The 144,179-nt window shown below is 36.6% G+C and overlaps 1 protein-coding gene across 1 annotated transcript; it reads left to right on the top strand.

The window, feature by feature from the left end:
* Window positions 1–51,330: 51,330 nt before the first annotated feature.
* Window positions 51,331–127,297, top strand: TFEC (transcription factor EC; the record flags this gene model as incomplete). Its single annotated transcript, XM_084286152.1, is given in 10 exon segments — window positions 51,331–51,357; window positions 51,359–51,386; window positions 51,389–51,423; window positions 90,204–90,455; window positions 92,780–92,875; window positions 113,257–113,371; window positions 114,261–114,317; window positions 117,882–117,957; window positions 126,167–126,314; window positions 126,917–127,297. Coding segments are annotated over 10 exon segments (1,215 nt in total).
* Window positions 127,298–144,179: the final 16,882 nt, after the last annotated feature.

Genomic DNA, 144,179 nt, shown 5'->3' with positions numbered 1-144,179 from the left:
TTGTGATCATTCCAGATCTTACTCTCATCTTACTTCTAAAGGTCCATTAAAGCTCAAATTAAGCAAGACTCCTGCTGTTAGCCCAGTCAACTGTGAATGGGTCTGTGGAACTGTTACACATCCTTTGAAAGTATAGAATAACAGAGGGAAAAAAAAAAAAAAAAAAAAAAAAAAAGCAACAAAAAACCTGCTAAGGCTTCCCTTTTGATATATAAGGATTCCTACTGCAAGGATTTTTGTTTGTTTTAAGGCTTTGATTGCTTAAATATTTTTAGAGAGAAAGCATACATGATTCTTAATTGCTCCCTAAATTGGAAAGCTGCTGTATCTCAAGAAGAGAATTAAATTATTATGCTCTTCTTGAGGACCCGTGTCTTACTAATCTTCCAAATAAAATGAACTCTGGAGTGAAAGTCATTAATCATGATATCTTAATAACACACACTTCAAAGTATATACCCTTTCAGATTAAAGATACTGTGAAAGCAAAGCATAGTGTGACATGCTGAGGACATCTAGTGGAGAAAAAGTAAAATAGTAGTAAAAGTACACAGCAGGAATGCTGCCTACTCTACTACAGAAAAATAAAAATCTGAACTCACACGATTTAGCAAGAGTTCTCTCTGTTTTAATCCTAAAGTACATGTTTCCAGAAAAAAAAATAACTATTTTTTTTTCTTTTTTAGAAGAGCCAACTATGCCTTTGTACTTGCCTTAAAAAAATGCATTACATATTATTTCACTTAATTTTAGATGTGGTAGTTTCTTTTTCATTTCTTCCATAATTTTGTTATTTGGCAAATAAATTAACTTACATTCATGTCAGAGTCTATGTCTGTAATAAAGCAAGGATAATACCTACCAAATAATGCTTGCCAGCTAGTTCAGTAATTTTGAGATCTTTGGGTGGAAAATGTTAAAAGCAGTGTGTATAGGTAGCTTGAATATTCCTTATTTGTCAGAGTTACAGCTGGCATTTATCTATCACTAGCTTGAATTCTGAGGCCTTGCAATGAATAATCTGAAATCTCCAGGAAGAGGCATATTAATTTGCAGGAACTCAAATGAGAGTCGTATACTGTCAGGTCAGTCAAGTGAGGGAGCCTGTATGTTTCAGGAACTACCTGGCAGCTGTTACCACAACAAGACTGCCTGAAGAGCTGCTGTATGGTGAGGGAAGAGACAGATCATTTTGTAATAATGCAAAATAACCTCTGTCAACCTAGATAAATGTGGTATTACTAAGTTCAGTATCTGTTCCTCTGTTCCTGGCTTGCTTTGGTGTTGTGTCCACATGCTTGCAGTTGCAGCTTGACCCTGCTGGGCCTGTCACCACTGGCGACAGCTTTGGGCCAAGAAGCTCCCTGGATCTGGAGTTCACAATACGGACTGTTTAGGTTCACCCAGAAGGTCACACCAAGAGAGGTGTTTTGACATTAAACACAAAAATTAGGCTGTTTATAAAACACCCATAGAAAATTACATTTGCTTTAAATGTGGCTTTAGTGGGGTCTCTTATTAGGGCTGCTTGATCAATGCTAACAAAGACCTCTATACAGCGAATAGATTATTTAATAGTTACTCAGTTGTCAATACTACATCAAAACAATTACTGATTTGCCGCTATGATTACAGACAGAACAAAGAATATTTTATACACAATAGCTATTTTCCCCTCTATCTTGCTTCACTTAAATACTCAGTTCACTTTCAAACAAATCCACACAGGTGTGTAATCATGTAAAAAAAAAAAAAAAAAGGAAATAATAATTAAAAGATACAGGCATGTAAGATTCCAAATCACTGCTAATGGAAGAATATTTGGGGGGTGAGCAGCCTCAGTGTCATACCAGTAGCTAAAGCCACTGAGAACCACATTGTCTTGAGCAAGGCTTCCAAATATAAAGGATGGGAGAGAAGGTATATTAAGGTATTATGCGGGACTGTAGCAAAATGAAGCAATGCAAAGGGCCTGCGTGGAAATGGGACACCACAGATACATATGAATTGACAGTTCTACTGGTGAAAGACAGTTAAATTTTTGAGTCAACAGCAGCATAATTTCAGACAGGGACATGGGGCAATGTCTCTGTAAAGAAGCAGAGAAGCACAGCTTGTGTAACAGCCACCTTAAGGAAGAGCTGGGTTACATGGATTTGAAGCCCGAGAAATCCTGTCACCATTGAACCTATTCTAGTCAGGATATATTATATTTTTCTCGATGCATCAAGGAATCTTTGGATAAAGGAAATGGTGCCATGGTTTTATTTTAGCACAGAGTGTTTGAGGTAGTTCTTCAGAATGGCAAAGTCTACAATTACTGCTAATGGGAGAAAATCAAAAGAAATATCCATGTGCCCTGAGTCTTCCCCATTGGGAGTTCTTACAAAAGTCAGGAATCGGACAATATAGGAAAGCAGATAGTTTGGGGAAGAGTTATCCATTCGTAACGGTAGAATTTTCTGTCTTAAAAAGCCCTAAAACATAGGCTTTCCCCTCTCCAGATAAACACCATGATAATCCTCTTTCCCACAAACTGGGTTATACTAGACATGTTCACACCAGTCCTGACTACTGTTCTCCAGAGACTTGTGAGGAAAACATGTTTTCAGGCATGATGGGGTTATTGAGTTCTGCTGTAAGATCAGTAAATAAAGAGAGTCAATATATGAATAAAATTTTCAGATATTGGAATCTATGGGACTGTGATAAATTATTTGCTTATGCAATTGTGGTCAGAACCTTTCCCTTTTGCATCCTGAATTTTATAAGGTCTGAGAGGAAAGTAAAAGCCTCTTCTGAGGAAGAATCTGTAGTGAAAATCTGATAGTTATTTAAGTAAAACTTTTAAGCTTAAAGGAACAGTAAGATTTGCCAAGATTAAACAAGGAATTTCCAACACTGCAATTTTGTTTGTCAGACCTGTTCCTAAAAACCTCCAATGAAGTTTTTGAAGCAGCCTGTTCAAACACTTACCTCTCTTCATCCTTAAAAAGTTCTTACTGGTAGCAAACCTTAATCCTTTTACTTTTTGTCAAATCTGCAGAAGGCATCTGCAGAAGAACAGTGGGTGTCATACTACCTATAAAACCCTTTCATGTATTGAAAGAATGTTCCCAAGTTTCCTCTAAATGATTTTTTCTTTCTTTCTTTTTTTCATCCTTTTTTTTTTTTTTTTTTTTTTGATTAATACAAAATAATTCTTTTAACATTTCTTTGCAGATCGTATTTTCTAAATCTGTTACATTCTTTTTATCACCTGGGCTGTCTTCCAAAGCAGAGGTTATCTTTGTATTATGTTGTAGTGCCCAGAAGTATACACAGCACTCTAGGTGACATCTCTCCTATGCTGAACAACTCTTGTGTCTTGTAGATGATGCTCCTCAAAATACCTCCTGGAATGCCCTTTTGAAATGCTGTCACATTCTTGACTTAAATTAGGTGTCTGATTTGCTGAAAGCCCAGAGACTTTTCTTCAGTATTACTGACTAGTCAGCTATTCTCTTGTTGTATTTATGCATTTGAATTTCCTTTTTTGAGCACTTTACTTAGTATTTATTGAATTCAAACACAGTGATTTCAATCCATGCTTTCTTTTATTGACATTATTGAAAAGTTGACTCCTATGAAGCTGAGTGTTTGCAACCTACTGCAGTTTCAATATGACAAGTATACTCTCTTGTCAGTTGTCCAAGGCATTGAGGAACATATTAAATGCAGCCTACAATGAATCTCTGCACTCTGTTGCTTGACATCTGACAATTGGCCAGATAATTTTTGGTAACTTTCTTGTGAGTGCTTTGTTTTTTTTTCTGGATATTTAAACATCCATCTTATGATGTTTATCTATACCAACTCAGTATTTGTGATTTTGCTAGTGAGAATGGTATTTCAAACAGCATTGGTACTAAGTGTATTGTACATCAAGTATCTGATCAAGTCTTATCCTTTGTGAGTGTTGAAACACAGGTAATACTGCCATTTTAGCCTTTATTGCCTGCTGTTCTCTATTCAACAGACATATTATTTTCCTTGTCATCTTTCCATTTCTAAAATATTTTTCTTGTTGTACTTTATGTTTCTTGTTAGTTGAAACTCACTTTCACTTTTATCTGTTCTGCATCTTATTCCTTTAGAGACAATTACATCTATGCCTGTAGGTCCTTGTTCCTGCTCTTGTACTTAAATTTATACTTTTCTGCTTTCTTTTTTCTTTTCCTGGTCCTTAAAGAGCTTTTTGATGGAGCCATATTGGTGTCTTGCTATGCTCTATATGTTTCCTTTGCATCATGACAGTGTGTCATTGTAACTTTAATATAGTCCCTTTCAGTAAGTGTGAGCTCTCTTGCAGTCCTTTTTTTCCTTAGAATATCTTCCCAAGAGACCCTACCTTCCAGTTCCCTGAGTTTGATGAAGTCTGCTTTTTTGAACTCTATTGTCCTTATTCTGCTGCTCTCATTCCTCCCTTTCTTTAGATTTGTGAACTCTATGGTTTTGTAATCACTTTCACCAAAATTACCTTCTACCTTTAGCTTCTCAACCAGATCCTCCCTATTAGTCAGAATCAGTTCTAAAACAGCTGTAAGCTTCTCAGTAGCTTCTTCTATCTTCTAAAAAGAAGGTTGTTCCCAACATGTTCTGAAAGCTTACTGGACTTTCTACATTCTGACATTATTTCCTACCATGTACCTGTGTTTAACCCAAGTCTCCTATTATTACAAGTAAGGGAGGCACCCTTTGGATGTGTCTGTTAGTTGCAAAAACAAAACAAAACAAAAATGAAAACAAACAAACCCCACCACCTCTTCTAAGTTCTTCTGATGAGGTTATTCTAGCAGGTCACTATAACAATATTGCCTTTATTTTTTGCTCTGTAATTTCCTTGAGGTTCTCAGTGCATCTTTCACCTCTTCTGGAAGTTCTGACCAAAGACCTATGTTTCTGATGTACAGTGTAGCGTCTTCTTCTCTTTCCCCAGGGCCTGTCTTTCATAAACAAAGTTAATTCCTTTATCTCAGTGGTTAGAGGAAACAGTGTGGAAACCTGACCATTGCACAGCAGTCATAGACAGCTGCTTAGTCCAGCTGGGACTGTTTCTGTCTCATAATCAACTGCTTTAGTTCTAGGGAATCAGAAGACTTCAGAAACGTCATCAATTTTGTCATACCCTTATTTATGTTTTTTCATCCAAGTAAAAATTTCAAATAAGAATGAGGCCTAATAAAGTTGGAAAACTAATTTCTTGAGCAAAATGCCTTTCATAATTGGCAACATACACAGTCATGGTGACAATTCCTACCTTAAATCTAGAGCTCATTGTATATAAAATCATGGAATAAAAAGAACTGCAATGTAAACACCATATCTTAGGTTTGGGAGGAAGGGTTATTTTCCAGCAGTTCCAGCAGTTCTATTTACACACTATTCTTGCTACAGTAGTCTCTTGAGCTGCGAGTAAATTTATATTCAAAGCTACAGAAGTCTTCATAAAGTTGATGTACCTCTCCAAGCTAGTTTTTTTGACTTGGATTATGAACAAGGCTTGTCAGTCTACTGACATCAGCCTTCCCAACACTAAAATAACTTTTTTTTATGATGGAAAATATGGCCCCTCCATGCCTGGTGTATACTTTAAAACCAAAGAGCAAATAATGCCAGGTACAAGGCTCACCTGGGATTATTCCATAGTTGCAGAAACTAACTCAGAACATTTATCATTGTACTAGAAGTTGTTCCCGTTTTTGTTTCACCTGCACTGAAAAATCACAGAATCACAGAATGGCTGAAGTTCAGAGGGACCACTGGGTCATTTAGACCAATCTGTTCAAAGCAGGGTCAGCTACAGCATGATGCCCACAAACACATGCGGATGGCTTTTGTATACCTCCAATGATGGAGACTTCACAGCCTCCCCAGGCAACCTGTTCCAGTGTTTGAACAATATATATTTTCTTGTATGTTTCATTTGGATTAAACATTTGAGTTTGTGCCTATTGACTTTTGGCTTCTCCATTGGCACCACTAAGAAGAGTCTGGCTCCATCTTCTTTATACCCCTGTGAGGTATTTATACACATGGAGAAGAGCCTTCTCTTTTCCAGGCTGAACAATTCCATCTCTCTCAGCCTCTCCATGTAGTTCACTTGATCCAAGCCCTTCAGCATCTTCACAGCCCTTTGCTGACTCACTCCAGTACATCCATGTCCTCCTCATACTGTGGAATCCTGGACAGGGCCCAGTCCTCCAGCTGTGGCCTTCTCAGTGCTGAGCAGAGGAGTAGGATAATATCCTTGACCTGCAGGTGATACAATGCTGATCCTGGTGCAGCCTAGGAGAGGCTGTTGGCCTTTTTTGTTATACAGGTTCATTATTTACTCATCCACCAAGACCCCCAGGGCATTCTCTGCATGGGTCCTTCCCATCCAGCCATCCCCCAGCCTGCACCAATGCAAGTGGTTGTTTCTCTTGAGGAACATTTCCCTTTGTTCAACTTCTTGAGATTCTTGTAGGCCCATTTCTATAAGTTGTCAAGGTCCTTCTGAAAGGCAACACAACTACCTGCTGTATTAAACACTCCTTCCAGTTCTGTATCTTCTGTAGACTTGCTGAGGATACACTCTGTCCCATCATCTGAGTCATTAATGAAAACATTACACCAAATTGGACCCAATATTCACCCCACGGGGACAGTGCTAACAACTGGCCTCTGGCTGGACTTTGTGCTGCTTATATTTGTACTGATTATATGCCTCCAGCATATATGAGTCCAGCATGTAAGCCAGTTTCAGTCCATGTCACTGAGCAATTATCCAGTCTGAACACCATTTTGTTTACAGGAGGCAGTTTTGAAATCCTTCATAAAGCTGAGAAGGGATTCTTTACTCTCCTCTTGTTCACCAAACTAGTAGTATCACTGTAGAAGGTTATCAGATTGGTCATGCATGATTTCCTCTTTGTAAATCCATGCTGACTAATAACAGTCACTTTCCTGAGCTCAACATCTTTGTAAATGGCTTCCAGGACGATTTGCTCCATAGCTTTCTCAGCGATCAAGCTGAGGCTGGTTTTCCTGAATTTCCCTGGATCCTCCTTTTTGACATTCCTTCCAGGAAAGATAATGAGGAGTGGCCTTGCAATGACATCTCATTAAGTCACAGGCACTCACATATGTTCCCTATTCTGATCCTGCTCCACCAAGGGAAAGTCTTGTAGCTCCAGAAAAAATGCCATAACAAGAATTGCTAGAGTGTGATGAGGTGACCAGTCTAATGGTATACAGCTCATTTTCCTCTCAGTGGGATAAATGTTCAAAAAACAGCCTCTTTTCTTTTTCTTTTTCTTTTTCTTTTTCTTTTTCTTTTTCTTTTTCTTTTTCTTTTTCTTTTTCTTTTTCTTTTTCTTTTTCTTTTTCTTTTTCTTTTTCTTTTTCTTTTTCTTTTTCTTTTTCTTTTTCTTTTTTCTTTTTCTCTTCCTCTTTCTTTTTCTTTTTCTTTTTCTTTTTCTCTTTCTCTTTCTTTCTCTTTTTTCTCTTTCTCTTTTTTTTTTCTCTTTTTTTTTACCTTTTTTTTCTTTTTTTTCCCTTTTTTTTTTCTTTTTTCCCCCCTTTTTTTTTTCGTTATTCTTTTTTTCTTTATTCTTTTTTTATTATTATTATTATTATTCTGTCTAGAGTTCAATTTACTGTAAGCTATATTATTTATTTGTTTCAGTCTTTATTTTAAAAGTCAAATAGAAAAAACAAACAGACATAAAATCCAACCCAATGATCTTTCTGTTTCTCATTAAAAATGTATATTGACTCAAAGACAAACACATAAATCATATTCTCTAACAAAGCTTGTTTATTCATGCAAATATAGGAGGAGTCATATTAGAATATGAAATTGTCTCCTGAGAAATATGGTAGAAAAACATTAACTGGACTGGATAATGACTGAATAAATGATTGATCATCATGTAGAACTACATAACAAGACATATTAGCAAGAGAAGACTTGATGAACATTCACTGATCATACATATACAGAAGATATTTAAAATAATTAGTGATATTTAGGAAGAAGTTCTTTACGCAGAGGGTGGTGAGGCACTGGAACAGGTGTTCAAGGCCACTCTGGATGGTGCTTTGGGCAACCTGGTCTGGTGGGAGGTGTCCCTGCCCACGGCAGGGGGTTTGGAACTGGGTGGTCTTTGAGGTTCCTTCCAACCCAAACCATTTTTTGATTCTATGCTTCTGTGATACTAAGAATGTTATTCTGCTGGATTATTTAGAGTACAAAATTGTAACTAATATTTACATGTCTGTTACTCTTAGAATGCAAGGTAAAATGTTTTATTATAAATTTAAGATTATTTGTATGTGAAAGATTTACACCAAGGGTAATACAATATTTGGTTGACAACTGAGCAGTTCTTTGTAGCCCAAGAAATAAGAAGATGCAAAAGGAATCTTCTAGACTGTAAAATCATATCCTAGGTCCAGGAATTTCCTTGCTTTGTATAATATGCAGTAGCAACCAGGAATGGTTAACTAGCCATGGTTTCATTTCCTCCATATAATCATTGAATCACAGAATCAGAATCATCTTGGTTGGAAAAGACCTTCAGGATCATTAAGTCCAACTGTCAGTCTACCAAGTCTCATTACTAAACCATGTCCTTTAATGCCATGTGCAGAAGTCTCTTCAGTTCCTCCAGGGATGTGGACTCCCCTACTTCCCTGGGCAACATGTTCCAATGTTTGTGTGGAGTAATTCATATCTCTGGAAATTACTCAGTATAATATTAAAAAAGTAAGTGAAATAATTCCTCACCCTCAGTACTGTTACCTTCTTCTGCAGATTAGTAGGCGTCACTGGGGGCTATAGATACAGAGAATGCTGTTTCTGTGGCATTGCAATATTTTTCCTGGAGCTCAAACACCTTGAAGAATTTGGACTCTGGAGTTTTGGAAGCAGAGATAGCCAGGAGGAGATAGGATGATAGCGGTTTTATAGCAGACTTCCCTCAAGAAAGGTGGATGTCTTTTCAGATGCCCATACATAATGCTCTAACAGCAGCATGGTCACAGTCGCTACACTGAAGGGGGTTTGCTCAAGTGTAGGGTGGCCCCTGTCAGACATATAAACATAGAAGGCACAGGAGAACAGTGAAGCATTTTGCTAGGTGAGGAGTTTCTCATCTTGCTGCTATCCTTGGGCTCATGAGACAGAACACAGCTTTTCTCCCCTTAAAAGGCAAGATTTAGTACTTCTCTCTGTGAAGTCCCTGTCTGCTCTCTCTTCACTAGACATGACAGAGAGAGGGTAAAAGAATTGCTGAGTTGGTTACTTGGTTGGTTACCAAAATCAGTGGGTGCAGAACCAGGCTCCCTGTGGGTTTAAGTTGGTTAAGATATACAAACAGTAACTTGGTACACAAACAGCAAAACTGATAAAAATGTACTGGTTGAAAGTGAAATACTAGTAATAGCATAATTTGTATTCAGTAGCTGTGTGATAAAAACACACTTGGTTGTAATGCAAATAATACCAACCCATATATCCTCCTTTACCAGGTATATGCCTTATGCTTTAAAAGATAATGTCCTTACAGTACCTCCTAACAATTTGCATACACTGAATCCACTATGTAGAGCAAAAAAAAAAAAGACTTGAATTGCACATACAAAAAAAGAAGGTATGCAAAATAAACACATCAACTAGCTGAATACTAATTACCTATAAGCAAAATCTGGAGACACTCAGTATGCAGAACCAATCAGTTATTGCAGTGAACACCTATAACTAATTTCCTCCAGGAAGAAAATTTTCCATTAGCTTTAGTGAATTTATACCCATTATTGAAAGGTTGTAGCTAAATAAATATTATTTTAGTTTAATTGGATTAAAAATTAGAAATGCAAATTTTGATGCACCATGTCTCTAAGTCCTTGTCTCCCTTTTTATGGTAATACCCTTCTAATGGTTTAAGCTTATGAAGAAAAAACACTGAAGATTTTAACTAGCAGCTTTGCAGGGGGGCAGAAAGGAGCAAAGAAGATTTAGTGGTGAAAAGAGCAAATAAACAGGTGCTCCAAGATTAAAAAGAGGGTAGAAGTGCATGCTGAGCTGTTGAAAGACCTCTCTGTGTTTAAAGAAAAATATTGTTTGGTTCTTTCACCAGTGCATGATCAAAATAAGAGGTACAAATTAGTTCATGGCTGCTGAAGCTACAAAACATCATGCAGAGAGCTGTCTTTGGGAACGTTTTAATGAGGAGAAGAGGTCATCAGACTGTGACATTGCTTTTCAGAATTCTTCAAGAACAACACAGACTTCCTGTTCCAAATGTGGTAAAGAATAAAACAACCTTAGTAGTAATCGTACAACTTTTGAACCGTGTTCCTTGGAAATACTGTACCGTGCTCATTTTGTAGCTTTAGTTAGCTATCTCAAAGGAACTCTTCCATATTTTCCATGTGCCCTTATTTCAAAAGTACAGTGAAATGGTAGAGCTTCAACAAGGATTATATTTATAAAATAAAGTTTTATTCAGTCTTCTAAAGAGATTTTAATGTTTTCATTGCTCTAGGTGAAATGGTACACTGTGGCTCTGTTCATTAACATTTAGCATCAGTGCAAAAATCAAGGATTACCACATACAGTTTGAAAGGACATCCAAAATGACTTTGAAATTAAATTCACTACAATCTTAGTTTTTCAGCATTTCAAACGTGATTTTAAAATGTATAAGTTAAGTTAATGGCATTCCAGGTCAAATATCCCCAGCCCAATAACACATAGAATGTCATTATTTAAATTTGTGATATACCATACGTGCTGACTAGGATTGAAGAAGTCCACTGTAAATATAATAAATAAGCTGTATAGTACAGTGTAGTTATTTGAAAAAAGCTTCCTTGAGGATATTTAGAGAAGCCAATAGCAAAGAGAAGGCACTGTTAAATTAAATAATTATTCTAAGTTATGGGCATCATTAGCAGAAACCTCACAACTAGAATAGCTTCAGGATTGCTAATAATTATAAAAATGCCAGTAACTAGCAGCTGATAGTGGTATTTGCTTCTAATAAACAATTGCTCATGTGAAAGAAACAAGGATCAAAATCTTGATTTTTAGACCTCCTATTCAAAGGTTTCCAATGTTAAGAAAGAACACAGATATATGTCAAATAAGGTTCATGAATCAGGTGCTCTAGTTAATAATTTGGCTAAAAAATTGACTTAGTTGTCTGTTCATTAAAATAGAAAGAGCTGTATTATAAACCAGCCCTTCTTCTTTTTTAGAATAGTTGTAATAAAATTTCATTTAGAATAGCTTCAGCAATGATGATACAAAGCTGGTGTAGATGGACTACTGCTTGTACCATAGAAATTCGATTGTAGTTCTTTCATTTCATATTCTTTTAAATTATAATCACTATGTTAAGAGAAGAAATGGTAATATAAAATATACTGTATGCTACCTGTCTCTTTTCCACAAATAAAGGGAGAAAATAAGTTTGGTAACTCTCTTGTATAATCAGAAGGGAAATCTCTGTCAGAGTGGTTTTGCTCAGCTTTTTATTTTATTTTTTTTTCAGATGTGAAAAAGTGCTGGCAACTGTCCACCATCTGAAATATGCAATTGTTACCTGAATACTGAAAGTTTACAAAGGAAACATGCATGTATTTATTATTCATTATTCACTTTCATGAGGCATTTTGAAATATTTTAGTGTCCCGTTTCACCTCTAAAAATTCCCAAAGCAAATTTTTCCCACAAAGACTAATAAGTTTGTTGGTTTTCAGTTTAAACCTTTAATCCTGTTTGAATGGATTGATGTCTTTTTCCTTGATTTACCAGATTCCTCTGACAGTGATTAGGGCCTAGGAGTTTGGGCTAATCTGAGATTTCTCCTCTTCTTGTATTGTCATTCTAGTGCCCATTATTCTTCTCTCTCTTTTTATTTTTTTTCCTTTCCAAGAATACCACTGTATTCTATTCAGTGACCATTGCTCACTGAAAGAAGATGTCTTAGATAGCCAATTAGCTGTTATGCATAGAGTTTTTAGCCAGCATGGTAGCAGTATTTGTTACAGGACTGTAAGCAAAGCATTGAAAAGTAAATGTTAAAAAAGAGAGAGGAAGGAAAAGGAGATTCTGAAATTCTGAATTTTGCTTTCAATTATCCCAAACTACAGCTACAGCCAGTAATGACAAGTGTAAGTTTTGCGAATCAACATGATAGGAGAAAAGAATCTTTGATTGAGTGTATAAGCTGTGATGTAGAAATCCTGGAGCAGTTTTACTAGTAAGTATGCTTTTATAATTACAGTATCAATGATTCTCTGTTTAATGCAAAAGTGTTGTAGGCAGAAAACATGGGCAGTTCTTGGAAACTTTTATATAACTGCCATAAAACAAGACACTACACTATGTTCCTGAATTAAATGCCATTAAATTCAATGAATAACTTTACTGACTGCAACAGATTTGTACTCATATAAAGAAAACAAAACTTGTCCTTTGATAAATAAAAATTTAATTTTTGAAGCAAGCAAACAAACAAACACTATTCTAGACAATCATAAAGTAAACGTATATAAACTAGGAAAAAAATTATATATTTCTTTGCTGTAATCAGAGTTTAAACTGTCAAAAATAGCTGTCAAAATCTTATTTGGATAAAGAAAACAAATAAAACCCATAGCAATATCCAAAAACATTATTGTCATTTTTTTTCATCAGGATCAGGTGATGTTCTTCATTCTGTGGCAAAAAGATGTCCTTAAACTAGAATGATACGTAAACTAAAATCTATGTAAGATTATACATGTCATGGTATGTGCGTATAACTAATATTATGTATTATTATTAGTTGAGTATTTGTATCTCTATTTGCTATCAATTTTCATGCAAATATTTTATCTTTTTAATTGAAACTTTCTACAAACTGCAGTCTGTTTTCAGACTTTTTTTCAAAAATTGAGATTCTTTCATTTGGCAAGTGACTTAAGATATACTTACATAAGCATGTTGCTTAAGATGACTTCTATGAAGATTTTACTCTAAGTGTTTACAGGTACTAAAGAAAATATCCGTTGGTACCAAAGCAACTTTTCCCATGTGTATTAGTATTGCTGGATTAAATCCAGTATACACCACATATTGGATTGCTCCTTAACATTTTAACTTGGTGAAAACAAACCATTCCATTTAAGTACTACTGAGCAGTGCTTGATAAGCAGCCATTTACTTCTATATATACTGCTGTGCATTGTGTAAAATAACATGTTGTGTTATCATGCCATGCACACTTTAGGACCTTGTCAGGACTAATGAAAGGTATTTTATGAATGTAAGTGAGCGATACAGAAATCTAGGTGCTGTAAGCTGGTATGGAAGTGATTTCGCAATGGTAAGTTTGTCATTATGTTAAGAAATTACAGGTGTTACCACAGAGAGTCATGAGACCTTATGTGTTGCTGAGCTATTTTTTGGATGAAACATAAATTTAAGATTGTGTTTCATTGTAATCACCATAGATTGTGTGACAATTTTAGCAGGAGTAGGAATTCTAGGTGCTGTGCCCTAACCAAACTCTAGATGAATTGGTTAGATTTTGCTACTGTAACAAAATATGTGGGGTTTTTCACTTCCTGACCTATTCTATAGTGCTGTGAAATGTTGCTACATATCACATATTGTCTTGTATTAGCATTGTTAAAAATGACTCCCAAATCCATAAATCATTTGCTTAAGTAATTTATTCATAAAACATACTCTGGCTTTGAGTACACACATACAAGTCCCTTAGAAGGAATTGCTTTGTTCATAAATGGTAGAGACCATTTCTACAGTGTATTTCCATAAAGAACCCATTACTGATAGATACCTTTGGGCAGATGAGTGTGGGGAATCTTAAATTACAGCATTCTGTTAAAAAAAAAAAAAGAGCAGCTGTAAATAACACAGAATAAATCTTAAGACCTCAGTGACTAGAAATTCTTCTGTCGTCACCTTGGTGTTTACTTATGGTACAACAGTGTGTGTGTATACAATCACTTAATTAAGTCCAAGGTTTCTCGAGCATCAGGACAGGAGTACTGACCTCCACTTCCCTCAGCAGAGAGCAGCTGGGTGTCATTTGGTCTTATCTCCAGGGTAGTTCTGCTTGTCCTCAGGGCCCCTCTGCACATTGCTTCAATGCAGCCCTGATGGTTCATTCTCAAAGGCTGAAAGGTGAAAGAGGATAAAATCTTTCAGAAATCTGATAGAAGCAACCTAATAGACAGTCAAAGTGCAATGAAGCAAGGGCAGCACAGTGCTTAAAGGGGCCCTGGTACGTGAAGGTAAATGGCCTTCTACTCTGTCATAAGACCAAGTAATTTAGTAGGCCAAACTTCCGTTTTGTGGCAGTTATGAGAAACTAAACGGTATCCCAAAAGGAGAACAAAAGGGAAACTGAGTAGAAAGTATTGGCCTGTTATCCTTACCAGTCCAGCATGGAAATAATACTATTCAGGGAGAATAAAATGAGAAGAGAGAGACCCAGAGGGAAAGCAAATAATGAAACATGTAAAGAATGTACCAGATCCTCATTACTAGCACTATTATCCTGATGCTACCAATTTCGTACTCAAACTGGTAGATTAAACATAGCAACTATGCATCAGTGGTGGCATTTATTAACGTCTCATCACTACAATTTTACGTCCTGGTCTTTGGACTCATTTAAATGGTTTTAGCCGTCTGTAAGCAGCAAGTTTGATCCTCTTCTTTGGAACTTTGAATCTGTGGCTGATTGTAAGAAAGTTTTGCCTGTTGCCACACATATACCACATCAACATCATCTGATGTGAGGAGATAAGTGGCGTTTGTTTGTATACCCTTCCAATCTACTGCAGAAAACTTGTCCAACCTATATTAAAGAAAAAGTTTCAGACATTTTTCTGTTTCTCTTTTTGTCACATTTGCAGTCACACATCCAAGTTTTAAAACCAGGATGTGTGCCCTGCATGTAAACCCTTGTTCACCATCTGAGCTCTGAATATGAGTAATGAGTAACTGTGTATAGTAGCCACAATCCCAAAGTCTTTTCAGCTACCTGGGGAGACACTTTTCTCTACATATGCCATGACTCTTCGGAGTTGAGAAGGCAAAAATGAAGCCTGTATAACTAAAGGAAGGTAAAAACATCAGGTTTTTATTCCTCTAAAGTGGCTTGCTGTATTCACAAAGTGATATTTATAATTTTGTCCGGGTTAAAGTTTGACACTTTTTGCAGATGTTATAACTTTCTTGTAAGGAAGCAGCAAAATAGCATATATCATTTTTACAACATCATAGATCAGAGTAGAATTATGAGAGATCAAGTATCCTGAGAAGTAAGCTCTGTATGCAGAAGTATATATCAGCATTCACTGCTGTGAAACTCAGCACTGAGTTTATCCATGTACCTCCCTATATCAGCACCTACTGTGAGGGAAAAGAGATCTAAGGCCAGCAGAAAGACATCACAAATAAATAAATTTGTCAGGATAGGGCACACTTAAAGGGTGATGTTATGCTGAGTGCCTAAAGTTGTTAAATTAGAATACAAATTATTGTGAAATATTTAGGTGGAAATATTTGGGCTGCACTGAAACTTTTAAAAATATCTATATACTCTGCCAATAAATATTGTTTAGATTATCTGAAAATTTTAACTTGTCTGATTGTTTCTGAACTAACAACATTTTCTGTCTCATTCCTGGACATGGTACAAGCTAATTTTTGTATATATGTGAAAATTTCTGTAGAAGTAGCATCATCATTTTTCAGAGCAAGGTTATGGGAAAATATATTAAGTCAGTGTTAAAGCTTTGTATAGCTCTTTACTTGAAAAGTAAGCGTGCTACCATGACGTGGAGGTGGTACTTTACATTTGCCCAGCAGACTATTGGGGATCAGAAGGCTCTTATTATTATTTATTTTGAATTCCAGATTATTAGAATAAATAGTTGTATATTGTGTATAATCTCTTGAGGTTTGTTAAACTGTAATGACAAACCTATTGTATCCCTTTGAACATTGCTCCAGCATATATTTGCAGAGACTAAGGAACAATTTTTGTGCAGCTGATCTTTTGCCTGCTGGAGGTCACAAAAACAAGATCAAAGAGAAGATTCAGCTTCATTTCCAGGGCTCCCCTTGGTACAGAGACAGGGAAATAGAGAAGAACTCAGAAGCAGGAAAGCCAACTATTGAAAAGTTGGAAAATGTCAAGAACTTAAAACTGGCCAGCAGGTATTCACACTGTGTAGTTTAGGCTGACTGCTGGAGGAATTTTTATGCTCTTCATCTTGTTTAATATGTAGCAACTGTGCTTCTGGTAGCTGGTCTGCTGCACACCTTATTACAGGGTTTTCAGTAAAAAGGTGAGGATGACAGGATTCTGCCTTGCTCTCAGTACCTGTGCTGGGCTGCTGCCAGGCTATCACATGGTCTAGAGAATGATGACCTGTTATTTTTTCATATACAAAGATCACTTTTAATGTATCAGAGTTCAAGGCCTCTTTAGGGCATAGATATCAGGGCATAGATATTCATGTAATTGGCAGCCTTTATCAACCATATTTGCTCATTTATTTTTATTTTTTTTTTTTTGCATTGTTTCCTCTTCCCCTCCTCCCTCAACATTTGGCATTGACAAGTTTAATATTTGGAGTAAAATACAACCATATGTATCCTTTGGAGATACAGCTACTAGCAAGTATTGTGACTTGTTGCAAACAATTAAGGTATTTTTGTTTGTAATTTTTTTTTTTTTTTTTTTTTTTACATAATACTCTATTCCCTCAAGTTATATGGATACAGTACAATCTGACTTATTCTCTCTTCCAAAAATATTTTTTTAATTAAAAAAAATTAAACTCAAGTCATGCTTTTTTGTTTGTTTGTTTTATGAAATAACATGATTTGTTGTTTTGTAACATTCAAATTGCTGGTGAAATTTGCTTCCTTCAAATAGCCTTGAGGAGCCCTCTCCTGAAGGCAGAACTGCACAGTGGCGTGGGATCATTTTGTCCCCTGGCAGCCATCACACAGGAGAGTTGCCATTGAACTGATAAATACCAGATCTGGTTTTGGCTTCATGAGCTTGAAACCTAAACTTCAGCATATAAACAGATCCCTCCCAAGCTGAAAAGAAAATTCAAAATCAAATTCAATGTCAATATCCAGTCTAATCATTTACAACAATTACAAAATGTTTAAAGAGATGCCTATATATCATATTCATATTCCCTAATGTTTTCATTAACAAAAATGACAGTATTAATGATCATTTTCATACACTAATTGGTCATACACCATCTTCATTTCCACTCTGAGTGCTGTAAGGCAATGTTTCTCAGTTATGAGCTGTGTTGCTACTGTATAAGATATCAGGAAGTGATTCATGAAATGATTACAAAAATCCCAAATAGAATTTACAGATACATTTCCATATATGTAGATAGAAAATATAGAAAAGAAGAAAATGTAGGAAGATGTTTTCTATGGGAAGAAATACAAGGAAGAAGAAAATATAGGAAAAGAAAAAGAATGTTGAAAATTTAACATGAATTTAGACTAACAGGTAGATGGTCTTTGATTTAAGATAATGGAAAAAAAAATGTATTTGAGTAGGATAGAGAATGGATTAATATGGATTAATATCAAGGACTGAGGGACAAACACTCTGAGGAACTAAAACTCCTGGGAGGTTCTGAACAGCCTCCACCCTGGTAAATACAGTGACAGATGAGGGCATTCAGAGCTGGTGTCCATTAATTATATTAGTGACAGCTAAAATTTCTGCTGTCTGTTACCCTGATAAAATGTTCCTTCAGATATGTTCTCTGTCCTGTAATCCTGAATCTGCTATTGATTCTGAAGGTAGGAAGAGGCACTGAGGTGGAATTTTCAAAACCTTTTATTGACTGAGGTGCTCATGCCCTACTGAAAAGCAGAGCAGAGTTCTGCTATGGAAACAAGCTATTTGGAATTATACAAGATTATGTTAGCTAATAAATGTAGTTTACATTGTAAACCACTGGTGGCTCTAATGCATTTTAGCTTGGGGGAGAAAGTGTACAGGTTTTTTCATGAACGTGCATGTACACATTCAAATAACACAACAGAAGTTGAAAAGAACATTGCTATATAAAACCAAAGCAGTGGGGGCTTATTAAGATAATACTAGTGATATGAGAATTTTCTAGTTATACATAGGAAAATAGAAAAAAATAACTCTTGACTTGCAGAAGACTTTGTGACTATCCTTAGAGCGTCTTTCCACGTTCAGCCCAAGCTGCCACATCTTTGTCTCTGCAAAGTTGGGGTTGGCCAGAAAAATGCCCTAGAGGTTACTCTGCAGGTTCACAAATATGCACTAGTAAGAACTAGTACACAACTAGCACACAGCTTTAAGCACTAGCTTAGGGAAAAAAAAAAAAAAAAAAAAAAAAAAAAAAGGTTCTGGAAACCTAATACATGCTGTAACATAACAATTTATCTGCTGCTTTGTTGTTTTGTGTTACCTCTTCCTGACATGCTGTTTCCGTGGTGTTATGCTGTTACTGAATACCATTAGCAGTGACATGGAGAACAGGAGAAGATTTCAGTGGAGTTACTAAGTTCTGATGGGGTTGGATCACATTATCCTCAACAAAAAAGCTAATCGTACTAAATCTTCCCCCAATATAATTTTGAAAACATTTAAAGACTCCTTCTTGAAATGCAATGTCTATTAGTCTTCTGATGTGTTTCCTGTTTGATGATTTCTTTCCAAAAAAGCATTAGTTTTAAGAGGAAATATGAGGCTGAGACATTTAATACTTTTATAATGACAAAACCAAAGTTTTATCCTTTGTTTTATCTGAGAATGTTCATGGAACTTCAATTAAGACATGAAGAATTTGATTTCATGAGATTATGCATACTGAAGCGGAGCTCCTGATGTTGCCATTGATTCCATGTGGGACTCTGGACATTATCTTCATCCCCAAACCACACAATGGCCTTAGTCACTCTACCCATCAATAGCTAAAGCAGTCATCCTTCCTCCTAGGATTAGAATGAGGTTTAAATATACTAATGTAAACCTCGCACTAGGGTGACTGTGCCACTAAAAACCTCACATCCAAAGAAGAACAATAAACAAGCAAACAAACAAATAAATAAATAAACGGGCCCTAAGTTTCTCTGCTACTAGGAAAATGTATCTTTTAAGGAATAATGTGTTTTATACTACCTATACTCTGAACTTAGCATGCATCTTCATTTCCTAAAAAAACGCAAGAAACACTTTTATTTTTAATCTCTCTTTGTTTTAGTGACTCCTGTACAACACTTTTTTCTGGTTTTTGAAAACTACGTCAAGGCCAATTCATTCCTGGTTTGTGCTCTCTTTATGGCACAGAGAAAGCAGGAGCTGTATGGCTTGTTAAGGATCTTCAGATATGACACAAAAGTTCATTCTGGAAGAGAAACCAAATTATTTTCCTGGCCTAGTGTTAACACTAAAACTTGATGAAATTTCTGACAGCTGGTTACCTCCGGGATTTTCAGCAGTTATTAATATATACATGTATATACATGTATATGCACATATATATATATATATATATATACCTATATGCATATCTTTGGTAAGGCTAGTATTGCTCTGATGCAGTTGAGCCAGATCAATAAATTAGTTTAATTACAGATATTAATGATGTACATTGCAAGGGAAACAACACCATCTCCCCAGAGATGCTCTTTTCGTGTTTATCATAAGATGTAGTAATTTGCTGTAGTGAATCGCACCAGGTATTTTTCTGGCTCAGTACCCTGTCTCCAACAGCTAGCAGTAGTAGAAGCCTAGAAAAGAGTCAAAAGATATCTCCAGAAAGTGATCATACTTCTCCAGGAAACAATCCCAACTTCAAGCAATATGTGGCTCAGCTAATTCCTGAGCCAGACATGTGGTGTCTTTGCAATTAATAGTCTTTGATGTTTCTCCATTAATTATGCCAATGACTTTTCAACCTATGTAACTTTTTCCTCTCACTATAATGCTCTGACAAAAAGTACCACAGTTTAGATATCATTGACATGTTTTTCCTTTTGTTCTGATCTTGCCCTGTGATCATTTCATCATGGACATGATGGTTCTATTTTTTAACTAACAACAAGTACAAAGTGTTTTTTTTTCACCTTGTCTGTGCCATGTAGGTTTTGTACATATCTTTAACATGTCTCCCCTGAGATGCCTTTCCCTCAGGATGGAGGACCTTTCTGTTAACTTGATTCTCATGAAGTCATGGTATATTTTCAACTACCTACATTTATCTTTTTAACACCTTTTCTGTTGCTGCTGTGCTGTTTCTACATGGATAGAGAAGAATGACAGAATTTGAGGCACACATACACTGTGAATTTAGGCCATGACATTGCCTTGTTTTCTGTGTTGTTTCTAATACCCTGTCTCTTTGTTTGATTGCTACTGATCATTGCACTTAGAGATTTATAGAATTATCTTTTTGCTTCAAAATCCTTTCCTAAATGGTAGCAGATAGTTTTATAAAAGTGTATGCCAATAATGTACCCAGTTAGAGATGTGTTCCCCTAAGTACATCACTAAATTTTTGCTGACATCAAATTTCATCTGCCATTTTTAAACTGTTCAGTCAGTGTCACGAAACCCTTCACTTATACCACTTTCAATAACCAGCAAATTGTATTACTTCCCACTCTACAGTTTTGACAGACTATTTCTCAACATTTGGTGCATCCAGTGATAACCTCTGGGATTTTGCTAATGACATTCATTTAGAAAACTGACCATTTACCACTACTTTTTGCTACCTATTTTTCAATGTGATATTAATACTGCAGCATGACATTAATACACATATCTTTTTGTCCTAATGCTTTTGGCTGGCCACTTCTACACAAGGTCAGCAAGACCACACATTAATGGTAGTGAAGGCAGTAACATTGAGTTGGCCCAGTCACTGATTGTTAGAGTCATAGTCGTAGAATCATTTCGGTTGGAAAAGACCATCTAAGATCATCTAGTCCAACCCTTAACCTCACACAAAATGTTGACACCCAAAGCATTTTAACACCATGTTGATACAGAGGGGAAGTAGGAAGCCCTAAGTGAAATCTAGGTCTGATGGTCAGACTGGGGTCACAACAGACCCAGGCGTTACAGACTTGTATACCAGTAGCTACTATCCTGTTTCACCACTTCCTGCATTCATAACAACAACAAAAAGAAGTTTTTTTGATTTCCATCAAGGCACTGAATTTTTCTGAATACCTTCAAATGTTACAGATTTCTTTGGGTCTAAGTTATTTCTCAAGCATTATTTTCTAATGCTGACAATAATTAAGAAAAGACTGGAACTAGCCAGACAACAGTGAGGCTTTTGGTAGGATCTTTGTTTCTATCTGAAAAACAATCAAGAAAAAAACATGTTTATGCATGGAATCCTGCTACTGCTGTACATTTGAGACCTGCATTTTCAAGAAGTCAATGGCAGGGGACTGTACATTTCCTTTGGCTGCTACTCCAGCCTGATTCGTCTGCTGTAGTGACCTCTACACTTACTTTGCCTTTCACTGTCTTAAAATTTAGTTTTCTGTGCAGACATTCATACTGAATGCTGAAAAGAAGATACGTATATATTTATAACAATAAAAGGGAAAGAATTTCTTAACTTATGGGCTTCTGATATTTTATTAGCCAAGCCTACACTCACCCTCACCCTTACAGGTCTCTCTGTGGTAGCTCTGAGCTCTGCAGATCTTGTAGACAAATGAAGGAAGCATCTGACTGCTCTGAAGCATCTTTTAGAATCAAAGAAGTATGAGAGGGAAAAGACCTGCTAGGTCATTTTGTCCATCCCCTGCCAATACAGGTTCATGACCTACTGTACGATAACTTCACTAATATTTTGCCAACTCTCAATTTAAGTGAATCAAATGAGGGGGGTTATACCACTTTCTCTGGGACAGTATATCCTCGATGCTTCATATTGTCTAGAGAGAACTTGTGCGATCTTCTACTTAATATTCTTAATATAACCATACTGACAAGGGTAACTTATTTTTTCTTGTAATAATTTCTCTCCTGGTGTTCGTATTTTTCACATACATGTACATCATGTCAAAGGCCCTGTATTTGTCATGTAATTCTTTCCAGCTCACTTTGTAACTCAGTCCCTTAGTCTCTTACTGAAGTTTGCTGTTCAACTTTATTCTTTTTTTTCTGGTATAGGCTGCTCAAAACTATGCATAATACTCATTAGATTATTCTAGGCATGATATGATAGTCAGCTGTTAATGTTCTACAGCAAGGCTTTTGCCTGAGTCATAATGTGATGCATCTGGATATGTAATTCCAAATCTCATGGGCATCCCCTTTATAGCTTAATGCAGTTCTTTGGCCAGTTCTCATTTTTGTCTTTTATTGCACCAATATACCTTTTACACACTGCTGAAATTCTGTTTTACTGAATCAACCTTCCAATTCTCAAGTAAGCCTGCTTGTTCATTATCTTCATCATTTCATATTCTAACTCATCCTACTTATTTTCCCATACCCTTTTGTAAAATGTAAAACTTTTTTTTCAGGATTTCTGTATCTTATATTTTACTTAAACTAGAAATAATAATAATAATAATAATAATAATAATAATAATAATAATAACAACAACAATAATAATAAACCAAACACCTGACTTTGAGTTACATAAATGGTATTGAAATTTTTAAAATCAATTTAATCTTTTCTTTCACAAAAACTGAACTGCCTTCAACATAAATATGCATTTTTTTTTTTCAGTTGCATTGCTACAGATCAGAGTCAAGGTCAAAGTATATGCTGACTGGATATTTCAAAACCAATCTATGTTTAGCTTTAATTTAAGCATAATCTTCACACAAAATGCTTATGAGAGGTTTTTACCTTTAAATATACATATTTTTAATTCTAACCCTTCAATATATATATGTAAATATATATATATATATTGTTTCCATTGGAATTCTATTTGTAAAGTATTGTACAAATGATGCAAGTTAAGTTGAATTTTATTTTGAAAGTACTGTTTAACTTGATTTTTACTTTTTTAATTGCAAAAAGTGCTGGGATAAATGAAACTTTTATAAAGGGGAATATACTTGAAATGTCTTGATGTCTTTTCTAAATTGGATTTTTGTGTAACTATCCTCCAACCAGCATAATTAAGGGATCATAAGTGTTCATTCCTTTATAAACACAAATTTCTTCACTGTCAAATGTTGCTCTAAGCAAAAAATTGGCAAACAAAGAGTTTAAAAAAGTCAATGATTTGTGAAGAAAAATGATCCTCGATGTGTACAAAAATATTATCTATGGTTTTAGATGTCTTTTATGTTTTTATTGCTCAAAAATAGATTTTTTTTTTTTTTTTTTTTTTAATTATTGAACATTTTCAGCCTTCCATTGACTGAAATAGATGACTGCCTTAGGGCATTTTTGAAAGGGATATCTAAAAGAAAAATGGCTAAACTCCTTTGTTCAGAATCGCTGCTCTGCATATCCAGTAAATTTTATAATACAAAGACATACCAGTCAATGGGGAGTTTTGTTTGTGAAAGGACTATAAGAGTAGGTTCTTAGTATGCAAGTGTGCCAACCAAACAGGCATGATAAGACTGCAGTGGCCAGGAAGGGGTAATCACAGCCATCTTCTCAATTTTCATATTTGAAAACATCTCAGGATTCCACACTGGAGTAGTTTGGATTAAACAGTAGGGAAGGCCAGTGAGGAAAGGAAGAGAAATTGTTCACACTACAGAACAGCTAGGAAGTCCTGCTAGCTAGTCGCATGGTTTAGGCAGTCTCATGCTCAGACACAACAACAAGGTGACCTTCCTCAAACATGGGAAGACTTTGGTTTTTGCCAAGCTTTAATATGAAGCTGACTATGCACTTGCCTACAGAGCAGGTCTTTGATCCAGGCACAGTGGATCAAAGGCTCTGAGTCACCCTCACACTACCCTGCTTTTACACAGTGTCCACACTGCCAAGCCACGGCACAAACAGTCCACAAGATGCTGAATGTCCACCTATAAAAGAGCCAGCCATGATAACAGGGCTTTTGTCTGAATTATGGGCTTGGCTTCTAACAGAAACAGAGAAGAATATTGACAAAATCTGATGTCCTGCCATCTTTTGCATTGTATAGGGAACGTATTGGAGCAGAATCGATACAGAGTCCTGCTTCTGCTTCTGCTGAAGCTGGAGGGGATTACACCAGGTATAAGTGCAAGTGGTACTCCCTAATTCAGTTTTCTTTGACAGAAAAAGAAGAGCACAAGATAAATATGCTCAGGTTGAGAACAACTCTTAATAAAGAATCCCTCATTATCTTTCCTGTAGGTGTCATTTAAGTACTGGAGCCTTCTCTTCTCGAGGCTAAATACCCTCAATGTTCTCAGCCTGTCTTCGTAGGAGAGGTGGTGCAGCCTTTGATCATCTTCATGGCCCTCCTCTGGACTTGTTCTTAGTAGTACTTCCTTGTCATTCTTGTGCTGGGGGCCCCAGAGCTGCACACAGTGCTCCAGATGGGGTCTCACAGGAGCAGAGCAGAGGTGCAGAATCCCCTGTCTCACCCTGCTGGCCATACTGCTTGTGATGCAGCCCAGGACACGGTTGGCTTTCTGGGCTGCAAGAGCACATTCCTAGCTCATGTTGAACTTTTCATCCACCAGCACCACAAGGGCTGGGCTGTGTACAAAAGACCTAACCATTTACTCTTGGAGGCTAAGAAGTTTCATTAGCAGTTAGGATATATAGGAAGTTTCTGTTCTTTATTCCTGAATCAGCACAGATGACTTAGTTAAACTGTTTATCACCTTTCTTTCTTTGCTTGTATCTACTAGAAGAGACTGCTTTGTGAAGCAGTGATGTAGTCTTTGTGATGTATTTACATCAGTCTCAGCAGATCTGAAAGAATAAAGCCAGGTCCTTGTCCTGACATTTATTCTGGACACTCAGACATTGCTCAGTGCAGAATTACAGAGGTCAACATTGCTGGAATAAATTTTAGAAGTGATGTTTATTAGTGCATATTAGCCAGTAAGAAATGCATTGGCAAAGCCTTGATCAGAAGAAAAGATCGTAAAGACTTTGTTCTTCTCCACTGGTGCTGCAGTTACCACCAAAAACATTCTATATAATGCTTTATTTTTTTTGCTGTGTATTTGGATATGTATTGACATGCTAGATTATAATAGATGCTTAATGGCTATTATGGTTTAACAGGTTTGTTAAATTCATTTAAAAAACAAAACAAAAAACACTAAGCAGGCATTTTCATAATAGGAGAAAAAAAATCTAAGCATCAGAAAGACAATGCAAACAATAATAAAAAAAAAAACTCTGCTGATATACTCTGAAATATTGGCTAAGTTCGTAAGCTCCATTTTACATTGAATCTGGAGAGGAACATGAACAGCATGAAGAGTTTCTACAAGTAGAAGAACAGGAAAATGCAAAATCATGCTGAACCAACACAATAACCTGATAGTGACATGACAAGCTTGGTGAACAAGAAAAGAACAGTGGATGTTTTTTAGTTTTACTTTAATAAGATCTTTGAGCTGCTTCCAGAATATCTGTGTAGACAAACTGAAGTATGGACTATGCATTCAAAACTAACAGAAATGCTCAGCTCAAAGGGCTATGATCAGTGGCACAAAATCCACCTGGATGCCAGTATCTAATAGTGACCCCTATGAGTCAATACTGGATTCAGTGTTGCTTAAAATCTCAGTTAATGGCTCAGATGATGGGACAGAATGCAAGCTTGCAGACAACAGAGAACTGGGATGAGTGGTCATTATACCAGATGGTTGTGCTGACCTTCAGAGTGAGAATCTGGAAAAACAGGTTGACAGATATATCAAGAAGTTCAACAAAAAGTCAATGGCAACCCTGGGGATGAATAAGTATATGTGCATTAGTGCAGGCTGGGGGACAACTGGCTGGGAAGGAGCCCTGCAGAAAACGTCCTGGTGGTCCTGGTGGAGGATAGTGGGTGAGCAATGAACCTGTACAGCGCGGCAGGCCAGCAGCCTCTCCTGGACTGCACCAGGAACGGCATCGTATCACCCACAGTTTGAGGGTGTGATCCTACCCCTCTGCTCAGCACTGAGAAGGCCACAGCTGGAGGACTGGGCTCTGTCCAGGGTTCCGCAGTATGAGGAGGACGTGGATGTACTGGAGTGAGTCAGCAAAGGGCTATGAAGATGCTGAAGGGCTTGGAGCAAGTAAGCTACGGGGAAAAGCTGTGATCCAGACTCTTCCTGGTGGTGCCTGGGGACAGGCCATGAGTCAATGGGCACAAACTGAAATGGGGGAAATATTAATCTGACAATTGACCAAGAAAAAGCTATTGTGAGGGTGTCTGGGAAGGCTCTGAGGTCTCCATCCTTAGAAGTCCCTTACAGCTTTGTCCATTCTGTGACTCTGCTTTTCAGATAGTTCATTGTAACATACACTGCAGTCAGTAGAGGTTTTTTTTTCCTTCTTTTTCTCCCCTCCCCCCCTGAGAAAATCATGTAGCAGTTAATAAACAAAAGGTCAGCTCACATCTTTGTGTACCACTTCCCTCATTTTTCTTTCTGTTTATCTGATAGTGCTTTCTCCCAGCATGTGGACCAGGAATGGGAGATCTCCTGTCTCATGTTGTTCATGTTGCATAAATGCTCATACTGCAGTGAATTAGTGATAGTTCTCAAGCCTTATTTTGTTTCCTGAGGGCAAAGGCAGTACACACCAGTTTAAACGTGCTATTATTTTAAATGGTTGGAGGCTGATCCTACAAACACTTTCTAGGATGAGTAATTCCGATATGAAGTTTTCTTCCCCTGAGCTATTCATTTTTTGAAAGGGTTACTCTTTGCAGGAACCAATCCTTGTGTTATACGTGAGTGTTTAGAAACTGGACTGTGAAAATATTTCTAAACATAGAATGATAATGTGGATGGTTGTTAGCAAGGCAATTCCTCCAGCAAACAGGAATGGTTACTGCATACGGAATCAGTTTTACCTTCATTACTTTTCAAGAGGTTACTTAAATATATTTCATATCTGCTATAGAACAAGTAGGAAACAGAATGTGGAAGAATGAAGGTTTCTCATATCAATTGTGGTCTTTTTTTTTTTTTTTTAACTGGCAGTTGTTCCTGTTTTCAAGTGTTTGTTTCTACTTTAATGAGGATACCAACTTTCATCCAGTGAGAAGTGTGGGTCACTTTGTTAGCGCACTTGCACACACCAAGGCAATATACCAGCTGGAAATTTTGACTTTTAGCTGAATTATTTTTCTCCAGCAAATGGCTTTCCTTTTGACATATTTTAATGTACTTGCACACTGAGAGGAAGAGTGGGTGAACAGAAAACAGACTGTTTTATTAACCCAGCAGTCACCTTTGAGATTCATACATGTCCACTTTTTTCTCGCCTTTGTACCTAATCCCAAGAGACTGGTACCTGGCTTCCCTTGGAATAACAAAGTCAGCCACAAACCTCCAAACATGATTGTTAACTGAATGCCAACAGTTTCTTCTCATCTTTTTTTTTTTTTTTTTTTTTTTTTTTTTAGTGGTATGCTAGGGATTGTGTCCTTATGTCCTTATGGGTGCCCTATAACCATAACATTAATTTGGTATTATATTTAAGGATTTTTTTTTCTCTTGCAGTAGTAGAGGTACATTGTGCAAGAAATTAAATTGCTGCTTCTATTTTTTTTTGTGTGTGTTTTATAGTGATTTTTTCAGCTCTGCTAATAGTGGAAAGGGAAGAAATAAAGCAATGCTGCAGGCACTGACTGGACTACAGTTTCAGCTCAGAGGAAAGCTACGGGATCAAGAGTGGACAGACAAATACCCTCAAGAAGAAGTGCATGCACGTTATTCACAGTGCCATATGCCAGTTTCACAGTATCCTGGGTTCAATGGCTTTTTTCCACTGGGAACACATTTTTCATCAGACAAAGCTCCAGCAATCTCTGAGGTACCTATATTATCAACAGACAGTTACAAAACCTATTTCTGAATGTTGTGTTATCTGCACAAAGCTATACTTGTAACATAATTATCTCATTTTTAAGTGCACCTAAATGAAATCCAGGAGGGAGATGAGGGGTAGAACTGTTGGGGTTAACATTTTCTAAAAATTATGTAGGGCAAGCAAATGATGGGGTATTAACTAACTAGGTCTTGTACACTCCTTGAATCATTTGATTTCAGGATCAGCTCTCTAATGATCTAAGGCTGACAACACACTCCATCCTCCCCTTGGATATTGGAATGGCTCTGGAGGTTTCTTTCAGCATGCCACAGTGTTTCCAGGCAGCAGCTAGGGAACAGGAATGGGGCTGAGTACTCCCTTGTCCCATGGCAGGGCAGGCAGCTTCTTGTGACATGCAGAGAGGGAGAATGCTGTCTCCTGGTAGAACTATGTCTGGCAGATGTTTTTAGCATCAGCTGTTCAGGAATATACGTTTTCAAGTGCTGCTGTTGACAGCCTGGCATGGTCCAGGGTTGAGGTTTGGAGTTCCATGTCCAAGAAAGATCTGAGGTGAAGTGGCTTGGTACAGTGGTTGTGGTTCTGTACATAGGTGTTAGGGCAGCATCGCATGGGCTGCTCGCTCCTAAGCCTCAGCAGGGCACATGTAGGGTTGCAGAGCAGCAGCTCATCAACCACACCATCTCTTGTGAGCTGTGCATGTGCACTACAGAACTGATGTTTAAAAAACATTCCTGAACAGGTCAGGTGATGCCACCATACTTCTGTCTGTCGAAATTGGAAGTAACTGTGCTATTCCAGAAACCACATGGTGGCAGCTGTTGATAAAGGCTGGTACTAGTTTGTTTTTAATTTTTCAAACTGAGGAATACTAAACTGCGTCGAGTGGAGCTGCCAAGTAGTCATTTCATAGCTGTTACATCAGGAATGTTCTGATAGATGGATATCTGATGCATTGACCCTTTCTTTCTCATTTCGCACTGGGAAGGAAAATAATAAGTAGAGAGCCAGCTACTATCCAACCTCTGAATCCAACAATGAATATTTTAAGCCTTTGTCTGACTGCTAATAAACTTTCCCTTCAGTTCTTGCCACTCCCTCTCTCTTCTGGACTCCCTCCACTCTCCTGTTCCTCCAGTATTCCTCAATGTAGCCTGGGGAAAAAGAAGTTTAAGAAAAATAATAAAGTTTTTATTTATTCCTTACAGACTTTTTCTGCCCCTGTGGGCATTTGTCTGCCTGTCTGGCTAATGTGCTGTAATGAATCTGCTCTCTGCCATACACACATGTATCGTCCTATCAATCAGTGAGAAGAAATGCTGAGTATGGTGAGTGCTAATAAGCACTCGGAGGGGTCAGTACACCAGTGCACTATGCTGGCATGCTACTTTCCCTACAGGCTGTTTTAATTGGGAGAAAATAAATCAGGCAACGTGTCTGGCACCATGTCTTCTCGCCAGCCTGCCCACTTTGGCAAAATGACCCTCCCCTGCTTCAACTTTCAGGGCAGTGCTAACCCTCACCTGGCTCCTGCTGGAAGTCAATTTCCTCCTAGGGCCTTTGGAGTCCTTGAGTTGGCTGAGGCAGGTTGTGCTGCCAGAGGAGCCTGCTTGCAGAGGCTAGTGTAGACCAAAGGGTGCTCAAGAACCTGTGGGGATAGCACTTTACAGGTTGGAAATCACATGGAAAAAAGATGGGAAAAGGTGAAGGAGAAGTAAGGAAGGGACTGTGGGGAAAGGAAAGCAAGGAGGAATGGGAAAGAAAATAAGGAGAGGGAAAGGATGAAAGAACCGGGAGAGAGAGCAACTGGAAGGATTGATGAAATAAACAAATAAGAGGGGAGGGAAAAAGGTGAAGAACTAATAATGAAAAAGATGTGGAAAATTGTATAGTGCTGGAGAGAAATACCAGAAATAGAAAAAAAAAAAAAGTAGAAAAAAATAAAAATATTCCTGTGCACAAGTCAGGGTAGACAGAAAGCAACAACTCCAAAAGAACTTGAAGAAGATCAGGTCATCAGAGGAATTTTTCAAAGACAGGTTTCAGAATTTAGAAAAGGAATTATGCACTATCCATAATTAAGTAGAAGTATTTAAGTTATATTCCTAAAGACATGCTGAGTTCTACACGTGATTTCTTCTCATGCATTTATGGCAAGACAACATGCCATTGTGGACAGACTGTCATCACTCTACAGAAGAGTTATGTGTGAGTAAATTTTCTACCAGAGGCTTTACAGCAAAGCCAATCTGTCCTTTGTTGGCTGTCTAGAAGGTGAAAAGGGATTTGTTAGGAAGAACAGAAGAATTATAGATCTCTGAGGAGTTATAAAGTCCAAGATAGGAACTCAGGGTTAACAGCATGTAAGGGCAGACCTTTCTGAAAGTCCCCCATTTTCTTTGCATGCACAGAAGTTCTGGTGTTGATAAGTGTAGCATGTTTGCATGGCAGTAAAATGATAAAAAATCTTAATGCTGTTTTTCACAGCCCAGAGCCAGCACTAACGAGGAATCCAGATTGGGTGAAGAGATACCATTAAATACCATTGAGATCATTGACATACATTACTGAGATCAAGGATTCAGAAATATAGTAGGAAAGGGTGACCTCAGTATTTTAGAAAAACAGTGCCAAAGGCCTAAGACAGTTCAGAATTTGATTCAGAGGCCTCTTCTTGTGACACAAAACCAGCATCCTGATTAATTTCTGTTTTGATAAAGGACGGTTACTCATACTATCCAGAAATGTGACTCAACCTCTAGAAGTGTCAGGGGTAGTTAAAGATGTCAGATTTTCTCCTGCAGTACCTACAAGCCATATAAACAAAGCAACGTTGGCTTTAGCAAACATCTGGACTAAAGATTGTGTAAGAAAATCCAGAGGAACGTAGGATGGCATTTGTGAGTCAAAAAGTGTGACTTCTGCTCTTGAATTAATGACAGATGAGGTGAAGGGCAACATGTGGTGAGAAAAGCCATCCTTCAGTCAGTAGGAAAAGGCCAGGTTCCCACTGTTCATGATTACACCCTGCTGCCCTTTTCTGAAGAGTGTTCCAATATCCTAGTCAAAGTTCAGCTTAGATAATGACTAGCAACACCTTTTAAATGAAAAATGATTTTCTTTAGGAATGGCTTTTATCAAATATTAGTTTTGGTGGAAACTTTAGTGTCCTTTCTTCTTGAAGCAATCAGACAAAGCAAGCTAATTTTGCAGTGTCTTCAATCACTTACCTTGCTCCCTCCCACATCCTTTAATGGATACTTTTAAATGGAGGTTACATTATATATATATATAATGTATGCATTATATATGTAATATATATATTTTATGTACACACAATGCATACATGCATATATGTATTAATGTATATATACCAGTGTATATATACATTATAATGTGTATAGTTTGTGTGTATACATATATATATACATATATATATAAAAACTTTCTCCAGCCTCTTCCTTCTCCATGGCATGCCTCTGTTTAAAGTGATATACTGTGTGGGTGGAGGATTGTGTATGTCCTTTGTAAAGACTACTGGCATCTTTTAGGTAAAAAGAGCGATAATATATATTGTGATTATCATTGTTAAAAAACAGAAGTAATCATTAACATATAAACATTCAATACAGATATTCACTAGTGATAAGATGTTGTGACTGGAAGAACTCTATTGTCATGGTAGTATTTTATAAGAATTAACAAGTTATTCATCATAAATAGCACAGGAATGGTTGACATGCTTAAGAAAGAATGAAAGAAAGGTAAAGTGGCTTATGGAAAATTGATCTCATCAATCTAACTTTTGATCTGGTTTGATCAGATTTCAGGTTTGTTTGATTGAAGTAAGATTATTAATATAATATAATCAGGGTTCTTCAAGGTGTTTGATTAGTACCTGTGGCAAATAACATTATCTTGTCATGAAATAATTGGATTAATAAAATGAATAACTGACAGTTGTGAAAATGGATTTGGAAAGGTGGGATCATTGCTTGTTTGGATATAGTCCTTTGTAATAGCACAAGAATGAGTTGTTGGCCTACTGCTACATAAATACATTATCAACTAAAGAACACAGTTTACATTTGTAAGTGACTTCATTTCTGGAGGACTGGAAAAGAGTGCAGAAAAACACCACTGGTGTAGAGTAGTATGGGTCTTTACAGACTGCAAGCACAACTAAATAGTGTGTAATGAGAAGTGAATGGAACTGCACCTCCAGAAAATGAAAATCTCTATCGGTCTATAACAAGGTGGTGAACTTTGTCCTGGGAACCTCTAATTTCATTAAGGACCTGGAAGTCAGGATCCTTGATCAACTAACAATGAGTTGTTAGCACAGCATTGCAGCCAAAAAAAAATTCTTAATGAATTACTTAAACTGGTATATAATATATATATATAAATAATTTGAATAGGACCATGGTTACTGTTTTACCTGCTTATTAGATGGTCAGATCATTACTAGATCATTACTAGATGCTGTGTCAATTCAATTCAGTAGGAAACTGAAAAAGTAGGAAATTCTTTACTGTGAGGGTGATGAGGCACTGGCACAGGCTGCCCAGAGACGCTGTGGATGGCCCATCCACCCGGCTGGGTGAGGCTTTGGGCAACCTGGTCTGGCGGGAGGTGTCCCTGCCCATGGCAGGGGGGTTGGAACTGGGTGGTCTTTAAGGTCCTTCCATCCCACAGCATTCAGTGGTGAGAAAGTAAGATCTAGAAAAAGAATCCAGAAGGTTTTTTACAGCATAAAAAGATCTACATTATCCTGAAAGGTTTTGGGACCACCATCTGTTTACGTAGTGTAAATTGAAGTTTAAAGGAGACTTGCTGAAAATCTGCAAACACATGCAGAGACACCAAAACATTGAGAACAGACATTCTAGTATACACAGCAAATGTTCATAGTGGTTAGACACAGGGGTTAGAAGCTGAAGCTGGAGTCTCTGGTTAAGAATATTTTCACCTGTTTTCTGACATCTACAAGGTGTGTATTGAATAGATATTTTCCTGCAGTTTTCAGTGAGGCCAAACTGATGTTTGCCTGCATATGCTGGAAAAAAAAATTGTCTAAGGGTCTGTCTGTTTACCAGTTTAAAGTACCCACCCTATTGTGAACTTCAGTATGGTCTGCTAGAGAGAATAATACTATTTCAGTGACCTGGGAGACTGAGGAGTCTGGGAGGTAAGCTTCTCATGAACAGATCTGTAAATGGGTACATTTCTGTCTGAAATAGTTGTTTTAAAGCTGCTTGGGCTTAATTTTAATACTCTTAGAAATTTTATGTAGGCAAACTTTTGCGTTTAAAAAATCAGGTCTAGTTCAGATACTTCTAGGAGAGAAATCATGGCTTTTTTTACAGTATTCTAGGAGTCAAAAATCTCTGTTATACTTAAAAGTCCTGTGCTGCCCATGTTATATAACCTCTGTAGAGAATCTCATTTACCCATTATCTGCTATACTGACAGCTTTCCAGCTCCTCTTCTGAAGTTCTCTGTTGGTTGCAGTGACTCCCCACATTTCACATAAAAATATATACAATTCCTAAAGCTGACTTTTTTTTTTTTTTTTTTTTTTTTTGAAAAGCTACATGGTTTGATAGATTTTTAGTAGATTAGGAGACTGTCTGAAAAGGAGAACAGAATGACGGTATCTTACCACTCCCACACATATAGATAATTTGGAAGCATGAAGATGCTTTGTACATCCAAGAACATCCTTTTCAGATCCAAGTATATATCTCACCTGTCTCTAGGCTTTGTAATATCATGGTAGGTCTTTGCTGTAGGCCACAACTCCTGTTAAAATGAAATATTATCTGCACACAGCAACATAAGGATACTTAAGTTAGTATAGACCACCTGTCCATATACTCCAAAATGCCTTCCTTGGGATCTCGCCTACACCTAATACAAGTGTCTAAATGTGAACTAGATTCCTGAGTAACTTTTTGTGGGCAGTGGGACAAGCAGACCTTTTAAGACCCAATTTATCTACTTTATTTTAGGCATTTACTTTCAAGTAAGACGGATTGCACAATCAAAGTGCTTTTTTGCCCCTGTTGACTGAAAAAAAGTCTAGATAATTAGCTTGGATTTGGGCATCTTCATTTTCTCATACACGTGAAGTCAAATGAATTCCACCTCTATATGTTTTGCTTCAGAGAAAGGATAGAAATCTTGAGCCTTCTTGATTCCACTTTAAAATTAGCTTATGAGCTGATGCTTGAGGGTTAAAATTTAATTTTATGTCAAATTACTGCAAGTAAAGTAATTGATGTTATTATGCTTTTTAAGTCTTCCTTAACTGTTTGCTGAAACAGTATGTAGCAGCACAGATGCCTGTATTTTCACTAAATGCACATAGATTTTTTCATGGCAGTCATTTGAAATATATTAGTTTTTAGTTTTATGTACTATAGTTTTATTATTTTTAATTCATTATATTTATTATCGATATTAATAAAACCTTTTGTTTACTATTGATATTTATATCATGAGAAAGAGTAAATAGAGATGAGTAAAGGTGGAAATGAGGTGAAGGGGGTCAGAAATAAGAGGGAAAATGGAAATGGGAAGGAAAGCAAAACACATTTTGGATGATCTAGTAAGAGGAGTAGAGCAGATAGCAAAAGACACTGGTAAGTGTGAAATAAATATATCTGTGTAGGATCCTCAGGCTCACTCATTATTTTGTAGACTTTTACAGTCTCCCTTCTTTTCTTCTCCTTTTCAAACTTCACAGACTTCATCTTTTTAACCTTACAGTGTGTAAAGTCCACAGTCTCCATTCTTCCTCCCATATACCTCATCATTTTTGTCATTTTTGTAGACCTTTTTATTTTCGCGATGTCTATTCTTGCACACACCTCTTCACATCTGAGCACAGCTGTTGACCTACTTCTGTGTGATAATTCCCATCACATGGAAATCACTGATGTATCTGCTACTGAGAGAGTAAGTTCAGCGGGTCCATCACCTTCATCAGTCGAAGAAAGCATTAATGCTGGATCACTTTGGCTCAAAATTAGAAACAGAGGTAACAATTCTCTAAGGACTTGAAGCTGTCTACTGTTAGGATGGTTCAGTCTGAAGAGTATTGTGATTCTTTGTATGAAGGAGGACAAGAACTGTGGAAGACAGGTCTAAGAAGCAAAATAGTCATGCTTTAATCACAGGCTCTCTTGATTCCTTCCCATGTATTCTCAGCACAGAGCCTTGAGCAGCAGTGAGATGTCTGTCCACACTTGTACATTTATGTCCATATGTCCAGGACATTTCAAGTCACTGAAGTCATCCTCACAGCAACTCTTAGAAGAGTTCTTGGCATAGCTTTGGCCTATGCCAACCTGTGTTTTTCCTCAACAAAGTTTTGAATTTATAAAGTCCTGGGACAGTTCATAATTGACATTTCACAAATAGTTGTGTTTTTGTAGAGGGTAAACTATTTACTGACATACATACAGGCTCTTCCATGACTTCTGGGCTCAGTGCCCACAACCATTCCCAGGCATATCAATTTTATGAATAAAGTTATATCTTCCCCAAAGAGAGAAAATGAATCAGCTTCACTAGCTTGCAAAGCAGATTAACATTTGCTGGCCCAGGACTAACAGGAATCCCAGCTTGCTGTTTACTTCAGCGGAAAAGTAGGAATCATGACTGGAGCTAGGAGTTCAGTAAGTCTTTACTTGACAGTTATGCTAGTCCTGAACTGACAAATGGCAGCCTAGCAAAAAGTAGTCAAACTGAAGGGTTACCAGGAGAAAAAGTGCTTTGAAACAGACATGCTAGTCTCTATGACAAGGGCTATAGTAATTGAATTTTGAAGACCTTACTGTTGAGATAGTAAGTATTATTCACTGCATTAGTAATTATATAATAGATGATATTAATGGTCTTATGCAAGTGTTTGTTAAACCTGTAATTCAGATTTAATGAATAACCAATGGCCTTTGTTGTAAAGAGACGGAAACCCACACTTCATTTGTGAGATTAATCTTATTTAAAGCAAAAATTCTCTCTGAATAGCTGGCGATACTCAGCCTAAATTAGCATCTGCTGAAGTGAGCAGTTGAGCTTCATCTGACATTTATTAGGACAAATGCATAAAGGCTATGCTGTGGCAATACCATTTAATTGTCAGGGCAATTAGTTGCCACTTTGGATATCAGAATAGCTGCTGAGTTAAAAAGAGGGAGGGAGGGGTGAAGAAACTGTTGGTTGTTATGAAGACCCAGCAGAAATGGTTTCATTTTTAACTGGAAATTGTGTCTGAATTTTATATTGCTCATAAAAGTGAGAATCTGATGACATAGACTAGACCCAGGCATAACAGAGAAAAAGTAATCACTTTAACAGTGGTTGGTCTTCTTTTTGCGACTTCAAACCAACGCCGACTTTTATAAAAAAAAAAAATGTAAATCACTGAATGCTAGGGGCAGTCCCTCTAGTATTTATGGTTCCCTTAGAAAAATCAGGAGTATTTATTTTCTTTTCTACTGTATTAATATATTAAAAATAAAAAGCCTTGTGTCCTCATGCATTATTCTGTAAGCCTTAGCTCATTTGCTCAGTTTGTGTAGATCTCCTTAAGCAAATCAGATGTGCAAGTTGTCCAACAGTTTGACTCTTATCTCTTACTATACAAGCTTTCTTATTTTGAAAACTACTCTTATGGTTATACTTTTCTAATATACAAATAAACTGACCGTTGCACAAGAGACTCTTTAACTGCCCTCATTTATTGCTCTTTTCTTTCACTAATGATTTCTGAAGATCTTTGCAATCAAATGTTACTTATCTGCCATATAGAGTATGGCAGATAACAGAGCCAGAAAAAATCCTTCATGGAAATGAGAGTCTGTTTAGGTCAAGACTCTGATCACAAGTGCAGTGTCTGGAAGCCTGTACTCTGGCAGCTTGTACAATGGCTGGCTTTTGGATTAATACAGGAATGCAGGACTACAAGTCCTTTAATCTTCATGACGAGTGACAACTATCTCTAAATGGCTGGAGTCTCTGTGTTGTGTGTTCATCCTTCTTCTCCCCTCCTCACCAAAGTGGGATTTGTTGGTTCCAAATCTATCCAGATCAACTTCTGTAGCCCAACTTTTTCATGTGTTGGTCAATTCTGTATATGGACAAATCTGAGAAGGTGATTAAGTGTTTGTCTGTTTTATAAAGGGGGCATTTAAAATGAAATTCAAGGAAGAAAGTAGTGAGGTTTTATTTTGAATGTGCTGGAGACCTCTGAGCTATGTTGTCATTCAGTTGTGTTGAGGGAGGGTTTTGCTTTCTCAGCTACCATCCCTGGAATGGTGGTAATGCATCTCACACCTACATTTAAAGCTATTTCTAACTATCCCCAAAAGCTTTGTATGTTTTTACCATGACAGGTGATTCTGTCTACCTAAACGGCCTGTCTACTTTCTGAGCACTGCTAGACAGGGTTAGGTTCATTTAGATCTATATTGTAAGTGAATTAGCTTCTGTACATTATAGGAATATCTTGACCTTTGGAGGCCAGCACTTCTTGGGAAAAAAAATACTGTTTCATAGGTAGGACATTAAAAATATCTTCTATGAAAAAAAAAAAAAAAAAAAAAGAAAAACAAACCAGATCAAATGTATATATTTTTGCAATTTATAGATCAATTCATTTCAGATTCATTTCTTTTGTTGGAGTGAGGGGCAAAGAGGTTAAGATGAGTGGAATCTCTGGATAGTCTCTACAGGTAGTTGAAAATCAGACTGAAATACAAATGAAATAGCGTCAAAATGTCATGGTTTGTTTATGATTACCCTTACCTAGTCCAACAGAACAAGGTACTCTGATGTGCTGCCATGGGTAGCCTATACGAGTTATCTATCTCTAAGTCCATTACAGTGCTGCAGCTCCTTTTATTTTTATATACTGCCAGCCCTTGTTCTTCTAAACTTTTGCTGATCTTTGGGATATTGTGACCTGGATTACACAGTCTTTCCTCTTATTTGGTGTTATTATATCCACCTCCATTTTTTTTAAGTTCAGCAATCTTAATTAAAAACAAGTTATTAATAACCTGGGTAATCAGATTTACTTTTGGAAGTATTATAGTTTTTCTTTTTGGGAGTTCTTATCTGTTATAATATTAGGGCTGGATTTTGGAAATATACAGCCACTTATACTCATTCACAAATTTTCTTCCTGGGTCTATACTGTTTCAAAAAGGTGCATTTAGTGATATTCAGGTATTTCCTGAAGTGCATTCTTCCAGAAATGAAGAATATCATTGTTGTCTACAAAGACTTATGGCCAGTATTTGGCTTGATATCTCCACTAGCTAGGAGGAAATAAAAATATGTGGGTCACTACAACCTGTCCTGGTTCAGAGCTGGTTCTGGATCTATGTAACTGTACTTCAAAAGTGCTCCTATACAAGTTTCTGATAAGGAAAACAAGATATAAATGTTTCATAGTTGCCTCTGAGAAAGCATACAGAAAGCAATTTTTGACTTGACAGAAGGAATTTTTAGGACATTTCAATTTTCTCTCAGAAGTCAAATGTACTCCCTATGAACTGAAAATATCTTCAGTTTGGGCAAATGTATCACAAGCTGTAGAGGCAGATAACCAAAATACAGTGAAAACAAAGTGATTCATCGCCCACAAAAATCAGATACAAAATAAACAACAAACAACATGGCATGGATAATGAATACAAGAATTCTCTAGTGCAAATTCAATCACCTGCTGTTCAAAACTGTAGTCTAGAAACATAGCTTTAGTCTCCATGGCACTTTCCACCTGCAAATGGGTATATTTATCCTTTCTCAAGAGACAGCTATTCGAATGCAATAATTTGGATCTGTGGGATTGCTGATTTCAAAGAGCTGAGAACCATGAAAAGTCAGTAATGGAGAAAAATATAATGGACAGAAATAGCTTTGGTGCTCTTCAAAGGAGAATACCTATTGTGAATAGCAGCAACTTTTTCAATTGTCCATAAAACTAAAGGAAGAAAAATTTACTGTTATTCTCCAGCCACGATAGTTTTCAAAGCAATGCAACCAGTAGAGGTTGTCAAGAAAGCAAACAAAACAACAACAACAAACAAAGCAAAACCAAACCAAACCAAACCAAACCAAACCAAACCAAACCAAACCAAACCACAATGACCCTCACATCTCTAACATTCCACATCCACTTATTTCACCCAGGACTGCATATTTATTTTGAGATTAATTTGTACATGTAGTGTACATTTGCCAAGCTCTTTTTTTCCTATTTAAATCTTCAGTTCCAAAGCTATGTTTTAATCCTATTACTGCTAATTGAGTGAAGTCTGCAGTCTTTTTGAGTTAGGTGAAGTTCAAGTTGTAATTGGTATCAAAGAAAGGCACAATGCAAGAACTGAATATTAATATTTAACTCTTGCCATTTTATTATTTCCACTTGAAAATCACAGCAGTGGTTAAAAGACCTTTTTATGAGTTCATGAGGGTAGTGAATTGGAGAGTATGGGATGAGATTTTCCATTCATGCATCAAGATTAACAAAAATTGCTTTGTAAGATGTGTAAATGAAATATTTTACTGGTGCCCAGTAGTACTGGTTATGGCTACAGGTCTCTTGGTATTCCCATTATGAAATTTTGCGTGTAGGTTAAGTAGCTGCACTGCAAAATTTTGCTCAAGGCTAATACAGCATACAAGATTCTAAGCTAGGAGCTATTTCGTTTTATGTCTTCCATTTAGTCCTTTGCCCCTGGAAAGTGTACCGATTTTGGATAATGTTTTGGACTTCAGTACTTTAAAAATGACTGTAGTTTTAAAGCAGAACATCTGATAAGATATACATGCAATGATGGATTAATTGCTTATGACTGAAAATAAGGACAAAGACCACCCAAGACAAAGACAACCCCTTTGATTTCAGACCCATTAACAAGTTCATTTGTTTGCTAAAAAGAGTTGTTCAAAGAAATGAATGGTTAATTTATCCAGAGATCATAGAAATTAAAATAAAAATGGCCACTGACTTGGTGACTTTGGAAATAATTTTTATCCTTAATGAAAAGAATATTTGGAAAATTGGTTAAATAGGAAGCTCTGTAAGTTTTATTTTCTCCATTATTCTGACTTTTTTTAAGAACTGGGATTCACAGGTTCTTGCTTTTATCATATCCACTGTGCATATTTGACGTTGTACTCTTTGAATCAATAGCTATGATTTGAAATCAAACTGGATAGACACCACAGCAGAGGATTCATTTCGGCAGCATGGTAGCAGCAACTACAGTTCTTAGAACTATATCTTCCTGAAATATCACTAATATCAGAAAAAAAACAGTGATTGAAAGAAAGAAAAATGATAAAAAGCAATGCTGGAAGCCAGAGTAAACAAGCAAGAGATCAAAAGAGAAAGGGAGAAAAGAAAAAGAGATGAAAAATTAGGCAGAGAGAAAAAAATTGAAAACAACAGACGAAAAAGAACACAGCTGGAAATACTGCATCTCCATCATCTACTTCACATTAGGTGGGACAAAATGTGATAATTGTTCATTTTTTTCTACTGAAATTGTTGTCCATCATATGAACTCTGCAGACAGTCTAAGCAAATCATTTGGCCAGAATGTGTAACTTGCAATGACAGCAAAGCTGATTGTGGAGTGAGATATTTGATTCTAAACACTCTGTGCCTTGTGATTTTGGATCAATGTACAGATAATTAAAGCTGTTTTTTTTTTTTTTTATTATTATTATTTATATGTTAATTTTTCATTAATATTTTATGTGATTTTCCTGCAGAGTTTGTTGCATTGAAAAACCCTGTGAGGTCAGACCAAAATTCTGGTCCATTCAGATCTGATCTCCAGAACAAATCTCAATGGCTTTCTAAAACAAATTAGAGCTTTTTTGACTTTTTTTTTTTTTTTTTGACAAAACAAACTGAAACTAAAACTGATTATATATATATATATATACATATATAAAATCTTTTAACATTCATTTGTGCTTTTACATATTATAGGAATATTTCTAAAGAATAACAGACTCCTCATTTTGATCATATCTTAATCATAAATAATTGAAATGTGTCCTCCTTTTCACTGGAAAAAAAAAATGTTGTAAGAGTCAAATTGCAGTTACAGGCCAAAGGATGTGAATAATTAGAAGTAAGTTTCACTATATCTTGAGACAATCTATGGTGTTTAAAACGTAAAGAATGAATAAAATGGAATTTACCACAACCATTTCCAGCTGACTTAGTGAGAATCTAGTCTACAAACAAAAACAAAAGCAAAACATCCACTTTATGCTACTGAAATTGTGGATTTTGTGGTTTAAATGTTAAGATTAATATTTTTAAGAGATTTCACATAGAGTGCCTGAAGTATGATCCAGTTCATCTGAACTCCAAACGTTATTCACTGAATTTTTGCTTTAGTTAACAATAGTCAATAGTGAAAACAATAGTGAATTATTTTTATTTTAGAATAAAAATAATTCAGTTCATACCTTTTGGGATTTGGGCTCATTGTCTCCAGAATCCTTTCCTATCTAGTTAACTTAAGTAATTGTCTGGCCCCCACTGACATTCTGACGACATCAGATAAATTTTAAAGTCTCACTCCTCTCTGTCTCACCGTAAGGAAGGTGTCACATTTTACAGGCGAAAATTTGAGATAAAGAAACACAGATTCGGTTTCTCAAAGTATAAGGCTTAGCCTCCACTAATACCTGAATGGATCCAGATTTTTAGCATGTAAATATTAGACATCTAATTAAAGTTAGTTGCCCAAATCCCTCTCTGTGATCAATGGCAAGAAATAAGTACTTCCAGAGGAAAACCAATAATTTCCTGCCTTTATAAAATGTGTCTCAGGGTGTCAAAAGGTGAATCACACTCTGGAGGTCTTTTCTCTTGCCATTGTCCAAAAGATAGACTTTTCTGAACTTAGACGATATATCTGTCTCTTAAAGATGAATGTCACTTACGATGAATGCTCAAAATTATCCAAGGACCCATGTTCAGGGAGAAAATTGAACAAGACTCTTCGACGTCTTTGTGTAACAGGTAACCATTGAGTTATTCTTGCAACCCAGGTGATCATCCTCCATACAGTCAGTCCTCTTCTCTTATATCCAGGTAAAGCAGCAAGTTTCTTCTACCCTTAATGTCAGCAATACTTCATTTTTCACAGTAGGCTCAGCACGTACTACAATACTGCTCCACAAATGACTATGGGATGCTAAAAGTTACAGTTTAGGAAAGTAATACAGGCAAATATGTGATCTGCCTGACAGTAAGCTAATCTTCAGTAAGCTTTCTGCTTCTCTCACTGGTAGAAGTAGGGCATGACTGAAGGCAGATGTGATTCCTTTCCATATATAATATAAATTATTTCATGTTAGTTGGTGTGTGTTAATTATTTGGAATATTCATGATTTAAAATGTTTTCTACAGTAGTTCAGCAGTAAAACAAATGTAGCTTCCCTGCAGTCTGACTAAGAACTGCCATCCACAAACTGAAAGACCTAAGACCAGTTCCAAAACCCACTGAAAACAATGTGACTTTTCTGCGGTTTACTTTGGGTCAACAAAAGCAGCATTTTTTTTTTGTGTGTGTGTGTGTGTGTGTTAAAATAAAAAGAATAATTCTGTGTTCAAAAAGAAAAATAACTCTGAAAATGTTTTGTAGACATCCTATCCAGTGATTCTTCCCGGAGACCTGGTATGATTAACATACTGTGCTGATTTGTATTTTGAAAATTTTTATTTAAAATAATAAAAAATTCTATGGAAAATAGTATTTTGGATGATAGATAATAAAGCATCTTTATGAGTATCTTTCTGACTTCTTTAGAATAGAGTATGTAAGAGAATAGAATAGAATAGAATAGAATAGAATAGAATATAGAATAAAGAATAGAGTATCTTTATGACATCTTTAAAGCCCCGTGTCTTTGTGAATAAAGTGAACACACATAAAAGGAAAAAACTAAACAAACAAAAATGCATACAAAACTTTTTTCTGTATTTTTATTTGAAATCTTTATACCAAGTCAGGTTTCCATGTGTACAAGGCTATTTTAAGCCTTGTACTTTCTACCAAAAGAGGTGCTGATGACATTTCAGAAGTGATTCCCTCACTGCTGTGCTACGGTTAATTGGTCACTCTTGTGATAACAGCAGTTTTCCTTTAAAAATGTGATGATCCTCCACAGATAGAAACATCTTTCTTTGCATTATGCCTATTGATTAAAAACAAACAAACAAACAAAACCCCACAACAATACTAAAGCACTTCTCCATGGAACATAGACTTGGAAGAAATGAGGTGTAACTGGAATTTATTCTCAAAAATGAAAAAAGAGAGAAATAAAATAAAATAAAATAAAATAGAAACTGTATTAGAAGAGATATCCTAGCCTCTTGCCAGTCGTTTTTCTCCTTATTATTCAGTATTACAAAATATATAAAACTACATATCACCCCCTCCACATGAATACATACCTGTTTATAATATATTTTATTTGTAAATCTGTGGAAATCTACATAGAAGTCAAAAGCTGTGAGGAGTGTCCCATTGCATAAGACATTATAAATGTGCATGTGAGCAGTCAGCTAGGGCATCATCAACATCATCAACAATTTCACCACAGACATAAAGATTCCCCCACACTTAGTATCTAGCAGTCAGACAAACGACTAACATGTTTGCTGTTAAGGTGGTTTTGATACAGGATTCACTACATTTGCACTTTCATTTAAGAAAGGGAAAGCTAGAATTGACCTGTTTGTTATTGTTAAAGAAGAGAGACATTCAAAATAAAACTCCCAGACCAGGTCCTCAGGCACGGAAACCAAGTTTCTCAAAAGTGTCTAGATGACTTAGAAATGCAGTCTCCATGACTTCAACTAATCAATGAGTCCCAAATTATGCAGCAAATTGGTGAATCTCTGTATTTTTTTTCATTCAGCCGTAATACCTAAATCTCTCTCATCTGTCAACAACATTAATGTATTTAATCTGAACTATACTACCAATTATTGTTTTCTGCAGTGATTTCTTTCACAGCTGGAAGATGAAAGTGGATTTTCTTTACAGCTTTATTAAGTTCCTCTGAACATAAGCATATTCTTAGACTGTTACACAGTTTCCAGTTTCCCTGCTACCATTGTTGTCTGCATGCAACCATTCAGTTCATTGGCTTTCTTTATAGCTCTGAAGTTCATCGTGCATGTTAATTCTTTCAGAAATACCCATTCACAGAAAAAAGAATTTTCCCAGGTGAAGTTTTAATGGTACTCTTCAAGACTTAAACAAATATAATATACATCTTTCATGAAATATATTTCATTAATGAGGCTCTAAAATTTCTATTGCTTGGTGCTAGTCAGCAATTAGATCACAAAAGACATTTACAGTATGTTTGAACAATTCCTAATACTTCAGAAACTTAATGGTTAATAAGATTTGAACTTGAAAATCCATTTTAGTTTTAATATCTGATTTTCATTTTTTTTCCTCCGGTATTTTTAATATCAGTGTTTTACTGCATCTTCAAGAAACACCCCTTGCCTAAAACCTTTTCTAACCTTCCTGACTATTTTCTACATATTAAAACCACTGAATTTATATTCATAATCATAAGTATTCTTACCTTTCAGTTAATGTTAACATTAGAGAGTCGTTCCACAAGAATTCTGCACATTATGAGAAAAGTCAATGTTTTTTCAGAATGATGAGTTTTGCTTATTACTTCTGTATTGTCTCACCTTCACATCCTTGCAGATATGTGCACTTGTAGCTTGTAGCTTTTCTGGGATTCAAAGGACATCATGGTGACTCCTTAACTCCTCTGAAATCAGTTGAGAATTTTGTATTTTTGGTACAGCCCTCAAAATTCTTTAAAATCAAATTAAATAAATATATTTTGTTTTCATTCTTGTAAAGGAGTATACCATGGAATTCCATTTTCTCTGCTGTGATCTCCCAAGGGGAAAAACTCAGTGGAGCTTTTTTAGCTTGTGTTGTATTAAATAAATGAGAGCCTATTGAATAAGCTTCATAGTGAAGTAGTGTTCCAGGGGGTTCTGTTTCAATGTGGCATCCATCACTTTTCCAAGGGCAGAAACATTTGATCATCTTTAGTACAGCTTCCTAAAAATTGTGTCATTTTATGATGGCAGTTGCCACCTGTTTGCTCAACATCAACCTTTCTTTCCTGCCATCTCAATAGCTCTTGAGCCTGCAGGCCAATTTCAACAGAAGTGCCTTCAGGTGTTATGAAAATCCATGAGTGGGTAATGGAAAAAAGCATAAATTGTATCTGGGAGAGGGAAGGCCCTTAATGACTCCACTAGGAGTCATTAAGAGACATGAATGTGGGCAGTCGTCGTGTGTGGGACCATGGGGCTGCCGCTGAGAAGCCCAGGTGCTGCCAGCTCCCTTCCCAGGGAGCAAATGTGCACATTGGAAGGTGCTATGTGGTGGCTGTAAGAAACAGTCCAAAATGGGGGACCTGGGAAAGAAAGCTTTCAAAGGAAGTATAACAGATATCTGCAAGAAGCAGTACTATATTGTTTTCACTACACATAGAACAGCTTGTTAATATGCAACATTCAAATTATACTGTGTATATATAACTCTGTCATGAGATAAGGGGTGACTGCTATATTTTATTTGTATTTCTTTAGCTCTTGCTCATTTTGAGGCTGATTGTCTGTGTCTATTTCTGTACTGCAGGTTGTTAAGGCAGTGTAACAAATCAATGCTTTTGACTTGTGTGTTGAATTTTGAGCTAGGCTTTGTATTTAGTTGCTATGCTTACAATGTTCCCCACATGAAGATAGACATCCTTTTCCTCTAAAAACTTGAAGTGCCTCATTCAGTTCATCAGAGTGCTGTGCAGTGCAAAAAGTTCATTGAAAATGTCATTATCTCCTCTAATGCAGAGAAGTAATTAAAAATAATAATAACAATAAATTCCTGTAATTATGGTTCAGGCCAAATTCATAACAAATGGTGATATTTTAAAAGCAGAAGAGTAGGCTTTTGCCACTGTTAAAATAAGATATCCTGGTTATTAGCTAAGAGAAAGGATCTGAAAACAAGATGCAATTGCCAGGTAAAAAGCTCAGTTTCTGAATCACTTTACTGAAAAAAGAAAGATGCATCAATGTGACTTGTTTCCGAATCATATAATGTCCTTGCTGTATTCAGCAGACATCTAACTATGGACTGCAAGATTTCAAATGAATTTAATAAGTTTGTTATAATTCTTACTATATCTCCTTTAATGTATTACTGAGCAGATATTTAATTTGTTACCACTTTGGAAAATGAGGCAATATTAGCATAATAATGCACAGCTTATACAGGGGTCAGAAATTCAGGCTTAAGTCCAGTAGGGTGCATAATCAATATCTGCAAGCAGTTAGGAATCTAGTTGAACATAACTTGGATTTTTTTTTTTTTTCCAAGCAGTTTTGCTTCTGCTTGTGCTTTGCTTCCATTTCAAAGCAATTGCTCTTGTAAGTATCAACCCTTATTTCTGTTCTTTGCTGTACTGAATGTCTAGTGCAAATTCAGCTTATATCATTGCTCTTGGAGGCCCCTTATTAAAGTGTTATGAATTAGGAGTTAAATATTAATCTGTAAGCTGCAATAAACCTATTCACATATGAATATCTATTCTTCCATACTGCTTTATTTGAAGAGGAAGGAGTCTAGGAGACTTACAAACTTACCTGCCACACATCAGATGAGATCTCTTAAAGACCTCTGCATTGGTCTGCTCCTATTGAAGTTATCACGAATTGCTATTGACCTCAGCAGCACAGCACTTTCAAAAGCCTCAGCCATGACTGAAAGAGGTTGTTGTCAGAAGTTATTGGCTAACTCTGGTTTCTTCAACCAGATCAGGGCCCCAGGATGCAAAGCAATATACAGATATAAGTGAATCACTTCCTTAAGGGCTGTATAGCTGAAAAAGACTTTACTGACAGAAAGCAAATCTTGAACTTTTAAAGACTCAATGTCAAATCCAGAAATACAGAAGAAAAAAAAATATATAACTCTAGAGTGGAGAAGATAGCAGTAATTATTCAATACAGATATCTAAGTAGTATGTTTAATTGTTGTTGGCAATATCTTGCTTCTCAAATTAAGAAAGTAGTTTAATCTATGCTCCCTGAAATAAAGAGCTGTTCCCAGCTCTAGGGTTCACTTTAAAGATTATTATCTGCTGTTAGTGTGCATCTGACTGGGGTTGTATCCAACTCCAAAGGCAGCAGCATGTGAACCAACCTCTCCATTATGCTCACGTATCAGACTCTTCCATTACTTTTAGGGCTTTTCTGATAAGGCCTACAGCAGGTTGGGCTTAGAAGTGCCTCTTTGCAGGCATACTGGTGGTTCTGGAGAGTCCTGAAATCTCTCTGTAATGATCACGTCTTCCTAGTAAAACCAAACTTAGTGCAAAGTATTTGGGATGGGATCTTTCAGTATAGAAAACTGATATTCAGAGATTCATAAAAACAGATATCAAGAAATTATTTGGTGCAGAGAACCTGTTTGTTCTCTGTCATCTTGCCCCAGAAGTAATTTCATCCATGCTTTAAATGCTTTGATGTAGTTCAGAAGTGGAGCATAAACAGGTGTGGTTGGACACCCCTTCAGCTGGGGATTGTGTGATACTGCTTTACTTTAGTAGCAGTGCAGGTACTCATGCCAGCTGCATTCTTCAAGTGAGAGTGGAGAAACCAATGGAAGAAAGCAGCTGCATGCAAATCTGTGGACAGTTTCTTTTTAGTGAGCAGCTCTCTGAAGTTAGATCCTAGAAGACCAGAGCTTCTGTTAGCCCCCTCTACGTCATGAAGATGTTCCTCTGCACAGCTGCTGAGGAACAGTATAGGGTGACTCCCCCTCTTATTTGATATATGCAGCGACATGAAGGGATTAAGAGGCTTTTTTTTTCCAAAATTAGTTTTCTAATTTATGGATTTGACATAAATCTTTATCTCTTTTAAGGAATAATTCTTTGGGAATATTTCAGCCTTTTGAACTTTTATCTCTACAGTATCACAAACCCAAGTCTGCACCACTGTCTCAAAGTGCTTTTCTGATTGAGCATTAGATAACATTCTCTTATTTCTATAATCTGCTTTCATTTTCAGATATTAAAAAAATACTGTTCTTTGAAGAAAATACTGTTCTTTGAAGATAAATAATTCTATATCTTGATTGCCTAAATAAGTTATTAATGACGAAGAAACCTTATGTTCGGTCTGTTTCATGAGAAAAAGTCTAGTCATGGAGTGTGTAAGATTCATATTTTATGCTTGGACACAAGTATGTCAAACTAAGTTACTTCACAGAACTCTTTGTTATCATTTTAGTTTTGATGCTAATGTAGCTTATGAAACCAAGTTTGAGAGCAAATGCTTAATAAGTATGTATTAGTCCAGTCAACAGGTCAGAGTAAAAAGTGAGGTCAAAGATAGCATTTTGTTTAGACTAATAAAGATCTTTTGCACAGCTTCCACCGGAAGATGGAGCTTGAGTGGTTCTGAATATACATGCAAAATATGACTCATTTCACAGAACTGTTATTAATAACTTTCCATTTGGACTTGCTGTATAGGCAAAAAAAGAAACACACTATCTTAAGCTTATTTAGATTCTTGTGGCAGAAAAATGAAATCTATAAACAAACTTTCTTTAATCTTCTTCAGCTGGCTTATGCTCCTGGGTGTTTTACAGATTCTTATATAAGACTCCTGTAATTATTGAACTGTTCTTTTGACCCGGTTGCTTGAAGGATATTGGATTTCTGTTATCTGCAAATGGAGATTAGCAGTTAGATCACCTGAAGTGCTAAAACACTGCTTATTTTTTTTAACCAGATTTATTACAAAATCACTTTTTTTTTTTTTTCTAACTTTGACTTCACCATTTCACATTTAACTCATTGTAATATCTGTTCGGTATAATTCAAGGAAGACATTCCCTGGGTAATGTTTTATTAAGCACTCTTATGACTGCAATATGATATTATAAACAATCTAGTTTCTCTGAAAAACAATAATTAAATAGCTGGATAATTACTTAGGTACTTAATACTCTGGTTTAAAATAATCCAAGCATGCTCTCTATGACTGCTGCTTCCTGTTAATCTCATTGAAGACTTTCTTAAAGAACCTCTTGTTCTGTGCATACCGAACCTCAAAGTATGCTCTGAGGACCCAGTTTTGCCACATTTCTTTAGCTTCCTGCTTTTGAGATAAAGTCCTTGATTTTACGGTTTCCAGCCACATGGTAGTCACTGAGGGGCTAAAAATACTGAAATTGCCTGTAGTGGAAGTACTTAAAAAGTGGGGTGTACAGAATCACAGAATCATCTAGGTTGTAAGAGACCTCCAAGATCACTGAGTTCAACCTCTGACCTAAACGTCTACATCTAAATGTTTAGATGTAGCGCTTAGTGATATGGTATAGTGGAAGACTTGTAGTGTTAGGTCAGAGGTTGGACTCAGTGATCTTGTTGGTCTCTTCCAACCTAGACAATTCTGTGATTCTGTAAACGTCTTTTAAAGACCTCCAGGGATGGTGACTCAACCACTTCCCTGGGCAGCCCATTCCTATGCCTAACAACCCTTTCAGTAAAGAAGTTTTTCCTAATATCCAACCTAAACCTCCCTGGTGCAACTTTAGCCCATTCCCCCTCGTCCCATCACCAAGCACACGGAAGAACCCCCACCCCAACCCCCAACCCTCACCTCGCTACAGCCTCCTTTAAGGTACCTGTAGAGAGTGACAAGGTTGCCCCTGAGCCTCCTCCAGGCTGAAAAATCCCAGCTCTCTTAGGTGCTCCTCATAAGACTTGTTCTCCGAACCTCTCAGCAGCTTCGTTGCCCTTCTGTGGACTCCCTCAAGCACCTCAATCTCCTTCTTGTAGTGAGGGGCCCAAAACTGAACACAGTACTCAAGGCGCGGCCTCACCAGGGCCGAGTACAGGGGGACGATCAATTCCCTAGTCCTGCTGGCCACAGTAAATGTGCCTAAATGTGAATTGGCTTATGCCTCTTCTGTTTTGTGCCCTCACATTCTTGTCCCAGACTACTACGTTCCTAGGGGTGTAGGAGTAAGAAGTGTGGGTATCTGTGGCAGCAAAATAACAAGTATAGAATTAGTGGCCAAACTTAGGAAATGGACATCTTCTTTCTAATTTTGGATGAAAATGAAGAGATTGCTGTTTGTGCATTTTTTGGAATTAGAGGTCCCTGAACTGAGATTGCAGACAGAAGCCTGTGCTTTGACCTCACAGAACAGAAAGTTTTCAATTTTTTGTATTCTCATGATTTCTTTTTTCTTATGAAATTGTGGACATGGAAATATTGCAAGCATTAAAATCAGCTAAGGAATATGATTTTTTCTTTTTGTTAACTACAAGACTATTTCTAGAAATTCTCTGTTAAGATATGAAGAGATCTGTACTTCACAGTTTAACAAAGGTCCTTTCTGACAGAGCCAGAATGGGGATGTGCAGAGAGAAGACGAATGACATATTCTAAAATAATTCTAATTTCTACATATGCAATAAAAGTCCTAGACACGATGCTTGTAAATAAAGAGACAAGCATGTAGGGAAGGAAAACAGGTTCACTAAGGCCAGTGGCCTCCACAGAGAAAGAAGAAGACAATTGTAAAGCATTATCTATCCAGTTCTTAAATCTTCTTCAGCCTCTGTTTTGCAAGCCTGAGTGAAAACATTTTAGGCAAAGCTTTAAAAGAACCTGGAAAACTGTACAAAAATGCCAAGAATTGGATTAATTGGCATAATATAAGGTGGCTGGGCACAGTTGGGGAAAGTGTCAGTGTAGGGAGAATCCCCACCAAGTAAGACTGTCTGTGCAATTAGCTATCTGAACTCTAACCCTTCCAGAATAATTAATGAATAACAGAGGGGATCAAGACAAAGACACAAAGTGATTTGGTGGGTGCTAGCAAGTAATACATCAAAGAATGCTGGTAATTGGCCCTGTGGCTTTCATTCTTTGCCCTATTTCTTTCAATTCATTGACTCAAAATAATGGGTTCAGGTTCATTATCAACAGGTTTTAGCTGCAAGAGCACAACACTTCAACAAAGCTATGATTGTAGCGGCACTGGTGGTTAAGTAAAAAGTTGTAGACTGTAGCACACTCCCTTGAAAGGGAAAGAAGCAACATAGTCATAAGCTTTGTCTTACATGAAACAGTTGGCATTCACGAATTTGCTCTGAGTTTTCTAAGACTTGGTTGTCACTGAGGTTACAATGCTGGAGTACAGTTGGTATGGACAGGTATGTATAATTCCACTTTGAACCATATTTATAGCAGCTGCATCTATATTCTGTTCCTTCACCTGTAAGAAATGAAAGATTTCTTGACATCATGTGTCACATGTACATGACATTATTTGAATACTAATGGAGACAGTTTAGAGGTGTTTTAGAGTTGTGGGTTTTTTTTGTTTTGTTTGTTTGTTTGTTTGTTTGTTTTTCCCCACACTATTTTTGGAAGCATTGCAGTAAATGGAAAGTTAATTATTTCTAATCCCTAAAAATATCTTCCCATCTACAAAAAATTGCTGGGGGGGGGAGGGGTTGGGGGTGGGGGGTGGGGAAAATAGGGGAAGAATAAGGGGAATTGAAGATATTTGGGCCAAAATCAGAAAGAGAATCTCCACTATTATATTTTGTTTCTAATGTAAATGCTGTTGTAAGATGTTGATTTAACTGATGAGGATGTATTTAATTAATTAGAATAAATTTTCATTAAGAATAGAAGAAACTGCAGAATATTTATAGCAGCTTCTTTAGCAGTCATCACCAGTGAATGCATGTTGTGTACTTTTGCTCTGCTGTTTCATTTTGCTGTCATTATTTCTCCCTATTTACAGGCTGTAACATATATTGTTTATTATTTTTGTTACCATCACACTAAATACAATTGCATGTATACTATGTACCAATGGTTAAAAACTGCCCTTTTCGTTCATTATTTGAGAAACATTAGAAGTGATTTAAGTACTAGAAGCATGATTTTGAGAGCAAATGGATGTAAAAAATATTTTTTCTTTAAGTTAAAAGACACTATTTTGAATGTGGGTTCACAGAAAACATGTAAAATGTCATACATACTTAAATCATCAAATTGTGCCTCATAGTTGTATGGGCACCTATCTAGAATCTTCCCATTACTTCTGATAAGTCAGTTAGAAGGCATCTGCTGGTATAATTATCGTCTGTCCAAGTGTTACAGGTCAGATTTTGATCTCCATTATATCACTGTTTTTTTTATTGAAATATCTTGAACAAAATTAATCCAGAATTTCATTTCAGGAGCACCATATATTGTAGCTGTGAAATCACAAACTAAAATCTTGAATAATAATAAAGTTAAAGTTTCGGATAAAATTTATGGCATTTCATTTTGATTTCAGACATATTTCTGAGATTAACAATGATATATAAAATATTCAGACCACTGTTTAAAATAATGTCATCACAGGTCTGTATGTATTTAATTTTATGCTATTATCTTCTGTCATACAGATCCATTCATTCGAATCTATAACTATCTATAACTTTGCTCATGCCATGAACAGAAATGTTTTGGTTTTGGAAAAGCAAAACTTCATGAACACATCTTCTAAATTGAATAGTTGCTGTTGATGAATTCTAAGTAACATTTCTTCATATATATATTTTTTGTAAAGTTTTAATATTTATAGTAAGATACTGCTCAGCACTGATATTACAAGTATAGTATGAAAAAGAATGCTAGAATGTTTGCTCTTCCCCTTCCCTAATTGCAGCTGATTTTGGTAGACGTTTCTTGTCTAAACCTCCGCATGGCTTAGCGAGTATAAGAAACACTCTGAGACAATTTTAGGATTCTTGTTTTTTTTAAGCTCAAATCCTAGCTCTTATGGAGGCTTTTTTTAATGGCAGAGGAAGACTTTTCCATCTGCTCACCTGGGAACACGGGTGCATTAAATATATCTTCACAAAAAATGTTAAAATGGCCATCAAGCAATTTGTAAACAAGTATCTATTTTAGTCTTGCCTCTGTTATATGTTGCTAAAATAAACAATTTTTAAAATATTTCTATTATGAAGAGTAATAAAGTGTCTTCTATCACACATATAATTCAAGATCCTGTGTTGGCAAAATACTGGTTGATCTTGTCCCAGAGGTTATTACATTTTTTCATAAAGTTTCTCCTTTTGTATAATTTTACCTTCAAGTGAATAACAAGACTTTAGGAGAGAAGGAAAATCGTTATTAAAAATACACACAGACTTGATCAAAATAACTTTGATGGCTAGGATGATGAGAACAGTCATTCTTTTCCTTTGACAGGTATTTTTTGGTCTGAGATTTGAGGGCACTGATATTGATTTAGAAAGCTATGTGGCTCAATTTTAAATGAAATGTAAAACTTTTACATTTTCTCACCTATCAACCTCCATAAAAGAGCAGCTGCTCTCGCAGGCACAAGCACTATTCTCACTTTGGGTATCACAAAGCACTTATTAGGTGAGGCTTAACTAAACATCACTTATGTGAACAGGAAAGAAGGTCTGTCTGTTTAGTGTAAGAAATCTAATTTTAGCTTCTGGATGCAAGTCTGGATCCCAGGCAGGGATTTAGGTTCTGGTCCCATTTGAGGCCATCCTTTCACGTGGGTCCCCACTGTTTTTCTCTTCTCTCATGGAAGTGGCAGAAGGATACTCCTCACTCCTCCTTCCCCCTATCCTGCAAGCAGCTCTACCCTTGGTCCTGACATCTACTCCTCCTCTCCAGAGAAACAGCAGCAAGCTGAATATGCCTGGGCAGTTGCTTGGACCCTTGCTATCCCAAAGAAAGTGTTCCAAGAATACACAGGGTGCTCATACTTTCTGCCACTGATGATCAAAATTGCTCTCACACACTGAAAATGGATTAGGTTTGATGGCAGAACTACCCATTATGGGAAAGGCAGAGGAGGAGGAGCTAGAAGACGATCCTGTCTCTCAAACTTGCTCAGTTCCTGTCTTTCAGTGAGAACAAGAACAACTCTAGGCTTTTAAGGACATTTAGAAGATGAGAATGAGAACATAACCCATGTCTTGCTTTCTAAAAAAAAAAATCCACAAAGGCTGCAAAAGACTTGGAAGAGAGTCTTGGCTGGTTAAGGTCACTTCCTGTTTCATATGCTGACCTCCCTGAAAAAGAGGTCTCTATGCCTAGTGTTCCCATAGCAAGGGGCCATGGGCTGGTTCCAGGCTGGCCTGCAGTCAGGGAAGTCCTGAACTTCTGTGCAAGTCCCTATTCCTTTAAAAACAGACATTTCAGCATTCTCTTAGGTGTCTTTGACTAAAAAAGGGATGTTTTCTAGAGTACGGTCTTCATTTGGCTGGTATTTACATGTATGTGCTTGAATATCTCAAAGGTTGTAAAATTAGCAAAATCCAGACACTTCTAGGATGCAATTGCATTATCTCTGGTTGATATGGTTTCATTTGGCCCATTTTCCATTGCACAGTGTCTTACCAGGACTATGAGCAAAACATTGTCTAAATGTTGTTTGCAACAAAACTTTTCTTTTTTTTTTTTTCCAGATTCTTAAGTACATGTTCTAGAATAGATCAGAGAGAGAAAAACATAGAATGGTAGGGAGTGTAATCTGGATTTCTGGGTTTTATCCTAAACTGTGTTATATACTAGCGTTATCACCAGATCTCTTAGAGGTGTCCTTCTCAAAGGACAAAGCCTTTTGAGATTGCTAGATGAAAGGTTTTGTGTAGCAGCAAAATATTACAATAATGCCATTTTAATTTAAACATTTCTATAATAGTGAAAAAAGGAATTGTTCATAGCTTGGGGAGGGAAGGAGATGATCTCTTGTTATTCATCAAAAGAATGAGTCACCTCTGGACTTCAGCGAAGGTGGTAGCAGGATGCTGTCTGGCACCAAGATGTCAAAGAAGAGTCCTGATTATCCATTTCTTATGGAAATCAGTGAGGTGGAAGCCAAAATCGACACACAATGTGTCAAAGATCATATCAGATATTGTATCTGCTAACAACATGTCAGTGGCCAACCAAGAAGAGACTTATCTGTCTCTCCTCTCTCACCTAAGGTCAGACCTTCCATCTCTGTCCCCATTGCCACTGTGATCACCTCAATAATGGTTATGTCATCCAGAAATATATTCTCATGAAAACAAACAAACAAACAAACAAACCAACCAACCAACCAACCAACCAAACAAACAAACCAAAAAACAGTTCTGTGAAGGATGTCTGTTTTTAGAGCTTTGAATTCTTCTTAGCTTTTCAAGTGCCCAGAGGGGAGATAGACTGTCCCAGCCCAGATCAGATCTCGGGGGAAGGCAAGCATAGGTCCCATGAATTTTAATCACAGAATCATAGAATCATTAAGGTTGGAAAAGATCTCCAAGATCATCTGGTCCAACCATCCCTCTGCCACCAATGTCACCCACTAAACCACGTCCTCCTCAAGCACCACTTGCAACCTTTCCTTAAACACCCCCAGGGATGGTGATGCCACCACCTCCCTGGGCAACCCATTCCAATGTCTGACTGCTCTTTCTGAGAAGAAATACCTCCTAATTTCCAAGCTAAACCTTCCCTAGTGCAACTAGTTGTTTCACTAATAACCTGTGAGAAGAGGCTGACCTCCAGCTCCCAGCAAATTCAGTTCAGGTACCTGTAGAGAGCAATAAGGTCTCTCCTGAGCCTCCTCTTCTCCGGACTAAACAACCCCAGTTCCCTCAGATGTTCCTCACAGGACTTGTGTTCCAGGCCCCTCATCAGCTTCATAGCCCTTCTCTGGACACACTCCAGGGCCTTGATGTCCTTCTTGTACTGAAAGGCCCAAAGCTGAACACAGTACTTGAGGTGTGGCCTCACCAGAGCAGAGTACAAGGGGATGATCACCTCCCTGGTCCTGCTGACTACACTATTCCTGATATGAGCCAGGATGCAGTTGGCCTTCTTGGCCACCTGGGCACACTGCCGCCTCATGTTCAGGCAAGCATCGACCGACACCCCCAGATCCTTTTCCTCTGCACAGTTTTCAAGCCACTCTCCCCGAGGCCTTTAGCAGTGCATGGGGTTGTTGTGACCAAAGTGCAGGATCCGGCACTTAGCCATGTTGAACCTCATCCCATTGGCCTCTGCCCATCAACCCATCCTGTCCAGATCCCTCTGCAGGGCCTTCCTACCCTCTGTCAGATTGACAGTTCCCCTCAACTTGGTGTCATCTGCAAACTTACTGAGGGTGCACTCAATTCCTTCATCCAAATCATCAGTAAAGAGGATGGGCCATTAAAGAGCATGGGCCCCAACACTGACCCCTGGGGAACACCACTGGTGACCAGTCGCCAGCTGGATTTCACTCTGTTCACCACCACTCTCTGGGCCCAGCTATCTAGCCAGTTTTTAACCCAGCAAAGAGTGTACCTGTCCAAGCCATGGGCTGCCAGCTTCTGCAGAATGCTGTGGAAGATCATGGTTTTTGTTTTTGTTTTTGAATGGAGGCCTCTTTGTGATGAGATCAGAGGCACTGTTAACTTCTTTCAGTATTATTACTATAAATTGTGAGCTGCTGTTTGAACCTGAACTGCATTGCTCTTGTTTTGTTCAATACACCCTAAACTTGACCGTGACTGTAAGAACTTTCAGAGAATTTTATCATCTTTCAAGTAAAGATAATTAAAAGAGGAAAATAAGTCACTAGTTGCAGCTCGCTGTCTATCATTTCTTGTGTATCCCAGTTCTCACCTCTTACAAAGGCTTAGTTGAATCCTTTACTCATGTTACATGGGGAGTAATGCAGTGTGAGAAAGAATGGGTGCTACCCAAAGGTGACTCAGGGATAAGTCCATGTTTGAAAGTATTCCCTCATAGAAGTTACAGCAGTTATAAAAACTGCTTAAAAAGAGACAAAATTGACTCCCTCAAGGCTTTAGCATATAGGCACTATTAAAAAAATAAAAAAAAATTAAAAAGGCTCAGGCTATGTGGTATGATTTCAAGTTATTCATAATTTGGAGGAAATTATTGCATTACAAGACCCTATCCTGATTACAGAATTTTTCAATCTCAATCCAAGATAAATATGTCTTCAAAACCACATACACCTGAGTTGCCCTTTTAAATACCCAAAACCTTGATCCATATTCAGGGCTTTTTTTCCTTGAGTCTGCCTGCTGTGATGAAAGAGTCATCTCATCTCATATTAATTTTGTCTTGGTACATGGAATATTATTATGTTATAGCTTTTGGGGCTGGTTTTCAAATATGTTTCTGAGAATTTTAAATCTGTTAAAGTAATAGCTAAATTTTCCAGCTTGCTTCTAAACAAAATGCTTTGTTTGTGAGATGAAGGTGATATTACACAACTTAGCTGTGAGCAATTTCTTTAGCAGTTGTAGAAAGTCAAATATAGAACTGAATTTCTTGTAGTTCCTTAAGAAGCAAAACTTGTCCCCACCCTTCATAGGGAGGGAAGCAGGATCTGTAAAGCCCTGGGTGGTTTCTCCTCTCTGCCTTACTGACCTTCTTACATCCAGCCACTTCTATCACCCACAGTATGGGTAAGGAACTAGGGTGAGTAAGGAAAGTACCTGGCTTTGGGAATTGTTTTGCTACTCAGAAGCAGGGAAGACTAGCTGGCAGGGTCCAGCCTGGTTTCAGAAACTACATGAACAAGAGCAGGGCATTGCAGAGGTAGTGGCAGCCCTGGGGAGAGTGTGTGCACCCAGCCCCACGTTTGGGCTGAGAGAGCAGTAACTGCACAACAGGGAATAACTGTATAGACATTAATAATCAATTTTAATGCTCGTATTTTAGCTTTCATTGAACTTGCAGGCTTGCGCTGTGGTTTATTTATTTATTTATTTATTTATTTTTGACAGGAACTGGTTGGTTAATGTGATATTTTTCAATGCCATCTGTATTTAGACTGCATTACAATCCAACTATTGTACTTCTATAACCGTAGCATTGCACCATAGCTAACTGGGTTTAAGTTGGACCATTGACTTAATATACTGCTTTCTGAAGAGACACTAAGATTCCATTTCCCCATTTTCTAAAATTAAATTTGTTGTAGTGCATGAAACAGTACATGCTTTTTACTGCTTATTTACACAAAGCTTCTGTTGAGTTCATTGGAAGTTTGGCTGACAAGTTTGGAACAAGATCATATTCAAATACAATTTACAGCACACTGCACTTTCCCATTATGTACTACCCACCCCCACTCCTCCTTTTTATGTTTAATTATGAAATAATTGTAGCACCATAGGGATTTTAACAATCATGTATGTACAAATATTAAGTCCATGTGTATAGATATAAGGACTGCTATATTCATTCTTACTTAAAGTCTATACCATAAACACTTTCTTCTACATATAGACAATTTGTCCGCAATGGAAAGGAATGTAAAACCCACTGATCTAAGGAAAAATAAATAATAACACTCCTCTCTCCCCCAAACCTATAATTACTACTTGGTATCTAGGATTTTAATTATAGATGGTCTTTTTGACTCCATGATCATGGACAAATGTCTCTAATTCAGATGTCCAAAATAAAGATGAATTTTCAAAGGCTGAAAGTGATTTAAGAGCATGGTCTATAGTAACATCAGTGGGGCATTCTTGAATCACTGGTGTGAAGAATATTTCAAATGTATAATTTGTCATCAAAGTAAATATCTGTACTTTTAGAGCTATACAGCTATAAATATTCTGGCACTTCTGTGGCAACTGGCAGAACTGAATGCTAACTTAGTTTTCTAATTTTAAATCAAGGTAAGTTTTTTTTAAAAAAAAAAGAAAAGAAAAGTTTTATCCCAAGCCGTGCCTTAAAAGCTGTTCCTAGTTATCTTATCTGAGCCATTCTAAAAAGTTTAACATCAGGGCTAAGCCTGTGGTGAGTGTGGAGAAAAAAGATCTAAACACAGAACAATCCCATCTGTTTTAGACGTAAACTAGGACACAAGTCCAAAGGACATTAAGTCCAAAATTAATATTCTGGAATCTGCATGCATTTTTATAGAAAAATATAGCAAAAAAAATGGTAACAAGGTTGGTCTGAGCCATTCTTTTCTATTCTTATTGACACACTTTGTGCTCCCAAACCTCAAGAATGCTCAGCACCTTTGCTGGGTGGGAGAAGACATCCATGACCATAAGTTTTAGGGAATAACACTTGTGTACTAGAGAAACACTTATGCGCTCTGCTCTCAAGTAACTGCCCATGTTGGGGGAATGCAGACATGATAGTGTGCACAACTCTAAACACAAATGCATTTAAGAAAATGAGGATGCTCATTGCAAGTGACTAAGCCAGGTCAGTAAAAAGCAAGGCTGTCCTTGAACTGTGTTTTGCCCTTGTATGTTTTATTATAAATCACCGCTCTAAGTTGCTTCACCTTTCCAGAGTTGCACTGACAAGACACAAGACTGCAAATTTTGCCTCACCATTGTTATCCGTTCACTGAAAAAGAAAGGGAATGTCCCTAGGAGAGTTGTGTCACTGGAATGTTGCAGAGCTGCCTTGAAGCAGTATAAGTGGCCAGCACGTAGGCAGAGGTCCGGGATTATGTTTCATGGTCATTCTGTTACTTTTGGCAGCTTCTTGTGACTTTATGAATATGTTGCCCATTCACATGGCAAATTATCTGGGTTCAGCAACGTTGTGGTCACATCCACCTGTGACTGGCCTTGATCTGATGGGATAGTTTTTGCTGAGTTGTGATGGCTGGGGAAGCAGCATGTGGCTGCAGACTGTTTTCAGCAGTAGGCTAGGAACTGAACAATCTCTGTCATACAAGCAATAATTATACCATGTATAAGTAAAGGAGCACTTGCAAAACAAGGCACAGCCATGAAAAAAGACCCTTGCTGATCAAGCAGCCAGACACATTGAGATCTATTAGCATTGCATCTTGGCTATGACTATATAGGTCAACCCAACAAGACATGTTGGGTTGCTGTTTCTTCAGGAAATAAAAAAAGGTGTAGGCTAAGGAGCAGCCACCTCTCAAGTTTCAGGTTATACATGCTGTAGGAAGTACTTGTCATTTTACTAATTTTCACAAGATGTTTCGAAGCCTGACTTCTTCAGAGGGTGTTCGGTCCAGCTGCACCACTGTGCATAAGCGGAATCCCCCTCTTCACTGCCTACATGGCTGCAAAGGCTGCAGGGAATGAGACAAGATGTTGCAGCACAAAATCATTTTCCCCCTTTTGGGTGTTTAATGAATTGTAACTTTGAAATGAATAGCAAATCTGTTCAACTAAAGCAAATTCAAACAAATTCAAATAAAACTTTTCTTTGAGTTCTATTATTTGTTCAAACAGCCTCACTGGCTACTATATTAATGAGACTTCATCTGCTCTCATGTACATGTCCAGAAGTCAGAAGTGTTAGCCTGAGTTTCTAATGTCAGGTTGCCTGTATAACAACTGGTGTAGAGGAAAAAACTCAGGAGACCTCTGTGCTATCTCCAGGTAGCTGTCTTTGGCTGGTCAAACAAATCATCTCCTGGAGATTTCTCTCCAGTAAGATGATCATCTTAGGTGGAAATGCCTAAATTAGAAGTCTCTAAATTTTAGCAAGATGAATCCTATCAGGTTTGCAAGAAATAGGCCTTGCTCTGAAGAATCTACTGGTTATCTAGGAATGGCAAACAAAATACTTGCAGAAGAAAGATGCCACAAAGAGGAGGCAAGAACCACTCCCAGATGACCCAGCAACTCACTCACTGCATAGGAATACACCCTAATCCTGAGACAAAGTTCATCATTTATGTTGGATTCATTTTAATCTAAAGTCTATTATTCGTTTTGGCATGCTCCTCCAAACTTCCTGGTTCAGCTTATTTTAAGCAATAGCTGAAAGTTTGGGGGTGGGGATGGGGAGAAGGAAGGAGAAGAGATGTCTCACACTTTACAGATAATCTAAAAAAGGAAGTGCTTGAAGTGTTGCAAGATAATCAGACCCTCAAAAAAAGTACAGCCTGTTTTGCAGCCAGTCTGGCAGCCAGTTTCACGGATGCAGAGAGATAAATGTAGGTACGCTACTAAACAGTTCAGTCACTGCTTTTACTGCAGCTGCTCTCATTTGTACAAATTTGAAAATGGCCACAGGAGTACAAGGATATGTATGACAACAAAGATATCTTTATTTTTTCTTCTTATTTAAACTAATGATGACAGAACCATAAGGGGAAATTTACAATCTGTAGCTAATGGGTTGTGGATTGGAAATGTGTAAAGACCTTTCAGATCACTTTGAACTCTTTCTCTTCTCAATTTCTATTGGCTAGATACAATCAGTATGCTTGATAAATAGGAAATATTCTTCTACTTTGGTTTGGTTTTCAGAGGTGCACTTTTGAAAATAAAAGTAAAAGGAGAGAAAACAAACAAACTGGAAATAATTCCAAACCCTGGCAACTCACCACCCAACAGAAACATGAATGGCAGACCCAAAACATGATAATTAGGAATGATTTATAAAATGAAATGAAATGAAAAGAAAGATGTTGATAAAATTTAGTAAACATCAGTATTCTGGATCCTCACTTAAACCAAATCTAATCTGTGAATCAAGTAAATTTTGCTTCTCTGTTCTAAAATAATTATTCTAATTAAAAGCTTATTTTTTTATTCTTCTTCTTATTATTGTGTGCTAACTTTCACCAAAATTCAGTCTCTGGGCTTGGCATCTATGAAAAAATAATCTAAACTTATGATAGCAGAAAATAATGACTGTGAGCAACAATGGCATGACTGAGACTATTGTTTCTTAGAGTCCAGTATCAACTCAAACAAAGGGTGGCTTCTGTTTGGTTTCACTGGCTAATGTTAGGCTATGTTTCTTGCAGAATTTTAGTAAAGGCAGATGAAATTTTTGTATAAATTATGATGCCATATAAACTTTAATTGAAGGGATCCAGATATTCAGCTACAGTGTCTCAGGATTCAATGAAACAATGAGTTACAGCAAGTCATGATCTCAGCTAATGTGACCAGTGTGCAAAGATGGGTGGTCATTTACCTTACTTATTTAAGATAATTTCAAGACCATATAATTGATAGCATCTTTAGCTCATTGGCAGTAATATATTTAATGATGATAAAGCAAGGCCTTTCCTCTGCAGTGGGGAAATTTTCAAGCTCTCTCTCTGTAAATGTTGAAGAACCTTTAGGTTCATAATTCCCACTGCTATTCTCCATGTGATTACCCACTGTTGGTATCTGAGTGGGTGGTAGACAGATGTGAAGCCAGTACCATACAAAGAGGAGCTGCTTCCTGGTCCATCAGAGCAACCATGGGCAGCTGGTATTGATTTTGTTAAAAGTGTGCCAAAGCATGTGGGAGAGTTTTCTGATTCTCAAAGTGGATGATGTTGGGCTTCTTCAGAGTACTCATGAGCTGTCTGGCACATCCAAAGGCTTAAGGTTTGAAGTCACTCTTTCTTAAATGAATCCCTGAGGGATGCCAGAAACTAAATATTGACTATCTCCCCTGAGGAATAAATTGTTATGGGAGTGCCTGGATCTCCTAGAGTTAAAGGGACTCTGTATGTTACCCTAGAGCCTTCAGATGTTTGATTGACTCTGCAGATTCTTGTGCTTTACACAAAAGTACTTGAAAAAAGATGTCCAACCAATTATAAACACCAACAGGAATTTTAGTTTATCTTTATAGTTACTAACATGATAGCAACTTGAAATATTCCTGCTTTCTAACCAAACTGAATTAATCAAATTTATCTCTTACTTTGATGCTCACAACTCATGTTCATTCTGCAAAATGCTCAAAGGGTTAAATTAAAGATGAAATAGCACACAGTCATGTGCAGGAGTGCCTCTGTCTCCTCCAAATCATATTTAAATGATAAAAAGCCTTTCTACAGAGTTAGATCCAAACTGTGGAGTTCCTGTTACATTTAATAATGTAACCTCATACATAATGATAAAACTTAATTCTTGTAAATTCAATTTTTAGAATTACCAGAATTATTTATGTCAGAAAATAATTGAAACATTTTATTTTGTTTGTTTGAATATTGTTTAAAAATGACTATTTTTATGCACAAGCATTATTTTTTCCCCCGCATAGGACTTAAATTTTAAAGATCCTTCATGTTAATTCTGTTGGCTTCATTATTTTTCTCCACATTGCTATTTCTGAATTCATATCATTGCAATTAGATTTGATTTTAAATTTTAGCTGAGGAGAATTTGTTACATTTGTATGTTAGGGAACAGTGCTCAGAGCTTGTGACAATGAGGACAATCATGGTTTCATATTTGGAAAATGTCAACAACTTTATTAAATGAAATTAAATAAGATATCTTCAAAGACATACATATTCAGCAGCTACTGAAACTCTGGGAGTACCACTGCTTTTTATCTCCTTTTCATCAAGCAGGTGCAAGGAGAACTGTCAAGAAAATTAAAAATATCATATAAGCTTTGTTATTTAAGATTTGTGAACATAACTATATACACCTATGGAATTCGTCACTGCAGATGGGCAGACTTTGTATGAGTGAGGAATATTCATAAGTGAATGTCATGGAACATTAAAGTAAAACATTTTCAGAGAGCTCCTGTTCAGAGCTTCCCGTTTCACAGTCACTGACTTTCATCTGGGAGTTGCTAGTCACTCACTCTGAGCTCAGTGAATCCCTTCATTTGGATTGGCTGTACAGTTGTTCAAGTGATATATAACTTCCCTTCTTTTTTCTGAATACCTGAAAACGGTCACTGTTTGAGACAAGCATATGCTGGAATACATGTTAGCATATGTTACATGTTAGGCAGCTTAACTGCCTAAATTGAGCCTAATTTCTCAGAAAACCTGTAGGAACTTCAGGTTAATTCAACAAACCAAACTTTGATTAGAGACATATATATTTAATTCATGAGACAGGATTAAGACACAGATCCACAAAGATGCTTAGGGTATATTTAGGAATCTATTTCTACTGGCCAACGTAAGATTTGGGCATCTAAAGATGAGTGATCCAGCCTGGGCATAGAATACAGATTTCTTGTTCTGATGATGGGATATGACAAACCATTCTTCAAATTATATAAATGCCTTTAGAAAATACCAATATAATTGATGGAAGTGATACTTCAACTGTTCTCACAAAGACCAGGATAACATAATGCTATAAGAACTCCTAACAAACTGCTTAACTATTGCAATCCTCAAACCAAGGGATTGAGAATATGCACAAGACTGTGACAAAGCCAGGTAGATGCTACAGATAGCATCAAAGGATTTCTAGTCAGTCAGCATCAGTCACACTTCTTTTTAATTATCAACACCTGACTCCTCTTTCTACCAACTCACATTTCGTTTAACTACTTGCATCTGTACAGAACATGATGTTGCAATCAGCAGCCAGGATACAGGAGATCTTAACTTGGGGCACTGATCTTAACTTAGTTTTCCTTTAATAACCTTTGTTTCCCTACTATATATATCAATGTTATATTAAAACAAAACAAAAATGTAAATTTTTAGATTTAAAAATATTAAACAAACAAAAATAACCTAATGACTTTCATTTAAATGTGTGAAAGCATGATAATTAGTATAGTTTTGATTAAGAAATTCCAATCAGAAACTCCCCATGTAACTAGAGGTCTAGGAAAGCAGAAGCCTGTATTTAATGTTAGCTTCATGTGCTATGTCTACTATGACCTTTAATGTCTGAGCTAAGATTTATTAATTTCCTAACTTCCTCCTTTAAGCTTACATTTAGAAACCTAGATAGAGGTGTTCCCAAGAGCTACCACTTTCTATGGTGCTTGGTAGCCTCTATACCCATCCATGGTGGTGTCTTTCTATGCTTACAAGAAGCAGTTCATTTACACTGAAGGTCTTAAAGGAAAAAAGGAAGCATACCTCTTTATGGGCATGAGTCTTAATATATTGCTCCACTGCATTTGTGTGAAGTGCACTGACTCACTACTGATATCAGGATTGTTATTTCCATGTGTCAGCCAGTGTATAACAAATACTGAACACTAACAGTGTGCTTGCTACACAAGAGAGAAGAAAATCTCCTTCCTATTGTGGTCTGTTCAGTCTGTTTATTAGGGGTACCAAAATAGCCTATGAAGTTTTTACATTTTATTTTCACTGGGTAAGAATGATGAATTTAAAATGTTCTTTGTAGTGCCTGACCCACCTCAAAGTTTCAATTGCACGAGGAGCTGGTGGTTCTGTGCATTCACTTCAGGTATTCATGTGTGTTTTATTTAGGTATGTCTTATGCTCATTAATGTTGTGTTTTGATGTTCTCTTAATTGCATTCATGGGCTGATCAGTAGGGCTGGTTCCTCCTGCCCCGCTTTTGTTGTTTACAGAGTTCTTCTGATAGAAAAGTGGTAAGAGTGAGCAGGGAACTAAGTTTGTAATTTGAAGCACACAAAAAAAGCAGACCTTTTTGTTATTTTGAAGGAAAAAAATAGTTTAGAAATGTCAGTAATCATAACAGAACCCACTTTTTCATTTAAGGATGTAAAAATACATGTGAAAACCAATAAGACTGATTAATATAATGAGATAAGAAACTCAAGTATACAGAGAGTTTTGAGATAAACTGCAAGATTTTTTTTTTCTTTTTTTTCTTTTTTCCTGCTTTAAAAGTTATGTGTGTGTGTTTGCCCATCTATACAAAGGTATACGTGAGAAAGAAGGCAAATTTCTTACATATGTATTTGTCTATTATATATATATTGCCTATAAGATGCCATCCAAGGTTATCATTTCAGTTACTTAGTCTTTACTCGACAGGAGGATGGGAAGGATATTTTGTCCTTTACAGCTGAGTAAAGGCCTGTCCTACAGCCTCATTATCTCCTGTTAAAGGATGTAAAGGTAGTGCTGGATCTGAAAAGAGGGCCTGTACAGGAATGGCATTTGTGCAAAAAGGTCAGAATAAGAGAAAAAAACATCAATAATAATAGATACTTTGATTTATACAGAATTGTTTATTAGATTTTTGGTATGAAAGATGACTGCATAATTTTGTTGTTGCAGGTTAATTCAGTTTGGTCAGTCATAAGGAGTAATTCTGATCACTGTGTAAGATCCATTGAGAAAATTCTGAATCTCATGAATGCTCTAAATGTCTGTCTGCCCTTGCTTTATGCTCAGGGAAAGAGTTCTCATTTGGAAGGCACAAAGGTGTAGCAGATGTCAAGTTAGGCACTGACTCCTCAGCTGTATGATGTCTTAAATTCCTTTATGGACCTGAATTCAGACTTCCCTCACCTGAAAATGAAAAACACCATCATTCATTTGCAGGGCAATTGAGGTTGCTAGACAGCCTCCCCCCCTCCTTCTTTCCCCCCCCCCCTTCCCCCCCCCAGGCAGGAGCTCATGTACTCTGCTTTCTACAGAAGAATAGGAGCCACAGCTTGTTCCTTTCTATGTTTACCATACTTTTTAGAAAATGTATCCATTTTGATGTATTCATTACAAGAATATGAAACTTTACATGACATTTTGGATCCAAACTAACCTATAAATGGATGCAAATATATGTATATTTTTGTCCTAATCTATTTGAATCATAGAATCATTAAGGTTGGAAAAGACCTTTAAGTTCATCTGGTCCAACCATCCCCCTACTACCAATGTCACTCACTAAACCATGACCCTAAGTGCCAGGTCCAACCTTTAAAGAGTGCTATTGTTTCAGAATTCCTACATTGAAAGATGCAGGTCTACAAACCTGCTGTGATTTGGAAAAGCTGTCTGAGTATACTAACTGGTTCTTAGACTCTGCTATTGTGCAAATGCTGCATAAGGTGGTGTGGACTGTAAAGCCCCACTAATTGAGAAACTGTGATGTTCCAGGTAGAGCCTGAGATGGGATGCAAATGTTGCAGTGTCTGCCTCCCTTCTTCTATCTGTCTCACTTTCATGAGCAGTACAATTCACACACGATTATTTTTTTCTTTTAGAACAGTTGAACAGTTGGTGCCAGCCTACATAATGGCTAGCTATTCTAATGCCTTTTTTTTTTTATTATTATTAACAAAAGCACTCTGAATATTCATAAAAAGTTGACATTATTTCTTTAGCGTTTGCAGGTGTATGTGTAAGCCTACTGAAAAGAGTATCATGCTCTCTGCTGGATATCTGCATGAATGTTTCTAAAACATGACTTCCCACAAGCACAGAGGACCATACAGCAAGGCAATTAATCAGTACTGAATGTGTATTCCCGGTCTCTCGCTTCTGCTCTCTTTCTTGTTAGTTCAGAGCTGTATTTATTATTACTTCTTTCATAAATCTGTGAGATCCTAATCTAGCTCTCCAATAGATAGACAAAAATGGGTGTTTGTCAAATTTCTCAGCCCTTTTGACCTCATTTTTTACAAAGAGGTTTTTATATATTGGATTTTTATCTGTATTACAGAAACAAGACTTTCAGAGTTTATTTCAAAATCAGAGTTGCACTCCAGGAGCTCAAAATTTTCCAGTCATGTTCAAAAAGCAGGAAATCTGACACATTATATAGCTGGTAATTATAACTATTGGTTGATTGTGCCTCCTGAGCAACTAGCGACATGGGGCAGAGACTAAAATTTTGTTCTGAATTTGTGAAATGCATACCATGAGGAATTTGTAGTACATCACAGGCCCCTAGGAGCAACATGGTTACTGAATGTGTGTGTAGTGCAGCTGCATGGATCAAGAGGGTTGCAGGTGCTGGTCTGCCAAGACGGAAGAGAGAAGTGATAGTGATGGGCTGGGACCCAACTTCATTCTTCGCTCGTGCTCTGCCACTGCTGCTATAATGCAATAAATAAATAGTAATAAGGTTAATAGACAGCTTTGGCCTGCTGATATTTTGAAGTAGAAGAAATGGATGGAGAGCTTGGAGAGCTTTTTGATGAAAAAGTTAGGATGGACAAAAATCATCTTGTGTTGGGCTCACTGAAGAGCTATTAAAAAGAAAGCCATAACTCTCTGCTGTAGTGAACATTAATCAGCCTGGGGACCTTATCCAAGCAAATGTCCTGGGTTTCCCATGAGCTCCAAAGTTATGCTTTCCAAAGTTATGCTTTCAAGAATAATAACTACTCCGTGAATTTTGGCCTCCTGCCACAAGATATTCTTCTGCTCTCTGGTGACGTGGGCCAGCTTCTGCCAGCCTCAAACACACCCTTACTCACGTCCCAACCTGACAAGGAGAATGTCCATTTTCAAAAGAAAATAGAAACAATGCAGTGAAGACAAATTGACAGATTTTCTTCTACATTCAGCACTTTCCAGTAAAACTCCAGCAGCTGAGATTTGTGATTCTATCTATTATCTTCAGGTCTTATGCTAATTTTTACCCATCGCTTTTCACCTCCACATGGATTAGCAGCTGCCTATGAACTTTCAGCCTGCAGATCCACATAACATGTTGTAAGAGCTGCAAATCAATAGAAATTATCTGAAATCCATACATCATCTTACACCTCTTACACAGTGACTGGGAGGTGAAGCAGACCTACAGAGGGAGGAGAGTGATGCTGAACATTTATTTGTTCTCTCTTCCTTGTCCTGCCTGTCCAGCGTTTAGTGGCTCCAGAAAATGTAATTATTGTAATAATGATCCAGAAGGAAAAAATTACAAGAACTAGACCCAGAACATTATTTATTTATTTATTTATTTTTAGCATGTACTCTTCTCATTGACTGTGGTGTTTTTTCTGTGCTAGGTAGCTAAACACCAAAACCGCTCTCTCACTCCCCCTCCTTAGATGAGGAGGGGAAGAAGTAAAGCAAAGAACAACTCATGGGTTGAGATAAGGATAATTTAATTAAAGGAAAATAATAATAATAATAATAATAATAATAATAATAATAATAATAATAATAATAATAATAATAATAATAATAAAAAGAAAGATTTTTATGAACTAAACAATTTAACTAAAGGGGAAAAAAAAAAGGGAAAGGGGAAAGGGAGGGGAAAAGGAAAAAAAAGGGAGGAAAACAAACAAACAAAACAAATAAAGACTATGTGGAAGTGTAGAGGAAATAAACTACTCTCTACTTCCCACAAATGAGCGATGCTTGACCACGTCCTTGAAGCAGGGCCTCAACGCGCGTAGCTGATGTTCGGGAGGAGGACCGACGTTTTCCCGATGAGAACCCACCCCGCCCCTCTTCTTCCTTTTTCTACCTTTTATTGCTGAGTGTGACATCACATGGTATGGAATATCCCTTTGGTTGGTCAGCTGCCCTGGTGAAGTTTCTCTTCTCACTTTTTGCCCACCCCCTAAGAGGGTTATAGAGAGTCCCGATGCTGTGCCAGCACTGCTTAGCAGTGGACACAACACTGGTGTGATAACACTGCTATTCCAGCTACAAGATCAGAGCACAGCACTGTATGGGCTGCTGCAGGGAAAGTTAACATTCCAGCCAGACCCAGTACATTGACTAAATAGTCAGATCATTTATTATGGAAATTCCATATGCATATTCCCAAGCATTTCTGTATGTTGTCTATCTGCTACAAGGGGCTGGCTTCCTTCTAAATCTCAGTGTGACAATGTGGCTCAGACTAGGCTTTTAAAATAGATGTGTGTACAGAACTGGGTTTTAATCCCAGCTACACCTGAATTGGCTTTGTATGGACTCTCAGGTACCTTAGCTGTACAACTGGTGAATAGTTGTGACTCCCCAGTGCATGAAGACTTTTTGCATATTAACAACAGTGAGCAGTAGCAAAAAATTAGGAGCAGTTGGTTCTCTAGCAGGGATTAGAAGTCACGGTGTCTAGGTTTGGATTTAGCTGTAACTCGTAGCTGACTACTACTGCAAGAAGTGGGAAAGAGGCTGTCTTCCAGGGGTAATTTCATAATCCATATTTTTTCTTATAGCAGACTGCAAAAGCCATAAATTTAATCAGAACAGGCAGCTGTGTTCCACACAGGGGTTGGGGTTAGGGTTGAGGTGTGACTGGGTATGATTCATTTAGATCTGTAGTTTATCACATGGTGTTGGCTGTGTTACTTCTACAAACAGAGCTCTTAAAATGAAAGCTTTAGGGATAAATATGAAACAACAAATAACAGTTTCCTGATAAGTAAAGCCAAGTTAGAGATTCCTGAAATGTATTTGGGAAGTAGGATTGACAAAAAGATATTTTGTGGATACACTACAATAGTTCATAACAGACTTGCTCTGAGCTACTAGAGCTAGGGTTATACTTTATTAGTCCAGATTCTGGTGCTCTGTCCCCCAGATCTCAGACAATCATAAAAGTAGAAAGGAATAAAATGACCTGTATATTTTTATTTATATTAAAGATACTGACTTTAAAATTTAGAAAATTCCAACTTAACATCACATGTAAATGGGCTTAGCTGTCTTCGACTCCACAGCAGCTGCATTGATTGACACCTCCTAAAGACCTGTCTAACCTCCTAAAGATCTGTCTATTTTATTTTATTTTATTTTATTTTATTTTATTTTATTTTATTTTATTTTATTTTATTTTATTTTATTTTATTTTATTATTTTATTTTATTTTATTTTATTTTATTATTTATTTTATTTTTCTCTTACAGTTTTGAAAGCAAAACCACTGTTGAGTTTTTATTTTAAAACAAAGAATACATGTAAATTATGTCCTCTATGTTCATCAGACATGCTGTTGAGTTTGATAGTCCTATCATTTGTAAGCTATATATATTGTTGCTTTAATGCATTCCCTCACTACTTTGATAAAAGCCTTAAGATGTTGCCACTAGTCCTTTGATGTTTCCTTCTGATGTTACAGTACCTCTTTTTTCTTCTCTTCCAAAAATTCTGTTTTGCATAAACATGAGGAGGCAAGACATTTCTAGTTAAGGATAGAAACATCAAGTTTTATCAATAAAAGGACAAAAAAAAAAAGGTAATTCAGACTTTTATATACTCTAGTCAAGTAGTAATAGATGAAAAAAATACCCTGCAAGGGTGTTTACATTACACTTGGAGCAAACATTATTTCACTAGTTCTAAATAAAACAACCAGGCTACTGTGAATTTTCATATGATGCAATCATTTATTTCTTCATAGATTGTTATGGGAACTCCAGAAAAATGAACCTTATGGTTTAAATAAACCTCCTAGTATACTAGTAAGAAAACACTTTCATGTCAAGTCTTGTCCATAAACTATCATGCTACTAACAGGGATTAACTGATTATCATAGTAGAAAAAAGACTTTTTATTTTTAGCTTCAAAACCATATGTCTTATCTTGAAGCAAAAATGCTTAGTCTTCCCCCACCCCACCCCCCCCACCCCCCCAGGAATAGCTAAGGGATTATTATTCCTATTGTTATATTGTTATAGTTATTTATTGTTATTATCTAAAAGTCTGTAGGAAGAAGAGGTCCCATTATCCCAATGGACTGAAATAATCCCTGTCCCAAAGATTTTCCAAAACAAGAAAAAAATATTAAAAGAGTGAAGAATAAATGTTATTATTCCATTTTTAACAAGGAAATTCAAGCCAAAGATCAAATGTTCTGCTCAAGGCTATATAGGGAAAATGTAGCAAGGTCAGGGACTGAATACACACAGCTCCTGAGTGCCAGTTCAGTGTAATTTAAATTACTGGCAAATGTTGTGGAAAGTGATTTTCTTATGAATGGCAGGACTGTTTCATTGCATTCAGGAAGAACCCAATGTAGCGGAGCCACAACATAGTCTGGTGATTAAAGAATGTTAACTCAAGCCAAGAAATGCTAGTTTGTAATCTTGCTTCTTCCAAGACACATGTCCTTTGGCTAACCAAAATTTTTACTGCTTTCTAGACAAGAAGACAAAATCTCATACTGCATTATAGCTATAACCTGAAAACTTCAAATCCTTTTCAAAGGTTTTTATGATAAATTCTCAGTAACATAAATAGGCATAAAATATGGCAGCTTTATCTCACAACTGAAGAGTGGTACGTGTCTTAAGGACTTGTTTCACAGCTCACTAATGCACAATGCCCTTGACAATTACTACTCAAAGCTTCAGTCCTAAGAGCAGTTGTCCATGTGAGTATTTCCCCAAAATCAGTGAAACCACTTGGTAGGAAAAAATGGGAAAAGTGTAGGTAATTGCAGGATCAGAGCCTAGGAAGGTATTAGCGAGGATAAAGACATTCCTGTAGCAATAAGCAGAGATTTGGCAAAAGCAAATAATCACCCCTCTCTCCATTCCCCCTCCTCAAACCTCTTTCCCTCCCAAGTAAGATGGAAGTGAGTAGAGACAAAGTAATCAGCTAGGGTGAAATTTGGGAACTGGAAATAAGAATTAAGCAAAAACTACTTGACCTTGGAATCAAAAACTATGTGACCACAAAAAGTTCTAGAAGAACAGAAAAATTGAAGGAACCAAATGATTGTTGTGAATTAATATCTGCTAAGTGCATTTATTTATTCGCCTTACCTCAAGGTAACTATAACTTTTGTGTCTACCTTTGGTCTTCCCTGTGTTGTTGCAGCTGCTCAGTTCAGGCACAGTAGGCTGGAGAGATGGCCTTCAACTTTTGCTGCTTGCAAGTAGAGAAGGGTGACTTTATTTTTTTTTTCTCCCCTAAACTTCAATACTCTATAACTCTATTTTAATATTTATTGATTTTACTGTCCAGTTGTAAAACAAAATCTGAATTTATGCCATTGATCAGAGAATGATCCCTATAAAGAATGATCTCTATAGATGCATAGACTTATATTTCCCATTGCTGTGAAGACCACTTCTTGCTGCAATCATAGAATGGTTTGGGTTAGAAGGGACCTTTAAAAATCATCTAGTCCACCACCCTGCCATGGGAAGCAATGTCTTATACCAGATCAGGTTGCCCAAAGCCCCATATAACCTAATTTTGAACACTTCTAAGGATGGGGCATCCACAGTCTCTTTGAGGAACCTCTTCCAGTGCCTAATCACCCTTTTGGTAAAACAAATCACTAAATCTAGTCTATTTAGTGAGATCATTATCCCTTGTCCTGTCACCACAGGTCTTGGTGAAAAGTCTTTCGCTGTCTTTTCTATAAGCTCCCTTTCAGTATTGGGCGGTCACAGTAAGGTCTCCTGTAGCTGTCTCTTCTCCAGGCTAAGAAAACCCAACACTCTCAGCCTCTCTTCATAGCAGAGATATCCAGCTCTCAGATAATTTTCCTCTGTTTCAATCTCCTTCTTCCCACCTTTGCTCTCTTGTTTACTCTTCTCACACTTTCTTCAGAATAGGTGTCCATACTTGAAGCCTACAGTAAAAAGACATAGAATTTTACCATACACTGTTACCATGAATCATTTTAAATTGCCTTGCTTCTATGCAAAGACTTTATTTTGGTTTCTGTTACAAGAGAGTCCCAGAATGATTGATATCAGACCTCCCAGAAGGTGGGCTTTAAAGGTATGTTTATAAAACTACTATCCATGTTCATCTCTCTTATAACATTAGCTTTTTATTGTCGAAGTCTAAATCCTAGGACAACTGGACACCAAGTACACTGAAATTGAGATCTGTGTATTTGGTCTGAGGGAAAAGTTGTTTACTACAGAGTTTTATGTGGGTTTTACTGAATCCTTACCCATAAAATATGTCTCTCACTTCCATGTATTTGAATTGATTAGTCACCCAGGGCTGCTCTTCCATGAAAGATCTTTCCCCTCCCATCCATGGCAGGTTTTGCACACTGACATAAAACTGAAATCAGATAAGTCTCTGGGTATATCCTCGAAACAGTGACATTGTACTGTTGGCATGGACTTCTTATCTGTGAGGGAGGATGCAATGGAATTTGCTTTAATGAAACAGAGCTTTAAATTATTCATCAGCCAATTGACTGCCTGGTCCCAAACTAACCATCTTGAAGGAAATGCTAGCAACAAAACAACCAGACCTAATTTTGATCCATAAGAAAATTAAAAGCTCTGCTGGAAGTTAGTTGTTGTTGTTGTTGTTTTGTTTTGCTTTGCTTTGCTTTGCTTTGCTTTGCTTTGTTTGTTTTGTTTTGTATTGTTTTGCTGGCAATCTTTTGTGTGATCTGCAGCCTATTCTGGCAAAGGACTTTCTAACTGATGCTCTGGCCTATTCACCTACAGGTGAATCAGCGTCAGGACCCTTTTGTTCAGTGCAAACACAGAAAGTGAGCTAACCAGGATTTTCTGCATCCAAGCTTGTTTTTATGTTGAATATTTTGTTTCCTTGTTTTGCTTGAAAGTTAAGCATTGATTATACATAATTACACAGAATATTTTTTTTTATTGCATACTGGGACATTAGTGCTTTACATTTATTATGGCAGACCTACTTTATGATGCCTGGTACTAGGGCAAGTATTAGACTTGGCACCTAGGTAAGCTGTCCAGTAGAAAAATGGAATAGGGTCCAAATTTCTGTTTCTTATGTTCCAACATTCTCTGTTATTGTTTTGTCTACTTCCTAGTTTGTATAATTGCAATATCTTGGTTTTCCTTCTATTCTTTTAAGGTTATTTATTATGATGACATAATCATCTTTCTTTTCCATCCCATTTTTATTCTTCCTGTATTCTTGGTGATGGGCTTTATTTTTCAAGTGTTCTGTCTAGGAATACAGGGATATCCAAAATGCCTTCTAAGTAGAAAAATGAAATTTATGTTCCTTCTGTTGTTCAGTATTCTGACAGCTCTTTAGCCAGCCCTATTTTTTCATACTTACGTTGTCAGCTTAATCTAGCCAGCTGGTTTAACTTTCCTAATTTTCCTTAGTCATAGTGTTTTCCTCTTTCATAATCGTATTAAACCCTGTTCTTGTTTGGCACCTATTGATCCTAAATCAAAATTTCCTGCTCTTGCTACTATACTGAACACCGCTTCAGAGCTTTCCAGCAAATAGGATAATGCCATCTGCAAACTAAAGGTGACTTGAGTATTCTCCCTCAGTACAGTTATGTTCTTCTGGGGTTGGTGAGATAGTTCAGCAAGACTTTTTCACTTGCCTTGCCACATGCAAATTTTAACTCAACTGCACTATAAATGTTTTTGAAGACACAAAATCTACAATAATGTAAACTGTACCTTTGGAAGGGAAAATTAAACAGCTATCATTGACATGAAAGTATTGCTTCAGAAATCAAAAATGTGTCTTAAATTTAGCTGGGCTGGAGATGCACAGATTAATGTGGCAACCTAAATTCTTCTGTTGGAGATCTAGCCTCGGAGACCTTGGAGACAGCAGGAAACCTACATCTCAAGTAGTGGGATTTCATAATCTTTAGGGAAGGATAATCTTGCTCATTACAGAGACCACCCTCACTGTTAGCAGTGAGCTGTGCACTAGTACAGCTGTCATCAAAGGAGAGACAAGGCATGTGTACAGCTCAGAGACCAGCACAACTAAAGTCTGAGGCCAAATTTATGTATGCTGTACATTCCATCAGTTTTCAGTGTGAAAACCTTCCTCACTCTGGCAAGCTTTTATGCATCCTTTGATTCAGTGGGATGGTCCTGAGGGCCAACAACATACCGATAAAATCTGGACTTGACTGAGGGTTTTACCAAAATGCAAGTCTTGCCAGAATGCTTTGCAGAAGAATGCTTTGCATCCAGCAATGTAAAATGTAACGAGCCCAAAATAATCTCAGTAAATTGTACTGTTAAATTACTTTGAAACTGTGCTGAATATACTGAGAGTGTGAACTGGATTGAGAATAATCCTGGTGTTTGAAGTTAAAGCAAAGAAAATTAGTTTATTCTAGATGGTAGTAAGAGATTGTATGAGAGTTCTTCCTCTGTGTTTAGATATTGTGGCTTTTTGAATGCAAGTGGTGATGACAGACTAACAAAATGATCGAAGGAAACTGCTAACATGGCCATACTATTATGTTACTGATTTCTTTCAGCATCTATTATTCATTTAATACTGCATTTAACACCCACATAGGAAGTTTCTTTCCTTAAAAGTGCTGTATCATTTCTTCTTCCTTAACTGAAATTCCAGACAGAGTTAAGGAAATACCCTCATGAGCCACTTCTCCTTTCTCTCCCTAGAACCAACTGGATACACACAAGCAGTGACATACATTATTCATGGTCAGAATGTACTGGTCTTTTCTTGTTTGCCCTGCTGTGTTCGTGTCCCTGGGCTCTGGGGTGTTGCTGTTTTGTAGAGGTGATAGAACTGATAGCAGTCCAGCCTCAGCCGGTAGGTAAAGACACTGGAAAACCAATGCTTCTGCATGTTAACTGTGTGATGAAAATCAGCCTAATCAATTCTTGCTTTATTTTGCATGCATGACAGAAACATAGTTTTAGCTTCCATCTTCCTAAAGCAGGCCAAAGGAACTAAGTTAGCCTTCTTTCCATAATGTAGCCTATTGCTTATGCTGATAACTGCTAATGAACTCACTTGATAATTAAAAAAAAATGCTAATACTAATAAACTCACATATTAATTTTTACTCTTTAACATTCACAGCACACCACACTTTTGCAATACAAATAATGTGATATATTTTCCTACTGAAAGTTCTGTGGAAACATGCTGAAGGCTTTCAAATACTGTTATCATTATTAAATAATGAGAAGAAAATAAGAAAATCCATTGGCACTAGCATATATAAACTTAATATTCCATATTGTTTCTTATTTTAACAATATATAATTTTATAAACATATATATATAAACTTTTCACGATCTTTTTTTTCCACCAGTTTCGTTACAAAAAAAAGCAGGATTCTTACTTTTCAACCAAAAAAATATCAATTTTGGTGGCAGAAAGATTTCACATAGATACATAACTACATCAGTCATTTCCTAGGCAATTCTAACTTCACTTATTTTTAACTTGTACATTCCTTCCAGAATTAAGACTATTGTATTTGAATTTCTTGTTCTGTGCTGCTTATAATTAATACTGCTTATAATTAATACTCTTAAAAATGACTTACCAGTAGTAATTTTTAATTCTATATTGACACAGAAATTTCATTTAAACTAAGTAGGAGTTTCTCTTGATTAATCCCAGTAAAATCAATCATCTTTTGTTACTCAACATGTTTTCATTTAGTGAATATAAGCTGTAGACTAGTTTGAGTTTACCTTAATATCACTCTTTCAGCTCCTACTCTGCAGTGTTAACCATGTATGCATATGTTTGTTGAACCTAAACTGAACTGTAAATGCAGTTCAGTTAACCCTAACACTGAAGGACACGTACCTGTTTCAAGAGGCCAGGCTTCCTCTTGATTCTATTTATGATGTTTTTACAGTAGTTCTCATTGTAAAGATTTTAAAAGACTGATATCAGAATTCAAGTAATTAGAAAAAGAAATGAATTTTGATCTGTTATACATTAGAAATTGTATTAATTATTTATTTTTTATTTTTATTTTTCCTCTGGCTAATTGTGTTACTGCTGAATGGAACATGTGGTGACCTAAGATTAAGTTAAGTTCATGTCAAAAGGCAAGACTGCTTGCTCAGTTCAGTACTGAAAGCACCAGTTAATGCTATCTTTGTGAGATTTCCAGTCAACTGTAGAATATAGCAAAAACATAAGTATTTGGGAACTTGCACTTTCTAAATGTTCACTGAAGGAATTTTTGGCATCCCTTTTCCTCTTTAGCAGCGTTAGGCTGAAAAGTATCTTTTCAGGCTCAAAATGAAAACCTATAGTTCCAAAAAGACTCCCCAAAATGAATTATGCATTTTTAAGTAAAAAGTTAAATCTTATTCTTTATAACATCTGCTCATGCTAGTGCTTTATTAATTAATTTATTTGTTTGTTTATTTATTTGTTTTCCACTAATACCTAGGCTCCTTATTAAACTTTTATTTTCTAAGAATAATGACAAAAATGTGAAATTATTGAAACATTTCAAGGACAACATAATTACTGCACTGTAAACCCAGTTATTACTCTAGGTAGAAATGTATTGCCAGAAGGATATACTGATTTATAGGTAGTGTTACAGTAGAATCACAGAATGGTTTGGGTTGGAAGGGACCTTAAATATCATGTTTCTGCTCGACCTTGCCACACGCAGGGACACCTCCCACCAGAGGTTGCTCAAAGCCCCATCCAGTCTGGCCTTGAACACTTTCATTGATGAGGCAACCCGTTCCAGTGCCTCACCATCTTCAGAGTAAATAATTTATTTTTCATATCTGCCCTTTTTTAGTTTAAAACTATTATCCTTGTCTTGTCACTACACCCCCTGACAAAGAGTCCCACCCCAGCTTTCCTGTAGGCCCCCTTAAGGTACCAGAAGGCTGCTCTAAGGTCTCTCCAGAGCCTTCTCTTCTCCAGGTTGAACAACCCCAACTCTCTCAGCCTGTCCTCAAAGGAGAGGTGTTCCACCTCCTTGACCATCTTTGTGATCCTCCTCTAGACTTGTTCTAATACGTCCATGACATTCTTGTGCTCGGGGCCCCAGAGCTGATTGCAGTGCTCCAGGTGGTGTCTCACAAGAGCAGAGCAGAGGGGGACAATCACCTCCCTTGCCCTGCTGGCCACACTTCTTGTGATGCAGTCCAGGATATGGTTGGTATTCTGGGCTGCAAGTGCATTCTCATCAACCAGCACCCCCAGGTCCTTCTCAGGGCTGCTCTCAATCTATTTTCTGCCCAGCCTGTGTTTGTGCCAGAGATTGTCCCAGCTCAGATCCCAGACCTTGCACTTAGCCTTGTTGAACCCCATGAGGTTCACACCTGTCTACCTCTCAAACCTGTCCATGTCCCTCTGGATGTCATCTCTTCCTTCCAGCATGTCGATTGCACCACACAGCTTGATGTCATGAGCAAACTTGCTGAGGGTGCCCTCAATCCTACTGTCCATGTCATTGACATAGATGTGAAAGAGACACTGAATTGACAGTAATTTTTGCTATTTTCATGTATAGCAGGACAATAGCATGCTAAAGCATGAACATGGTCAGACTCATCGCCGCTTGCAGCCATAAAACATATTTGAATACAAAATGTAACAGCTGATTTTTATTTTTATTTTTATTTATTTTTTTTTATTTTTATTTTTTTTAATGTCCATTATGTCCATATCCTTACATACCAGGAAAATACACTTTACAGGTCTAGAATTGTTTTGTTGTCTGTAAATGAACAGGAGGGATGTTACTGCCATCAGTACATCTCAAATGATACGGCATCTGCTCTCCTTGGAAGACACAAAAAAAGTGCAGCAAACACTGAGTAATCTATTACTTCATGTTCTGTCTTCCTATGTATTGAGGTTGACTTCTCTCTGAGTTCTCCAAGTGAGATGCAAATGAGATGCTCATGGTTGTGGTCAAATAAAAATAAGTATAATTTAAAGAAAGAACAAGAGCCTTTTAAAACTAATCAGGAATATACTAAATTAGATGTCACACCAATGATCTGTTTTTCTTTTGTTTCTTGCTATTTGAAGTTCAGACTTTCTCAGATACAGATAAATGTAGTATACGTATGTGTTGGTTCTCTCCTGTTAGACCTTTCTTTACTTATGGATATATATACGTATATATATACCTTATATATAGGCTATATATATATATACTTTAACAGTATAGACATCTTTGGACTTTTCTGTGTTTCCGTCTCCATTTAAATAGTTAAAAATGCTGACATTAAAATGTAATTTTTATGATTGAAAGCATTATCACTATTCCTGGCATCTGCATCAGCCAGTGTTGTATAAATCCCAACTTTTGGAGCAGATTTGGTTTTGACATATGATATTTTTCAGAAAATTTTGAATATCTGAATTAGATGCCTTGTTCTAGTTATGGATTTCTCACACTGCAAGAACTGTGCATTTACAGATCTGTGCTAGCTGTTCCAGTTGACAAATAAAGAACTCTTAATGCTGTTATTTTGTTTCTTCTGTTAGGACTGAACAAACTGCACTGGTGTAAGATCATTAGCACAGGTTTTTTAACTAAAAAAGTTTATACTTTTCATATTGAAAACTGATGTTCCTAGAATATTTATTTAATACACTCTTCTCCATTTGATAGCATCATATTGACTGACCTAATTAGAATGACTTCTGGAAACAGAGTATTCTGCAAGTAGTTAAGTAAAGGTATCAGGATCCAGCTCTTTAAACATAGCTGGACATACAAAAAGATTCTTTCCATTCTTCAAATGCAAGAGTCACGTTCACTGTCCTTTAATAAAATCAACAATAAAGAGGAACTGGAACAGTACAGATTTATTATATTCACAGATGTCATGAATCAATGAGAGCATGGACAGGGTCATTGTGCAGAGTCAAAGTAAGGATATTAGCTGGGGTTTTATAATTTGATTGTGGTCTATTGTTATGCTTGTGTGACCTATTAACTGTAGTGGTTGGTTTTATTCGCAGTTTAGATTTTCAGCTTAAATTCTAACTTAAATCAAAGGGATAGTTTTGTAAAAATACTTCCTGTAGTTTGCTTTGCTTAACTTTATAGGCTGTTTTTATACTGTAATGTTAAAATCTTGAGTCTTTGCCAGTGAAGACCACAAAGTCATCGAGACTCATTGTTATTTTAAAACATGACAAGCTGGCCTTAAGACCTTGGGGGTCCTTTCTTCAGAAGTCAAGCTGGTGATGGATAAGGAGCCATGAGAGCCATGTGTATCTTAACTGCAGGAGTTCAATTAAGAAGCCAAGAGTGTCTCAGGTATATCAGTGCAAATGGAAGTGCTTGCTTTGATAATGTCTCTGTAGCTGCTCAGTACAGGTAGTTGGCTTCCCCCAACTCATTTCTGATTGCACAAGGAGGTTAGCACAGAGGAATACCTGAAAGGACTGAGCTCCATCAATGCTCAGTGAGTGCTAGGGAATGCCACAATGGTGAAATGCTATCAAAATCACTGCATCTACACAGGGATTTGTTAGGAAATTGCTAGCTGTATAATCTAGCCCCTAACAGCTACAGCCATCAGAGCTCTTCTGCCTCTCTCTCCATGAGAGACGTTCTTCTGCTATATGTATTGTACAGAAAGTTTTCTCATTCGGCACTGGTTTCTACAAAGTCTCTTTTGCAGCTCTTTTGCCCCCACATTCATCTTGGTTATATTTTTCAACTGTTAATTTGCTGAACTACATAGATTTCCAGCTCTTTCGGCACATATTTGGCCATGTCCCTTCATCTATTTACTCTGGCACACAAGTGGATTTGCTTGAAAAAGTAAGGCTGAAGTAGATTCAAGAAGGTTCACCACTTTTGCCTATTCCTGTCATTCCTAGCATGCTTCGATGGAAGGCTTTTGATTTTAGGAATCTCTGTATTATCCTCATTTCTACCTCAGTAGTCTTATCCGGAGAAATCTGTTCCTAGTTTCAGCCACATTCACTTTTGTTGCTACTTAATGCCATGACACTGACTGTCATGGCATTCACTTCATACTGAAATCTGTTGCTTGGCCACAGTCTTTTAAAGACATGAAGACTTTTATTTGTTTCCTCTCAGCCTTCTCTTCTAAAACTAAATACTCCCTCTCCTTTCAATCACTGATCATTTTTGTTGCTTTTTTTTGGACCTACTCATGCACTTCTCATCTTCAAAGTCAGTATTTCCACTGTAAACACTTTGTAAAGAATACATCCTATTTTCAACTTCTGATGTTGTGAGATGCTTGATGTCAGCAAAGCCCTGTGGAAAACTGCTTCATAAAACTTTCTAAAAATCAGCAGAGCCGTGCTTGGAAAGATCATTCACATAGCACATTACAAGAACGCTGCCCAATTTTTGTCTTCTGTTTCCAAATGCCTTGTGTTGTTAAAATATAAAAGACTTACACCCCTTTCTATTTTTCCAACTGGAGTAAAACATTGGACTTTAATATTATTTAGGAAGACAAGTTTATTAAGACATCTTTTCCAAAGTAGAGCATCTCACTCCATTTTAAATTAGAATTTTGCCTGGAATTAGAATGCATTTGCTGAAAATACCGTATTTAGAGGGTTGCTTTCTTTATGAAATTCTTTAGAAATAGAACACCGAAAAGCAAGTCTCTAATTCTAGCAAATGTTTTACTGTGTGTTTATATCTGACCTTATTAAAGGAAACATTAGGCTTTGTTTTTCAGAGTACACATTAAGTTACTGTGACTTCAGTGACAGTGAATAACATAATTAATTGTTTTCCTAAATTCACATTTAAATTACAAGGACTCTTTCCTATGCTCCATCTTACAACCAGATACTCTATTTTAGCACTGTGTTAGTGCTGATGATTTCTTTAACTTGAAGTACATATTATGTAGATAGCAATTTTTAAAGTAAAAAAAAATAAAAGTAATTCTCTGAAGTATTGTAATAATTGAAAATGTACATATAAGTAACTCTGTCTCAGAATAGAACTGTGCAATTAATAAATTTTTGCAGTTTTTATTCTAGATACAATAGAAAATATATTTGTTTTCATAATGGTTGTCAGTGTGATGGGTAATACTCCCATGCTACCCAACCTTTATAATTATCAGCTGTTTTCGGCTATTGAGATAACAAAATAAAGAAGCAGTAGTCATTGTTGAAGACAAGGCCTTTGTCAAAGAACTTTAAAATGTTTCTTCTTCGGTCTCTTCACCCTTGAAAGAACATTCACAAGTTCCTGATGAATATGATGTCAAAGGTTAAACAAGATGAAAAATAGCGCATTAGAGTCACATGAGATTTTTTTTTTTTTTTTTTTAAACTTGAAAGCTACTGTAAGGCATCAACTAAACACAGCTCTGAATTGCCAGACTGGATGTCTTTTGCTTTGTATTCTCTTCATGCATATTAATGGAGAAGGTCTCATCTAGTCAGATCAAAGTTCCAATAAGAAAAATATATTCACATTTAAAAATTAATTACTGTGTTTAGCTTAAGCAATTAATTGACATAATCACAAATGCTTTTATAAACTAAACATTAAAGTGAACGGCTATGTTATTTGGTGATAGGTTTTAAGATAGAACAGAAGTGTATAATTACTAAGATGAAATTTCATTTTATTATGAAATAATTTCACAAATGTGCTTTTCTCAAAAAGTTTAATAGAAAGAACAGGATAAACAAACAGTTGATGTTCATTTATAATAGAAGTTAGAAAGGAAAAAAGATTATTTCATCACTATTTTTTTTCCTAACTCTTAAAATCCAGCTGAAAGTCCTCAGAAATAGAACTGAAACAGTCTGTGTTATGTCTATGTTTCTTATCTTAAAATGGAATTAGATTTTTTGGGTACTTGCAGAGCATTTTAATAATTAAAAAGCTCATAATTAGATGCTTATTTTCTTGTACAGTGACTGAAAAGAACATGAAGCCCCATAACTCAAATAGATTCAGAGAGGTGTTGTGTTCAGGACTAATGATAAATGATGTGATCCCATCAGTGTGAGAAATTTGACTTCAGGAACTTTTAAAAACATTGGAACAGATTAACATCCAGCATAAATGGCAAAGTAATGAAGTCTACTGCTCAGTCCAGCATATTATGACTATATTTATACATATTACATTGTTGCAGCAATTTGAACATTTATTAAATTCAGAGTGAATTTTCACTGAAGAAAAAGTTACTATTATGATAGTGAGTTCTCAGATCCAAAAGTCCATAAAATCTAAACAAAGAAAGGGCTACTCATTGTAATAGACCACTCATTGTAATTCCTTTAATATCACTGGCTACTGTACTTTATTCAGTTATTATCCTAGTACTCAGCTTTGAGTCAAGAAAGTGTTTGATAAAAGTTTATCTTGGATTTTGCTAATGCATCTCTTCCAGAAAGTCATCAACCCTCAGTCTGAAGAAAACAGTAGTTAGAGTTCCTGAACTATTCCTTCTGAATATTTCAGTGTCTATTCACAGAATTTCTGATACGAGCTTACCTAGCATCAGCCTGTGGGCAGTAGCTCATACTTTCTATGTGTTAGTTTAACATAGACCTTTCACATTTAGCATCCCTCACAAATTTCACAAATTTCAATTTGACAGCAAGAAAGTAGTGGAGTTTCTTAAAGTGTTCATTGAAACACATTTTTTTTCACTCTTTATTTGCTTCTGTGGTTCTTTTCTATGTCATTTCAAATTTTCAACTATGTTTTAAACATGTTTAGGGTCCACTGAACCGTTAATAAGAGCAGAGTAAAGCTAGGTTCTTACCTGCTTCCTTTATACCATTTTCTCTGTCTTACTGTAGCATTACCTGGACACCCCTGCCAAATCGCTGGTTTGTTGTTACCCCAGATCTTTTGCTTACAGAGTATTCTTCAATCAGTTTTCTACAGTGTTGCATCCTGTATTTCTTTTCCAGAAGATATGTTATTTGGCTGACTTGGAACACATTTTGTTTCAAAGGAGTCACTACTCTATAAAAATATTTTTCCTTTCAGTAGCTTTTATTTTTCTCTAGTCCCAAATCATTGATAGAAATGTTGAATAGTACAATATTGTGAAGAGCCTTTCTTTCTGATGCCAAACCTTTGCTGATTACTTTCTTATGCATATTCGTTAGCCAACTGTTAATCCAGTTAAAACACACTTTGTTGATATTGTGTAGTGCTATATTTTTAATTAGAATATTGAACGATGCTAAGTCAAAAGGCACACAAAAGTTGAAGTATATTATACCTACATCGTTACCTTTGGCAACCTAACTTAAAATCTCATCAAAGAACAGAAGTGGATTTGTTTGACCAGGCTTATTTTCCACAGAGCTATATTGACTAGCATTAATTATATTCCTATCTTTTAATAATTTATTAATTGAATCTCTCTTCAGTTTTTCCATTATTTTTCCCAGAACTGATGTTGGGCTAAGCCGCCTGGGAGTTAATGTATCATCTGCTTGCCCATAGTGGAATATCGGTATGATACATGGCAGTGCTACTGGTATATCGTTGACATTGATCATGCCTCATTTATGTTGCCTAAATATGCCCTCTTTCTTACTTTTGGTATGCTAGGTATTTTTTACTAGTGGAAAAATCTCATTGGCAAATGTGGAAGTGAAATATTTTGTGTAAATAGATTACTGAAGACCTAGTTATGCCATTGTGCAACATATTAGAAATGAAAAAAGAATAGTGTGAGTGTGGGAAAAAATGTTACACAACTCTACCACAGTTTTGCAACACGAGGACATTTGCTCAAATTAGAAAGAGCAATTGAAGAAGTTTGACTATGTGTCTGTAATTCTGAAAGGCAGTTATGTTCTTGTTCTCAGAACAGGCCTCTCAGTGAGATATAAAATAGAAGTAGGTACAGTTGGTTACGTGTGAATTGAGATTTGCTCTGGATTACAAAATCCATCCCAAAATGTTCACTTCTGTTCTAGCTTTGTTCAGGTTGAATTATACAATTTGAGTCTGGTCTAGATTCTTTTGGTCCACACAAGCTTGATGTTTCTGGTTCTATAGTTTTAATTGCACAGGAAAGCCAGATAATAGACAAAAGCAGTGCCTAGGAGGGAGTAGATAATCTCTCCACTGTTAAATTTTATGCTGTCCTTCACTCCTCAAAAAATCTTTAATAATTAGCATTTAAAGTACACGGCCAAGTACATGGCCAGTGCATTTAAAGTACATGGCCACTGTAAGAGAATGCCTGGGATTTATCTACCAGCATTTATCTACATAGATTCACTGCCTTGTTACACCTCGCACACGAAATAGTCAAAACAGTCTGTAAAACTTCAGGAGCACTTTGCAGAAACGTTCAGGCCACTGACTTTACTGAGAGCTAAGCAGGTATGCTGGCAGATAGTTCTAAATCTTGGGCTGGGTCTGAGGCTTTTCTCTCCCTGGAATCTGTATCTGATTCATCGGGTGGTCACTGGGTGACTACTACCGCTAGAGATTCCCAGAAATTAGGCATGTCAAAGAGCAAGGTCATCCATTTCACAAAAATTAGAAAGGCAGAGAGATGTTTAAAAGAGAATGACCTTCTGAGTGCCAGAAGATAGACTTTTTTCAAATCCCACTGCTCCCACATTTCTGTGCCAGGAATGAGAACCCAGGTTACATGGAGCCACCAGTCCCGTGGATTCTCTAACCTAAAAAATATCCTAGCATCTTTTAGGGTCTTCCTTTAAGGTGTCCAACATTAAACAACCAATTAAATATTCATTGTACTAAGAAAAAAATAATAAAGTAACTCTATATTGAAACTGCTGTGGTTGTAAAGGATGTGTCATCTTCAACAACGCAGGTACCTGCTCCAAAGAAGTTTCAATGATTTTATATACAGGAGGAATCCTAAACTGAAGAGATTCAGAGATCTTTGCCTTGAAATTTCATATAGTCTGTAACGAAATATTATTGCTGACTATGGGAACTCCTTGAATTAAAAGGAATTAGAAAATTAATTTCCCAGTACTGCTGGAGGATATACCTCTGGAATTGTTATGTATTTTTTCCCAGTTTTCTGTATCGGGGAAATAATCTGATGGATCTAACGTATTCCCATTATAACTGTCTCAAAGCAGCTTAGTACATGTATGTGTGGGCTGTTTTGCTTGTGGGACTATTTATATGTGGGAGCAATTTTTCTTCTTTTTTTTCCTTCCTTTTTTTATTTTTTTTTTTAAATTTATTTAACTGATCCCCTAATCTGAATATTTAAATAGCATTTTTTTTCCCAGACTTAAAAATTATTATTCGGAGTTTCAATATTTAGATTACCATTGCAAATTTCTTTGGTTATTTCTTTATTTATTTTACCTTCTCAGGGGCTCAGGGCCTTCTCCAGCCATGTATTGAAAATCTCCAAAGATGGAGATTCCACAACCACTCTGGAAAACCTATGCCAGTGCTTAACCACTCTTTAACATCGCTAAAATGAAGCTCAAAATAAAAACAAAGTTTATAGTTTATAATTATTGTAATGGTTATTGTAAAGAGCTTATGTTACTACAAAAAAATAAATAAATAAATCAGAAAACCTAAACTAAGCTTAACAGTACTGATATAATAAAAACCATCCAGCAAACCAGTAGAGAGTAAACTGATCATACTTAGTAATTGACACTTCACTAACAGACTTCATAAAATTATTAAATTTTGATTTTCCTCTCCTATTTCACACATGTTGCATGGACAGCTTTAACTGTCACTTCTAATTTTCAGAGAGCTTGAGTTTGTATTCTTAGTATTCCTTTAGCATAACATGACTTTTTCTCCCCATTTATTATTACTAGCAATATGATTATAAAAATATATTATCAGTTCAGTTCTACTTTATCTCTACGTAGTGGTTTGACTTTCAAAGCTCGACTTCCTATCATTGACATTGACTTCTAAGATTTATTTAGATATATAGGGATAATTAAGTATTGCAACTTCATCTACTTTTGAAAATCAGGGCATAGATCCCTTTTTAACACCAACAGTACTGCTTTACAATGACTGCAATTTGCACAGTAAACGGAATAGGGAGGTTTGCAAAACCACAGAAACAGATCCCATCAGAGGAGATTTAGTTTTTTACCTCTGTGAAAATTGAGGACAGTACAGGCAGGATCTAAGCACTGAAAAAATGTCATACTAGAGGAGCATTCCAATAAACTTGATTTTTTTACTTGATTTTCTTTCCCAGAGCACACAGAAATGGTCCTGTGGCAGTTCACCAGCCAACTGGGCTGGACAGGGATTTCAATTTACCACCAGCAATCTGAAGGCGAGAGAAAGCAAAAAGCAAGCCACTGACTTTTCAGCAATATTCTTGTGGCAGAATCCACTTCCTGATTAAAATTCTGCCCATATGCAAAATCAAACCAAACCAAACTAACCAACCAACAACAGCAAACTCTTAAACATAGTACACACACAGGACACTGCAAATTTCTTGTTTCCCATTTAATTTGAAGATATTCAACATTCATGTGGATTTTGTGTTTCAGGTAGGCCTGTAGAATTTCTAAGAAAACACTTCATTGCTCATTTAAGAGAATAAAGCAGAATAAAGCAGCTGGGTGAGATGCAGTAACTGGATTTGTAACCCATTGATTTGTAACGCTGATCCCACTCCCAGTTGTTCCATCCAAAGAAGCTGTCCATTCAAAGCTGTTGATTGTAGTGTTCTGCACTGCTGGAAAGAGATCTTCATCAATTTAGGCAGTGCAAGATCTAGATACTAGTCACATTCATTGACCCTAGAGTTCAGTACAAACACCAAGTATCTGTGGGTGCTTCTGAAACAGCAACAGAAAACAAGGGTGGACAGCAAATCCCTGCTTTGGCTGTACAGCGGGACATATTTTCTTTCCCTCGGCACATTTCATTTCACCCAACCTGTTACTTTTGTTAAATTGGTATGCAGTAGAATTCATATTTAGATTCTAATTTAGAAAGCTGCATGGGTGTCTAACTTTCAGTATGAGCACAAGCCTTATTGAAGGTGAAGAAGCTATCATCCTTACACAATGATAAATCAGAGCCTAAATTAACCTTACATTATACACTTACTAAAACTAACACAAAGATCTCAGTTAAGATAAATAATATTGTAATTTAAGTAAATCCCAAATACACATTTAGTTCTTAAAATCTTACAAAAGATGCATACCTTCCTAACATAAAACAAGGGAATATCAAAACAATGTACTTAAGATTTGATATCAATATTTTGGTGGAATATTATTTAATAACTTTAAGGCTTACATCAAAATAATTAATATTATATTCATTACTGCATGGCTTAATCTTTTTTATATGACTAGAAAATTAGTTTAAAGAAACATAATTAAAATAATTCTAGACATGCCACTGTAACATGATTAAAAATAAAATAACCACTGCAATGTTGTACAAAAATATAGTTAATTTAAATGCAAACCCCTTTTATGGGCTATTTATCTCTGCTTATGTATGTTAGGGGAATTAAAAAGAAGTTTGTTTAAATGACTGAATTTTTTCAGAGAAAATAAGGGCTGCAGAGCAAGTCTTGCTATTATTTAACAAATATTAATCATGCTTGCACAGAGGCCACTTGAGAAAAATTTATTACGCGAAATTTGTGACCAGTCATGCCATAGCAAAAGGAGAAAGCCACAGGGCTGAAATGACAGTGAGGTTTGTGTATGCAGTGCTCCTCTGGTAGTTAAATTGCAGGAATGTGACATTGATCTGAGATGAGAGCTGTTTGAAGTAGCAATTGTCAATCTTTGTAATCAAAGGATTGCCCAAAGTCCTACTCAATTAGCCATTTTGGCATGACCGCTTGGTTTATAAAGTCCTACCAACTCAAAAAGTGATCTGTCCTCAAGAGGCACTTCACAAAGACTGCATGGTTTGAGGACAGTGAACGGTCATCTAGGACTGTAACTTTGGGCCATTTTTTTAAATTATTTTTATTAGATTTTTATTTTAATTTTTGCAAAAGTGCAACAATGCCTCATTTGACTGACTGTACTTATTACAAGGTGAGCCAAATTTGGGTTTAGATATAAATGAATGTCTGATGCTCTTGAAGTTGGTTGGATTATGTTTTTCTTTATACATTTCTTTGCTGTTTCAAGTACAAAAATGTAATTACATTGTGATACTAATTTTAATACATATATGCTTATAGATTTGATTATAATTATTAGTGATTCAGTAAAGACCAGTCTTGACTGAGAAAAGAGAAATGTGTAGCACACTTCTGGCCTTTTCTCAGGATCATGTTTATGATCAGGCAGTTGGACTTGATATTTTCAAGTCTCTTTCAACTGAACTATTCTGTTCTGTTCTGTTCTGTTCTATTCTATTCTATTCTATTCTATTCTATTCTATTCTATTCTATTCTATTCTATTCTATTCTACTCTACTCTGCTCTACTCTACTCTACTCTACTCTTCTTCTTTGATAATTATTCAGAGGGTTTATTCACCTGCGTAGGGGAATATAGTACACAAAAAAGAAGTGTGTGTGTAAAATTTTAAAAAGATTTGTGGTTAATAATAATTCTATGCAATGGTATAAAAACTGAATGTATTGTTCTAAAGTTCACTAAGGGAGCATATTGGCAAATGGTGATACGAACAGCTTGAAACTTTAGCAATCATTTCCATTTCTCCCCAGGTACAAACACACTTGGAAAATCAGTCTAGATACCATATCCAGCAAAGCCAGAGGCACCAGGTGAAGCAGTATCTGACCCTTGACACCAAGCTGTCCAGCCAGACCCTCTCCCTGTCCCACTCCCACACAATCCAGCCTGCAGGAGTGACCTCCATTTTAAGAAACGGACACATGCCTCCCGTCAGTGATATTGGCACACCAGAGAGCCCTGTTAGCAAGCTGCTGGCCCTTGGAGGAGACCATGAAAATGCGGTAGGGCAGGGCTGGCAAAAAGATTGGGGAATTAGGCATTGCTTACTGCTGTGAAAATGTTGCAAGACATATCTTGTATACATTGTGGGCAAGAGATGACTTTCTCATGACTTTCTCTTCATGGGGCATCCAGCTGCAATGCATGTGCCCTGAATCCTTTCAGATTATATGAGCATTCCCTTGAATGCTGTGTGAACAGCTTATTGCATGATCAGGCTTCTAAATTTCTGCCAGTTTAAATGTACTGTTCTATCTTCTTATCTTTGTGGCATACATTGCTGTACTTTTTTTAAATATGTACTTGGCAATGCAAACTTTTTTTTTTTTTTTTCTCCAGATAAGAGTTATTTCTGTCTAAAAGTATTATCCTAGCTGCATAACAAACTTATATGCTGATTACTTCAAAGAATCACTCATTCATTTTTATATTTGACATATTTGACATTTTTTTTTTGACATATTTATATAAGGATTATCTTGGGTAAATTGGCTTAGATTTCCTAACTTTCATGCCACCATTGATTTTAATAAAGATACAGCTGTTATACAATGCCAGTGTAAGATGTAGAACATTATGGCCTTTAATACTTCAATAGATTTCAAGAGATAGTGCTTATTGGGTAAAAGGGGAATTCCTACAGAAATAAAAAGTGGAGGTGCCATATAATATCTTGGGCACTAACAGAAAAGTCTTACAAATATATTGCAATCTATCTCAGCACACTTGGATGCTACGCAGCTAAGCATGAGGAACTGAAAATAATAAAACCAATGCTTGTCTGAGTGCTCATTTGAGGCCCCTCTATTTCTTCTGCGTTGACAACTGACATTTTCTGTCAGGTTTATGGATTATTGGAGTCTACTCTGCAAAGATCGTTTAAAATGACCTTTGTGGTGGTCTCTGTGATCACCTCTGTTCTGGCAATTGCAGCATGCTGGAACCATTCTTAAATACTTTGCATATCTGACCAAGAACAACCATTTCCTTCACTAGTACAACTTTATCCTCTAGAGCAAGACAGCTGCTTGTAAAGCACCTGCTGTGCCTCTTGAAATATGCCTGTTTGTGATTGAGAGGGTGATTGTTGGCACAAGCCCAAATCCCTGTAGGATCATTCAAGTAATTTGAATAATCCCATCCCAGAGCCGCGGGAAGATCTCTGGCACAGTGTGATTTCCTAGTACAGATGTATCCTGTGGTTCAGTGAAAGCTATGGGTATACTGGTAAATAATAGAGTCCCAATGCACAGGTTGGTGTACTGGGAAGGAGTCATTCATATTGCATAATTGCTGATATTCCCTGGCCTCCTTTGGCCCAAACTACATTTTTCTAGATAAGCCTGTGCATAACTCATGGGACCGCACATGCCTGGCTTTTGGAGGGGGAGAGGAGTGAGCATATCAGCTGTGCTGTGCCATATGGCCTAAAAAATAAATGTACATGTATTTAAAGGTCCCTGGCCTATGAGTGGTCCTGGGTTGTGTTATGTATTGATATTTCCAGTCATTGTGTAATGCTTCCTCTATTTCCTTCAGCTACAGCTCTTGAGACCACTACTGAATGCTGCTTGAAAGCCCTCAGAGCATGAGTGAACTGCTCTGGCAGACAGCAAAGTTAACTGTGACAGATTCATTATGGGCATTCCTACATAGTTACTTTTTAAAGGGAACCAGACCAAAATTATCACTGAAAACTCATACTGTGTCTTGTCCAAATCTGTATATGTCTATATGTCTGCAAAGTATTTACTGTTTTACCTCAAATAGCTAATTAGCTACCTCATCTTCTTAAGCAGTTTTAGATTCAGACTTGAACACATGTGGAACTAGAAAGCTGGCTGGAGAAGTATCCAGCACGCTGTCAATCACAACACAAACCTCTGTCTGCTGAACCCTGAGAGCAGTGTGTGGTACCAAATCTTGAGTGACTCATGCTCTTGCAGAACCACAGGTTCCTTTCAGTCTTCATGCACCAATGGAAAAATACACTGTGGATATGAGACATTTGATGGTGATAGATCGTAGTTATAGCTTAGCAATGTGCTCTGGTCATCTGATCTTGGTATTGCAATACGAGGTTAAGAAAGTTGAATGGATTGGTGGTTGGGAGGAAAGAAGTAATCGCTAAACCATAAAATAGTTTTCAAGAAGTAAAAATTGTGATGTTGTGTAAAGGTACTTGAATTATTTGAGTTTTAAGATATAAACTTCTGAAATTCAGTTTTATTGAAGCAATAAATATGATTGTTTCCTCTGTATTTTCAGAATAATATTGTCTTCACTAATACTACTAATGATTGGTCTTAAAATATTATTTTACTAGATGGAAGAGGTTATTGAAGATATAATCAATATGGAATCAAGCTTTAATGATGAAGGGATAGGTTGCTCTGAAACTCCTCTATTAATGCAAAGAACTGTAAGTATTTTGTGGAATTTGGTCTTGCTATTTATAATAGAGAATTTCACTGAGTGATTATAGATTGCACATTACACTTCAGAGACCAAAGCAGTGCTATCATAGAATTATTCTAATTTCTCTTCAGTTATCTGTCTTTTTATGAAGAAACATTACAGGAAAATGTTCCAGTGTGGTGGGACACAACTGCTTTATATGGTCTGAATAGCTAATTAAATATTTGTGGTTTTTCGCCTCCACCAGCTCCAGTGCATAGCCCTTTACACATGCTGGACTATGGATATGCAGATTCCCTGGACCACAGAAGGCTTTTAAAGTCCTGTTTTAAGATCCTTCTACTTTGTCTAAAAAAAGTCAAAGCTTGGCTATGTGTTAGTATCTGTTGTAAAGTATTTTTCTTTAGTGTCTTGTATTGAACCAAGGTGGGTTCTATTTGTTGGCTTTCATAGAGGCAAGTTGCACTAACGTTGAATAATTTAAGAAAAAAGATGAGAAATATCACCTTTCAGATGAAATGCTTTATAGGAATAATCCTAACAAAGTGTTATAATTTTCTTTTTTGTAAAAAAGTGACAGCAGATTGACGATGCCTACTTAAATTTTCATATATGTTACACATTTAAAGAGGAGAGATGGGCCTTTTCTGGACGCAAATGCTCGTTATTATTGGGGAAGTAAAATCTATCAAAAATGTAATGCAATACACTCTATAGAAGGGATGTCCTCTTCTCTCAATCTAGATTTATCTTGGGAACCTTTTTCCAAGATTTTGTCCTAGAAGGAATACTGGTAAAGACAAACTCCTCCCTGGTGAAAGCAGAAGAATTTTCACAGGCTTTGATAATCTACAAAGTTCATTTCAGAATACCGAGTCAGGTGCTTGCACTTAATCATCCACTGGAGGAACATCTTTTTCCGGCTACAGAGCATCACTGTCTATAAAAAATATGTTAGGAGATGAGATCTCTACATCTTTGTGTTGCCAACCACGCAATCCAATATTAATGGCAATTAATGGTTCCATGAATACCTGGCATTTGTATGCCAGTTACAGAGCTAATACAGTCAGTCAGTCTGATTTATACATATCTCAGTACAGAACATAGCAAAGAAATGCTCCTTGGGGAGTGAATTAATATTTTGGCTGAAATTAACGTGGGACAGGGAAGGATCCTTTCAGGTGTTGTACCATGGGACGATGATGGGAAGCATGAATTCTGGGTTTTGTATTGGACTTGCACTCCCTCAACACCTTTTAAAACTGGATGTTAATCTATGCTAATTCCAGCCTCATTAGCCTTTATGAAGGACATATGTCCTTGAAGGACATATCCCCATGAAATATGTTGAATACCCTATTCTTGAAGAACAAGGAAAGATGTAACGACTTTTAGGTCTAAGTAACATTACTTGCAAAGATTTAGAGTCTTGCAATGTCTGTGGGGTCAGGTAAGGATATTTACATTTCTGTTTGTGCTGAGGAAATCACCAGGCTGCTAGGTAGCTGGAGAATATTGTGTGTTTCCAAATATCTTTCTATAATGATGTGGCAAAATGAAGCCTGCCTTCACCAGTGCATGCAAACTGTGCCAGTGTTGGAGGAATCAAGCAACGCATCTGCCTCTTCTGTTTTCTCTTTTGTCAGTGTGCACTTTTGCAGTACAACACTATAGTATTTTTAGGATTGCACCTTAGATTTTACCTTCTTTGGCATTGTCTGAGATTAGTGGTGTGAAACAGTCTGTCTAAAATTGTGAAAAAAATCTGACTCCCTTGGTTTTCTGAATACAGTAAGGCTTTTGGCTTTTTTTTTTTTTTTTTTTTTTTTTTTTTTTTTTCCCTTTTCTTTTCAGAAATCTCTTAGGTTGACCCAGAAAAATTCATGAAGCCATTTGTTTTTCTCATTTTTCTCAGTAGACAGTGGTTGAGATGAAGGATTTCACAGTGTTACACAGCATGTGTTGCTATGAACTGATGTTTGCTTTAGTTAGATGCACCCATGTACCATTTTAATGGCACATTAAATGAGGACATTGAATTCTATGAGACCACTCATGTGAGTAATTGCTCAGAGACTTGTTGTCTGACCCTGAATTAATGAATTACAATCATGTATTAGTAGAACCAGAGAAGTGAAAATAAGAACATCCTTCCATCTCTTATTAGAATTATAGCGTCCAAAGAGCAGTTTCTCTTGCTTTTATTGTGTTTGGCCCCAAATTCATAATTTCATAAAACTCTCTTTTTGCACAGCAACTTAAGAATTTGCTGTTCAAAACAGGGGGTACTCTGGCTGGATTCTCTTTCTCCTAAATTCACCCTACTGCTATAAACTTACCTTTTAAAATTACTTTTAGAAATTGAGTTACAAGACAAGATCAGATCCTCCCTGTAATGCAAGAGATCTTAATTCTTCCAAAAGTACTTGTAAACCCAGTTATATCGTTGTCCAGAAAACATAGCTGAAATCAGATTGTAGCTACTCTCATCATCTATTACTTGATAAAAATTGTTCATAATGGAGAGGATAGTTAAAGAGTAATAAAGCTGTATAACAACATTTAGTACAACTTTAAGTGGGAAACAGAATTGTATTTTCTCTGCTGAAAATATCTAGAATTTAATAAAGAATCTCCTGTGAAGACAGGCTGAGTGAATTGGGGTTGTTCAGCCTGGAGAACACAAAGTCTGGGGAGACCTTAGAGCGGCATTCCACTGCCTAAAGGAGGCTACAGGAAAGCTGGGAAGGGGTAATGGTTTTAAACTAAAAGGTGGTAGATTTAGATTAGATATAAGAAGGAAAGACTTTACTCAGAGAGTGGTGAGGCACTGGAACAGATTGCCTAGAGAAGCTGTGGATGCCCCATCCCTGGAGGCGTTCAAGGCCAGGCTGGATGGGGCTTTAAGCAACCTGGTCTGGTGGGAGGTGCCCCTGCCCATGGCAGGGGCATTGGATCTAGATGATCTTTAGGGTTCCTTCCAACCCAATCTGTTCTTTAATTCTATGATTCTATGAAGAAAACTTGAAAATGAAAGTGAACACAGTCATTTTCTTTGTTAGAATAATTTAGTCTTATGAAATTGTTTACAGCAACATATTTAATTATATTATAAGAAATCCATTCCTGTCCTTATTAGTATATTAGGAATGACAGGTATCTTCCTAACCTCATTGACATCACTGCAAAGTTTCCGTTTGAAATGAAGCAAAGTATATATGAGTGAGTTTTAAAAAGTAAATAATATCATGTATATCTACTGTGGTGACAGACATTTGAAAAGTAAACATTTTTCAATTTTATCAATCTTTCATTTGCATTCAAAATCCTCACAGTATCTTCAACATTCTGTAGTGAATTTAAAGTTTATTAACTTCCAAATACTCAGGACATATTAAATGTATCTACATTTCAGCTGTAGGTCTGTTAATATAAAGCAAATATGACATCATCATTGAAAGTGTAAAGAAAGTTCTAAAAAGCTGTGGTTTACATCCATTTTAATATCTAAAGAAGGGAAGTGTAAGAAACATACTGTATCAAGGGAGATATGGAGAGCATTAGTCAGAGTGCAGATTAAAAAAAAAAAAAAGAGTTGAAAAATAGGATCTTTGTGCATTGTAGTGTTCAATTTGACAGTGTGTGACCCAGTGAAACCTTTTCTTGTTACTAAATGCTGTTTTGTTTTGCTAATATGTGTATACAACCCTGGGACTCACCAGAAAACCTGGTAATTCAGCAGGCACAACAGTCATCTCTATGAAAAAGTTTGGCATTTTACCAGCAGTTTCTTTCAGAAATAATTGATGTATCCCAGATAATCACTGTACAGCTACTGAGATAATGTCCTCTACTTGACATGGAGTCCAATAAAACTTACATCAAAGGCATTGGGAGATTTACTGGTTTGAGATGAGAATAAGATGAGAAGATACTAGTGTTATGAAAGACACAGGCTTCTCCCACACAGCGCTGGGTGGGACAGGATGTAAAATAATTTAATTTTGTGAGCATATCCAAGGATTCTAAGTTGCCTTTTGTTACTCAAGAAAACAAGACCTTTCAGAAGTATTCTTGAAAGGAAAGAGGCTCTGTAGCAATTAGGTGGCTGGTGGTAAGAATGAAGGAATAGTGGAGAGTACTGCTTGAGGCAGAACACTACCATAAAACAGGCCTTCAAATAATCCCCAGCAATGACCCAGCTAGTGATCTGCTGAATCAAGTGGGCTCACTGTTGCTGGAGTAGTAGGTTTTGAATAGCTAAACAAAATGGAACAGCTCCTTTCAGATTGCTTGGGAGAAAAAGGAAAACCTTTTTTTTTTTTTTTTTTTTTTTTTTTTTTCCATGTCAGTACTAAATAGAGTTGAGAACAATGCTTCTGTCTTGATTTATTCTTAATATTTAAAAAATGTTTTCTTCTCTAATTATGTCCCCCTGAATGAGTTTACAAACAGAAGTGTTTCCTGAAAGCAGAAGTTCCTAACCAATGAGAAGCACAAAAAATATTTCTATATATGAATATACCACACCACAAATCACAGGTGTGATTTGAAGAATTATCTCACTCAGAGAATAGAATAGCCTTGGTGGTCTTAGACTAGGCTGAAACAAATAGCTTTAAAGTTACTTTAAAAAAATCTGCAAAATATTTTATTTTACTTTATTTTATTTTATTTTAGTAGGAATATTTAAAGATTTGAAACAGCACTAATTTCTCCAACAAGTCTTGCTCTAACTATGTACTGATTGTACAAACTATGTTATGGTTTCATTGGTGGTTTGAGGTTCACATCACTTTGGAGATTTAAAACTGTCACAAGCAATGAATCTGTTGCTGGAAACTTTGTCTATCTGTGAATTTAACCAAATTTCTTCAGTTCTCCTTGGAATCTGAGTTGATGTATGTGGTATTTATATAGTGGGAAAAGAATTAAACAAAAAAATTTATTTTTGTTTGTATGATTTTAATGAAATAATATTGTACCTCAGTTGAAACTTGGTTTAGTTATTGGATCCTTAGACAATATTACATAATATAATATTGGATTAAAGCTTATTATTATTTGTTATGATTAGAACAGTTAAAGGACAGCAGATGCCACAGATCCCATGGCTAGTTATCTAGTTGGGTAATGTGGGATGAAATAAAGAACTGTACAGATTTGAGGCCTCCGGCTTATCTGGTACTTCTGGTTTTGATTAAGGGCAGAAAGAAAGAATGAACTGCTCATCATGCCTTGTTCATTTGCTGAGCCATCTCTGCACAAATCTGAACCAAAGACAGAGGCTCTGTTTCTCTGTACCCTAAAGTCCTCTGTTTTGCACAACCATAAAAGGGGCAGTTACAGTTTGTCTATAACCAGATTCTTCCCAGCTTCCACATCTACTTTACCCCTTTTCCAAGAACTCATGGCAGTCTATAAGATAAAGGGGTCCTTTTGAATAATTAAAAGACTTCTGTGTCGTTCAGAGGAAAGCAGAGAGAAAGTTAAGCTCAGCCTTATGGGATCAGCCATCTCTCAGGGGTACACCTTCCATTCGCAGGCCTGTGCTTGTAAACAAGTGGCCTCATCGCTGCTTTCCTAACTCACTTTCTGCTTTTGTATTTGTTCACCCATAACTGAGGATTCACTGACTGCGAGGGGAAGCAAAAGCACTTAGGCATTCTGAAAGACATTTTTTTTTCCCCTAGTTGTTAGGTGGCAGGGCTGGGCCAGCATACTCAGGGAGTGACAACACAGTGGGGAACACAGTGCTGTGCTTGTGAAAGGACATATCTTGAAAGGTCCTGCAAGATTTTGTGTCTCCATTTGCGCTACTTCATTTTGTACATTCACAGTGCACTCTTTCAGTAAGACGGAGAGCTGTGGTCTGCTTCCTCTCTGCTTTGGAGTCAAGTCAGTTGAGATTGTTCTACTTCTGTTACTCTTGCAGGCAAACAGTTTATGGAGAAAATTCTCAACTGTCCTGTGGCTCACTTGCTTTTTGTCACCTCCTTTGACATTTGATAAAATACTTGGATTGTATGACATGGGCTAGAGATTAGATCAGGACAGAATAGTTTGGATGTTTTCTTTCTCCAATTTTTATGATTTGGTTAACTACAGCCAGTATAAGGTTCTCATTATATCTGTTAACTCTGCACTTGATAGGAGACACTATTTTTTGATAAAAGTACAACGGAGTCTGTCTGCAAGATCTCACTTTCATTACAAGGTCTTTGAGGTCACAGTTTCTTGTCATGGCATTACTAAATTTTGTTGTTTGTCAAATATGGATGGCTACCATTTGTATGGATTACCCAAACTGTCTGTCCCATTCTCAGAAATCATACAGAAAATAGAAATTCAAGCAGGTATCCTCCAAATTATTCAGTAATTGCTGGTATTCTTCAATCATGAAATAAAATCAGTTTTACTTTAGCGGTGTATATGGCATTGATGATTTAGGAAGCCCTATGCTGTACAATCACAAGTATTTCAAGTTGGACTCAATGATCCTTGTTGGTCCCTTCCAACACGGGATATTCCATGATTCTATTTTTTAGTTTAGGGAACGCTGATGCCATTTGACAATTGTTGTAAGTTTATAAAATCTGCTAAAGTTCAAAACCATTTTAGAGAAAGGGCCAGAGTAAACATTAACAACTTCATTTGCTTAGGTTGGGTAACCTGAAAAGCTGCATAACATCAATGAAAATGCTTTGTCAATCACATTCTACACTAGATTAGTCTTAAAGTCCAAGGAAAAATCAAAGTTCACCTTCATATATAAGCTTCTGTCTAGCACTCCTGGTATCGTTTACAAGTTTAAAGAAGAAAAATGAAGGAGAAAGAACAGTCTGTAGCTATTGTGGAAATAATAGACTCCTCAAAAATAAAACTGGTGAGCAAATAATTTCTTTGCCTTTCTTCAATTGTATAAAGGTACCAGATAGGGAATTGTGTCTTTCAGCTGCAGAGTTGAGCAATGAAATGCACAAACTGAGAACTCAGAACTGTTTTCTGGAGCTGAAGACTATTTTTTTCCACTTTGTTTTTCTCTTTCATAAATGTAAGTAGGCATAAGGAGAAGTATTATTCTTAAATATTCAATTTATTATATATAAGTTCCTCTTACAATGGTAAACTGAAATATGGTCTTCATATGCTAAACATGTTGAATAGGGGTAAGAGAAAGGGATATATAAAACAGGTTTATATTTCTCCTAATATGCTCATAACATTTATTTTTATTAAGAATATGCCTTGATATCATAACCTGATCTTTCAGTTAAACTGCATATATCTGAAAGTCTTTGCAAACTCTGCCTATTGGAAACAACCCACAAAGTTTAATGCATTGTACTAACTTCTACATCAATATCAGTTTATTAGTTCCTTCATTGAGGGAGCTAGCTGGGCCCAAGGAAACATGCTAATGATAATTTATCATAGAAATACAAAAATAGAAACAGGATCTGTTACTCTTAAAAACAAACAAACAAACAACAACAACAACAAAAAAAACAGACAAACAAACAAACAAAAAACACCCACAATTCTTTATCTACATTTGATGAACCTCAACTCAGTATTAACTGGTAGTCCAACAAATAGAGTTGAATTTATCACACCTAATTTTAGACTACTCACATTTAGCTTCCTAATCTGCAGCATAACTCTTCAATTTTTATTTACTTATTTATTTATTTTGGTCTGTACCTATTATAAAGAGGCAACCGTAGCCTGTGATTTGCCACACTGATTTTAGGTTTAACATTTAGTATGAAATGAGCTGCACTGAAGAAGTATCTGTTTCCCTCCTTAAGTATTAGGGGAATCTAAAGAACTAACTCAAATACTCATGTTCATACTGTAGATACCTGTACTGAGTTGTATTCCCAGCCCTTGGGGGCAGGAAAAGAAAAGAAACATATTAAAACTATAAAAACAGATATTTATCTCTTCCTCACTGTAGGTAAACCCAATTCCTTCAAGAAATCACAGTGTCTAAGAATTAGCAGTTTGGAGATCCTGAACTAGTGGACAATGGAATGAATTTTGAACATGTGTTGTCATCTTGTAGTTTGCTTTTGCTGGTGGGTAATATGTTTTTTCTGCTCTTTGAGGCCATCAGGCAAATTCCATCTTCTCCCAAAGCCCTGATGTCAAGCCACTGCTGCATGTCTCAGGAGTTCTTGTCTGTATATAGTAACACAGAAACCGAAGTCCTTATTACATGCCACATAGTCTCTACTTCTCTAAGGCTATGTTAAGCTCCTTTGAGTCTGTAATGCATTGACTATGGCTGCTTCTCACACTATACTTGATGAATTTTTGTGAATGACATTTATACAGATTGTATAAAAGTCTTGTGGGCTCAGAGACAGCAATAGTGGCTGCTTTGTTCTCCAGGCACAGGCAAGCTTCTTACTGCAAGCTAAAGCTAATTTGTAGAAAACACAGATTTCTTGAAAGGTCTTTTTGAGAAGCAAACTCCTGAAAGATATTGTTGCTTTTCTTAGCACCTCCTTCTCTATCTGTCAAGGTCTTCTTCCATATACTGCTATATATAGTATTTTATAGTAGTAATATAAAGTAGTTGCATAAAGTAGTTTAGTGTGCATTTATATTTACACTATAATTTATTACTTGTGAATGTATTTGAAATCAGTCACTACAGGAAGGAATTCCAAACAAAACAAAAATGCATGTTACATGATCACACATTGAAAACAATAGATCATAAAGGTCATTAAATACCTTACTACGCAGTATTCAGATACTTAGATGATATGTGAAATATATATATGTATCTTACATACATATCTAAGATAAATAAAGAAATATATAGGTGCAAGGTGCTGCACCTGGATCATATAGACTGGGAGAATAACTCACTGAGAGCAGCCCTGCAGAGAAGCGCTCGGGGGTTCTGGTGGATGAAAAGCTCAACATGAGACGACAGTGTGTGCCTGCAGCCCAGAAGGCCAACTGCATCCTGGGCTGTATCAACAGAGGAGTGGCCAGCAGGTCGAGGGAGGTGGTTGCCCCCCTCTGCTCTGCCCTTATGAGGCCTTACTTGGAGTGCTGCATCCAGGTCTGGAGTCCCCAGCACAAGAAAGATATGGGGCTGTTAGAGCAAGTCCAGTGGAGAGCTACAAAGATGATCAAAGGGCTGGAGCACCTCTTCTACTGGGAAAGGCTGAGAGAACTGGGGATGTTCTGTCTGGAGGTTCAGAAGGCTCCTGGGTGACCTCATTGTGGCCATTTTAGGGGCAATTAAAGGGGTCTTATAAAAAAGACAGAGAAGAACTCTTTACTTGGCTAGGTAATGACGGGATAAGGGGGAATGGCCTTAAACTAAAAGAGGATAAATTTAGACTAGACATTAGAAGGAAATTCTTCACTGTAAGGGTAGTGAGGCACTGGAATAGGTTTCCAAAAGAAGCTTTGGATGCCCCATGCCTGGATGTATTCAAGGCCAGGTTGTATGGGGCCTTGGCTAACCTGATCTAGTGGGTGATGGCAGGAGGGTTAGAGTTAGATGATCTTTAAGGTCCCTTCCAATCTGAGCCATTCTATGATTCTGTGATATGATTCTATGAAATGTAAGATATATATAAAGTATGTAATATAAATACTGGTAATAAAAATTTTAGCTTTTATATTCAAGAGGAAGTGGCCAGCATTCACATCCCAAAAAAGTCTAGTTTTCACTTGTCCCTCAGCCTCATTTTTTTCTGATGTTTTTGTGCCATTCTTTGTCTCCAGAGCAAGACTTTGAATGATTTGATATTAGCATTTATAGATGGTAGTCAGAGAAACGGAAGAAGCTGCAAGGAAGTAGGGCATTAGCTGGTGTTACTAGTGAAATAATCTTAGTAAAAAACTAACAGTGCTATCACTGTCATTTTGGGGTTTCAGACCCTGGAGATTAGTGAGACAGTACTCCCATAGCGTCTTATTTCCAGATGTCAGTTGGCTGATGACATGTCACACCACCACTTCACTTTTGGTCCTTGCCTGTTAATTTAGTTTTGTAACCAGAAAAGACAAGAACAGATAAAAATGTGTCATTAAGAGATGATAACTGAAAGAACAGAACTCTACAGTAAAAGGCTGATTCTCCAGTAAATTCTCTTGCTTGGTCATATTTGACCAGACATTTATCTAGACAAAGTACTTCTATGTATATGATCAGGGCAGGAAAGTACTGTAACTGGGAAAATGAACAGAGTTCATTTTTCTCCGATGAATAATGAAGCAGCTTGATGATCATTATTTGAAGATAAAAAATGAACCAGTTTTCATACATTATATATAATATGTAATATAATATATCTGAACATTAAGTCTCTGGTTGAGGAGTGTGCAATTATGAACCATGTTAAAGATAAATATAGAAGGAGATACAATTTGTTCTAAAAAAAAAAACAAGTCTGAAAAGGGATGAATTTGCTTTTCTGCTGTTCTCTGCAGATAATAAAAGTAGGAACTGAAAAATTTGGATAGTAGTTGTCCCCGAAGACCATCTATTTTCAAATATGTCATAAACATTTTGTATTTCAATTGAAAAAGACCTAAAATATTTAGCTGTAGAGGAATCTTCTTGTTCTAGACTAAATATGTTACAAATTTTTTATAGTTTACAATGTAAACACATCTCTTCAGAAAAAAAAAAAAAAAAAAGATAAAAAGAAAAAAAGAAAAAAAAAAAAGATGTCAGTTTGTGTACACCTTTCTTCAAGCAACCTAGAAACTGAAAAACAATGCAAGGGGTTGAACTCCAGTATTCTGAGTACAGGTCTTTTACTGAACCACACAATCATTCCTCCTGTCTGTAATGCTTTTGAATTAGAAGAAAAGTCACAATTCACTAAAACACACATTGAAGATAGAAGAATAGCCCCAGTTTTCCCGTCATCAAAAATTAGAAGCACTTGTTATACCAGATACCACTGTTCTGAAAATAGAGTTGTAATGACTGGGTTATTGTACATTTATTGACCAATTCACTCTTTGACCAAATTCAGTGCACATTGTGAAGTTCATCTGTGGACTTCAAAAATTAACAATATTTGAGTTTGTGTATCATGACTAAACAGGTCAAGACTGACAAGAAATATGTCTTTTTATATTTTGTATTCCAGTAACATAAATAGTGCACAAACCGAATTTTACTTAGTATGTAAAATGAAATGTGGACACTGTTCCAAATTTAGATTCCTACATTTGGGATGCATATGAAATTAGTATAAAATCTGTGTAAAATATCTGCTTTGATTTTTTAATTAAAATGAATAAGCAAGGACCACACTGAGATAGATGAATGGGTGCTAACATATATTTTATATCTAAGAAGAAATAGCTTCATTTTACAAAACTGTTCTTTGAAGTGATGCTATCAATTAGGTTCCAATGATAACATGATTTAAGCAGGATATATTTAGGGGTGGGCAACTATAAAGTATTGTAGTAATATTTCACATGTGAACACTTAATCTAGATGAAGTCTGAGGAAGTATTATTTTTTATCAAGCACAAAAAGACCTTTTTTTTCCAGATACAATACCCAAGCCCTCAAGTTAGGCAGATACGTAGCTTCTTCTTGTGACAAGTAAAGTGCATGTACTTTGCTTCCCTGTTCCTAGAGATTGCCAAGTCTGTACATGCAGTACAGGCAATGTGACCAGGTCTAGTAGGGCCAATGGTTTTCTGAACTATCTGTATTGTATACATCAGCTTCTCTGGATGTATACCCTATTTCTGTTACTGCAGGATATACAGGCACGCAACATGTAGGCACACTCATCACGTTGCATGTCTGCAGTTATTAACCCTAGAAAAAAGGGTAACTTAAGGATGTTTCTGCTAGCAAGACAATTCCTGCAGTTTGCTTCCCACTTGTCCTGTTTTCCATGGGCTCTTCTGACATGAGTAGAATGAAAATCTCAGAGGCAGTCAGGTTTATGAACTCTTTCTTTTCTGGGGTCATCTTTAAGCCCTCTGATCATATACCTGGGCTTTATGACCTTTACATGACCATGGAGAACTGAGAAGACTATAGAAGAAGTGGTACCTAGAAATGAGCTTCCACAAACTGGATAGTCCATCTTGCTTTCTGCTCCCAGATTCCTCAAGAGAACTCAGGTTAGCTGATGAATTGATCCGACCTGTCAGGACAGTCCTGATAACATCAGTGAAAAGCCCTTGCTATCCTAAGAATTAGCCATTTTAGGTAACAAGAACATAAAAGGTATTTGCTCTTTAAAAATGTGCATACCTGCATCACTTCCATGACTAGTGACATCCTTTTGGATGTATCTGTTTGCTACTGGAATTATCCTTTCTAGCTAGCCTTGCATATTCAGGATTTAGTGTTTGTATCCTCCTTTCTATGAATGACTATTAGTAAAATGCAATACAGATTACAGAGAAAGGAAACTGAGCAGGATTGTATTCAGGTTTAGGGGTAGGCTAGAAAGATGACAAAGATTTTGTTAAAACATATTAATGAAGCACTCCAAGAATTGGTCTTGAGCTTCTGTTTATTTAATAATTTTGTTAATGACTCTGGTAGAAAAATATATGGTTTTGCTGATGAAATTCATTGAGGTAGCAAAAATAGAAAGCATTGCCAATACAAAGAAGGGTCAAGATATTGTAGAGGAATAGTTAAATGACTGAGATGACAAAATAGTATAAATGGAAGCGATGTAACAGGACTGAGTGCAAGGTCATTCATTTAAATACTAATAACAGGAATGTCTGCAGTAAGCTGAGAGTTCATTAGCTGGAGATGACAGAGAAAAATCTGATTATATTAGTTGCTTACAGAATGACTATAAGCCATCAAAATGATGAGACTGGAAAAAAAAAGGGGGGGGGGGGGGGAGGGGAGGGAAGATAAATATGATCTTAGAATACATCAAGAGAGGGACGAGAGAGATTTCCAGAGACACAGAGGAATATCCACTGTGGAATTCACTGGGTAGAAACCTTTTAGAATACTGTAGACAAATGTAAGTGTACATCCTTCAGAAAGACTTATTCAAAGCAGAAAGCAGGAAAGGTAGAGAGAGGACTGTTAGGACAAATCATAGCATGGGAAATTTGGCTAAAAATGCATGGCCTGATCAGTTTAACAAAACAAAGGTTTATAGGATCTATGGCTACTCACATTGGGAAGTTAATTAATTACATAAGTTAAACAATTAATTACATAAGTTAAAGGAAAACATAAATGAAATAATATTTGTCTGGAGGTGGAGATAAAGCTTTTTAACAGCAGTCTGTAATCACTCAACTTCTGCAACACACTCCAAATCAAAATACTGGAGACAGGAAACCTAACTGATTTTAAGAAAGAGTATGGTTGGTTTATGTGATGTTATGATAATTCAACCCAATGTCCTCGGCACTTTCTAGCCCAGGGTCTCTGTGTCTAGGCTGAACATTACCACATTCAGCAGAGTTTTTAGATTAAGAAAAATCTATTTGCCTTTGGAACAGGGTTCACTTATTATTTTCTATCTGTGCAATATTAACTGTGATAGATTCTTACAGACTTGGATGTTACTGTAATACGAACACATCATGCAAAGATTAGCCAAATGAACAAATACTTAAATAGTATGATGATGTAAGTGAACACTGTTGTGACATGGTACTGTGTTGGGACGACAGGTGAATGGGCACAAGTGACCCTTATAGATATGTTTTATCATATGCTATTTAATTTCATTCTTCTTTGAAATTAAATGATACTTGTCAATATCTGTCATGCTACGGGATTTGGAATACCATAGTATTTCTCTGTATTCCCCTTCATGAAGAAACAGTTTTCCTGGATTAGTAATGTTTCCCCCCCCTCTCTCGCTACCTCCAAACAAACAAACAAATAAATAAAGCATATTAAACATTGCAAATTGTGATCACTGCTGTTCATTGGCAGCCAACCATGCAAGTAGCGAACCCTTAATATTAATATTTAACACACGGTCCTGCCTGCATGGCAGTTTAGATCCAAACATAACAAGCTCCTTTGGATGAGACCTTTATAGTACTTGTGTTAGACATTGCCAGCAACCACAAGGTCTCAGGTTCTTGTGAGGTTCTGCTGAGCTCAAGCCAGGCAGAACCTCAAGCCAGTCACTCAGGTCCTCTTTAATATCTTCATCGATGATCTGGACAAGGGCATCGAGTGCACCCTCAGTAAGTTCGCAGATGACACCAAGTTAGGTGCGTGTGTCGATCTGCTTGAGGGTAGGAAAGCTCTGCAGGAGGATCTGGATAGGCTGCACCGATGGGCTGAGGTCAACTGCATGAAGTTCAACAAGGCCAAGTGCCGGGTCCTGCACCTGGGGCGCAATAACCCCAAGCAGAGCTACAGGCTGGGAGAGGAATGGTTGGAGAGCTGCCAGGCAGAGAAGGACCTGGGAGTGATGGTGGATAGTCGGCTGAATATGAGCCAGCAGTGTGCTCAGGTGGCCAAGAAGGCCAACGGCATCCTGGCTTGTATCAGGAACAGTGTGACCAGCAGGGCTAGGGAGGTGATCGTCTTCCTGTACTCAGCTCTGGTGAGGCCGCACCTCAAGTACTGTGTTCAGTTTTGGTCCCCTCGCTACAAGAAGGACATCGAGGTGCTTGAGTGAGTCCAGAGAAGGGCGACGAAGCTGGTGAGGGGCCTGGAGAACAAGTCCTACGAGGAGCGGCTGAGGGAGCTCGGCTTGTTCAGCCTGGAGAAGAGGAGGCTCAGGGGTGACCTTATCACTCTCTATAGGTACCTCAAGGGAGGCTGTAGCGAGGTGGGGGTTGGTTTGTTCTCCCACGTGCCTGGTGACAGAACGAGGGGGAATGGGCTTAAGTTGAGCCAGGGGAGTTTTAGGTTAGATGTTAGGAAGAACTTCTTTACTGAAAGGGTTGTGAGGCATTGGAACAGGCTGCCCAGGGAAGTGGTGGAGTCACCATCCCTGGAAGTCTTCAAAAGACGTTTAGATGTAGAGCTTAGGGATATGGTTTAGTGGGGACTGCTAGCGTTAGGTCAGAGGTTGGACTCGATGATCCTGAGGTCTCTTCCAACCTAGAAATTCTGTGATTCTGTGATTCTGTACTTCAGCTGAAGTTTGCCTTTATAATTGGTTTAAGCTTCAAAGTTGAGCATCTTTCAGGATTGAGCCCCATGAATGGAAATTCTTACGTTCCAGTCTTTGCACACAGGCATTGAAGATCCCATGACACTTTATACAAAAGAAAGAACGTTAACCCCAATGTCCTTGCCAAATGCTAACTTCGTTAATTACAGTCTGCTTTCTTTAATTCTCCTTGCAGTTTTAATTAGATATAGTATTATTCTCTTCCTGTACCACATTGTCACTGGTTATTCCCACTAAATCATTTGCTGTGTTAAAGGTTATTAATCTTTTGTCCAAAGCTGGCTGCATTTTAGAAGCAGAAAAAGTGAGTAATTATATCCTGCTATTTTTAATATGTCTGTGTTCACCCCTTGCATCTAAATTCTGAGACATACACACACAAATATATGTATGTTCAATGCAAAGGTTGAAAATGATGTGACTTACCAGTACTTCTCAGAACATCACAGCTGTGAACTAGTGTGGCTCTTGGCACCTGCAGGATAAATAGTTTATTTCCTGGGACTTATGCATTTTCATACCTGAATATCTGTGTTTCCACATATCTAAACTGAAACAAGAACATACTTTTGATGCAGTGTAATGAGGTGCAGCTTTAAAGTGCTTTGGGATTCATCAGATTTGTCAGTGCTCTATAATTATAAGATCACTATTGTATACACATCATATAATTATGCCATTGCAAATGATTTATACTTTAGTACTTTTTTGTACTTTTTTGGTAAAATTATGTCAATGTATATATTTGTCTTGTATGTTAAAATTGATAGCTATTTGAAGCCTCAGTGCTGCAAAAATAGATAAATCTATTTATATGACATTGTAAGAAATAATTTACATTATGGTATATGGAGCTCCAATGCATAATCAAACAAAAAATCTTTTTTATGTTGTATCAAAATTGACTAATATCTATTTTTTTTTCTTGATATTCTGTAACAGTAGCAAGGATTTTCCAGGGTGAATATCAATTCAGGCCAAATTCAGGCAGAGAGTTGCAACAAAATTCAAAAGTGATATGTTTTTGACTTTGTATTTTTAAAATTCTCCCATAATAATCAATGTGAATATTTGTCAGGAAAGATCCAGTCTGTTTTGCTCTGTTGATCACATGTGATTTTGAAAATAAGAGCTTATTTGGAAATTTGAACCTCATCTGGACCTAGTCTAACAGGTCTATGGTTTTCCTAGTTGCATACCCCAGAGGGTCTCCGAGCATAAGATTTCTCTTCGAACAATGTGATGATAACTACATCATCTAATTTACAGGCTGCTTTATACCCACTTTACCCTACTGTAAATGTGAAAATGCTGGTTAACTGAAGATGAAGACAGTGTGTCAAAGGGAGATCACTAGTGGATTTATCCACAAAGACACATAACCATCATAATGGTCATTTCATTGTATTTGAGATTTCTACCAAGTGGCAGTTGATAGTGAGATTGGCACAACTGCTTTTGTACTGAACAGTATCACCTACAGTGAAGGGCAACAAAAAATCTGTGTCTGGATGGAAAGTAGTTATGAAGAAAAGAACCTTTTTTCCATGTCTCCTTTCTGTGGTCAGATGAGTAAGCTGTTTATTCTGCTATCCAATTGTTCAGTGCATTGGTTGAGGCAGTAATAGACTTAAGTAGGATTGAACATAAAATTCTCTATTTCCTGGGAGTTACTTACCTAGAGGTTATTGAAAATGGTCCTACTTTTCACACCTCTGTATGTTTCAGTCAGAAAGATGGATTCTGCAACACAGATAGCACTTTCAAAGAAGTGAATGAGTGAGTATTTTGTAGGATCTCTGTGGCAGTGCTCTTGAATACGTTTATTCTCTGATGTCTAAGTTCTGGATAACAATTTATTAAGGCTAGACAACATTAGATCAAAGTTTCTCTTTAATGGTGTGACACAAAGCTGATTTTGACACTCCTAGTGATTGACATGTGATTAACATATATGAATCATTCTAATTAGTGAGGTTATAGGATTGTTGACATCAGTAGATGAATGACGTGGGTTTTGGTTTAATTTTTATCATCTCTGCATGAGGTTATGACTCTGTTTTCCTAATGATTGATAAAAATTGCCAAATGATGAGGGGAAAAATGCTATAGACTGTGTGAAACAAAGTTCATATGGGATATTTTGGGAAATATTACATGCCTTCTGCTGTTCGATGAAAACATTAATGAATGCAGCCAGACATAGACTACAGACAGATATAGCCGTTCTGCTGATGGAAAGAATCAAATGAATTTATATAACTCCATACAAAGTAAGCTGAGTTAGATGACATTACCTTCATCAACTGTGTGATCTAATTGAGCTGAAATGTCTGCCCGTAGTTCTGAGTTTACTCACCCTAATTGTCACCAGAGAGCCTCTTTTGAATCCTTACACACTTTTGAACTTTCAGATGTCTTGGTATTGTTTTTTAATTACCAGCCAGTTGGCTGTTTCTAACCTTTTCTCTTCAATTTGGGCCTTGTCAATTAAATTCATGCTGTTTTGAATAGATCATAGACATTTAACCATACCTAGATCATACAGATGACTTTGTGAGGGAAAATTAGAAGCACTCATTGATGCATCTCATGTGTTTTGCATCAATCTGTGGTTTACAGTTCTGATTTTTCCACTAATGGTTTTGATAATATTGTAAATTAGAAAATTTACGACCAGTGTCATGCAAAATATTGAACTCATGTACACAACTGTGCGAACTATGTAAAATACAACATGTATGATACAAATGAATTTCTCATTTGTTAGATTTTATATGAGATTATCTTATTTTCAGTGATTACCAATTCCTAGCATTTCACAACACTAGCCCAACCCCTATAATAGCCTTATTCAAAGTCCAATGAAATCAGTGTAGGAGTCACATTGACTCTCATTATTTTTATATCAGCACTAAATAGGAAATTCTATTTTCATATTATTTCAATAAGCCAAATTCATTTACATAAGTGTAGGAAGTCTTTAAACGTGTATCCAGAGCTAATATGAGTTTACTTTTGTAATATAGTTATACTATCATTGAAACAAAGAAAATCTAAAGTTAAAGCTGCAGTGAATGCTGTAATACTTGTCAGTTTACCTCTCAGGAATGAAACGAAGGTACTTAACATGGAAATGTGCTTAGCTTTCAAATCCTGCATATTAAACATAGCTTGTTCTTGAGTAATACTCATCTGAATTCCAAACATTCTTTTAGAAAGTGTTTTCATTGAGAGATCAAATATTTAATCAGACTTTCAAAACTGACTTGGTGTTTCGATTTCTAATGGTATTTAAGATTTTTTAGTTCTCTTAAATAATAGACTTCTACAAATTCATTGGAAAGTGAGCATGTTATTTATATGTATTTAAAAGGAATCCTGAATGCTTCATTCTATTGTGGGTTATTAGGAAAATTTAACACAAACTAGACTCTCAAATAATTAGAAAAAATATTATAAAAAAAAAAAGTTTATTTACTTTTTCAGAGTTAATATAAAAATGTAGTAAGAACTGCCATGGGATAATTTCACACTAAAAAAATCATTGGGAAAGTGTCTCCATTCAAAATGTTCCAGGTGGAGGCCGATGACAAATAGTGTCCCTCAGGGGTCTGTCCTGGAACCGATGCTGTTTAATATCTTTATCAGTGACACAGACAGTGGGATCAAGTGCACCCTCAGCAAATCTGAAGATGACACCAAGCTGAGTAGTGCAGTTGATACAACAGAAGAAAGGGATGCCATCCAAAGGGACCTGGACAAGCTTGAGCAGTGGGCCCACATGAACGTAATGAGGTTCAACAAGGCCAAGTGCAAGGTGTTGCACCAGGGTTAGTGCAATCCGAAACATGAGCATAGACTAGGTGAAGAACTCATTGCGAGTAGCCCTGCAAAGAGGGACTTGGGGGTTTTGGTGGAGGAAAGGCTTTGTATGAGCCATCAGTGTGTGCTTGCAGACCAAAAGGCCAGCTGCTTCCTGGGCTGCATCAACAGAGGATTGGCCAGCAAGTCAAGGAATGTGATTGTTCCCCCTCCACTCTGTCCTTGTGAGGTCCCACTTGGAGTGTTGCATCCAGGTCTGGGGTCTCCAGTAGAAGAAGGAGAATTTGGACATTTTAGAATATGTCCAGTGGAGGGACACAAAGATGATAAAAGGGCTGGAGCACCTCGCTTATTAGGTGGAAAGAGTTTGGGTTGTTCAGTCTGCAGAATAGAAAGCTTTAGGGAAACCTCGCTGAAGTCTTTCAATACTTAGAGAGAACTTATATAAATGATGAAGAGCAAATTTTTCAACACAGGCAGATAGTGATAGGACAGGGGAGAATGGTTATGAACTAAAAGAGAGATTTAGATTCGATTTTAGGAGGAAATTCTTCACTCAGAGGCTGGTGAAGCACTGAAGCAGGTTGCCCAGAGAAGCTGTGAATGCCCCATTCCTGAAAGCATTCAAGACCAGGTTCTGAACTAGATTTCTGAGTCATTTTGTATTGGCCCCAAAAGAAAACAACAAAACGGTCTGCACAAACTTTATGTGCATCATAGAATGAAAAAGAAAAAAAAAGGGAATAAAAAAAGGAAAAAAAAGTTGCTTAGCTGTTTTACATTCTTGGTTGTCTTGGACTTGGACTCTATTTTCACATGAACATACAGCAATATATAAGACAATAATCAATAATGAAAGGATTGTTATATGGTCATAGAAACTGAGTCCAAACTGTTCATTACTAAACTTCAATACTGTTAAAAAGTAAAGGTAATATTTGGGTAATAATCTGGAATCCACAGAATCATTATGTAGTAGTTCAAAATCAGCAAGGTTACTTTTCCTTTCAACCTAACTTTTGTTTCAAATGCAGTTGTGCTAATCCTGTTATTTGAAAATATGGAATAGAATTAATTCAAAAACAGACACCATGGGCCATATCCTTCCATTACTCTGCAGCTAAAACCTGTAGAAATTTCACTTGGAAATCTGCTTGTAGAACAATGGCACACTTTGATCTTTCACTTTTGAGGTTACTTAACATTACTTAAGGACTAAGTTTCCCTTTAGACATATCTATAGCTGCTTCTAAAGAACATCAGTCTCATATTCAAGAAACATATTTTTCTTTTGTATTTATGGCTTTTTTTTTTTTTTAATCTTCTAAGTTTTTTAACTTATTCTAATTGTTTTTTTGTTGTTGTTGTTGTTTTGTTTTCTCTTTCTTCTTCTCCTTCCCTCCCCCTCCCCCTTAAGCTATCTAGCAGCATTTTGGATATATATAACAGTGACCAGGGAATGACACCAGCTAATATGGGTCTCACAAATGCTTCTTGCCCAGCTAATCTACCAGTAAAAAGGGAACTCACAGGTAAAAGAACTCTCAGATTTCAGCATTTTATAATTTAAGAAGTTATGATGTTTCTCTTAAAAGTTGAACAAAAAATACTCATGAAATAAATCTCCATAATAATTCATTTCCTGAGAATTTTGCGATATGTAGTTTCGTTTAAGGAAAAGAACAAAGACCATGAAGAAATGTTTTCTTTCTGTTCTCCTCTTTAGCAATTGAGAAACAATGTTTGCCCTGTGATTTTCATGAACATCATGCTTCTTATAAACCTAATTATTTTAGAAAACAGTGGATTCTTCCACATGTTGGCTCCTGATCAATGGTATAAATAAATTATCATCCATTAAATTTGTTCCAGGGTGGAACAAATGGTTCTTTTAAAAGCTTACAATAAGGCTATTCAAGGTAAATCTATATTAGTGGATTAACAACTTTAAAAGTTACATTCAATTAATCCAAAGAATGCTACCAACCATGTACAGTTTATTAGTGTTACTCAGAGGAAACACTGAGTTTGTCCAATATGAATATATTAGAAATCTGATTAACTCTTGCATTATGGGATATAAAAATCCATATTCACATTACTGTGTTGTTTTTTCCTGTTGTAAACTACAGCAAATAGGAGAAAAATACTCATCCATAACATTTCTATATTCTTAAATAAAAAATGTGCAATAATAAATATCTTAAGTAACCTGTCAGACTTGCTCAAAAATTTAGTACTGGTAGAATGTAGATTTGCTTATGATCTTGTTTAATAATAAAAAGAGTAATAAAGTAAAATGAATAGAAGTCTTTCGAGTGTGTGTGTGTGTCTGTGTGAAAAGAGGCTATTTTGAAATGGTGATAGGAAAGCTGAAATTGTAACTTGAGGACTGTTGTAATAAATGTTACTTTCTGTCAGAAGCAGATACAAGAGCAATGGCCAAGGAGAGACAAAAAAAGGATAACCACAATCTCAGTAAGTATATGTTCATCTTCAATCTTGTTAAATGAAATACAGAACTAATATACATTAGCTGCCATGTCTCTGCTCATTTTCTGTGTCTTGGCAGGGTAATCAGATTGAGCTCAGTCTGTAAACACAGCCAACCACATAGCTTTCTCCTCTGAACCAAATTTGTCTTTTTTTTCTTTTAAAGTACCTTACATATCTTTAATTTCTTCCCATATCATCTCCTGCTATTATGTTTTGAGTTTACATTTCTATATATATCTTGCACTATTCCATTTTACTTGATGTCTTTAAGAATTACAGTGCAAAACAGACAATAAAGGAGTAAAAAATAAAATAAAATAAAATAAAAAATCAGCCAACCAAACAACCAAACAACAGAGCAATGATGATCCAGACTCCTCTAAAGCATCCAAGCGAGACCATATCTCTCTACAGTCAATTGAAAGAAAAAAAAAAAAAGGAAAAAAAAACAAACAAACAACACTGAAAACATCCCTCCACAACCATTTTCAGACAGTAGTTAAGCACTTAAAGCTATGAAAATTGTACGTCGCAGAAGGAGATTGGGGCACAACTGGACAAGACACAGTGCTCTGACTTCTCTGATACACATACCCTCTGACCGCTGTAGGCTGGGGTAGACTTCTGTTTCCTTTGTGGACATCAGTACAGTAGTGCAATGATAGTTTCATTTTAGTTTCAAAGGAAAAGTCTTCTGTACTTGATGCTTAGAACATAGTGAAATTTATAGTTCGATGTTTAAATATTAAACACGTAAAAATAAACAACATTTTGGTTTATCTAGAATAGATAAAAATATTTTTGATTGCTGAAAGAAGATTGCCTGTAACATTAGGCAATTTTTCTCTCTGAAGAGTAATTTAAAGCAAAAAACCTGAAGCATTCCCTTTGAAAAGTGTTGAATGAAACAATTGCATTTTCCATCTCTCCTTTTCATTTCTTCCAGCAGAAATAATTTGTGAATGTAAGTCTAAGTTCATAATTAGTTAATAACTACTATTTTAAACTTTGTTCTCTGTCTATTCCAGTGATCTTAGGGTTATGAATTTACCTGCATGTACCTGGAAGTATAAGTCCACAGGTACAACATACTGGCATCTTTCTGCTACTGATTCCAGAAGGAATCCTTGTTTCTGTATGTATGTTTTTGTGGATCACAAACAAGCCATGTAGATTTTTGCATTTGTTGCTAGCTCATTTTCTTGGAAGTGTCACAGTAGCTGCTGCCTGCCTTATTTGGGCAGGAATACGGTGTTTTTGCTGGACTAGGAAAGGAGGTGGGTAGGAGTTGTCCCTAGCTGTATGAAGGGGAAGAAGAGGAAAGACAGGCAAGATAGGTACACGCATACATTAGGGATGCCTCCACTGGTTTGGTTTGGTTTGGTTTGGTTTGTTTTTTTGGGGAGGGAGGGGAGGGCTCTGAGATCATCCTTGCTGCACACAGAAATGTCTGTGAAGTGTCCTTCACAACTGGAAAGTATGCCGAAGACTGTATGCCAGGATCATGGCAAGAAGACACATAACATATTTTCTGGTTTGGCTCCAGGTGTATATTTCAGAGCTCAAAGTCTCACTGGAGACAGGTCTACTGTGTGATGCCTTAGGCATATTAACGCATTACCCAAGATGGTTTTGTTAGTGTTATTTACTATTTAATGGTACTGTGTTTTTTAGAGATGGTCTGAAAAGTCAGGTTTTGGAACCTGTCCTGGTTTCAGTTAGAACAGAATTAATTTTCTTCCTAGTAGCTGGTGGAATGCTGTGTTTTGGCTTAGGATGAGAAGAGTGCTGATAACACCCCGATGTTTTAATTGTTGCAGAGCAGTGCTTATACCAAGCCAAGGACATCTCAGCCTTTCACTCTGTCCTGCCAACAGGCAGGCTGGGGGTGCAGTAAGAGCTGGGAGGGGACAGACCCAGGACAGGTGACCCAAACTAGCCAAAGGGGTATTCCATACCATCTGACGTCATGCTAAACAATATATAGGGGTGGCTAGCCGGGGGGAGGGGGCCGGACTGCTCGGGGTTAGGCTGGGCATCAGTCAGTGGGTGGTGAGCAATTGCATTGTGCATCACTTGTTTGTACATATTATTATTACTTTCCTATTATCACCATTGTATCGTTATTATTATTATTGTTATTATTATTTTATTATTATTATTTTCCTGTCTTATTAAACTGTCTTTACGGGCTTCACTTTCCATTTCTCTCCCCCGTCCCAGAGAGGGAGGGGGGAGGGTGAGCGAACGGCTGAGTGGTATTTAGCTGCCGGCCAGGTTAAACCACGACAGAACCTGATGAGAATTATGCAAACATTCATGTTGCAGGTTGAATTAAAGTCCATATTTTACAGAAACGTTCTTATACGTCTTATAGAAAAGCCTTCCTTTTGACATGTTAGGTTCCCAATGAAACCCTGAAAAACAATTTAGGTCTAAGAAATGGAGCCACTTCTTCTAGTAATACCAAGAGTTTAATCCATTACTATTATTGTTACTATTTAAATGTTTATACTTTCTGTGCCACCATTATGTACAAAAAATCCCTCTAAGTGATAAGATGTCCTTTGTGCCACTGATAAATGTGAGATTTCTGCATATACATGTATATGTAGCTGTAGAAAAACTTGCGAGGAAGAAGAGGAGAACTCTCTCTAAATTAGTCAAATGGAGGCAGAAAGGTGACAGGCCCATTGTGTGCACACACTCATCTGGATACCCATACAGCACTGAAAAAGTGGACTGAGAACACAGAGATGGGAAACTAATTTTAAGAGGCTTATCTTCTCTTTTTGTCTTTCTAACTAAGCTGCAAATAAAGCAAGATACCATACATAATTTGTCTTGGAAGAATGCATTTATTTATTTATTTTAATGACTTTTTCTTCATTTTGTTGAGTGTTTTGAAAGTTATTTTAAGTATGGTTGTGCTGTCCATCATCAAAGAAAACAAATATGCTGGGGATGGAGTGTTTCTGGGACACAATCTTCCTCTGTTTCAGTGAAGAGATGGTTGCTGTTAAGTCGTATCCATGGTTTACAATGCTGAGAGAAGTAGATAAGAGATAAAAAGCTGTTAACCATGGTCTGTAGCAGGAGTTTTGACAAAATGTGAAATATTGTATGAGTTGTCCTGCATCCCTGTTGATGGGATGCAAGACATCCCATCAACAGGGATGTCCCAATGAAGTCCCAATGAATGCTGAAACCCCCAATAAAAGCTGAAAACTCTTGTGTGGCAGCACAGTGGAAGAAGGGTGCATAAACTTCAGAAGAAATTAAGCGTAACTCACATTTAAAGAATGTGAGACTATTTCACTCTCTGAGTCTAGTTTTAAACTGGAGGAAACCTACATACAGGGTAGGATGCAGAGTTGATACTAATCATGGAGTTTGTCATAGACAGGTAAGAGATCATGTTGGGATTTCTTTTTCAGGAAATTTTATGTACATTGACTGACTTGTTTTTAACTAATTATAACAAAGTATGTTGACTTTCTGCAAGAATATTTCACCATAGAAATAATAACCATTTCTTTTTAACAGTTGAGAGAAGAAGAAGGTATAATATTAATTACCGAATCAAGGAGCTTGGCACACTCATCCCCAAGTCTAATGATCCGTGAGTTCAACAATCTTTCCTATAATAATGTTTATAGTTTAAATACAGGAAAAAAAGATAGCTGCATGTAATGGCCACAGGACTGACTGATAGGATACAGAATCTTCCATGCCAGGCCACTAGCTTGGATCAGGCTGTTAAGTAACAAACTTTTGACAGATTTTTGGTGTCTGTTGGGAAAAGGATAATTAAATGAAAACAATTACAAGGTGTTAAAGGCAGAGATCCACACACACAGGGTGAGTGTGTGAGGAAGAAGATAAACCAAAGACACCACAAGTATGTGTGGTGTCTCTGGAGAAGAAAGGAATATTTTCAGCCCTTGTCATGGGCCCTCTAGTGGGATAAAAAAAATTGTGTGTCACTGTCTGCATTTTGGCTATCAAAAATAAATAAATAAATAAAATCATGTTAAAAGATTGTAGACTGAGCATTTTTCAGAAGTCCTCCACACACTGCAGGGAAAAAATAGTCTTGAAATGCACAGATAAAAATAATAATTGCTATAATTGCTACAATAATTAAATTTCATACTAATGAGTATACTTATATTAACAAAAAACGCACATTGCTTATACTATATCTGCCTTCCCTTAGAGCTTGTATTTATCATCAATATGAAAAAAAAAAAAAAGCCACCTCAATAGGAAAAAAACTACTGTAGGATTAGCAATAATGATTCAGTGATATATTAGGACGTTAGCCTTAGAGTTTTCATGTTACGCAGGGAAGCCTTAAGACCATGTTTGTATCTTGCATAAAATTGGTTATACAGATGTTGTCTTCATCATTTGCATTTCATTGTAGACCTGCAGGATGCTTCAAATGAAAATGTCTATCAATATTTTAGCTTTATTTTTTTTTCCTCAGAATCAAGAAAAAATGTATTATATTTAAGATTTCTGTAACATTAGAAAGCTCTGTGAGACTTAGATATGTATAAGGTTGGCATAATAAGCCACTTGGAGTGAAATCACCAGAGAGAAAGTTAACATGTCACAACCATTTTAGAGTATTCAGAAACTCTGCTCCACCTACAGCATGCATCCAAGCGAGATAAAAGGGCATGTTCTTGTTATTTAAATACATTTGGGTATTACTTCTGAGTTAAAGTAAGAAGTGTTTTAAGTGCCTAAATAAAGTTTTGGCTACATGTGATCCCCTACAAACACACACTCATAAAGAGTTTTAATTTTGCTGGCATATCTTTCAGTATTCAAGACCATTTGGGCAAATAATTGAGAGATTTCTCAGAAAAACAGTGGATGGCACTGTTGGTTTGCAGGTATAAAGCAATAATGGAAGCAAGCTATACTGCAATTAGAAATGGGCATGAGGTACAAATTCCAGTTGTGATTTTGATTGCCTACAGAGGTGTTTCAGTTACATGTTTTGGTCTGGATTCCGCTTTAGCTTATAAACTTATTCAAATTGTTAATACTTAGATCAATCACCTAAGCTCTGCTTAAAATGAATGCTCTGGACCTGCAATTTTGCTCCAGGAAGTGGATGATGGATTTTACTCATAGATTTTAATGATGATGCCTTGAAAAATATTTCAGGAAAAAATCCTGAAGACATCATGTTTTCTTGTTTTAGTCTCCAAACCCATGATTGAGTTCAACAGTGTGACATCCCCAAAGCAGTACATATTTACAAAAGCAAAAAGTCCATCCTGAGGTCTGAGAATTGTTGTTTTTAAAAGGCTAGTAATCAGTACTACTTTTGAAAATGTTTCTATATAAAAGCTTTCAGGTTGATCTTCGGAAAAAAAAAAAGAGGCATCAAAAGGTGCTGGACATATTGAAAACTTAGGTTATAACATAACTTAATGAATAATAAATTCTTTACTGAGAGGGTGGTGAGGCTCTGGCACAGGTTGTCCAGAGAAGCTGGGGGTGCCCCATCCCTGGAAGTGCTCTAGGCCAGGCTGGATGGGGTTTGGGGTAAACGTCCCACGGCAGGGGGCATGGAACTAGATGATCTTTAAGGTCCCTTCCAACCCAAACCAGTCTACGATTCTATGATTAACTTTGCTGTAGCTTAGTGGCCAGTTAAATTCATCCAAAGAATTGTGAATTATTTTTTAATATATATTTGCAAGTTGAAATAATTCAATTTGACCACACTGTTCTGTTGGCTGGGCAGATCAAAATTTTTATTTTTCTGATATCATCATGTGTTGCCAAATTATAACTCAGAGTCCTTAGCCTCTCTTTCTGTTCTTGCTTTTTCCTTCATAACACCTTACTGTGCCCCCAGTTTGCCCTGTTCTTTCAAAGAAAGAGTTGTATCAGCTCTTACAATATTTTATCTGTAGCATTTTATCACACATAGCATTTTCACCTCATATATTGATTTTAAAAGATTCTTCTTATGGTAGGAACTTAGATGTAAAAGGAGAAACCTTACTGTTGCTTGGACAGTGAAACAAGTCAGCCTTTGCATTGAAAAGTAAATACTGTTATAACGAAGTCACTGTGATTAACATGCCTGCCCCAAATGGCTTGTTTCAAGAAGATTACATTCAGGATTAGAAAATGACATTGTTAATGCTATTTGGAAACCTTTTATGATTTATGTTTCTTAGAAGTTTGTTTTTATTTATTTATTCTGTTTCACTTTTGTTTTGTTAGATGGTGAGCTTGTTTGGCTCCTGCAGAGGCTCTGCAGAAACTTTCTTTTGAATAGCTTAAGCCCCTACCCTCTTTATTTATTTATTTATTTATTAAATAATTTAGTGACAAAATTGTGGATTATGTTACTTAAATGAATGGGTATTTATCAATTCACTTCATCAGCATTGGAAAATGAAGATAAGTTGCAAAAAGCTTTGCCTTTGTTTAATTTTCAGTGCTTAAATATCCAAGTAATAGATGTATCAGAAATGTAAAACACATAGAATAATTCAAAGATAGAGTAAAAAAGACCAAAATTTACAGTCATATTTTGCTGCAAAAAAAATCAGAATATACATCCTTTAAATATATATACTTTTCTGTTCTTGGTTCCTTTGTGTTTGGCCTTTCAAAATCCGGTGGTTAACAGGAATTCATATTGTAATAGAGGCTGGGAATGACAACTCAAGAATTGTTTTATGGTAGCTAGACTGAAATTATCAGAAATATGAAGAAAATCATCTTTCATTTATGAATTCTAGTCATTTTATCAAATTGAAGTGCTAAAAGAACCACTGAGGATTTGGGCAGAGCTAGTGAATTGCTCTCACTCACTCTCTGCTCTCTGCATCTGTCTTTACCTGATGTTCTGTCTGTTGTCTATGGGCAGACCCTCTAATGGACAGCATGACCATGTTTCTTGTAAAGGAAAAAATTGTATACACTTACACTATTATAAAATGGCCAGGAGAATACACTTGGTAATTGTACAGGTCATCAAAACAGGTACAAAGTCCTTCAAAGGATTTCTTTGAACAAACAGTCTAAAGCTAATTTCTCAGAAATAGTGAAAAAAAATGGCCAGCAAACATAGTTTCAACTTCACAAATGCATTTGTTATTATTGACTGCTCTGCAACTGGCAAACTCTGTGACTACTACCTGTTCCCAAACTCTGCTTTCATTAATTAGTTTTAATCTTAGATAATCAGATGCTCAAGCCCCTCCTGCAGGAGCCCTACAACTTGTGCAAACTAGTGAAGCTCCTTTGACTTCAACAAAGATACCTTACTGGAAGCAAGCTGGTGTACAGCCTCATGGCTATGTTTCTTTTCTCCTAAATGAGGAACACTCCTAGATGAGAATTTCACTAAATTCCTGGGCTCATGAGATTTGTAGAGAGATTTAGTTGGTAAACTTAGGAGGAACTAGGGTTCACACAATATGTTTTTTTTTACTTATTTGCTAGTTTTCCATGCAAATTATATTAAGAGTAGCAGATCTCTGTTAATTAAGCCAGGTAATATGTGTGTAGACTGCTTAAAATTTCAAATTATTGTACCACATGTGCCAACACACAAAGACACAATCCTCCTTTGCAGAGGTCATTGCTGATGCCCAGACATGCAAAACTTACTGCTCTCAACTGACTTGTTTTACAAGTAGATTTTCCCATCTGTCTCAGTATTTACAGGACAGAGTCTAACATATGTACAATAAAACGGAAGATTAAAAAAAAAAAAAAAAAAAAAAAGAGAGGAGTTTAATAACTAGTGTCTCCAAAGACTAATTGATCTATATCTGTATTGGTAGTTATAAATGCAACTGTTTTACCTGTTTTTATAAAGCACTTTCCAATTAAATGACTGGAATATACTAGTGACTGCTCACTTTTTACAGGTTCTCAGATGAACTCGTAGGTATTGTCATTATAAACTCTACCTCTGTTAGATACTAAGCAGGAACAGTGCATGTCCCTAAAAACAATAAACAATCTCATACTACCCCTTTTATCACTTTTCATACACCTTTATCTGCAGCCAACTTTGAATTCAGTATTTTCAGGGAAAAACAAACAAAACAAAACAAATCAAAACAACAACAACCAAACACAGAAAACCAATAACTATTCTGAGAATTTTCCAAATTATTTTTATGTACTTGCCTTTCTTGGATTGAATCTGTTTTTCAAAAAAAAAAAAAATTTTTTTTTTTTTTCTTCCCATCATAAATGAATTTGCTTGCCTGCCTGCTAAACAGGGCTAGACACATTACAGTCACTTGCTAGGCAGTTCCCACTGTTTCTGTTCATTCTCTCTAGTTACATTGCTGCTCTTCCAGCCCTATACATCTCCTCTGTAGAGCCTCTGTTTCTCCAAAGTGCAGTCTTGTCACTGCTGTATGGTTAGTCTGCCAGGCTAGAAAGGATGGAGAGTTTCTGTGATGCAGAACCAGTATTTCTTTTGCTCCTGGTATAAATAATGAGATACAGAGTGAAATATGAATTGACTTCTAAGGTTGCCAGACAATCTTTTGCTGTGTTGCTTCCAGACATTGGAAGATGTTGCTTGACTATCCCTCAGTTAATAAGATATCAGTGAGTATATGCATAAAGAGAAGTAGGATACATGTGTACACACATGCCCACACACATAAATAACAGATATAACAGACACATAAATAGTAATCAGGAAGAATTCTGTTCCTGCATCAGATATGTTCTTGCATGCTGGGCAGCAGATGTATTGTACATCACAGTTCATTAAGCACAGACCTTCAATGGTTTAATGGAAATGGCTCAAAATCTGTTAAGTGATAACAGCAACCACAGCATTTTCATCTGAGATCTCCATGATAGTTTTGCCTCTTAAATTTGTAGATATTACTACCAAAGGTATCTATAAATATATATTTCATCCAAGTTGATCAAATCCATCTCTCTGGCAATTTGAATCCAGGAATTAGCTCTTCAGTTATGACTTCTATTATGTGAAAATTTATAATAACCATATATAAATGAAGATTCAAAGTATCAAGGCAACACGAACTAAAAGTAAGCAATTTCACAAATGTTGCCAGTTATGTGCAATATGAATGAATCATAATAAAAACATTTCAAATAAAGTCATAAACATATGGGTTATTCATAGGTCAATCAGAAAAATTGACTGAAAAACATTGTTGTCTGAATTTGATTTTGAATCCATAATGCTTTATAACTGATGTGAAATTGTGAGATCACTATTAAATGTTTGTTAAAGGTGTGATTTACGTATATTTTTCTGCTGCTGTTAGATGTCTTAAGAATTTCAATTTTGTCAGCTATAGCTTAGTAAGTAATTTTATACTACTATGTTTTCATGTTTAGATCATCAGTTCAAAATTGGCTTAGCTTGGTCTTAATTACATACTGGGAGGAATTGATCCCTAGTGCCTAGTCAGATTTTGCTTCTCCAGAGTTTATACTATAAGTTTTTGTACTGTTGCATTTTTCAAAGTTGCTATGAATAGATGACAGTGGAGATTTTCATCTTGAAAAGTTGTTTTCCTCCTATCTTTAACTCTTCCTATTTATTCAGAAGTTCTTTGGTGTAGAGAGACAGGCACTTTCCAGCCTTTCAAACTACACAACAAGTCAGGCTTAAATAGAGAGGTATTTAAGAAGTCATCATTTTACCTAACTTTCCAGAGAGGTCTGAAAACAAACACAAAAAACCCACCAAGATTATAATGGGGTGATGGTATTCAAACGTTTGTTCAGAAACATAAGCATCAGATGTACCAAAACCTTCCATAACCTTTGCAGTTTGAACATAGACATCCCACAAATGAGGAGAAAGTCCACTCGCAGGAGGAAGGCCACAGGATGCTGTCAGGAAACATGTTCTGCTCTCCCATAGGCATGAAGGACAGCAAGAAGAAGGAGGGCAGAAGGACTGTCAAGGCTCAGCTCTTACAAGGAACACAGGCTCTTCTGTTGGCTCCTGCTCCCACCTCTGCCTAATTTTCCATCCAGAGATAGCCTAAATGAAAATGCATACCCACTTCAGAGAGCAGTCTGTGAAGTTTTGGCTTTGAAGACAGCCTGGCATGAGGCAATAACCATTTTCTCTCTGACCTCCCCAGTTTCTAAACCCCAAATTTGTGTATTCCTGGCCCACATAGCTGAGAGGAGTTTGCTGGAGGCCCATGGTTTGTCTGCTGCCTGGAGAGGAAGGAGATGTGAATTCCATCCTTCTCTGACCATAAGGCTAGTTCTCCCAAATCCCTAGCAAATGATCTAAATTCTAGGGCATGGCTAAACACTGTGATGCTCTATCACAAATCGTTTTAATTACTTTCCTGAGCATCTTTAAAGCTATGAGCTCCATAAGCATTTATCATTCAACTGGATCCCCAGATCCTGTACCTGCCTAGCATTTGCCCTATACATTCAGGAGAAAGACAACAGTCTTGGTGGAGATCAATGCTGCTTACCTTTGGGATAAGAGTGCAAGGTTCCTTAGGTATTTACTCTAGGAAACTGAATGTAAAACATCAACACTTCTAAAAGAAACAAATCCACTCCAGATCACATGCATGTGAGTAGAGTCAGGGCTCCTTAACTAAAGCAAACAAGAAATAATGGAAAGTGGTAATAGATGAGAGTATAATACATATCTATTTTTTTACTCTATAAATGCCAGGGTATAAGTATATGCACTTGGGACAGATGCACTTGGGACAGATACTTAACAACAACACACTAATTTGGTTGTTTCTCACTCCCAACCTTAGATTCTTACTGGTTTAAACAAGTTTTTCCCTCTTGGGCTTGGTTTATAAGACCAGAATGGCTGTCTGTCTTCTGCTCAGTTTAAGCCATCTTGCAGTGAAGTGGGTAATTTGGATAAACTCTTCTATATGAATATTAATGCAGCACTGCCCATCCCTGTATTACACAATACCAAATTTTATCAGAAATTCAACATTTTCAAGAGAAAATTATTCCTGTTCCAAGGCCTCTAAGACCTTGCATAAAGGAGTATATGGAAAGTTAACAAATGGATGTATGAAAGTCCTTGAACTCATGCTAAGTTTGAACAAGTGTATTGTTAATAAGACTGCTTGTAAGCTGGTAGCTAAACCATGAATTCCTGAATGAGGGAAGGGTTTAATCTTATTTTTGGGGGGCAAGAGTTTTACTTTAAATTCACATCTCTATGTAGCTGTGGACTTCAACCTGGTTTATATGGTTTCAAGCTTGTTGAATGGGCTTAAGCAAGAATTTTTGTCATACCATTTTTGTTACCAAACCATGATTTGTCTGTCGTCAGTGATGAGTGGCATTCAACATAGACCATTTTTTCCTCAACAAGCATAAAAGCAACCTCATTAGTAAGTCAGGTAAAAGGAGTAGTATATTTGAAATGATCTTTAAAAATTTAGTCTTAAGTCCTCAGTAATGTATATTTCCTAGTTCATTAATGCAGAACTACTGCACATAGATTTTAATCTTAGAGTTAATAATAAAAGCAATTTTCACTAAAAATATAAAAACTGTAATGGTAGAATCATGATATTGCATTTAGCTCTCCCACAAAAAGTCACTTTATTACTTTCTTTTGACACTTATTTTCATTCTGGGATTAATTTTACTATATAAGGGCTTCTTAACTATTCTATTAAAATTTCCATTCAGAAGCAATAATATCTAAGAGTGAATAATAGTCATGTAAATCATTATTTCATATTAATGTAAAAGATTTTGTAAGTTCTTATGAATTCTGCTGACATGCACAATTGTGAAAAGGTTATCTCTACATTCTGCAGTGATATGCGCTGGAACAAAGGAACTATTTTAAAAGCATCAGTGGAGTACATCAAGTGGCTACAAAAAGAACAACAGAGAGCCAGAGAATTAGAACACAGACAGAAGAAATTAGAGCACGCTAACAGAAGACTTTTGCTTCGAATTCAGGTTTGTATGAGTGTGTTGCCATGAACTACAAAGCTTTCTCAGTACTTATCCCTCATCAAATTCTATTAATCTATATCATTTTTCCCAAATGTCACTACTAAAAATGTTTTTCTCTGTTTATTGCTGTGTATATTGGGGATGAGATATTTATTTTTTCAGATTTCTAGGAAATTCCTTTCCTAATTAAACTTTACATAAAGGAATACGGTGAAAATTAATAAAGTATCTATACCAATGGTTAACTTATGTATATATTATAGCCTGAGAAGGACAAAACAGGAAGGTACATTTCTCCTGCCAGAAATCAATACTGAACACAAAATTTCTTTCTGTGTTTTCATTTCCCTTTGTAACCATTTCAAACTTTGCAATGTTCCCTGCTGCTTAATGACAGCAGTGGAATTAAAAAGAAAACTATCTGCAGAAGTACATGGCAAATTTTCCTAGATTAACAATTTTGTATTTTAACATAGTCTCACAACTAGACAAGAGGTATAACTAATATGCAGGTATGATCTGAATGCTTGTTGCAATAGTTCTGAAGACATTAATTATCTTTGAAAATCATTATCTAATTTTTATTTTTGTTTTTTAAACATTAGGAACTAGAGATTCAGGCACGTGCTCATGGCCTTCCAGTCATATCTTCACTCAGTGCTGTAGATTTAGCTGCGCAGGTCATCAAGCAACAGTCATATCCAGAGGAGAGCTCTGTAGACTACTCTCAACAAATGCCTTTGGCACATGGACAAAATTCTGATGTTTGTGATGGATCTACAGCCTTTTCTGATCCACTTTCACACTTTACCGATTTGTCCTTCAGTGCGGCTTTAAAAGAAGAGCAACGACTAGAGGAAATTTTACTGGATGACACTGTATCACCATTTGGAGCAGACCCACTCTTGTCTTCCACATCCCCAGCTGCATCAAAAGAGAGCAGCAGGAGAAGCAGCTTTAGCACAGACGATGGAGATGATTTATAAAAGCAGAAAGGGCCTCACACTTCTTTAAACCACTTTCTAAAAGACTTAGCTGAGCGTAAGCATGGTGTTTGTGTTTGTTTCAAATACAAATATGGAGAACCACTGTGAAGATAACAGGTAAGAGTTTAAATCAGTCCTTACTTCACAGGAAAATAAGAAGGACATGAACTCATATCACTTTGCCCCAAATTCACACCATCTATTCACAGCTGACATTTGCACAAATCTTTCTTCACTGGAAATGTTTTGATAATTGTTCCATGACTTTTTACAGCACTATGAATATGGTTACGACAAAAGGAATATACATGTTACAAAAATGTATTCAGACTCTCTTCGATCTATACTTACATTTATCTGTTATAAAAATGAATTAGTCATTTGTTATTTTTTTCATAACTAAAATGAGAATTTTGTATTAAAAATTCTACAAAGCATGAGAAACAATAGGGAAATATTTAAACTGGGAACCGTAGAAATGTTACAGGTTCTAAAAACTGAAAAAACATGGTAACGCAAGTGAAGTAAACATGAATTCAAAACCGCATAACTTGTTTTTAAAATGAGAAAATCCATTAAGTTTTTCATGCAATCCTGTTTATATATATATATATATATAATTTCATTTGTAGAAAAAGATCATACTTTTAATATATATTTTAATGATACAGATGAAAATTGGAAACTAACGTAATGACAGAGACTCAAAGAAACTCAGAGAAAAAGGTATGACATTTCAGCAGAAAGTATTCAGAAAGACTGTATGGACGTACAATACTGAACAAAGATAATTCATGTTAAAATTAGCACAATTTAAAACAAGCACTGCTGGTAACAGTGCTGCATCAGGTGTTTATTCCAAGAGTATTCAAACTGTGTCCTTCTTTCTGTGGAAGGGACCAGACTATTTACACATGCCAGTGTGCTTCTGGACAGTCCTTTCAGTGTCCCTGGACAGCACACTAAGGTTTTGCTAAAGTGACTCTATCTTATCCATACCCAAGCTTTGATCCTTTTGGAAATGGAGGAAGATGAACAGAGTCCCAGTAAACATATTGAAACAAGGAGAATTTAATTTCAAATTTGCAGAAAAGACAGGAAGACTTCAAACCAAATGGGATATTCAGAAGTGTTGACTTGATTTCCATAACTTGCATACTAGGAGTGGGCACTCACAACACGTGTTTTGATGACTCAATAAATGAATATCGTTTCTATACACAGTGAAATTCTGGAGGGTGATGTATGTTCCTGCAGTACATGAAGTGCAATCATTCTTACTGTAACATTAGTATGTGGGAAATAAACTGGCATAAGTTCTTCATAGCTCTTCCTCAACCAAAGCCAAAAGAACATACCTGGGAGTCCTCTAACAATTCCAAATATATTTCTAATGTATGTATTAAGTATCGGTGTCACTGAGCCCTGCTTCATTCTTCAGAAATGTCACATGATCAGGAACAGAGATGAAAATGGATTTCTATTTGTGTGAATGGTTTAAATGTATTTAAACATTATCCAAGAACAGAGCATTTGTTTCCTCCTAATGCCTACTGGTACCTGGGTCCTCCTAATAGTCCTCATGAGGTCTGTATTCATCCAGGGCCATAGCACATTCCTGACTGACCCTGTAATATCATAATAGTTTTTTTAATTGGAAAGTTAGCAGTGAAATAACAAATTACATCTAGATGTCTATGAAAGATGATGGAATATCCAACCTCATGAGAATATTTATGTTTTTAGGAACCTTGATGATTTCTGTGAGCCTATGCAAACTGCTTGGATATAAGTTGAGCAGAGCAGAATTGATATTTTTGTCATATATGTATGAGTTCCCAGATAGCCCAATACAAACCTAACCCTTCTTAGAGGCTCTGATATGCTTCCACTGTATGGTTAAAAATTAATCAAAACAACAAACTCATTTTTATTTATTTTTTTTAACATGGAGGAAAGGAATGGAAAAACAAATGAACAAAATTAACAAAAGGTAAAAACAAATAAACAAAAGTCAATTGAACATAGAGCTGATGAGCGTTTTAATTGGAGTGCTTCTATAGATTAGGCTCAATAGATCTCACTTTGTCATAGTTTTGCCAAAGACTAGCTAATATTGACATTCAAATACAGAATACGATGAATTGAAAGTAACATTTATTCCCACTTTATGTCTAGTGTAGGATATGTACTGTCCACATCAGCTGATGAAAGGAGGAGATACTTGGTTGACATCAAACACTATTTGTCCTTGTACTGCAGTTTCTACTACATTGGTTTTAAATACACCAGTGTGGATTGCTCATAATGGAGAAAAAGAAATTAAATATGAATGTATAACATGATTTTCCCATTGAACTTTTGCATTGGAGTTAGGCCACTCTTTTGAACTACATGTATATCGACTTTAAATAACATCCTGAGTTTCATCACTTTTATAAGCACTGTTCTAAAAAAAATTATAGTGCATCCAGTAATTTTTTTTAAAGTTGATTTTCATTCTTCTGACAATTGCTTCAGTCTAAAGCACCAGATTTTTTTTATTTTTTTTTCTCTTCCTGCTTGAGAAATCTAACAGGAGATAGGAAATGCTCCTTTTGCAATATATTGTACTGCATCTATCACCAAGCATATTCAAGCTGTCTTCATTCACACATGACCCCCAATACCCCTACCCAAAACACTAAATGTATCTGTACCTGTGGGTTTGTATTATGGTGATGTTTCACTACCATTACTTGTTTTTTTTTTTAGTAAGAAGTCATCATAATTAGTGTTTTCACTAATAACAATAACCTGTATTACACATCACTGTTGAAATTAAATGGTGATACAGGGCACCAGAAATCATAAGCTAGGGCACCACATAGGTGGTGCTGAAGGTATTTAGAAGTTTCTGCTGGTATCTGTATCCCAGACTTTTTGGAATAAGTAGTTGGTCTCCCACCTCAATTTGGTGAGATTGCTGTGAAGCTGGGGGGGCTTTTGGAGCAGAGTAGAGCACAGTGCCTTCTGGCTTGGACAGAGGAAAGGGACTGCATGACTACAGGGACAAATCCTGACATCCTTCCTCAGGCAGAATTTCTTTCCTATGCAGGGGAGTTTTACTCAACTAAAATGTGGTGCATGTAAAACACAATTTGTGCTCTTTTCTATACAGATCTATCTAATGAAATCTCTCAAAAAAAGATGCATAATTTGTCTGTGGTTCTAGGTCTAGAAAAGAATTTAAAGATGTATAGAGTTTGACCTCAGTCAGGGCACAGATGAGAATAACTGGCTATTTTTGTCAAAATGTATTAAATGAGGAATTCTTGCTTGTTTTCAGTAGCAGCTGTTCAAAGCTGGTGGACATGTTCTTACAGAATACACAAACCAGCAGACTGATAATTATACAAAAGGAAAGGGAGCTGAAATATTAACATCCTGTTTAATTCATGAAATGGATATAGATACTATACTAAGAACAGAAATATAAATTATTTTTCACTGTGCATAGCACAGATAGTGTGAAAAGCTACAGTAAGTGCAAACAGTTTTAACAAACAGAATACAGTTGTTTTATATAGTAAAATAACTAAATATAATTCAGTCATTTAATCTTAATAAGAACTCTGCTATTGTAATACCTTTTGACTTTAATAGGGCTGTATATATGAATGGAGGATGTAAAATTATTGTAATTTAAAATTATGTTAAGTCTCTTAGATAAGTAAAGGCATTTACATTACTATTATGAGACTGTAGAATATTTTTATAATAATTGCTATTTTTCATTGTTAACCATATAGTATCTTGTTTTCTAAGTCAATGTATGCAGACAGAATGTACTTTATTACACACTGTATATGCAGTCTTTTTGAAATTACATTTTATACATGCTGGTATTTTATGTTTCTTATATGAATACAATTAAAGGACTGAAATTAAAACATTTCTATATATGTCTCTTGTGAAACTTCACTATCCAGTCCCACAAAGAATGCCATCACAAGACAATATAATAACATCCGCTAAGAGCATCTGAGATACCTAACAGACAAAACACTTCACAACTGCTAAACATTTAGTCCATTATGATACATCATGATCCAGTAGCCTTCCATTAATAAAAATAATTGATACATTCTTTAATATGGTCTCCTGCCATCTGCTTATTCCTGCTGCTAAGGCTTTGATTTATGGAAAGTGTTTTCAGAATGTTGCAAAATTGCTAGGAGGCATGATGATATCAGTTAAATCACTAAGAAGCTCTACAAAAACCTTTTAATGTACTAGATGTTCCCCAGACAATTTAGGATAAACAGAATATTGTATTTTAAGATGTAAAACATTTTTTTAAAGCTGATAATTAGGTAGCATTTTGTCACTAAAAGATATTCTTGCTTAATAAATTAAGTAAGGATTTGGGTTGCATTTTGAATTCCTAATATAAAAAATGCTGCTTTCTTTAGAATATATTTGGTGCTTTCTGTTCATGACATGATGTAAAAATTGTTAAGTAGTGATATATATTTCAGCTATAGTTTTGTAATAGTTCATTTGTTTCACGTAAAATAGTGCTCATTGTTTGTGTATATCAGATAAACATTTTATTTGTACTAAAGATTCTCTCCAGACTCTTTATTTCATCAAATCATTAAGACATCCCTATCAGTATTAAAAGAGAACAATATTATAAATATTATTTAAAGTTCAGTGATTAGTCATGGAAGGATGCTTTGATTTTTTACTTATTGTGCACTTACGATTTGATCATAAAAGGTACTCGGTTCCTTTGTGAGGAACTGAGAGCCCTCGGTTCACTATGAAGAAAGTCAATGCCCAGCCTGTTGCAGAACCAGGTTCTTAATGAGTAAATAAACAGCATCAGAAAATAAAAGTTATGTCATAGCTTAGAAAAGCACTATATGATACATTGCTTGATTAAAAGTAATGATATTTGCAATTGAGAGGCAAACAGATTTGATGCCAGCATCAGTTGTGCTGACAACCAATGTGAGATTAGAGGAAAATGTATGAAGTTGTGATAATTATCAGACCAGAAGTCTAATTATAAAGGAAGCTATGGTAGTGAAGTATGATAAGGCTTATTGGTTAAATCACTGGTACCCATCAAGTTAAATATATATCAGTTTCATTAATTGGCAACCACAAGACAAGTGCTCTATATTCAGGGTGGTGATGATTTTGATATAATCCACCACATTGTGGTTAAGTATATGATTCATGTAATAAGAAAAAGGTGCCTCCAGGCTATTGTTCCTAGCATGGATTAAAATTTACATATTGCTTCTCCTTATGTCAAAACATCTGGTGCCTGCAAATGCTAACATTTCGTTAAAAAGTTTCACAAGATAGGAAAAGTGGATTGGAAATATTGCATGTGAATCATTCAAGCATTATAATGGAATAAGAGGCTGAGTTATGAACAGGCAGATTGAACAATAGTACAGTCAAAGAGATTCATATGCTTATGAGTTTGATAGACAACACTTTGTGTAAGAAGGGGAAATGCCCCAAATCATAAGAAATAACCTTTATATATATATATATATAAAAAGTAATTGAAATACATCTTCTAGGTTCCTTTCCAAACTGTATTGTTATTATATATATATATATATATATTTAAATAAAATTCATGTACCTAAGTGGATGTACTTAGCACTAAGATGATGGCTAATACATTCATCTCATTCATGCACTTTAGTACGTTGGCATTCATTTTCTTATTTGCCATGTAGTTTCATCAGAAAATTGCATGACTTACTTTTGCTCTTCTATCTATAAATACATATTACAACAGTACATCAGAGTATATATAGCAGGGTACATACATCTAAAAAGATTTGGATGACCAGTTATCCTAATGATGATAACTCCTTGAAAAACCTACCAATCCTTGCATTAGCACCTAGACTTAAGATCTTTTTCCTGTTGATGGAACTTCAGGTGTTAATTTTCACTTAAAAAAAAAAAAGCTGGTGTTAGGTTATCTGGAAATCCCCATCACAAATTGCTGCCATTAGCAGAGGCATTAATGTTGGAAACTTCCCTCAGTGTGAAATAAGGCAATAAATAGAATATTTTCCATGATTTTTTCCAGAATATATTCCCCCCGCTGATACCTCAGGAATATCTCAAGAGTGTGTGTCTGTGCAATGCAGATGGTGGTGACAGCAACAGCTCTTTTCTACAACCAGTCCCACTCTGGGCACAGCCATCTCCATTCTTCAAGGAAGACACCTCTCCCCACATTCTTTTTCCACCTGAATTTCTTCCTCTGAGCTGGAACAGCTCTCTTAATCATCCTGTCTCAAATTCAGATGGTGGTCTGAACGAGAGGGAGGCAAAAGTCTGGTGTAGGTCAAGAGCTCTTTCTTCTACAAACCTTGTGAGAACATCAACTTTGTGATGGTGGTGATCTTCTTGTTTGCCTGTTTTTCATCATTTTACCTAAACATATGTTTGTATATTCTGTTTACTTTCAGTGGTTTTACCTTCAGTGACCACATGATTCCAGATTATTTAAGTTTAATATACAGAATGTGGAAAAATCTTGTAGCTAAATATTTCACACTGTGTCCCAGAAACAGACTATGTTAAAGCAGATGTGTCTCTTGAAAACATATGACAATAATATCAAAAATTCTGAATATGATGGCTTTTTATTTGTTAGTTGATCCATGTCATGTGCACCTTTTCTTATTATTAGAGGGGTGAACCTCACCAAGAAAAAGTCCTGCATCACCACAGAGCCATTAGGAAAGAAAAGCAAATACCTGGAGTTGCAGAAATACCATTCCCTCATTTCCATTGGAAAACACTTCCTAATACAGGACAGCTAATATACACAACAAGCTTGCTATAAAAACAAACCAACACAAAGCAATTTAGCCTTGCTGTGAGATGAAGTAATCATGGTCAAGTGTAAGCATGGAACAAAGAACCAACTTTTGCAATAAACGCTCAATCATTGTCTCTACTTGGGAATTTACATTTCAAATTACACTATATTTGACTTTTTTTTTTTTTTTTTTTTTTTTTTCCTCTCAGTGGGTAAGAACAAGGGGAAAACAAAACCTGAGACAGCTAAAGGTAAGAAGCATGGTAAACAAAAGAAGGTACATTCTTGATCTCTAGATGTCACAAACAGGAGCTGGTACACCAAGAGAAGATTGAGCTAGTGCTCAAGGGAAAATTTCAACCTGAGAAGCAGGCAGGGGAGCACCAGGCTGGGCTCTGTCAGAGCCTACCCCTTCCTTCAGAAAAAAGAAAGGAGATTATTTCTGGCCCTCCTCAGTCTATTCACAGCTTCCATGTAGGAAACTATGGTGAGTGCTTCTCCTCACCTACTTCTCTCAAACTGTTCTTTCTTTTGCCTTACATTTTTAAAGGTTCTGTAGGACAAAACACAATACTCATCCCGACCTTCTTTGCTGTCCTTACTCTTTCAGAGGCTGGTGCCTGTGTGAGGAGCATTGGCAGCTCCTCCTTGTTATCAAAGCCCAACTGCAGCCTCAGCTGAAACTAGCAGATCAGTCAGTGTTTAGCAGGTTTATAGCCTGGAAACAATCCCAATGTTCTACTGGTAAGAAATAATCATATGATTATTTAAAAGGCTAAAAATGGTTTTCTAAACATCGTGACCCTCAATATTACCAAATGTATGAGCAAAATAAACATATGTGTCCTTTTAGGCTTGCCAGCTCAGAGGAACTTAGTTAGTTCTGAAGCTCAGTGTATTGGAATTCAGTAGGACACAGATGTCTGATTCCATTACACCCCTGAGATACCAGAATGTTGGTGTTACCCATAGGTGCACATTTCTTACACTTGATGGCCTTGTTAGTGTGGCCAGACTGTTTCCACCAATAAAGTCTTCTGGCTTTACTGGGCACTTTGTGGTAAATAAAGGTTTTTATGCCTCAGTTCTTGTACCCAAAGCATAAAATTATCTTTTCCATAGTCAATAAAAATATGCTTATTATTGCCTCATATAACAACCTTATGTCTTATTTTGCTGATCCTCCATGTCCTCAATTTCAGTGGGTTGGTAGGGAAGTAAAGATGTTACTCAAAGAGTGGCACAAGGAACTGGTCTGGTAGAAAGCTCTGCAGTGGCATGGCACTTTCCCAGGCAACCTGTGTTGCTTTCCTCCTTTATAGATCAGGTTCATAAACAGTGGTTTTCTCTTCCATCAGTGAAGCATATCTGCTAGCAAAAGGCTGTGGAAGTCCTATTTCTATTTAGTACAGGGTCCTATGGCATCTTCCTCATCTATAAAATACAAGGATATCTAGGTCTGTATTATAAATAATAATACATGTATGTGGTACGTGATTCTAATGATGTAATTCAGTTTCAGGTTTTTACTGCCATTCATAAACTGCTTCAGCAGACTTCTTGTAATTTATGATATCAATAGAGCCCCTTAAATTACATCCTAGACTCTGCCATGTATTGCCCTATGAAAGAAAACGGCTTTGTATCCAATATCACAGTAAGAGGAGTGCTAAAGGGAGAATGAACCAGAAGTCAAGTGCCCTTTATTGAACACGAATATTGCCTTCCTAGTGTGCAATATTTGAGTACAAAACACTTGAAAACAACCACTGTAATCCCCAACTTAACTGTTTGCTTTGAAACTATGTTGTTTCCTAGCACTGGTTAAAAAAAAAAAAAAAAAAAAAAAAAAAAAAAGATTATCAGGGTCACATCTTTCACTGTGCTCTGCTTTTTGAACCCATAGCTCCTAACTCTAAGAAGGGCCAAAACAGCAGCTGCAAAATTCTGGCATCCTCAGTCTGACTCAGGGGCCTTTTCCTCTTGCCTGGGGCTGCCATGCCATGCTGGGGGAGAGCAGAGCTCCCTAGCAGAAAAGATTGGTCCTGAAGCCCAAGTTTCTCAGTGCAGCAATGGCATTTGTACAATGCCAAATACACTTGGCTGGAGCATGAATCTGTATTGGCAGTTTTGAATATTATTTTGAATATTTGAATATAGTCATGACCCAGGTAGAAATTATCTCTTGCTTTTGTTAAGCAAAGGGATAAATCCCTATGCACCCATTAGAGGGTGGATCACAGCATGCTAGACTATTGCCTCCACAGCATTTTTTTTACCTTTATTCGTCCTCCTCTTATAAAAACCTCTAAGGAGGTCAAGAACTGTGGGTGGTGAGGGGGTGGGAAGGGAACTCTTCAAAACTAAGTGGAGGCAACTGGCCAATTTAGCACTGAGTTATTTTAATTCAGGTGCTTTCTTCCTCTGCAATGTGTAAACCTTCCTTGAGCAGAGGAGTCCTGGGGGCAGTGGCTGGAGGGGATCCATCACTGCCTTGGCTCCATCAAAGCCCTTCAGGGGACAGGGAGATGGTGTGGAGGCACTGAACCTCGCTGGGAGACAGCTCCTGTAGTTTCCCATCACATGAATGCTTTTATTCCCACCTACAGAATAATCTGCTTCTGCTAAAAATCATCAGAAAATAAAGTTGTACAGAAGGTGCACTTGCAGAACCAGTCACACTTCTGATTTCACAGCAGTAAGCACCTTGTTTGTTAGGTTTTAGCAATAAAGCCACTTGCATTAGACATTAAAGCTGGATTCAGGAGAAAAACTGTCACCAGTACACAGCCCAAAATATTTGAAATTTTAATAGGATTTGAATTAGTTTATTTTTATGATTTGCAGATATATGTGATTTTTTGAAGTACTTAAATGGAGTTTGACCTTGACTGTTACCTCTGAGGGAAGATGACTTTAGAGTTGGTCTCTTACAGAGGGTACAAAAAATAACCTTAGCTGGTTTTATATAGGTAGGAAAACTCCTGTAGTTTGTATTTCAAAGCAGTTCAGTTGATAATAGGAGAGCACTATCAGATCTGTTCTGTTTGTTTAAAAGACTCATTCTGAATATCCCACAATTTTAAAAACACTTGGTCTTGCACTTAACTTTGCATATTAAATATACTGATATCTGCAGAGTGAAGACAAACAAGACTGAGCATATGAAATTTTCTTAGCTTTTTAGATAGTTCCCTAATCTTATTGTAGCTGTACCTGACTATATAGGATAACATACCAACTCATTGGAATATTATCTAAACTGCTTTTAATCACATTTACTATATCTCATGGAAAGATTTTATTTTATTATTATTTTTGGTGCAATTTAATTCTAGTGCTGTGTAATTTCCATCAACAAAAGAAATGAAATGTATACAGTAGAAAATGGATCCTCCTTTAAAATGCTCAGACCTGTCAGGTGTCCATTAATCTATATGTGTAGGAAGTAGAAAGCAATATGAATTTTCACATCCTTTGTATTTAATATTTACCTGTGGGCATGTATAAAATAATTCTAATAAATCCACAGCTACTTACAATTTACAGAACAGGACTAATGCTGGTAGTTGATCCTAAACTGACACAAACCAGATATTCTCTTAATGTTACTCCAAGGAATTTTAAACTGACTCTGTTAAAGCCAAGGTTATTTGCCTTGGGGATGCCTAATGGAAGGGTTATTATAACACTGTCCACAAATAGGTGTCTTGAGAGAGCCAGGGCCATAATACTTCATTGACAGCTAATAGATTGTGCTATTGCTGTATCATAGTGATCTTTGAGGCCAAAGGTCATACCTCTTCCTTAATATTTAAATAAAGATACTTGACTAGAGCAGAAAACAGCTTATTGCTAGTGATGGCTGCTGCTCAATTTACAAGAACCTTTACAAAGTCATGCTAATTCCCGGCCTCCTTAGAATGCACGATAACCTTTCATAAATCCATCTTTTCCAGATGTCCTTGGAAATGACAGTTATAAAACTACAAATGATTTGTAATGCAAAATGGGACTGACAGACTTGGAGATTAGTTCTCAATGTACTAAAATGACTAAAGACTATACCTAACAAAAGGCTTAAAATGCATCAATAAGTGTCTGCCAAAACAGCTCATGAGTATCTTAAACATGCTCAGTAACAGCTGGAAAATAAGATATTCATGATTGTAATAACAAGTGACCATTTTCCCTGTAAGGGTCTCAGAGTAAAACTTTTGTTCTATGGGTCGATCTGGAAGAGAGATTTTGAGTTGCTCATTCTTTGAATGCAACATTTTATTTGTCTGAATAATTCTCATCATGAACAGAACTGTTTATGAATAACTGTTTATCAGATAAAACTCTACTTAGATGTATTATTTTTATAGTTAAAATGGATTATAAGGTATATTTAAATTTATAAGGTACTACAAAAAGAAAAAATAATACATATGTTCCTTTAAAATTGGCAATACTCTTTTGACATTAAGGGGAAAAAACACTTCTAAAAGATTTTGAAAGTATATATGGTAAATGTTTCAAAGTTTCACTGAAGTTATATATTACATTTTTTATTTACAGATAATTTTGTTTTCTGCTACTCCGAGGGATATCTTATAATTCAGAAAAACAAAAACATTTTTAAAATACACCTATATAAGAGTAATATGAATTGCTTAATATTTCCAAATATCTATAGAAATCAAGAGATAAAAGATGTTGATGGGGATTCTTTGAATTATTACAGTCTTCTAGATAAGGCAAAAAACATTTTCTAATACTAAAAATAATAATAATAAAGAAAGAAAGAAAGAAGAGGAGTCCACACACCATATCTGCACCGCAGCACTCAGAAATCCCTGCAGGGGCTGCCTGGCTGGTGAAGCATTAGAGTGACGGCAACGGCTCACAGAACCTGCAGGACCTGCTGTGGGAGAGCATCCTGCTTTATGGCTTATATTCACTACCTCTCTCTTTTGTGATATTCTCTCCTACTTTCAATGTTCTTGTTCTCACTTTTGTTCTCATATCCTTTGTCTAAAATGCTTTAACCCTGGGAAATGTTATTTTTGGAACTTGGAAGCATTCATTGTGTTAATGAAGTATTTGATGAAATAAATAATAAATGTTATCCATCATGCTAAGGAAGTACATTATTATGAAATGGTCATTTTGTTCATCTTTTCATACTCTTAAAGCTACCTGGGAAAATGATAATATATATTAGAACCAATCACATAACTAAATTGGTCACAAATGTGTTCCTAGCCTTTGTTCATTTGTGAATTATTTCACAGTCCTGGTTTCTGCAGAGGTTATTTGCAATTCCCAAGTTTTATATGGATTATCAAACATATTTCAGCCAATTGTCTGTCCACACTCATTTTACCTCACCTGTGCAGCATTTCTTTTATGGCAACGATTGTTTGCCAGTATATAATGATTTTGTTCCTGCTCCCAGAATCAATTAGTTATTAATCATTCACTCCCTGGTTTATTAACAAAAAGCTGCTCATGTAGATATTAAGAAATGATAGCAATAAATAAACCTGTTTGAAATAAATAGCTCTTCAGACTTTGATCTGTTTGTGAGCTGTGATCTTATTTTCCTCCTAGCTCCATTTTTGTTTACTTTTTTCCTCTTCTTGATTCTTAATAACATTTAACAAATGCAAATTATTCCAAAGATTGTCTCATCTCACATTTGTAGCTACAAGACTATTAGACATATAGACCTGAAGACATATAAAGAAGTCTATTTTTGTACTCTGGAGCTCAGACACCAACTGCATGATGCAATTTGTCATAAGTCAACCAAGTACGGATATAAAGCCATGGTGCCCACTGTACCTGTGCAGTACTAAGTTTGTCAGAACTTTTCCTTTTCTGGGTTATTTTGACACAAACTGGGAAGTTTTTATCAGCTATTACTATTTGTTCATTCTCACTGAGTGTCCTTTCACCTCTTTCTCTAGGACCTTTCAGCTTTCCTGCCCACATAATTTATTCCAGACCACAGAGAGCATCTGAAGCAAATTTCTCTCTGCACACCAGATTCACTTGTGCACCGTGCCCTGCCACTGGTCGTCTCTGCCTTCCCAGCAGCCTGGGACACCTCCAGGCTTGGCACCCTGCATGGCGATATGTGACATTGCATGATGGCTTCCAGCTCAAACTCTCTGTAACAAGACAAGAGGGAATTACGCGTCTCAGGAAACCAAGAACCAACAGACCAGCTCCAAAAGAACCTGTCATAAAAGGGGCAGAACTTCCGCTTTTTGTGTCTGCCTAGGAAACACATCTTATTTTGTTACTCTTGCACCCATTAAATTTTCCTTGGCATGAGGCACTAATGATGTATAGATGAAAATTCAGAAAAAACTTTTAACCTCCAAGGCCTCCTCAGTAAAGGAGTGGTTCAGGCATTCAGTCGAGGGTAAGAGACCTGGCCTTGAAGTACCTGCTTTACCACAAAATATTGCTTAGAGATTTAAAGAGAAATTTAGGAGCCTGGTCACAGTAATATAAATTCAACAGTTATGGAGATATTCCTTCACATTTACACTAGAATATTTGTGTCTGGTGGTTTGCAATAGTGACAGAAATGACAAAAATATTTCCTTGGTGTTTTTTCCTGATAATTTAAGTAACGATGATGTATATGGCTAACTTAATTCCCAACAGAAAAGATACCTCCAAATGTGTTCCTCTCTTGTCAGGGAAATAGGGACAGAATTTGTTTGCCTGTACAGATGTTTAAGAAAAGTACACTCAAATAGCAGAGAAAAGTCTTCTCTGACATTTTAAGCTTACAAAGTCATATCTGTTTATTTTAGCAGAAAACGAAAAATAAAAGGTAAAAAAAAAAAAAAAAAAAAAAAAAATCACAGTGAGAGAATGCTGTATTTTGGGTTGCCTTGGCTCCAAAACAACAATCTCTAAACTTACCAGATATATTCAGGAGATTAAAAAGAAAGGGAAGGAGTATTGGATGGCTACACATGAAATAGTTTTACTCTGCCAACCTGTCCTAAACTAATAATTCAATTTCAATAAGAAAATTGAAACCATGTGTTTCTCTTTATAGGAATGATTGGTAAATTACATTTGGTTAACCATTTTGTTCCCACACATTCCTAATATGGTGTACCTTTTTTTCCTTTTTTTTTTTTTTTTTTTTTTTCAGGACTAGAAATGAATCTTTTCATATTTAAAAGATCAGCACATATTTTATGCACAAGGATCACAATGCCAAATATGTTTCTGAAGCAGACCACCTCCAGCAAATCTGAGAGGAGGGTCCTCCTCAGAGTCCACATAGAGGGGAAAAGTAGCCCAGATACATATATGATCACAGATGATGAGGCAAAGATGATGAAGGTATTCACTGAAGGAGACCCCATATTTCTTCTGCTATCAGCATTATGTTCATGTGACTGATTGATAAGATTTGTTTTCATGCAATAAATGTCTGAAGCATGAAGAGGAAAAATGAGGATGCACCATGTCAGAATAAATGTGATCAGAGCAAAAAAAAGCAGGTGGCTGGCAGATCTACCTTCAACATTTTGTCTTCAAAGAGAGAGAGACAGAGACAGAGAAAGAAGTAAAAACAAAAAGAAATACAAATATTTGAAAAGAAAAATAACCAAAAAGAAAGAATCAAGCATTTTCTCCCTTTTTAGTAATGTCATTGCTTGGTTACTCATCTATGTACTTATTCCTTTCCCCAGTTATGTTGTATTGCCATCCAGAAAACAAAGCTATATGGATAAATTTCATGCTACTGAAAAAGATAAATGCTTTCATTGCAAATTCCAAAGTGCTTATTGTCCGATTCCTGGGCTTGATGAAATGTTTATTATACACAAGTAGCAAACAGGTTTCCTTGGCAAATTGCAGATAACTGTTGGTAAAATTCCTGAAAGAACTGTGTGATGAACGGGGTCATCAAATCTCATATTCATATATCTGAGGAAAGCTTAATTAAGTCAAATAAAGAGGACTAAGATAAAAGCTGAAAATAAAAATAGATCTGCAAAATATTAGATCTCCTCTACCCTCAAAAGAGATCAATTAAATCTTTACAAGAAAAAAGGCACAGAAAAGGTCTCCTGTGGGGCTAGCAAAAGACTGAAGTGCAATATTTTGGAAATACCATAATTCAAGGAGAATACAATGTGTTATTTTTATATGCTGCAGAACCCCACAGCTCCACCTCCGTGTCTTGTTGAAAATGCTACCCAACTAGCTTAATACTCACAACTCTTTGACATAGTGTCCTGGATTTTAACACTTTCTGCCTTTTTTATTTTATTTATTTTATTATTTTTTTTTTATTTCTCATGTCTGCAGCAGTTCCAGGAGTCAGTCACCTCAGTGCTATTATTCTTCATAAATCAGAGGAGTGACGGAGTCCCTTATAAATTATGTGTACCGCTCATGAGACCACCTGGTTACCACTGTGACGGTAAACAGGCCTTATTCTTTTACATATATTTTTGAGAAACCTGCAGAAAGAGTTTAAATTTCTGATGAACTGCTTGTTCTATCTCTAATTAGCATTAACACCAAAAACACTATTCACTATTCATATTTGCTCATCTCCTTATCTTAGATTAACCACTGTTTAATATGTGGTTAAAATTATTCTGCACATCATCAACTGATCTATGTGAAACAGCACAGAGAACAAAAGAAGCTTAATCTTCCATGAAGCTTCAGTCAAGTGAAACTGTACATAATCCAGAGGCAGTTTCTTTTTGATAATCTGCACTTAATACACACTGAATGTCTCCCCTCTCTCTGGCCCTATGTATTTTGAAGCTGCTTATTGAAGTACGAAATAGCCCCAGTTATTATTATTATTATCATTGTTTATTTATTTATTTTGCTAGATTTCACATTCTTTGGGCCTAATTGTGCAGACTCTTTGCATTGGGCATGATTGTTGAGCTGTCCCATGGACATGACCGTGTGCTAACAGCCGTGATACCAATGGGACCACTTGCAGTAACGTTACATCCAGGAAGGAAGAAGAGTTTATGAGATGAGGCTTTGAACAGTGATTGTAGCTGCAAATGACTTGAGACAAATAGTTGTTTGGGCTGCTAAACTGCTATATGAGGGAATTGAGAAATTTAAAAATAAAAATTTAAAAAAAGAATCCTTCTCAGAAACAAGGCAAATAATAGTAAATACAATGTTAATACCCCAAATTATTAAGGCATGACAGCAAAAGATAACAGGCTCTTGCTAGTGAGTAAGAATGCAAATTGCTTCACTGACTCCCGTGCTTTTCCAAATGGGATTACTCACCTGAGTAACTCTGAGAGGGCTCAACAAACAAGTCTTAGCAAAACAAAACCAATTTTCTATACCTCGAAATACTGTATATCAAAAAAAAAAAAAAAAAAAAAAAGTCACCTGGGAGTTGCAGCGACACCTGAAATTTTAACACTGCCTGCCCCAGCTTCCAGCTGCACAGCACGGTGAGTTAAAGGCTGTCACTGCGCTGATGCCCACCGAGCCCAGTACGATGCCTGGGGATCCCCCGAACCCTTCTCGCCCTCCGAGCCGGGGACGGGGCGGCAGAGGCCGGAGGAGCCTGCGGAGGGCGGTGGAGGTGGCGAGGCCACCCGCCGGGAGGCCGCTGCCTCCACTAGAGGTCTCTCTCGTTACAGCTTTCCTCCTCCCGCGCTCGTTAATTATTTTACTCAAAGGAACAATTCTGCCTTTTAGATTGGAATGCCTCACTTTAAGTGGTGTGCTAGAGGAAGATATAATGCCTCCTTAGCTTGTTCTCCTGCTGATGAGTAGATGTTGGGTTGACTGAATGAATCATCCTGGATATTTTAATACACAATGGCTATACTTTAGCAAAGAAGTTTGAGCTCTCACCTTGGCTTCCAAAAGGTGGAAAATTTGACAAGATAAAACAATATGCTACAGTAAAAGGTGCCTTACCGATGGACAGCGTGCTACTTCAAACTCTCCTGAGGGCACCTAGAACCCTGCTACATCTTTTGACCCTGTAACTTCAAATGTGAA

Source organism: Netta rufina (genome assembly GCF_964035555.1).
Source record: "Netta rufina genome assembly, chromosome: 1".
Classification (NCBI taxonomy): Eukaryota; Metazoa; Chordata; class Aves; order Anseriformes; family Anatidae; genus Netta; species Netta rufina.
Note: the sequence above shows the minus strand (reverse complement) of the source record. Positions and strands in the feature narration are given on the sequence as shown.